The 143,363-nt window shown below is 45.8% G+C and overlaps 4 protein-coding genes and 1 non-coding gene across 11 annotated transcripts in view; 3 read left to right on the plus strand and 2 right to left on the minus strand.

The window, feature by feature from the left end:
• Positions 1–9,232: 9,232 nt before the first annotated feature.
• On the minus strand, positions 9,233–57,485 carry Brd1 (bromodomain containing 1). Of its 3 annotated transcripts, XR_012909598.1 has the most exons (14): positions 57,347–57,485; positions 52,531–53,911; positions 39,999–40,155; positions 34,910–35,041; positions 34,379–34,507; positions 33,599–33,911; positions 30,395–30,655; positions 23,847–24,157; positions 23,660–23,764; positions 13,811–13,946; positions 13,262–13,389; positions 11,756–11,865; positions 11,397–11,551; positions 9,233–10,412 (listed from the first exon to the last, which is right to left on the minus strand). XR_012909598.1 is itself a non-coding variant. In XM_075960270.1 (13 exons), exons 2-13 carry the CDS (start codon positions 53,895–53,897, stop codon positions 10,229–10,231), a joined length of 3,177 nt encoding a protein of 1,058 aa, XP_075816385.1. In that variant the 5' UTR covers positions 53,898–53,911; positions 57,347–57,485; the 3' UTR covers positions 9,233–10,228. The 3 variants fall into 3 exon arrangements, 2 of the variants coding, with proteins under 2 accessions (XP_075816385.1, XP_075816384.1); XM_075960270.1 differs by lacking the exon at positions 23,847–24,157; XM_075960269.1 differs by having other exon boundaries at positions 23,660–24,157.
• A 19,699-nt stretch (positions 57,486–77,184) lies between these two features.
• On the plus strand, positions 77,185–77,288 carry LOC142845274 (U6 spliceosomal RNA). The gene has a single exon (XR_012909841.1). It is a non-coding gene; the product is annotated as a U6 spliceosomal RNA (small nuclear RNA).
• Positions 77,289–82,744: 5,456 nt separating this feature from the next.
• Zbed4 (zinc finger BED-type containing 4) lies at positions 82,745–115,899 on the plus strand. 3 transcript variants are annotated; one of them, XM_075960273.1, is made up of 3 exons: positions 82,745–82,843; positions 85,445–85,510; positions 106,867–115,899. In XM_075960273.1, the coding sequence occupies exon 3, from the start codon at positions 107,208–107,210 to the stop codon at positions 110,718–110,720; it is 3,513 nt and encodes a 1,170-aa protein (XP_075816388.1). In that variant the 5' UTR covers positions 82,745–82,843; positions 85,445–85,510; positions 106,867–107,207; the 3' UTR covers positions 110,721–115,899. The 3 variants fall into 3 exon arrangements, with proteins under 3 accessions (XP_075816388.1, XP_075816386.1, XP_075816387.1); XM_075960271.1 differs by lacking the exon at positions 85,445–85,510; XM_075960272.1 differs by lacking the exons at positions 82,745–82,843; positions 85,445–85,510 and adding an exon at positions 85,527–85,628.
• Positions 115,900–121,966: 6,067 nt separating this feature from the next.
• On the minus strand, positions 121,967–137,786 carry Alg12 (ALG12 alpha-1,6-mannosyltransferase). 3 transcript variants are annotated; one of them, XM_075960277.1, is made up of 11 exons: positions 136,942–137,775; positions 136,767–136,842; positions 134,604–134,962; positions 134,397–134,529; positions 131,329–131,502; positions 130,216–130,410; positions 128,068–128,171; positions 127,266–127,489; positions 122,999–123,168; positions 122,840–122,915; positions 121,967–122,705 (listed from the first exon to the last, which is right to left on the minus strand). In XM_075960277.1, exons 3-11 carry the CDS (start codon positions 134,937–134,939, stop codon positions 122,474–122,476), a joined length of 1,644 nt encoding a protein of 547 aa, XP_075816392.1. In that variant the 5' UTR covers positions 134,940–134,962; positions 136,767–136,842; positions 136,942–137,775; the 3' UTR covers positions 121,967–122,473. The 3 variants fall into 3 exon arrangements, with proteins under 3 accessions (XP_075816392.1, XP_075816391.1, XP_075816389.1); XM_075960276.1 differs by having other exon boundaries at positions 121,971–122,705; positions 137,573–137,786; XM_075960274.1 differs by having other exon boundaries at positions 121,974–122,705; positions 136,767–136,839; positions 137,573–137,667.
• Positions 137,787–137,962: 176 nt separating this feature from the next.
• Creld2 (CRELD disulfide isomerase 2) overlaps positions 137,963–143,363 on the plus strand; it is a 6,624-nt gene continuing 1,223 nt past the window's right edge. Inside the window, exons 1-9 of the mRNA XM_075960278.1 lie at positions 137,963–138,196; positions 138,289–138,371; positions 138,648–138,758; positions 139,288–139,379; positions 140,147–140,323; positions 141,176–141,271; positions 141,826–141,909; positions 142,621–142,716; positions 143,173–143,313. Of these exons, the coding sequence (XP_075816393.1) occupies positions 138,071–138,196; positions 138,289–138,371; positions 138,648–138,758; positions 139,288–139,379; positions 140,147–140,323; positions 141,176–141,271; positions 141,826–141,909; positions 142,621–142,716; positions 143,173–143,313 (1,006 nt within the window). The 5' untranslated portion in view covers positions 137,963–138,070. The remainder of the gene's footprint in view (positions 138,197–138,288; positions 138,372–138,647; positions 138,759–139,287; positions 139,380–140,146; positions 140,324–141,175; positions 141,272–141,825; positions 141,910–142,620; positions 142,717–143,172; positions 143,314–143,363) is intronic.

A 143,363-nucleotide genomic window follows, 5' to 3' on the forward strand; every position in this document is an offset into this window, starting at 1 on the left:
GGCGTCTAACTGCATATTGAAAAGATAAATTATGTCATGTGTCTGCTTCCTCAATAAAGCTTAAAGGACCTAGAGAGGGAGAGTAGGCTGGGCCCGAGGAGCCTGGTGACATCTTCCTGCTGACCCAGCTCAGCTTCTCTCCCCAGAGCCCTGTGGTGGGCAACCCTAAACCCAACGAAGGCCTGTCCTTCTAGGGACCTACTATTATCTTTGACAGAGGAAGGTCAGAGCCCTTCCCAAGAGGAGGCTGGATCCCCAGGGCAGCTGGGCAGTCTAGAAAATGCTTAGATTTGCTCAGAAAAGAGGCGCAAACCCTGGCTCTTGGAATTCTTCCCAGAGCCTACTGCCCTGAGGGGGCCATAGCTTAAGGAGGCAGCAGCATCTGAGTCTCCATTACTGAGGCCTAGGCAAGGGCTCCTCAGAACAGCCACCGAGGTCTTTCCCAATGTCAACAGTGGCCAAGAGTAGAATAGCCCCCCCCCCCAAGAACCACAAGGAGAAGCTGGGGGACTACCACAGAGCTTCAGGGAGATGGAGCCACCCTTTGCAGAATCTGGGCAACAGGTTCACAGCCTTTGGTATCCATACCTCAAATCTCCATAAACCCACATAGCACATGACACAACATGTTGACAATAGGCAACAGATGCTGGCCCGTGGAGCCTAGCCCAGCTTCTAGCCCTACCTACTGTAATCAGGTTCCTGATGGGCATGGGCCCCATAACTAAAAAGAGCAGCAGGGGTTCATAATGATCTCAGTGCTGCCCTGGCTTTTGTATCAGCCCAACAGCTATAGGACAAGGATGGCCAGGACTTTCCACCACCCTGCACTTGGCGTGACCTCTCAGTGAGACGTTCTCCTTGGTGCATTTAACTCTATCGCTCCAAAAGCATGTTGTGAGCCAGCTGTGGTGGCACATACCTTTAACCCCAGCATTTGGAAAGCAGAGATGGGCGGATCCAGGTCAGCCAAGGCTGCACACTGAGACCCTGTCTCAACCAAAAGAGAACAATGGTGTAGCCAAAATCTCTCCAAGTTGTTGGTAGACTTCTGCTCAACATTTGCCAAACACTTCTATGACGTTTTTGGTATTTTTGGTGTTTTTTTTTTTTTTTACAAATTAAACATTGCACCAGGCAGTGGTGGCACAGGCCTTTAATGCCAGCACTCAGAAGGCAGAGGCAGGCGGATCTCTGTGAGTTCAAGGCCAGTCAAGTCTACACAGTAAATTCCAGGACAGCCAGGACTACACAAAGAAACCCTGTCTTGAAAACAACAACATTCATACATTGCATGAATTATGACACCTCAACATACATCCTGTTCTTGAAACACAGTATTCTTGTGACAAGCAGAAAATCTAGCTACATGTCCAAATGTTTATTTTATTAACAATAAAGTAAAACAATTTAACTTTAGTATTTTATATTTATAAGTATTTGTCTGTGTGTATGCATGAGTACCACCCGTGTGCTTAGTGCCTACAGAGACCAAAAGAGTGTGTCAGATCTCCTGCAACTAGATGGTTCTAAACTCCCATGTAGGTGCTGGGTCCTTGTGCTGGACAGTGGTGGTTCATACCTTTAATTCCAGCACACAGGAGGTAGAGGCAGTTTGAGGACAGCCTAATCAACAGAGTGAGTTCCAGGCTATCCGGGGCTAAATAGTAAGAAACTGTCTTAAAAAGAAAACTGGGGCAGGATATATGATTTAGCAGTTAGGGGTGCACAGTTCTTTCAGGGGACCTGGTCGCAGCTGTCCTGCTATCCTCACAACACCAGGTTTCCTGGCAAGCTATTTGGAGAGTTCCTGAATGCTCAGGCAGGGGCCATTCACCAAGGGCCTTCACACAGGCAGATACTGTCATCCACCTGGGCTTGGGAGGGACTGTGTCTACCTACTAAGGACTCTCACCTATGGCCCCCTGGGATAGCTCTCTAAGGGTTATGAAGCTATCTCCCAACACAAAGGAAGATGGGCACACTGGCATTGAGAAGGGATATAAGATAACCACTAGCCAGGACTCGCTGAGCAGGTCGGACAGGACACAATGAGGCCAGGAGCCAGGTACAGCAAGACTCCATAGGCCATAGAGGGGCCATAGAAGGCCTCGGAGAGTACAGCTAAGTGAGCCACACACCTAGGGCAGGGTAAGTGCTAATCCCACACTGAGGAAAGGCCAAGCCCATCTCCAGCTGGCACAGGAACCGAAACAGTTGCACCCAGAGGGATTGAGAAGGCACTGGCCAGGGGCAAAAGCAAGAGATGCATCAAGGTGAGAGGCTCAGAAACAAGGGCTCCCTTAGAGAGGAGCTAAGTGTAGGAAGGGACCACAGGGCTGTAGATGGAGCTGCAGGCCTGCTTTTCGTCCCACCCAGCTCCCACAAGGCTAGCTTAGCACCCGAAATAACAACACACAAATTGTATTCTTTTAAACACTGCCTGGCCCATTATCTATAGCCTCTTACTGGCTAACTCTCACATCTTGATTAACCTATTTCTAATAATCTGTGTAGCACCATGAGGTGGTGGCTTACCGGGAAAGATTGGGCATGTCTGACCTGGAGGCTGGCTCCATCGCGTCTTCCCTGGAGAAGAGAGGCATGGTGTCTGTCTGAGGCGTCTTACCTCACTGCCTTCTTCCTCCCAGCATTCTGTTCTGTCTTCCCCGCCTACCTATGTTCTGACCTATCAGGTCAAGCAGTTTTCTTTATTAATCAACCAATGAAACAACAGATAGATAAAGACACTTCTACATCACAGGGCCAACCCTGATTGCTGCACCCAAGCACAGCTAAGAAGCTGCAAGACTGAGTTCCTAAAACTTTCTGGCCCAAGCATGTCCCTAGAGAACATGAAGCTGTAGATACGGTAGGCCCTCCCAGGGGGATAATAGAGGGTTCTTGCTCTTGCTGCCCAAGCCCCAGAGCAGAACTTACCAGAAGGACTTTCATTAACCCTGTCTTCTCCCAGCACGATCAAGGGCTCTCCCTCCCTGGTCAGTTCCCAGATCCCTGTGGCCCTGGTTTTCTAACCTACCCACACGGCCATCTTCTTGAAGCTGGGGAGAACCCCCAACACTGAGGAATGATCAGGCCGACGACAGAGCCAATCAGGGATAGGGGTGCTGGGGGTTTATATAAAGCACCCAGAGACCATGTGGCAAGGATCCCTGCCCCTCCCTTAGGCCTCCACAGCAACATTCCAAGCAAAGGCCCTTGCTCCTGCCCCAGCATCACCATCCAGCCCTGCCAGCAAGCCCAGTCACGAAGCACGAGAGTTCAGAAGTGGGAAGTGAGCCAGTCCTCCCACTGTCTCACCTGAAACCGGGCAGGAAGTACTGATTTCTAGCCCTTTAAGAACGACTAGACTGGCCTGGGTGGTTTAATCCCAGCATTAGGGAGGCAGAGGCAGGTGGATCTCTGTGAGTTCGAGGCCAACCTGGTCTACAAGAGCTAATTCCAGGACAGGCTCCAAAGCTGCAGAGAAACCCTGTCTCGAAAAACCAAGAGAAGGAAGAAGGAAGGAGAAGGAAGGAGGAGAAGGAAGGAAGGAAGGAAAGAAGGAAGGAAGGAAGGAAGGAAGGAAGGAAGGAAGGAAGGAAGGAAGGAAGGAAGGAAGGAAGGAAGGAAGGAAGGAGGAGATTAGACTAAATAAAGAAATCCACTGCGGCTCCAAAGGAAGCTAGCTGGTGCCACTGATGAGGGAGGGAGGGGTCTGGCACCTGCCTGCACCTGAGCCCTCTATCTCCAGGCCTCATCCTGTTTTCTCATTAAGCTTTGACCTGGGGGATATCCCCACAGCCACACCAGAGCTTCACTTGGCACCGCTGAGGAATCAGTCTTTCGGAGTCTCCTGGGTACATGGGCAGATACGGAGATGAGGCTGTGGCACCCTGAGCCCCAGTTCTACTTAAATGACAAGTTTTTAAGGCAAGCCACTGGGCTACACCATAGCTCTACCTACCCATAGCAAGTCAAGCTTGGGTGCTGCATGGGGCACAGCCAGCCACAAAGGGTGCTTAGCACTGCCTCAAGGCCTGGGTTCATCTCACTGCCAATAAATACTCTTGCTTCCCCACCAGCTCTGCTTGGAGCGCTCAGCAGAGGAAGTAGTCGGGCAAGCCTTCCCCAGGACTCAGCCACACTAGCACAGAACCCAGGTACCTCTGGAGCAAGGTTTATGGCATATCATTGTTGCAAACTGCTTTCCTGGTAGTCCCACCTAGCATGAAGAGGCTCTGGGCCTAAGGGCTGGTGTAGTGATAGTTTGTAATCTAACAAATGAAGGTTGCCTGAAGATCAGAGTGCAGAGCTAAGCCACCACAGAGGCCAGGCAGTGGTGACACACATCTTTAATCCCAGCACTCAGGAGACAGAGGCAGAGGGATCTCTGTGAACTCAAGGCCACCCTGAGCTACACAAGAAACAGAAACAAAGCTCACACAAAGGTAATCCCATTGGGATCCCATGCCTTTAACCCCAGCATTAGGGAGGTGGAGAGAGGAGTGATAAGGCTGGGCAGAGAGAAATAGAAGGTGGGAGGAGACAGGAGCTAAAGGCAATCTGAGGATTCGTAGAGACGGATGCAGTCTGAGGGTTCGTAGAGAAAGCATTCGGTCTGAGGAGTCATGGAGACAGGATCATCTCTGCCGTCTGAGCATCGGTAGAGGTAAGAACTCTAGTGGGTGGCTATTCTGCTTCTCTGATCTTCAGCATTAACCCTTACACTTATTTGACTCTGGGTTTTTATTATTAAGACCAATTAAAACTTGTGCTACAGGCTGGCATTCCACTGTAATGAAAGGTGTATACAATGAATGACATGGCAGAAGGCGTCTGTCCTTTTGTCCCCGAGATACCACGGACCAAGAGTCCAGTTGCCAGCTCATCCCTGACTACCAGACATATCCAACCCGTGGTGGCGGACCCTTAGGGTCAGCTCTCGGGACACCATGAGGCACTGTCCTCACCTTTTCTGTGGTGAGGACACCCTACTTCCCACACTCCTCCGATGCCTCTTAATCAGATCTACAAATTAAATGGCATCTCCTCCACAGGCTTCACTCATCTCTATTGCGGTGACCGAGGCGGAATGTTTTTTGTTTGAAGCTATTAATCACTTCTGCAATAATGATGCTGATATTCAGAAGTGTAAGGTGGCGAAGCCCCAAGGCCAGGGCCCAGCTAGGCTTCATCTGTGGCAGCCTTCCGTTCTCTGTTCTGGGGTTCTTCACTCTTGGGCCCAGAACCCTAAACTGAGTGTCCACCAATTCATACTCCCAAATGCCCATATGGTCATCTAGGAACCTCTGGCCAGCAGTCTGCAGGGAGGAGAGTAGCTGGGGTGACCGAGTTTCAGAAAATGGCAGGATCTGGGAACTTCTAAGAAGCCTTGGTGGGGCCCTTGTCAGCTTTCTGGAACCCCACTGACCAGTATGGAGGAAGGAAAGTTCCCAGAGCCACCGCAAGAGGCAAAGCTCTGCTTCACCATGAACTTCATCTATGTTACACCAACTAAGAGCAAGTTAAATACACTCAGCTGGGCCATAGGTGAGGCATTTGACCCTGCCCTGGGCCCACTGCCAGTTGTCCCTCCTGCTGTAAGATAGTCACAAAGTCATTGGGTTTTTGTTTTGATTTGGTTTTTTTTTTTGGTTTTTCAAGACAGTGTTTCTCTGTATAATAGTCCTAGCTATTCTAGAACTAGTTCTTGTAGACCAGGCTGGCCTTGAACTCAAGAGATCCACCTGCCTCTGCCGCCCAAGTGCTGGGGTTAAAGGCGGCGGCGGGACCACCACTGCCCTGCTTTGTTTTCCTTGTTTTTGAACTATTGTAAAGAAAAATGACTGTGGGTTGAAGGTGTAAATGTTTCTATCACAAACAAACGTTCAGGCCCAAGGGAGGTTCTGCATGACCACTGCAGCCACAGGGCCTCACTGTCTCGTGGCTCTGTCACGCTCAGTGCGGTGGAAAATGGCTGCTCCAGGTCATCCATCATAACAGTCTCTATAAAGGAAGGGCAAGAGCAACACCGCTCAACATTTCCTGCAGTCACAGCCCCAATCCCTCCACTGGCTTGATCTTGACTTCCTGCCTATCCGGTGGAGCTTTGCAACAAGGGTATGCTATTGAGGTGAGGCCACAACCAATTTTGTTTGTAGTCACTTTTGAAAAAAAAAAATGCTGTTTTTTCCACATTTTTTCCAAAATTGTTTTTACTATTTTATGGGTGTTTTGCCTTTACGGATGGATGGGTACCATATGGGTGCCTGATAACCTGTAGAGGTCAGAAGGTGTCATTGGATGCCAACTTTGAGTTGCCATGTGGTAGATGGGAATCAAACCCAGGTCCTGTGCAAGAACAATTGCTCTTAACCACTGAGCCACCTCTCCAGCCCCTTGATTTTTAAAACTACGTAGAAATCTAAGCTTTTTATTGTTGCTTTTAATGCATGTGGCCCGAGCTATGTGGGCTTCATGGCTCATGTATGGTCTATTTTGCATCTCTCAAAGAAAAATTGTCTTTTCAAGTTAGTACACATAATACTGAGTTTCACTCTGAAATTTTCATATAAACAGCATCTTAGTTTGACGTCTTGGGTCTGCAATTTTGCTAATTCAGGAGGCAACTAAGTGCTAAGTGTCATGATCCCATTCCCACAGAATCAAGTGCATGACGGAGAAAGATGAAGACGGCATGGTTCAAGCCAGCTCCTCTTCTCTACATGGCAGAAACTAAGAGAAGCTGTGGTAGTTTTGAAAGAAAATGCGCCCTCGCCCCCCCACCGCGGAGAGTGGCACTATTAGAAGCTGTGGCCTTGGAGGAAGTGTCACTGTGGGGGCGGGTTTCAAAGTTTCCTATGCTCAAGATACCGTACAGAGTGTCAACTTCCATTGCCAGAGTTAAGATGAAGGACGCTCAGATCCAGCACATCTGCCTACTACATTCTGCCATGCTCCCCCATCCTAATGATCATGGACTGAAGCTCTGGAACTGAGGGAGCCACCTCAATTAAATGTTATTTATAATCTATAAGAGTTGCTGTGACCGGCAGTGGTAGCACACACCTTTAATCCCAGCATTCAGGAGGCAAAAGCAAGCGGATCTCTGTGAGCTTGAGGACAGCCGGGTTTACAGACAGCCAAGGATACAGAGAAATCTTGTCTCAAAAAAGAGAGAGAGAAAGGGAAAGAAGAGTGGCCATGGTCATGGTGTCTCTTCACAGCAATAAAAACCCCAAGACAGAAGCACAAACAACTCATTTCAGACCCACGGGAAATGGATCTGACCCAGGACCTGGGCAGCTTTCAGTCTTAGGCAGAGCCACGTCTCTTTGCAGTGGGCAGTTGTCCATGGAGAAACACACTAACCAGCTGGTTACCTAGATGAGACCGAGTGCTCAGCCCGAAACAGGACCACACACTCTACACCGCAAAGCTCAGAGAACATCCTGGAAGAGATGAAGCTGAGTGTTGCGAGCGGTGTCTTCTGGACATGCTGAATCACACTACAGCAGCCAGCTGTAGCTGCCTGACAAAACCAGCACTGAGACTGAACCAGCAAAAGCCGGCACAGGTGAGGCCGATGATCTGCAGGCCCTGCCCCTTACTGATGAGCTGCTGGCAGTTAATGGCTGTTGAAGGATGAAGACTTTTTGATGATGATTCCCCTTGGTAAGGTTTCCAAGCTCCACAGATGGCCCCATACCCATGCACATATGGACAGTATTGATTGAAATTAGTGTGCTTACAAAAACAATGATATGAAGTTGGGAGAGGGGCATGGGCCTGTCCAGGGGATATGGTAAGAGTGACAGGAGGAAAATGCAGGTGGTACGACCACAGCCCACTGTACACACACATGGAATTCAAGATTCCTTTAAAAATCAGAATTCAAATTGGGAGGTGGTGCACACCTTTAATCCCAGCACTAGGGAGGAAGAGGCAGGCAGATCTCTGATTCGAGGTCAGCCTGGTTGGTCTACAGAGCAAGTTCTAGGACAGGCTCCAAACCTACACAGAGAAACTCTATCTCAAAAAACTAAAAGAAAAAAAAAATCAATTAAAAAACAGTTCTTTAGGGGAAGAGGGGGAGAGGGATAGGGGAGTAGAAGTAGGGGGCGATGTGTGCGAGGAGGGGGAGGGAAATGGGGAGGAGGCAGAAAAAAAAATAAAATTTACTCTTAAAAAAAAAAACAGTTCTTTAAAAAGCAGCTTAATCCCCAGTCCCACAACTGAGGCTGTGAGTGTGGCAGGACAGCGGGGCCTCCTAAGACACAAAACACACTCCCCAGCACTACACAACCAGGGCCATGATGGCCAACTCAAGATACACACTCTCCGGGACTCAGTCAGCACCCAAGAGGTTGCTCGCACTCCTGCCTCAAGGGCTAATGATACCCAGTGGGCTTCAGGGTGACAGTCGGGTGACCAGTCACCTAGGCTACCGGATAACTACTGAAGTACTGACATCGGGGCAAGTTCTGAACAGACTGGAACAAGTGGCCAGACACCACAGTGGGTACAGGATGATACAGGGAAAAGGGGGTTGGAGAGACAGGAAATGAGAGCTGGAAAATGCCAGGCTAGCTCTGGAAGATTTCAGACAAATCACCCAGGAGGGGACATCTGGCCTTGGCTCCCCGGAACCAGGGATGGTGAATAACATCTGGCTTCAAACCCAGGATAGCTACTTGTACCCTTCTCGGTCTTAGGACACCCCAAGCCATACTCCTGCAGCAGCTCCACCCCACAGACTGTCCCAGGGCAAAGGTCAACCACAGCTCAAACCAGACTCAACAACAGGAGGTCGGATGGGGAGCAGCAGAAACCAGGCAGAGAGCCAACAGCGTCTGCCCACCATGAGCATGCCAGCCTTGAGGCCTCGGGCCACCCCAGTCTGCCTCACAGAGGTAGAAAGGGATGCTGGGCATATGAGCATCTGCCAAACACGGGACAAAACTACCAAAGGAAGACTTTTTATTTTCAAGTTTCTATGGAGATATTACAAACATGTAGACTTAAAAGAACATTTTAAATTTTTAGTAACTATTTAGCTTTAAAATAAAAATATGATTAGGCAAAATAATAAATAATGCCATCCCAGGTGAACTGTTAAGTCAAGTGTGTCGTCTACCTGGTCACACCACCCTCTCAAGGCCCCAGTGCCCTCATGTACCTCGGGCTACAGCTCACCCAGCCTCCTAGTGATGCAGGAATGAGAGGGCCACACTGTCCAAATCTTCACTTTATTTTTAATATAAAAATGCAAATTTGGAAACCCACCCTGCCTTTTCCCCCCTAACATAATGCTTTACCTCTTAAAAATAAAAATAAAGTACTAATTCTATATACATCACATGTACCATACAAAAATGTATCCAAAGATCTATTGCTACCAAAGTGTTCTAAATTAAAACAAGTTACAGAAAGCCCCTCATTGTAAACAAAAGATTACAAGTTACAAAATCAAAGTACACACAGGCCAGTCATGTATATAACCACGCAACACATTCTGCTCCCACACCAAAGTTGAATTTTATGTGCCTGTATAAAAATGCATATCAATATACCTTTGCAAATTTATTTTTCATTATAAAGCAAATGAGTACACTTTCTACAATAAATAACCCGCTGGGAGGCACGCCTGCAGGAGTCAGGGCGGAGCAGGAGACTCAGGGCAGACAGGACGATGAGAACGGGCCCTGCCCGGCAGCAGCTGGCGGGACATTTTTGGTGATTTGCAAGTGATGCACACAGCATAAATTTATTCCCTCTTTGCACAAAGTACCATTCAAAATAATGTCATTTTCTTTCTTAAAATACACATTTGTCATTGTAAATTTACATCCCGTCTTATTAAATAAGCGGTACTCTGTGTAAAGAGCATGATCTACAAAATTATTAAACATTCAAAAGTCTTTAAAAAAAAAACACTACAGATTAAAGTAAGTGAGGCCGCGCACCACCAGTGGGAGACCCACACCGCACTGCTCGGAACACGCCTGCCCCACTTGCAAAGCGCCAAGACAAGATGGTTTCATAGAAAACTTGGAAGTGAAACCTCCCCCTCCCTGGGGAAAAAGAATTAAAGAACTACGCCTAGAAAATCAGAATAAGTTAAGTTCTGAACAATATACAAACATGTACAGCTTATCAACACTATAGACAAGGCTCCCGGCTGGCTGACTGTGGCTTTGGTCACTGCCTTTTGCTGGAAGCCACCTCAGTCAATGTCACTGAGGTCACTGGCTGGCTCCCCATGGACCCGGCTCAGATGATTCATAGCTCGATCAAATGCAATCCGCACGGCCTTCCGAATGCTAGAGTTCCTCCCTTCCATCATTTTCAACTTGTCGATGGTCTCATCAACACCCAGAGGAACCATCTTGGACTTGGGAAGCCACTGCCTTTTAAAGAGAAGAGAGAGCATAAGAACCACCAACCCGTTCTCACTATGGGCGACCAACCACCAGGCCCTGTGCATAAGAAGGAACCTGGCAGTACACAACCCAATCTCCCTACATTCTGGGCCTCAGGCAGGATGGCTTGGGTGCACAGGGTATCCATTACCTGGACTCAGGTGGGGCATAAAAATCATGATACAACCCTCTTTCCCAAAGATATCCAAGCGGCTATGGGGATAAGTTGGACAAGCCCAAGAATACACATATATGTAATACACAAGGTGAGCCTAGGTACACACACATATGCACAAGGGACAAAGCAGAACAGATGTATGCACATAACATAGGTGAGTGAACCCTGGAACCCAGTAAGGAGGCATTCTAGGACGGAGGAACAGACTCCAGAAACAGGACCGGCAAGTATAAGCCTCACTGATGAACACTAGCTGCCAGACAGTCAGGGCAGGGAGGAAAAGGGGACTTGCTAAGTTTCCACGGGGAGCTATGAAGGACCTCCTAGTCCTAAGCACTCTCAGTCATAAAGGCCACATAAAAAGGTCTGGACTCAACTAAATAAGGTCAAGATGTCAGCAGGTAACACTTGTCTTAGGATGTGAACTATAGCAAAATAGGGGTCCCTCAGTAGCTCTGAGTGAAGGCAGGATAGGGGAGATGGACAGGGAACTCCAGGAAGGGAGTGACCCTTGTGTCCTAGCAGAACAGTAGTCAGACAGTCCATGCAAGGGAACCTGGAACAAGATATGAAGACAGCCTGAGCCATTCTGGGATGTACTAAGTGACAGGAGCTCTCAGGCAGGAAGTGAGCAGCACTCCTCAATCCCCATGGTGTCAATGAACAGTGAGTGCCCTTCTTAGACAAGGACCAAGACACAGACTACTTGGAGACAACCTGACTCAGCATGGGTCAAGCCAAGCCCTGGGGCTAATAGACCCCAGCTCTGCCTGAGCTGTAGACACAACACTCACCAGCTTCTCTTATTGTCGAAAAACAAAACAAGGAACAGCTTCTCCTCAGACTTAGTCTGCATGTGCTCACCGATCTTCAGCACATCCAGGGGTGGGGCGGGGATGGTGACACCATTGTGGTGGCCAGGCACTCGTGGCATCTTGGGGTCAATGATCTGCCAAGGACAAGTTCCAGTCACTCAGAGCATTCTCAAACTCAGGGCCACATGCCTTACAAGCTCACAGCCACTCCCACACCTGCCTCCAAAGCCACGACAACCATAACCCCTGGCAGCACAGGAACTGCAAGGTACAGAGCATGCACTGGGACCCCACCCCAGGTCCCACCAAAACATCCTACTCACAGCCTCCAGACTCACCAGTGCTGGATAGGAGGGATAGCCGCTGCACTTGGCCCATACCACTTTCAGGGGCTCCAGGACAGAGGCGGCAGCATCGGTGGAAATCCACATGCTGTTCTGTCCCACCTCTAGAAAAAGGGGAACCCCAGAATCAGGACCAGCAGGAGAACCCCCAACATACCCAGCACAGCCACAAAGCCTGAGGGCTGACAAAAGCCCCACCCAGACCCCAGCTTCCGTAGCTGCTGGAGCAGGACAGTCCTATGGCACCATCTCGGTCTAGGAGAGGCAGATTACCTCACTTCCTCCTGTGAAGAACAGGTCTAGAAGTCTATCAAAGGCTTCCCTATCTCCTACCTCCCCAGCTCTAAGGCCTATCTATGACTCCAGGTCCCCTCCCCATTACCTCACCACACTTGAACTCTAGGGATGGGGTCCTTGGCATGTACCAGATGCCTGTTACACAACCAAACACCCAAATCCAAGTCCTGGCTTGCTCCACCACCACCTTGCTCTTCCAAGTCTCAGAGTCCACCGGCAGCCCCAGACACATCCCAGGTGTCCACCGTGTGCAACCCTCACTGAAAACTGCTGGTAACAGGTGTCCAGCCAGCCCCTGGTTCCGCCTCACAGCAGCAAAAGAGCACATTAGCCTCTCCATGCTCAGAACCTCCAGCGTGTCCACCACAGTCACTGCAGCCCATATGGCCACACTAGCTTCCCTGTAGTCTCTGACACACAGAGCACAGGTGCCTTCACAGAGATCTGGCCCCATCAAAGCCCCATGCCTCAGGCAATACCAGGTGCTTTTATCCCTAGAGTTGGCTTGGCCCACTCTGACAGGAAAAGTATGAACAGCATCAGCCCAGTAGGTTCCTCTCTACAGTGATATTTTATTTATATTTTAGTAAATAAAGCTTGCATGAAGACCAGAAGGTAAGACTAAGCCACTAGAAGCCAGGCAGTGGTGGCACACACCTTTAATCCCAGGATTGGGAGACAGAGGCAGTGGATCTCTCTGAGTTCAAGGCCAGCCTAATCAATGCAGAAACAGATCCGGGTGGTGGTGGCTCCCACCTTTAATCCCAGCACTAGAGAGGAATATAAACTGGGATGAGATAGGCGCTCGCTCTCTTCAGTCTGAGGATCTCTTAGAGGGAAGAGCTCACTAGTGGCTGGGCTGCTTCTGCTGTTTCAGATCTTCTGCTACACCACTCCCTTACACTGTGGCCTCAAACTGGGAATGACCATCCTGCTGTGGTGTTCAGGAATTACTCAGAACCAAGTATATCCTAGCATGACAAAGTCATTCCCTCCCCACAGCCTGTCTATACAGTGTAGCCCACGATATGCCTGAAACCCTGTACTGCGAACCTCTGGTAAATAAGCTTAAGTTTACACTTTTTCTCAAATGCAGGGGCTTGACTCAGTCCTAAGCCACCAAGACCAGACTCTGGGAGACCTTGCCTCCCCAGCCATTGTATTCCAAAATGCCCACCAGAAAACTAGGGTACCCCAACTTACCAGCTGCAATCCTGGCAGCCTTTGCATAGTTCCCGTTTTCAATACAAGATATCAGCTCACTGCGGTCTTCTAGTGTGTGCCTTCGCACAAGGGCAGGCTTCCCTCGCCCACACTTGGGTGTACTAAAACTTCGGGAGAAGAAGCAGAGATGAGTCAAACTGAGACTAGAGTCAAGAGCCCCATGCCTGTGGCTTCATCCTACATCAGGTGCTGAGTTGCCAAGGGTATGGAGACCCAAGACAAGTGAGCCTGTTCCAGTAAGGGTGCTTGAGCCACCTAACCTAGCTGACAAGTGGCCACCTAAGAATAGACAGGCAGGGCTATGCAGACCACAGTCTCAGTAAGAGAAAGATTTGGGGAGTGGGAAGTACAAACTGCAAGTTAATTATACACTAACTTAGATTAACCTTTTATATAGATTTTCTTCTGACTCAGAAGAAACTTGCCCTGAATAGCAGGCACACACATCAACTAGATACCAGAACAGCCTTTCTTTCTCAAGTGGTTTTCAGATGAAAGCCACACACCCTGCTGGAGGACAGGACCTACCTTGAGTCGCAGAGTGGGCTGTTGCTGGAACAAATACTGGATTCAGATGCACAGCGCCGTCGGGGCGCAGCTTTTCTCCCCAAGCCACTGCCCGGCTCCTGCTCGCTTCTAGTACTCCCAAAGCCATTGGTGAGACCTGGAACACAAGAAGCAGACAGTGGCACAGTCACCTACCCCAAAGTAGTAGCTCTAGCCCAATTTATTCATGCACTTCCGCCTTCTTTAAAATTAGAATATATTTTCCAAATAACTTTGCTCTTGTAAAACAGGGTCTCAAAGAGCTCAGGATGCTCTGGTTTCCTGATCCTCCTGCCTCCAACCTCCTACCACACCTGGTTCATGTGGTGCTGGAGATCAAAGCATGCCAGCTAAGCACTCCACCACCTGAGTTACATCTCCAGCCCCACAAAGAACACTTTGTTCAGAAAAACCAGTAGTATCTTTATTCTCATTCCGATGACCTTAATGGACAGACACACTGTTGAATGAAATAAGCACAACAAATCATAGTAACAACAGTCAAGGAAGTTCTACACACACTCCACAAGTAATTTCAACAACTTCCACGAGTGCAAAGCAAAAAGAATCTGTTACCACTCCCCAAATTAACACATCACATGCACTTCTGTGAGCTTCCAACAAAGTCGGACTGTCCACTCTACAAGGAATGAGTGGTGTCTAGACAAGGACCCTCCAGTACCCTAGAGAGGTGGAACACTACAATACTCCACAAATACACATTGATACCTGTGGAACTTTAGGGAATAGTAAATAGAAAATTAAGCTTTAAAAGCAAAACGACAACAAAAACACCAAAAAAAAAAAAGAGCACTTGCCTTAGCATGCACGTTGGCCCTGCAACACCAAGAAGAACATTCCCACCTCCTCATAGGAAGCTGAACGTGTAGTGGCCAGATAAATGAATGTCTGGACAAACAAATCCACATCATCTTGATATTTGAAAAGTACTTTAATAAGACAAATCTGAGTCAACGCAACTACCATATTCTTCCCACAGAAGACTAACTTCCATTTCAGTCAGTAGGAAAAGGCACAACCTTGGTCCCTGCACAGAGCTCCCTGAATCAGGGGGATTGTGCCTGGCTCCTTCTGGCTGCACCAGCTTAAAACAGGGAAGGGGACAGAAATGGGGGACTGGAAACACTTTTTCTTCATACATGCCCATCTTCCCACATCCTTAAAAGTGTAAAAAACTATTTCCAAAATAAAACATAAACTTACATTTTCTTAGAAATCTTTGAAGTGACTGTCTAGATTACAAGGTTGTGAAAAGGACCTGCTTATGCTGACAAGGCCTCTGAGAAGCTTCTTGTTTATTGGACAAGCAGGTCCCTATCACTGGCAGAGCACTGAAGGCACATGACAGGGAAGAAGTCATACCCTACTCTTAAAGGGCCTTAAGGCCCAAGAGTTCGTTTTCTCAGGAGGCAGTGGAATATGCTGCTGCCCTGGAGTGGGGGTAGGGGAAGCAACACTCAGACTTGGGTGAGCAGATTCAACACAGAGGCAGCCCTCCCAACCTGGATGGTTTGACAGAGGGGCAGAGTCCTTGCTCCAGGACCCATAATTATAGAGAAGACTGCAAGTCCAGAATATTTGCCATTGCTGGGTTGAGCGGGTAGCAGCAGGCAGGTCAGAGGATTGTGAGGTCTTAGACAAGCAGGTGCCATCACTGTCATCTGTCCTAGGAAGAAGGCCTAGGAAGGCACCAGAAGCACAGCCCATGTAGATTTGGTGTTCCCAGCAAGGACGGTCACAGCAAGGTACCTTGTCAGGGCCTAACCAGCCCTAGAAGAGGAAAAACTAAGGTTTATAATTCTAAGAAGGAAAAAATATGGTTGAATGACTCTCTAGTTTTCCCAAGTGTTTAATTACCAAGGCATACTGCATCTGGGCTCCTAAGTTTACAGAAAGTTTTTCACACATTACATAAAAACATACAACACCTTGAAAAGAAGCTGGCACAACCACTGTGAAACTTGAGAAGCTCCCAGGAAAGACCCCTGGGGCCTAGTGAACAAAGCAGTTCTCCAGGCCTGTTTTCCAGAGGGTGCCGCAGCTCAAACAAGGATGTTCTCATGGTCCAAACGAGGGCGGGCTTCAAGGCCCTGGACATGTCCTGAGAGGCAATGTGAGCCAGAGACCCAGCTCTTACAGCTACTGCCTGGCTTTGACACAAAGTCAGGTGTAAGCCTCTCTGCCTCTCTCATAAGCTGCAGAATGGGGAACAAAGTGCCTGCCTAACACTAAGGCTTACTGTCTAACATCACACTCGCCCGCCACCCTTGACAATCAAAACAAAAAAAATGAGATGGCTCCTGGACAGAGTCAGTGATCCCCAAGCACATGTTGCAGAGGGTTCTTGTGGTCTACAAAGGCCGAGGCAGAGCCCAAACCCCTTGCTCGGGCCCAGGGGATACCACAAATGTGCTGCTGCAATTAAGTCCCAAGGCAGGTCCAGACCAAGACTTAACTACCACCATTTCTCTCAAAGCTCCCCTTTGACAACTGGGGTACACAGAGTGGAGAATAATGGACCCCCTGAGGTGCTTAGGTCTCCACTCTGAAAAGTTCACACCCACAGCCCAGGGAAGAGTTCTAGGCGGTCTACTTGTAAAGCTGAGGCATGCAGGTAGCAGAGTAAGGACACGATCTTTTCTATCCTGGACTCTCAACCTGCACGATGCCAAGAACCCACAAGGCTGAAGCCAAGTAAGAATATCAGGCCTGGTAAGCAGGACTGACTAGCCTCTCCGCCCCTCATGGCCTAGGAGATGTGTCTGAGAGTGTGGCCATCGTGTGCATCCTTGCTTCTGCTCCCACCACTGACTCATCTGAAACATGACAGCACAGGACCATGCTTCTCAAAGCTCCAACTTGTTCCCACCTACTGCACATCAACAAGCTTATGTCCCATGTGGAACACTATGCCCCAGGCTAAGAATACCATCAGGGTGGTAGCAGAACTATCTATTATCCTTGATGACACTTTACTTTGTTGCCTCCCAAAGAACCACACAATGGGTGCATCTGTCAACCTTTCAATAAAAGCACAGCAAACACCCACCCACCACCTGCATTTCCTGAGTATGGTCTATGAAGACACTGCTGCACATGGCCACGACAGGCCAAAGACCAGGCCAAAACGCCCACTCAAGGACAATTCCAGCAGGACTTCTCAGTTGGCTCAGCAGGCATTTACACAGCTACCAACAAGGCTAACTGCTTAATAATCCAAGAGAAACTGAAAAAGAAGGGAAATCAGGAAGAGAACAAAGAAATAAAAGATGCTAACAACCAAGTAAGGAGCTCTATTTAGGCCCCATTTTAGCCACTGCTGTATATATAGTCCCTTCAGACACCTAGCCCAGGCTGCCCTAACCAGAGCCCCCAGTCATCATAGGCCAGTTTTGGACGTGCTCAGGATGTGGCTCAAACTGCTGGATTATGTTGTCCAAGCTACGGCAGGTTCTGCCAGATTAGGCATTCCTTGCTTCCTTCACATCTATCCACCAGGAAGAACTGAGGCGCCGAAACGTCTGCTCAGGCACCAGAGCTCCTCTCACTGCTGGGCTGACTTAGAGGGGTGGGCTGGCCAGGGATAGAGAGCTCCTCCAAGGGTAGGTGTCTGAGTGTCTGTTTAAAGGACGGCTCAACAGATGGTTCCAATGTGATCCTCAAAAACTAGGAGCAAGGCAAGGAGGCAGCGAAGGCTTTGTATTCCAAGAGGCCATTAGCAGAACTCCAGTCCAAGTCGAGGTTAAGAGAAAAGGATTAGGATCCAAAGAGTGAGCTACCCAAGCAAATTAGTGGTTAACTGAGAACCTGGAAAACAGTGAGAACCATTTAGTCTGACTGCAAGGGCAGAAAACATCTCCTGCCTCAACAGTCTACGGCCATGGAAGACATTTAGCTTGCTCACCACCACCACCCATTTCATTGAGAATTTCCACACCATGAGTATCAAAATAAGATGTGACACAGGTCCTGGCCTGAGGGTCCATGACGGAAATAAACAAGCAGTCAGAGTAAAGAATTTACCGCACAGAGCCAGCTCCAAAAAATGTGGTACCCATAAAATGAGTCACACCATGCTCTGCACTGCCCACATTCTGCCTGTCCCGCAGGCATGAACAGTGAGCCCTTGAGTGGGTAGTTTTAAAATAAATGAGTCCGTACTTAATCTAACTTGGAATCTTGCAGTGCAATGATGAGCACCAGAGAATTCCCTAAAAGTTCACAGTGTCAGATGAACCTGGAAAAGATCAGAAGGTTCTGAATACTCCAAGTCCTCAAACAGCGAAGAACTGCAACTTGGAACAAGAAATCCAGGTGCGCAGAAAGCACCAGAAGGTTCAGGAGGAGGCGCAGTCAGCACCGATGGTAGGATGGGCCCATTCAGCCCGTGCCTGGCCCACCATGGGCCAGGCAGATGTAGCAGTGGACGCCTCCTGCTCCTGAGGGTCAGATCTTAGTGCTAATAAGGCTCCCGGCTGCTCAGGAGTGCGCTTAGGAATTCACCATGCATCCACTGAAATCTACTGCCATTCTGGAATAAGAAAGCAGAAATCTCCATTTCAGTCAGGATCAAAGGCACTGGGGTCACATGTACTAAAGGTCTATAGTTAAGACTGCTTGGGACTCACCGTTATCACTGAGAACCCAAAAAAACTTCACTCAGATGTGCAAATAAGTAACATCTCATGAACTCCATGGTTAACAGCCCACGGGTGACAAATAGTCTAGGAGAGCCCATATGGCCAACTGGGCAGCCTGGCAGAAAATGCCAAGTACACAACAAGGGCTCTGCACAGCAGCTACGTGGCGAGAGCTAGTGTCCTGCAGGGTCAACAGACTCTGCTGCCAATAGATGTGAGCCTTGAGGAGGTAGAAAGCTATTTCCACTCCATCCTGTGCACACATGTCACCTGGTACTGAGATGCTCACTGAGCAATCTCCTAGCACCAGAGGACACCATTCCATGACTAGCAATACAGGACTTCCAGTGAGCTCAAACAGGCACCAGAGTCTTTCACTAAACATGGCTAGGAAAAACTAAAATCTATAGTTATACAAACTCCCAAGAAGTGAAACAACTTTAGCATCAATCTTTACTTCCAGTGGCACATTAAAATGACTTCATGACTTCATAGAAAGCAGGTTTTATTGGGAACTCAAGTGATGACTCTGCGATTAAGAGCACTGCCTGCTCTTCCAGAGGACCGGGGTTTAATTCCTAGCACCCACATGGCAGCTCACAACTGTCTGTAACTCCAGTTCCAGGGCATCTGACATCCTCACACAGACATACATGAAGGAAAACACCAATGCACATAAAATAAAAATAATAGTAATTATCATTACTTTTAAAAAGAAAGAAACTGGGTTTTATTGAATTTTAAAATGTTATTATCAACTCATCAAAATAAGAGAGCATTGAAAAAAAGTTTCTATAAAATTACTGAGTACATGGGCTGGAGAGATGGCTCAGGAGTTAAGAGCTGCTCCTCCAGAGATCCTGAGTTAAATTCCTAGCAACCAGATGATGGCTCACAGCCATCTATAGTGGGATCTGAGGCCTTCTTCTGGCATAAAGGAGTACAAGCAGATGGAGGATTCATATGTATTAAATAAATAAATAAATGCTTAAAAAATTGCTGAGTACAAAATAACAAATTAGCTGGGCCTATTAGTACAGGCCTGTAATTGCAACTGAGGTAGGATGCTAAAGAGTTTTGGCCTAGTTAAGTTACTGGAAAGGTTCAAGGCCAGTCTGCTCAAAATGTTTAAAAAAGGGTCTGCAGGGTAAGTCAGTGAAAAGATGCTTGCTACACACGTCTGATGCCTCCTTGGGACTCACATGGCTGAGAGAATTTTCTGACCTACACACACATTCTGGCATGTATACAAACACAATAAATGTAAAAAAATAAAATAAAAAGGGCTCCATGGTAAACAACTTGCCACAAGGCCCTGGATTCAATCAATCTGCAGTACCTGTGCATGGGGGGGAGGGGGGATTCCCCAGCCTCACACACACAAAAGGCTGGGTGGTGGTGACACACATCTTTAATCTCAGCACTTAGGAGGCAGAGTTCAAGGTCAGCCTGGTCTACTAAGGAGTCCCAGGCCAGTCAGGCCAGGCCAGACCAGCCAGAATTTACACAGAGAAATCCTATATCAAAAAAAAAAAAAGGAAAGAAACAAAGAAAATTGTAAGGAGTTATTTTGCAACAAAAATCACAATTTCTTGTCTTTAGCAAGAAATTCTCTTCTGTGTGTAGCTTCAGTTCAGGAACCCAACAGACAGAGACAGGAAGAATGAAGGGATGTCAATAGTCCACTGACAATACCAAGCCAGCCTGTTCTTCTAAACTCTCTGACCTGACCACCTGGCAAGGCTCCAGAAAACAGAATTCACTGTCAGCAAGACCAATTGTTGTTCCCTGCTGACTACAATTTTCCTTAGTCGTGGTTTGAATGAGAATAGACCCCAAATAGATCCTATATTTGAATACTTGGTCCCAAGTTGGTAGAACTATTTGGGAAGAATTAGAGGTAGGAAGAGGCCTTGTAGGAGATGTGTCATTGGGGACAGGTTTTCAGGCTCAAAAGTCCAGGTCATCCCCAGTTAGCTCTCCCTTTCTCTATCTCATGCTTGCAGATCAGGTATTAGCTCTCAGCTAATTCCAGCACCATGATGGTGATGGACTCTAACCCTCTGGAACCATGAACAATAAATTAAATGCTTTCTTTTACAAGTTACTCTTTATAGCAAGAGGAAAGTAACTAAGAGAGAGCTGGGACCAGGAGTGGAGTATTCCTGTGACAGGCCTGACCATGCTGCTTGTTGAAATAATTCAGAAAACTTCAGGACTTTGGACAAGAAAAGGGGTTGAACATTGTAAGTAGGGCTTAATGGGCACCCTAGTTGAAGCTTGGAAGACAGTAGTACTGAGACCAATGTAGACTGCAGAGGCCCAGTTCAAGATGTTTCAGAAGGAAATAACATTAGCAACTGGGTTAAAGATCATTCTATGATATTTTGGCAAAGAATGTAGCTGCTTTTGTCCTTGTACTAAAACCAGCCTGAGACTAAATTAAAATGTAGAACTAAGTCTTGGGACAGAAATTTCACCTAACAATGACACTGTTATATAGCTTTTAGTAATCACTCTTATGTATGTCTACAACAAAAAAAGAGCAAGTGGGATAAAAAGAAAATACAGTTTGAAGAGAACAAGGACACCACAAAATTTAATGTTGGAGCCAAGGCTTATGTAGAAAGATAAGGAGAAATGGAATAAAGTGAGTGGTATCCTTAGGATGAGATTCTACTCAGCTAATCTACAACTTGTGGGGTTAAAAGGGGGGGAAGGCTAAGGATTTATCTGTTCCTAAAAAGCAACAACAAAACAAAGCTTATGCCAATGTTATTTGAGCAGGGAGAGGTTTCATCCCAAGCTGATGGCCTAATTTAGTTCTTCAGTTTGGTGGTTGACTTTAGTCTTGGAGGATACAAGAGTAAAGGAACCACGGACACTTCCTCTTCTGCTAAGGAAAGCCACTGAGATCAGGTGTGTGGCACAGAGGAATCCCTGCATGGGGAGGTCCAAAAAGAATAATGTGCGAAGCTGTAAAAGAGAGGCCTGGATTGTGTTGAAGCTCAAGAAGCTGAAGTTGCCCAAGTCATGGGATGTCTACCAAGGAGAGCTGCATACACAGAATGGAACCAGTCCATGAGAGAGATGTGTTTTGCAGTCAGTACAGCTGGAAGGCAAGGGCCATCTAATGCCTTTGACACTGCACATAGAACTATATGATTTGGCGTTTGCCCTGGTGGTTTTAAGGCTTGCTTTGGCCCAGTATATCCTCACTATACCCCCTTTCCTCTCTTTTAGGAAGTAATGTTAATGTGTGTTCTATACTATTATATGTTGAAAGTATGTGATCTGTTTATTTTGTTAAAATTAAGAGATTACCAAGAGTCTCAGAAGAAACTCTGGACCTCTAAACTGTTGACACTGTGAGACTATGGGGACTTTTTTGTTTGTTTGTTTGTTTTGTTTTTGTTTTTCAAGACAGGGTTTCTCTGTAGCTTTGGAGCCTGTCCTGGAACTAGCTCTTGTAGACCAGTCTGGCCTCGAACTCACAGAGATCCGCCTGCCTCTGCCTCACAAGTGCTGGGATTAAAGGCCTGCACCACCACCGCCCGGCCTATTTAGACTCCTGAAGTCGTACTAAATAGGACTAAATGCATTTTGCATTGTGCTATGGCCACAAGCCTATAGAGACCCAGGGAGTAGAATATAGTAATGAGAATGAGAATGCCCCTCGTAGGATCATATATTTGAATGTATAGTCCCCAGTTGGTCTGTTTGGGAAGAAATAGGTATGACCTTGTTGGAGGTGTGTCCCTGAGAGTGGATTTTTAGACTTCAAAAGTCCAGGCCATTTCCCAGTTAGAGTTCGCTCTCCTGTTTCCTGGCTCTCTCTCTCCTCTCCCCACTACTCTCAAGCTTACAAATCAAATGTAGGCTCTCAGCTAATCCTCTAACATCATGCCTGCCTGCTGTCATGCTCCCCGGCATGATGGTGATGATGGTGATGGACCCTAACCCTCTAAAACCATGAGCTACAATTCAATGCTTCCTTTTCTCTTCACAGCAATAGTAACTTAAGACACTTATCTAGGTGTTACAGGATGACAGAGAATAATAACCAAGCTTTAATCCAAGACCAAAACAAAAGTTTCTAACAGAAAGTAAATGCTGAAAATCTGATGCTGGTACCAAAAGGTCTAATGACAGTTAACTATTCAAGAACTATAACACCACCCTTTCACACTATTTTATCTGAGGGTCAGATAGAAGGCTGTGAGAAAGCCATGTCACATTATTCAAGCACAACACAAGGAATTTTCATGGAGATGGTATTGGTATAGGCACACATGGCAACTTCCTGGGAAATGAAACACATCTCAGCTTAATAGTAGGGCCTAGGTGATGGCTTAGTGGGTGAATTCTCTTGTTAACCCTGATGACCTGAGTTGAATCCCACATAGTGAAAGGAGATAACCAACCCCCCTCCTCATTTTCTCTAGATCTATTCAACCACCACTCCCAAGTGTGTGCACATTATAGCATGTCCCAACCCAACCAAATACAGAAATAAACTAATTCAGCATTTTTTTAAAGGTCTGTCTCCATTGGAAGGAAATAAGCTTAGCAGTAAATGAGAAATATTTTTTGAGTGTGATTATATCAGGCTTTAGTAGTACAATGCATATGTACTAAAAAGATTAAAAAAAACCTGGAGAAACATTAAAATATTCCTTAAGCCAATGTTGCAAAGTAATGAAATGACAGATTATTTTCATAGTACCCAACGGCCAAAGCAGTCTTCAGGAAGGAATGGTTCAGGTTCAAATCTAGGGCCCTGGGTTAGTGGGAACTGACCTCAGGAGACACTCACACACGCTGGGGTTACTAAGTGTCAGGTGTGACCATTGGCAGGTTACAGTCTACACACATACATGTACACAATATTAAAGGTACTCAACCAAACTACATTCAAAGTTGCACTTGATGTGTGAATAAACGCAGAAAAGGAGAAAGGGGACAAAGGAGGGGCAGGGCCAGCCATACCCAGCTGCTGTGCTGCCAAGAGGCTGAATGGCCACTGCCTGAAAACAGCTCACAGCTTTTGAAAGAGAATCCATGTTGTCTATCTTCATCTCTAGAAATGAGAATGCTTCAAAAACAAAAGCTCAGTACCATGGCTACATATGAACAGATCCCTGGAGAGGCAGCTGCCCCTGACATTTACCTGTATCCAGGCGCTTTCCCGGGGACTCCTCCTCCACTTCGGAGTCTCCACATGTGCTCCTCGACCTTTTCCTTGGCTGCAGTAGAGTCTCCAACCTCGGAAGGACTACAGACAAAAAGGTTTTGGTCCCTAGCTGAGGAGAAGTTGGCTGGGTTTCAGTGTTCTTGGCAGACTTTGGGGGGCTTACACTTTTCGATTTGCAGAAGAGAACAGAAGTGCGTCTGTTTACATCGCTTGATGGCTCCGCCACTGCGGAGGCCGCCGCCGCCGGCACATCGCCACTACTGGCGAGGGTGGGCTCTGGAGGGTGTCCGCTTACCAGTGCGCTCTGAGTGCAAGTGCTATGTGATTCATTATCAAATGTGACTCTTTTGAATAGTTTACTCTGCTCGGGGTTGAGTTCTACTGGTTTGAGGGTTGGTGGTTCTGAATTAGTCTCCGAGTTTGAAGGAAGAGGTAATGCATCTGATGGTTCAAGTTTAGGGGGAGATTTATCTCCTGAAAAAATTATAAATAAAGTGATTTTGAAAACTGAAGATTATAAAATCTATTATAAAACTTATATAAATGTGAAGTCCACCAAAACACTAATTCAATTAAGGAAACAGCATCGCACACAATGGTCTGCTGAGCAGTGAGCAGCCTGGGGCCGTCAGGTAACACTGTGTGTGTTTCTCTAACCAAAGACTGCGGGCCTGCTGTTCTAAGCCCAGGTGCACAAGTTACTTTCTGGAAAAAACTGTGAGAGAATATTTCTCACACAGCATTAAAACTCTCATCTGAGTTCAGGACAATTTCTGCATTAACATTCACTTACCTTGAGGAAAATTAAACAGTCACAGAACTAAGGGAGCCTTGAAAGCTTCCCACAGCACTTTATTCTGTACCACAAGGTGGCAAAGACAAAGAACCCAAATATTAAATTGTCTGACCAGGGCTAAGTCAAAGCCCAAAGTAGAGAGTGACTGGGGAGGACTCTTACGGAGCCAAGAGCAGCTCCCACTCCCGTGGAGCCTATAGTCTACCAGTGAGTCCCAACTCCACTCTCAAAGCTTAAAAATTATTTCAACCTTTTTAGAAAAGAGTTTACAAATTATAAACATGGGAGTGAAGAGCTGGCTCAGTGGTTAAGAGCGCTTGTTGCTCCTACAAGAGACCCAAGTTCAGTTCCCAGCATCCACATGGCAGCCAACAGCTATCTGTAACTCCAAGTTCAAGGAATCCAGCGCCCTCTTCTGGCCTCTGTGGCACCAGGCATGAATTTGGTGCCCTTACATGCAGGTAAAACACTTATACAGATAAAATAAAACTTAAGAAAAATTTACCAGCATGAACCAATATGGGCCTGACATCTTAATCTTAAATTCAAACTCCAGAGAGAAGTGTCTCCCTTTCTTCACACACACACACAAAAAAAGCTCAAGGAAAAGAATATGGCAGTGAAGCCCATGGTGTAAGGTTAGGCCCTGCTGGGCTAACTGATAAGGGTTCTTTCTGGACAGACTGATTCTGAGCATCTCCCTACAGGACATGATAGAAAACCAAGAGCATCGATTTAAACAATCCAAAGTAGCATACATTAATATTAATTAGTAGGTGTGGTTTTTATCTACAAACTTCCCACAAAACATTTGCACAATACTTTAAATTCAAAAGTCCCTTTGAAAATGAAAAGCTCCACAATTTACAAGCTGCATCTCTGGGTCACTTGAACTCAGAACAAACGTTCTAAGCCAAAGAAGTTCTCCTAAGAACCTCCAATCAGGAACACAAAGCTGAGAGTGACACCGGACAGAAAACAGCCACTCTTGCAAGTGAGGTGGCTTTGGGCTAAATGTGGGCATATGGAGCCTGTTAAAGGCGACTGGTGGAAGCACAACCTCAACAAAATGCCTGCTGTTTACGAGGTCTTTTGTTGAAAAGCTTTATCTGGGAGATAAGAGTGCATAAAACTCATGCCACAGGAGCCAAGAAATCTGTACTCAGAGATTAAAATTCTGATGAAATGGAAATGCTGAATCTTGAATCACTGGCATATTGGATGATGACAAAATTCTTCCTGCCCACTTTGTTAGGTTCATGAACCACTTTAAAAGCACAGAATTTGCACAGCACACAGGAACTGAGAAGATGGGGTTAGAAACAGTGCAGAGTCATGCATGGCACTCTTGGTACACATGAACGTGAAAACACTGACATTGGGTGGTATACAGGCTGGCATAGGACCATATGGCTAGGGCAGGTGACCACTTACTTTCAGTGCATAATTTGCCTCCTGCCTCCTCTTCCTCCTACCTGAGTCATCTTACACAGACTGAGATTTCCAATGTCCAATCCAGTCCTATGGCCTCTTCAGGGCCAAGACTAATGGGCAGCCTCAAAGCAGTACTAGACCAGCAGAGATCACACCATGCACCAGAGGGGCGTCCTTGCCCAGGGCTCCAGGTACTACTGCAGACCTGCCATCTATTTTCTCCACAGCTAAGAGGTAACAAAGACCTATTTTCTGCCCCCAGCTTAACTTTTGGAGTCAGTCACTACTGCCAAGACAACGGGTGAGCATGCCTGCCCTTGAGCACAAGGCCTCCAGCACATTCCATTACTCCCAACCAATGTCTAAATCAAAAGCTGCCTGCCCACAAGGAACTGCATGGCCAGGAACACTGATTTGTGGTCCCCTCCACACTCAAGCCATTTCTTCTCCCTGCTCTGTCCAGGTTCCCAACCACTGCCACACAGTTCACTGGCACACGCCTGGGGTGTTACAAAAAGAATCACACTGGATACAGGAGGCTACAAAGAGACCTAAGTGAAACACGATTTCCAGGAGCCATGGGGCCACGTGGACCACTAAAACTCTGTGATCCTCAGTCCCCTCACCACGCTGAGAACTAACAATACCTGAGATTGGCAGGTTCCTTGATGAGTGAACCCTCACACCAGCACCCTGGGCAGGGCAGCACCACAGCTAACACTCCCATCAGGTACCTCAGACAGAAATCTTAATGGAAGTCAATATACAAATGCAAAACATTTCATTTTCAAAACCACACCGTCTGCTAATAAATGGACGTTGCTTAACTACATGTTCCATTAACTTTCAGAATCGACACCTCACAACTCAAACATGAGTATGAATGTCAGTACTCAAAAGATCCCCAGCCAGAACTAACAACAGACAGCAGCAAGGCAAAAGCTACTCATCTTTTTCATACGCTGATCACACAGACATCTACTCAGGACCAGCTAGCTATTCCCTGTGTGACCATGATTCTCTACATACAAGGCCTCCGAGCCAATTGAATATCTCCACCAAAGCCACAGACAACTCCAAATACCACAGCAGAATATATGGAGACATTGCAACAAATGGCTAGAAACTGCACTCTCCCCACCAGCAATCTACCTCTTGTTCCCTTCCTCTACCAGCCCTGAAGGAGCAGCGTTTACACTGAGTTCAATGCTGACTGTACATGGGGTACACACAGCAGGAACAGCACATAACTAGCTATAAGCAGTGATGCCCTATTGAGGGTACTGATCTGGACCAGAGTCTTCAACAAAAAACACACCCTACACCTTAGCCATAGGCAAGATGTAAGCTCCACTCACCAGCACACAGACTTTGGTCTCCCGAAAGCTCCTAGTCAGTCCACTAAATCCCAATAAATATAAAGGTCTATGAGCTCAAGCTTGTCCCACGGGCTTATCATGACCCCATTCCATGTGCCCCTCAGCATTCAACTGGCTGGAACTCTTCAACCTGAAGGTCAGAATGGAAGGTCTCCTGACAAACAGCCTGCCCCTTGCACTAGCAAGCAGAGCACATCCACTGCCCAAGCCAACCAGGATCTATTTCCTTCCTCAGATGCTGGCTTTTTGGACTTGGTTCCCAACAGCTATACTGCTGTTTCCTCTAATGCAAACAACATAAATGTCATAAAACACAAAAGTGTTGTTTAATTACAATTTAAGCGAGACTGTTTATTTTACATTAAGGAATGCCTTCCTAAGTGTAAAAAAAAATCTATGGTCATTCTCTAAAAATAACAGATTTTCTCTTTCTAATTGGTCACAAGGTTTCTGGGCCCTATCTGGTCTGGAACTCATAATGTAAACCAGGTTGGCCTCTAAATTCATAGAGTTCTACCTGCCTCTGCCTCTTGAGGCCTGAAAATAGAGGCATTTATGACTGCACCCAACAATAACACTCTCTTTGAGAAGAATGTGCTGAACTATATAGTATTTTGACTTTGGGGTTCTATCCCAAGGCACATGGGACAATTTCATATTTCTGCTTCTGTTGTCCACAGCAACATTTATGCTCCCTGTTGCCTATCTGGAACTCAGTCTCTTTTAGGGGCCCTAAATTCTACCTCCACAGCTCTGCCTCAGAAAGACTGTCAGGCTGTTTCCTTCTCCATTCATCTTTCCTCTCAGCTAAAAGGAAAATGTTCTTTCTTTGAGTTTTAAACACAGGCCAAAGCAATCCTAGGCATTTGCTTCAGCAATCACTAATATGCCTCCTCTAAAGGGCCCCAACAGTACAAAGCACCAGATCTGGTCTTCAATGGCACTGCTGGCTCTTCCTCCGAGTTGAGGAACTTGAAGTAAAAATAAGACCCTTAGTCCTGTAAAACCAGCACCAATGAGGGAACTTTTGAGGGGAAAATGAAATCCTGCACACAGATATAAGGAGAGGTCAGGTTTCTCTTTCAAAAGCAAGCCACTGTATTATCAGTGAGCTGTCCTGCCAATAATCTTTCTCTTCAGATGACTATTCAGAACAAATAGTGCACAGATCACTGAGTGGCTGGACCACAGGGTCCTCCTCAGCCAGTTCTAGCAGTGGGAAGTGGAGCCTGCAAGGGCTACTATGGGAACCAGGCAACGGCATTATCTGTGACTCTCCAGAGTGCAAAGAACAGCATTATCTCATATGCATCTGTCTGTCAAAGGTCCCGTGAACAAATGTTACTTTTAAAAAAGCACAGATCCTCCAACAGAGGCAGAGGATTGGCATGTGCTAGTGATAAACCTTTCAGAGAGTATGGGAAAAGAAAATGTGTCACACACTGAAGACTAAAACCTTTACTGTGTGGACCCATCAAACCTGTTACCTAACGGCAAGGCAAAGGTTATATATGAAATTTACAATTGGACACACTGAAAGTAAATTCTACGGCCAGGAAAACTCAGGGACATTAGCTCTAACTTCTGCTGGCTGCCAAACACAACTGTATAAAAGAAGCAGCCAGAGAAAGGGCGGGTGCACTACAAGATTGTCAGGACAAAATGAAACTTGGTACAAACATACTGAAACTATGTCATTACAAGGAGCAGGTCAGAGCCACATCTACTGATGCAGACAGTAATACAGACCAAAATGCAAACTACAACTGCATCTGTCTTGGTTTTTGTTCGGTTTTTTTAGTTAGTTTTTGTTAAAGATATATTTATTTATTATTATGTAGACAGTGTTATGCCCACATGTACACCTGCATGCCAGAAGAGGGCATCAGATCTCATCATAGATGGTTGTGAACCATCATGTGGTTGCTGGGACGTGAACTCAGGACCTCTGGAAGAGCAGCCAAGTAAGTGCTCTTAATAGCTGAGCCATCTCTCCATCTGTCTTGTATAATGTTTTTCTATTCCTGTTTAGATGAGGTAGGAAAAAAACACAGGGAGATCACAAGCCAAACTGCTAACAACAGAGGCACAGGGAAGATCTTATTCTTCTTCCCATTTCATGGAACGAACATGTGGTGGCTGTGAGGCAAGTGGATTAAAGGGTGTAATGATTCTCTAAACTCCCCAACTAGATGTGCACGCACATGCTCATACACACACCTCCCTCTCTCTCTCTCTCTCCCTCTCTCTCTCTCTCTCTCTCTCTCTCTCTCACACACACACACACACACACACACACACACACACACACACACACACGGGCCTTCTTATCAAGTAGGTACCCCATAGGGCAGATGAATCTCTCCTGTATCTCCTTCCACCTCATCCTAACATCCCACCTGTCTGGTTCTTTCTCCAGATGTCACTCAATGCTGCTGGGACAAGATGGTGTCCACTGAAGGTGACTTACTGGGAAGGCCTCAAGCTGCTGAGGATGAGTCTGGGAGTAGGCCTTTGCCAAGAAGTACCTTAGTCTCCTTCCCGCTCCCAAGAGCCCAAAGCCCAAGGTTCGGGTGTACTCTGGAAACACTATTTTCTAAATGACTTCAGCAAGACAGCTTAAGGGTAGAGGTGTTCACAAGGCCTGCCACCTGAGTTCCATCCCCTGATCCTGTTAGCTGCCAGGAGAGAACCTGCTCACACTAGTGTCCTCTGACCTACACAAACAAAGTAAAAACAAAGTTAGGCTGTCTAATCATCCAATACTCTGCCTCCATTTACAAACTACAACAAAGACATTTCTTATTCCTACCATCTTCAACACAGTATCAGATCTAAACTATCCTTTTAAAAGTTTTTCAGGCTCAAGTTCAAGAAAATCTCATCTCATGCCTTAAGTTTGTAAACTAAGTGCTAAAATACAGCACAGACAGCACCCACCAGAACATCCTTTCAGAGAGCAACAAAAACCTGGAAGGAATAGCCAGTGATCAGAGTTCTGTAACCTTCAAAACTTACAAATTTATGGTTACTACAGAGTAACTCAGCCTGACAGAGGCACCCATGTCCACAGGTGTGGCCCTCCCACCTCATCACGCTTACCTTCCTCCCCTGTGTCTGGCCCCAGTGGAGCAGCATCGTCTTCAAAGCCTCCTGTACCTGCCCCTATGGATGGGGACTGGCTGTGCTGCTGGCTCAGCTTGTTTCGGAGAAGAGCAATCTCTCTTTTGAGCAGCTTTGCCCGTTTACTCCGTGAGCCGCTGGACTTCATGGAGCAGGTGAGGTCCAACTTGTCCAGTAGCTCTCTCAGCTGCTCCTCCAAGCCCATGTGGGCCCTGTTGGCTGGGTCCAGCAACCTGTCCACTGAACCAAAGAACAGACATCATTAATCACCTGACCCTTGGGTACCTCTAAGAATAACACACTGTTTTCAACTATCCTTTAGTCTTCCCATAGCCAAAGCTCCAGCTTCACATCTGATGTCACACACAGACTCCTCTACCCTCATTCTGAACCCGTAAGAAGGCTGTTGCCACAAGGAGAAAAAAAGACTCCTAAAAGAGAATTTCTCCTCCAGTCAGCTAGGACACAAAAGAATAGTGTAACCACAGCAGAGGATATACAGGTAACATATGTGGCCTATCCTGCAACAGGACCCAACTCAGTTCTGCTGTGTAGACAGCCCATTCTAAGTAAGGGGTACAAAGACTACCAGAAATGCATGAGACCCCCCAGCACAGAAAGAAGATGGACTGCCAACGGAAGAGACAGTATGCAAACATGCTGATGTAAACTGTTTCCATTATCACCAATGTCATCCTAGCTGGAGTACTCGCATATGAGTCACCACTGTCCATGGACATTAGGCTGTAGAGTCTACAGGTCTTCCCAAATTCTACCAACACTGACTACAGAAGTCCTCAAAACTTAAACCAGTAAAATGGCCAAAGAAAATTCTTTAAATTTTGTGAAGATAAAACCAAAAGCAGCACAGGGGATCTGCCCAGACCTGGTAGCTGGCCCAGGAACCAAGTCCAACTCAAGTGCCCTGTCTACAAGAACAAAACTAATCAGCATGGGAATATGAACAAAAGTCCCCCAATGGGCTGACTCAAGACTTACAGTTACACTATTTCTAGCAAAATCTCAAAGTTAATGCCTCAAATACATTCAAGTAAACAATTTTTTTTAATCTGAAGCACCAAAAATAAATAAATAAATAACAGAGTAATGTCCCAGCTTTTCAAGGCTCATTTCTTTCTGTTCTTTGGTTGTTGAGACAAGGTCTCACTATGTAGCCCAGGCTGTTCTCAAACTTGCAATCCTCCTTCCTCAACTTCCCTAGTACTACAATTTCGGTCATGAACTACCATGACCTGCTTGTCTGCTTCTTTTTCAATAGGACCAGTATCTTCATTATAGTAGGGCTCAGGACAGTGGCAGAGGTACCCAGAGCTGGCCTTATCATGGATCACCCTTTCTTTCTACTCCAATCATTGAGGAAGAAAGAGATTTGTACTATCCATTATTACTCTCCTCTTTGACAACAAGCCTGACATAGAAATTTATTTAGCAGTGGCAGAGTCAGTTTCCTGAAAGTGTCAACTTTGAGGCCTCCAAACACTGTCCATCTAGAGAACATGAAAATTGGAAGCTGTGGGGTCAAAGGCTCCCACATGTCACGGGATCCTCTGTTTTAAGGACAGCCAACACCACCCAGAGCTCAGTCACATCCCCAGAATCTACAAAAGGCAGAAGAGGCTGGAACACCAGCCTTGCCTCCCACACAGCCTGGAGAACAGAACACGGATGTATGTAAAGGACTAAGGGTCACTCTATAATCCTAGGGGCTATCAGACTCAGCTCCAACAGAGACTGTTGGAGGAACATCTCAGCATGAGATGGTTCTGATCTAGCATACTGAACCTAGCTAGGCTGCAGAGATCTGTTACCTTTTGTGTGTGTGTGTGTGTGTGTGTGTGTCTGTCTGTCTGTCTGTCTGTCTATTTTTCCAAGACAAAGCCTCATGTAACCCAGGCTAGCCTTAGTTCACTAGGCAGATGAGATGATCTTGAAATTCTAACCCTTGCACCACCATTTCCAGTTCTGTGCATGCTAGAAATGCGCTACTAGACCACAGGCTCCAGCATTCTTGTATTTATTTTCTAATTATACTTTTTGGACCAGTTTTGTTTTTTAGACAGGCAACTCACGCTAGCCTGGAAATCACTACAGTCCAGACTGGCCTTGAGCTTGTGGCAAACCTCCTACTTTAGCTTCCCGAGTGCTGTGACTACAGATGTGTACCACTACACACTATCTGGAATTCTATCTATCCTGTATGTCCCATGGGTGCCTAAGTACTGACAGACAGTCTCTCCAGACCAGACACAAAGGAGGCCAGAAGTCAGGAGACCTTCGAAGGCCCAGTGGAAAAGCAAAAGCAGAATCAGGACACAGTAACCAGCTGGATATAAAGAAGGAAAAGTACAGGAAAAACATAAAGTCAGTAAAATCCCATCATTTTCCTGGACAGGGAATAAAAGAAGAAAAAGGAGGTCAAAACAGGAACACAGGACTTCAGGCTTTGGTAACAATTTTAAATACAGGAAAAAATCATGTTCCAGGGTGGACCACCATTCCATATGGACATTCACCTACTGAATAAACAATTAAGGGGCAAAAGTTTACAAGAACTGATGAAGACCAGATGTAGTAATATATATCTTTAACCCCAAAGTCAGTCTGATACACATATTGAGTTCCTAGCCAGCTAAGGCTACCCAGTAAGACCTTGTCTCAAAAACAAAAACAAAAACACCCACGCTGCCTGATGAGCAACACAACAGCATGTGCCTGGTGGAGCCCAAAGTACAAGCTCACCCTGGAGTCCTGGAGGGTTAGGTCAAGCACTGATGACAGGCCCTCTATGAACACCCGCAGCATCCAAGAAAAAGGGTCAGAGGCAAAGCCAATGTTAGCTCCTGCTTCTATTCCTTTCAGCTGAAATACAACTACCAATAGCACCTTCTCACTATGAGACCTCCTCAGAAGCAAGGTCAGGCCTTCGGGTATGAATCCTCAACTATCTTGTCTTCACAGATCGATCATCTAGATGAGGACTCAACTAGACATGTTTCTTTGCAGTGGGTATGTGACATGTGGCAAGGCCCAAGCACACACACGAAGACAGGAAATGAAAGATCACCCTCAGTAGCATTTATGCTGGCTGCATAGTGGAATCTTAACTCTATAGTCTGAGAAAAAGCACCTGCCATCTTCCTGGATGCAGTGCTGGATTCTTACCTTCTTCCCAGGAGAAAGGCCGCCGAGGGGCTGCAACAGGTCGCTCAGGCAGATGCATTCCTGAGGCCTCTTCCAGGCCAATGCTGTCCACCTCACGCCGGGCCTGCCTCAAAACAACACCTCCCTGATCTCGCAGCCTCACTGCAGCTCTATAAAACACGGTGTCCTTGGCATTGTACTTCATGCAGTTATCTACAATGAGATTAAAATCCTCCTCAAACGCATGGAGGTTTTTATACCCTTGAGCTTCTAGCCTTTTCCTCATTGTGGCAAAGTCCATGGGGTGTTTAATGTGATCCAAATAATCTGGTACCTAATTTTAGAGAGGAAAATAAACACTTACAAACCAAAGGAAAATCAAAACATAGTGCATGCCATCTATACCAATCACACCTTATATACACAGCCGCCCCCCACCCCAGACTAATGTTACATAGCAACACTATGCCAATCCAAACTAAGCCCAATTTTTATAGGAACCTTCCCAATCTAGTTCTTTTAGCTACAAGTACATCAAGTGGAGTATCAGCAGAACTAACATCACCAATAGCTAAGTTCTGAGTAGAGCTTTTCACCTAGGCACTTTTAATGCTTTACAATAAAACATATCTTTTACAATTAAAATATTATCCATTAAATATTAAACAATGCATTCTTTAAATAATAATGCAAGTCAAGAATTCAAGCAACTTCTTTCCCGGTTACATGTTTACTAATTAAACAGCAGTACAGATCTTGAGTCACACTTGAGACTGAACAGTGAGCCACCGCAATACGTACCTCCTTTAGACTCACAGGCTGGGCAAAGATTTTTGCAGGGTCCTTCTCCTGAAGCTGTTCCAGGACTGAGCGTAGCAGCACAGTCAGTGGTGTCAATCGGAGCTCCATAGCCATCTGCTCCACCTTCACCTGGCAACAAGAGCACACACAGTCTCAGAACGATTGTGGATACACACCTCTCTTGGAGACCATGGCACCTCACATATTGCACAGTCACAGAACCAACACCCCAACCATCAGCACACAGCAGCCTACATGCAGGCCACCACCCTACCCCAAAGCGACTGTCTCTGTGCAAGGACATGTGCTTCTTCCAAGGCAGAGGTTTCCTTTAAGGCCCTTGCAAATTTAGGAGCGGCCACCCAAAAATGGTACCACAAAGATACCATGGGACCAACTATAGAATAGGGATGTGCTGTGGGGCAAGGGCAGCAGTACAAAGTCAGCAGATACACAAGGGTCACTCTAGAGCATCTCCAGGAGCATTCTACGACAGCAGCCCTGGAGGCTGGCAGACCCCAAGGGCCTTACCTGCTCACGTTTGAGTTTCTCCCGCTTGCGCAGCAGCTCTATTAGCAGGCGTGCACGTTCTAGATCATGTCGCAGCCGCTGCCAGTACTTTAGCTTCTCTTTGGCAGCTTTCATCTCTTCGTCATTTTCTCTCTAAAAAGATTAAATAAAACTTCCCATCAGTCAAGCCTAGAGATTCTTCCTACCAGGGATCTAAAAAGCTCACACAGGTTAAGACTAAAAGGGTTACCTGAGGCCTATTCTCTTTCAAGAGTCCCTGTGAATGTGCTGTAACTAAGGTACAAAAGGGTCCAATATGGTCCATGGCACCAGGGATTCTTGGCTTGATCTCTGGGGAAGGGAGTATTGGAAGGAGCACAAGAAAGGAGAGGAGGTATACAATACAAGGCTGAACTATCCTGACTGGCAATGGAATATTACACAGGCTCAGTTCTGGGCTCAGCAGGAAAGGTGTAGGCATCACTTCTAACCCCTTAGAGACAAGAATGGGCACTGCAGTCACCAGTCACACTTCTGTCTTCTCAGGTGACAGAGCAGGATACCAGAGAGAACATGTCTTGACCTTGTCCTAACTTAGCTAGCAACCAGCACAGCCCCTCTCTACCCAAGTCATCAAAACCCAAATGCAGCACTGAAAAGCCAGGAGACACAGTGGTAGGAAAGCAGTCTGATACACAGAGGTCAATGCTGGAGCTGCTCAGACTTCTAAGTAGGGTAAGAAGCCAAAACAGCCCACAATAGTCCAGGGGCGTAGTAGAGCCCGCAAGGCCAGAGTGTCCAAAAGGTACCCTTACAGGAACAAGAGCCACTGCCACAGAGAAAGCACATATCCCTTAATAGTAATCAAGGAACCCCAAGCAAGATCAGAGCCCTATTTATAAAGATTTTCCAGCCACTTTCCAGGAAAGTCAACATGCCACATACTCTCAGTATCCCATGCTTCTTGTTCAACCAAGATCCCCAGAGCTCTGTTCCCCAATCCAGATCTCACTTTCAGGCTATCCATATTCCCCTTTCTGCCACCCCAGAGTGAGCCTGTCCAAGACCCCTGGTCCTCATGCAAGACCACAGTGGTCATTATCCAAAACTAATACTCTACTCTCTGCTCTATGAGACCTCCTCCCTGACCCCAGGATAGAAGGTGGAGAATGCCTACTCCAGAAGTCTGTCCTGCACTGCTGCTGGACAGCAACCCAGAAGTACCCACATCTGCCGGCCAGAAACAAAGTGATGCCATACAGCTGCAGGTACAGGCCACAGACATGAGACCCTTCTCTCTCCAAATGGCTTTGCTTTTCATGGCCCATCCTCAGATGGTATCACAGCAGAGACTCTGTAACCCAGGCTACCAGCACACTGGTCAAGGATGTAGGGTATCTGGACAGTGTTACCACCCAAACCGTATGGACAGCCACTCATCTCATCATGGTATGAAAACAATGGCACAGGATGTTTGGAGCATGATCTGTCTCCACCCACATACTTCAGTGCCCACAGCAGTGAAGAACTGCAGGGTATACCTGGTATTACTGAAAATTTTTAAGCATTTAGTTGGGGTTGATGACAGCGTCATCCATGTATACACAAAGTCAGTAAATACATGGAAAGGAGAATCAAAAACCAAATGCCACCAGGTGTGACAGTGCATACCCTTAATTTCAACTCTCAGAAGGCAGAAGCAGGCACAAGCAGAGTGTTGTGAGTTCAAGGCCAGCCTATTCTACACTGTAAGTTCCTAGACAACCCTGCCCCAAAACAAACAAAAAAAAGAAAACAAATATCCTAACAACATCCAGGCAACTTCTTGCCTACTAGTTGGAAACAGACTTTAAGTAACCAAAAGGACATTTGGCCTGGCAACCCCTGTGAAGCAAAGGAAATCTCCAGATTACTGATAGACCTATGCTTGTATATTTAAGGACATTCAAAATGCAGTGGTTTTTTTTTCATGGATTGGTTTTAATCTTAAAAGGTACCCGTACTCCACATACTACAGGGTCATGAAAAATTGAGCCTGTATACATATCACTCATCTAAAAAAACCCAGCTTGCTTGATGCTGCTCTGCAGAAGTCTATTTTTCTACAAAGAAGTCAATGACAAGAGGTTAGAAGTAGAGTGGTTTCTGAAAAGGGGAAGTCCAGAAGTGGTCACCCACTGCCAAGAAGAAACACATGCACTCCAGTGTGTCCATTCCCAACACACGCCAAGATCCAGGTACCAGGATGAGGGAAGATGACCAGACCCAACCCTATAACAAGGACCAGTTCAGCAGTCAGGCCAACACCCACCATACTGGGGGAACAGGTCAGCTCATATGTGAAGCACAGGCAGCTAGGCTTAGCCAAGTCAGACTTGTCAGAGTCCCAGACCTACAGGGTGTTATGAGCAGGATGGTGGAAGTAGAGGCCCCAAGGAGTTAATGGGGCAGGCAAAGAGGAAACAAAACAAAAGAGCCAGAAACTGTTTGGCCACCCTAAAGAGTCATCCTAAACTACCTCCTACCATAGCACCGCTTCAGCAGATGGCACAAGATCAGAGCCTATCTTTTCTACCAGACCAATGTGTCTTTTCTGCACACACCTAGGGAAGCCTCTCTAATGGCAACACTCGTAATCTCAGGTATAACACTATGAACTCAGTGATATCTCTCAGAGTGGCTCATTCTATTCTACTGTCCCTCAACCCCATCGCCCAAAATGTCAGTCTGGTAGCAAAGAGGTCTAACAGTCTTCTCCCAAAGTCTGGCTGAGCACAGACAACCAAAACCAACAGAAAATCAAATTCTAACATCACTTATTTCTAATTAAAAAGTTATCAAGGGCTAAGATGGAGCATGTGCTTTGCTCCAATGGCAAGGTTCAGGCCATTTAAAAAAAAAAAGAGCCAGGCAGTGGTGGCGCACGCCTTTAATCCCAGCACTCGGGAGGCAGAGGCAGGCAGATCTCTGTGAGTTCGAGACCAGCCTGGTATACAAGAGCTAGTTCCAGGACAGGCTCCAAAACCACAGAGAAACCCTGTCTCGAAAAACCAAGAGAGAGAGAGAGAGAGAGAGAGAGAGAGAGAGAGAGAGAGAGAGAGAGAGCGAGAGAGAGCGAGAGAGCGAGCGACATCAAGCCTTAATCAACAAAGTGGGTATGGTTTACAGCCTTTGGCATCATGTCCCGTCTGATCCAACACTGCACAACAGGCCCTTCTGCCATGGGTAATGCCTTCTACTTCCCTTTTTGGTGATTCTAGAATGCCCTAGCCCAGGAACACCACGTGACTTGTATTCACAAATTGCTCCCCCTCTCTGATGGCCTCAATGTCCTCTACAAAAAGGGATAGCTGGCAGCAAATACTCTTCTTCACAGACCTGCCTCTAAAAGGATGAGTCTAAATGAGTACAGCACTGGACAGCTTTCTGGAGTACATGGGATGACCCTCTGGAGGGCTGTCTTTGCCACCTTGCCTTATCACACTCCTCTTTCTTCCTATAACCCTTTCTTCCTCCATCTCTCTATACAAGTCACCCACAGGCCTTCTGGCAACCCATGTTTGTCGTTATAAGCTCCCATGCATACAACAAAGAAGAACCCAACAGCTGTACGTCCCACTACTGTATTGATGGCATTTCATTCTTATTGACAATCTACCAAAAACACTCCTCTGTGGTTCGTGCTTAGCTTATTTAGAGAGTATTCCCTAGCTCAAGACAACACATGAGGTCTGGATCTCCTTGTCTCTCCACATCTTATTCCCAACACTGTTACCATCGCATAAGCAAAGACCAAAAGCAGTGCCCAGTTTTCATAAACACTCCCCCACTTCATGACTAATATCCCTAAGACCTTCTTCCCCTCTAGTACCCAGGACAAGCAGACATGCTGGGAACTGACAGTGGAGCTGTGCTCTGAGAGAACAGCAGCATCTCAACAACAAGTGAGGTAAAGAACACGGTTGATTCACTCAACAACCAAAACAGTCTCGATGTGCTAGGCACTTCAAAACTTGGTGATCCCATGATAGTCCTCAGATGGGGCAGCTTCTTAAAACCCGGTAGTCTCCAAGGAGGCAAGTGTCCCCAATGACTAGATACAGTTGGTCTACAGAATCTAACAGAGAAGACCTGACACTTGGGAGGCCCTGGATTGCCCCTTCCATTCAGATCAGACCTACAGTCCAGCAAGTCTTAGATCCCAGAAGAGTGACACTTGGCCACTTGCAGATATGGGCATCTAATTCACACAGCAGGACTCTAGTACCACAGCTCATCTGACAGCCCTAAGCTCATTCCACAGTAGTGCCTGTGACAACCTTGGGGACTCAACAGGATTCTACAGACTTAACTTCCATTAAAGCTGGCTGATATTTTACAGATATAAAGATTAGCCCTTCCCATGAGTAGCAGTAGAGGCCACCAGACATGTTTATTTGGGCAATGTAGAGAGGAACAGTATGTGTGACATCCACAGAAGATAATTCTTTCCTCTTTAAGATAAACGGACAAGTTTGTTTAATTTTGTTCTTTTAAAAAGTCACTTCCTTGGGAGCTGGAGAGATGGCTCAGTAGTTAAAAGCACTGGCTGCTCTTCCAGAGGACCCAGGTTCAATTCCCACCACTCACATGGAAGCTCACAACTGTCTATAACTCCAGGACCCACCACTCTCACACAGACAAACACGTAAACAAAATACCAATACACATAAAAATAAAACTAAAAGAAATTTAAAAGTCACCTCCTCAACTCCTCTCCTCCTCCTTGCTATGATTAATGCTAAGCCAACGATATACTCAAGGCCCAGCACATAGATCCCCACCCATCAGGTCCAGGCTGTCATCAGGCCTCCCTCTCCAGCTTCTCTGGCAAGTCCCTTCTCTCCTTGGAACTGGCAGTCTTAGACATAGAGCAGACACCCATCAGCGAATGCAAGAGTAGGGAAGGAAGCACAACTCAACACTGAGCTCACGCCATACTCTGCAGCTTAGCAGCTCAAAGCCCAGCGGTCAGGGGTCAGCACCACATCCAACCTGAAGGGACAGTGTTTGATCAGTGTGTTAGGAGGCAAGTGGCACTGAAAGGTGGATGAGGGCAATGTGCACGTACCTGCTGCGTGTTTCTCTGGGACTGCAGGCTGGACTGGAGCCGCCGCAGCAGGGGAGCACCATTCCTAGACAGCCTTTTGAGTAACCAGTAGCTGTGGGCTCGCTCCACAAACTGCTTCTTCCGCTGAATGGCCACCTGATTCGCAATCCTATTTAATCTAAAACATGGAAAAACTCAGAGTTTAGCTTTGAAAAGCATATTTTAAGTGTGTTTGCATTTAGAAAACTAGACAGGACGTTACTTTAGTAACACTGCAGGTCTCTCCCTGAGTCTTGACACATAGTATCTATGGCCCTGTACTATGAAAACAGTTCATAACCTTCAGCTATCTGGAGATTTCATCCACCAAAATAGTCATCAGGTCAAATGTCCAAAAAGAAACACAGCTGACCAAACTTTCAACACGTTGATCCTCTGTGTGGTGTCCTATCTACACGCAGACAGAGCAGTGTTGACCACTGTCAGCTAAGATGCTCATGGCTGGACTCTGAGGTCACAGCTTGCTCTCACAGGTGGCACTACCGGCCCTGGTCCCACTCCTACCTGAAGCAGAGCAGCCCACCAGCTCAGGCTGGAAACACAGTCTGTTCCCAATAAATGACAACCATCTTCTGAGACACCTCATCCTTCGGGGACTAGAAATACAAAGCTGTGTAAACCTCCGCAGCAGGGGACTAAACCATCAAGCCTTTGAAGGCCAGCCAGAGAGCTTCTCTGTTCCTTTCCACCATTACTTTCGAAGAGCTCAGTGCGCCTCACAAGAGCATTGGAAAACAATCTCCACCAAACTCACGATTTCAACAGTACAAAATTACAAAAGGCCACAAGGTGTTCCTTCATTGTGCATTACACAACAAAATTTTAGAACTGACATTAAAAGCTTCTAAGTTCACTTTAAAAATAAAAAAAAAAAAAAGAATCAAATTAAGTTTTACAGAACAATCAAGGACCACTACTACCAGGTAGAAACCCAGATCTGCAAAGCTGGCTTCCTCTTGAGAATGCTGCAAATCCAGAGGCTGCGGTCTCCTGCCAGAGCCCTGCTAGCTCTACTACCCCCTACAGCCCTGCATGTTCAGTAGGGGTGGGTCTGGCACCGAGACCATGCAAAAAGCCTATCTCCAATGACAAACCCACCAAATGATGGTGAGAGAAAAGCACAACAGAAGGCAAGTGACAGACACCTGAAGATGTATCAAAGTCCACAAGAAACTATGTCCAGGCCTGGTCACTTCGTAAGCAGCTTTTCTGGGTAGTTTTTGTTTTCACCACTTGGACCGAGGCATAACATCTATATAGTATACTATATAAATTCCAGCAACATGTAAAGGACAGAGGGCTTTAACATGGAAATAATGTTAAATATTACACTTAGGGTTATACATGAGGCAGTACATATATTTTTTTTCGTTGGGGGAGGGCGGTTGTTTTTCATGATGGTTTCTCTGTGTAGTCCTGGCTGTCCTGGAACGCACTCTGTAGACCAGGCTGGCTTTGAACTCAGAGATCCACCGGCCTCTATCTTCAAGTGCTGGGATTAAAGGTGTGTGCACCACCACCATCCAGCTCAGGGACAAGAAATTTTTTTAACAATTAAAACCCCCCAAAAAATGCTGGTTAGCAATTTGTTTTAATAAAGAAAGACTCCAATCTCATTAAAAAAAAAAATCCAGCCAGGCATTGGTGGCGCACATCTTTAATCCGAGCACTAACATTTGGGAGATACAGGTGAGAGGATCTCTGTGAATTTGAGGTCAGCCTGGTCTACCGAGTGAGTGCCAGAACAGGCTACAAAGCTACACAGAGAAACCCTGTCTCAAGAAAAAATAAAATTAAAAAAATAAAAATAAAAATCCATCTTTTCTCTAGTGCAAAAATTTGGAAAAATGAGAACAGTTTGCAGGTTGTAAACAAAACTGTTAAATACATAAAATTATACTGAAAATGTGCCCTACAGGTATGCATGCAAACACCATCTGCAGAGCCTGCCTCACCTCTGGCGAGCAACCATGTGCCTTGGAGAAAAAGATGGGCAAAAGGCACAGTACTATAAGCCCACCAGAAACAGACCAGTCAAAAGCAAGTATGTCTACTTCTTCATCCCACACTCATTAAGCTCCAAGGCCAACTAACTACTAATTCAGAGAAAGCACAAGGGAGAAGAACAGGCCATCAAACAAGTCAGGCATGAGACCCACAGCACAGAGGAACCTGGAAGGAGACGTGACCAAATGGACCCCTAGAAGGAAAGAGGTGCTACTCCACTATAATTTGTCCCAGATCTCTGGTGTGATACTGGTACCCAAAAGGGAGACCTAAGGCTAACCACTCCCTGTGCTTTGGCTTCCTATCTTACCATGTCATTTCTACTTCCCACACATGCTCCTGCCATGATGCCATTGCTCTGATGTGATTCAGCCAGAGAATAAATTGATGTGATGCCCAATCTTGCCCTTTCAGCTCCCCAAACTGTGATCTCAAAAACTTTTCTTAACAGAGTACCCAACCTTGTCTATTTAGTTTTTGTAACTAAAACGGATACAGGTACTCCATCAAAGGCACAAGTAAAGCAGGATTTCTAGTGGAAAGCTCCTGAGGCGAGCCCTACAAGTCAGAGAGCACTCAGTCCCTGAAGATGGAAAGGAGCTGTGCAGGCAGGGGCTGCAATACGCAGTCTCATGTGACACAGAGTAGTTACAAGAGCGTTTACTTATTAACCACACATCTGACCTGTGAACTTTTTGAAATTGTAGTCTTATTTAAAAACTTTAAATGTTGGCAAGAATACACTCAAAGAGTTCCTCAAGCCTTCCTGAATATAGCTAATAAACAAAAAAAATGCAAGAGAAAAATCTCAGTAGACCCATTTTTGCTGAAAAGTTTGAAGAAAATGTTTGCAAAATGAAGATGGCAAGTGACTCACATACCCTAACCTTTGGAGGAGTAGGTTTTGCCCACTTTTTTAGCTAGAAAAATCCTGGCCCTAAAGTGGAAGTCAGCTGATGACAACGAGCTTGAGCCTTCTAAGGAGGCTGTTTTTATATAGTCTACTCATAGCTGTGACCAGGATTTCTAGCACCTTAGTAAATAAAAGCAAAAACCAGGAAGAGGGGCTGGAGAGGTGGCTCAGTGGTTAAGAGCATTGCCTGCTCTTCCAAAGGTCCTGAGTTCAATTCCCAGCAACCACATGGTGGCTCACAACCATCTGTAATGGGGTCTGGTGCCCTCTTCTGGCCTGCAGACATACACACAGACAGAATATTGTATACATAATAAATAAATATTAAAAAAAAAAAAGAGTGTAAAAAACCAGGAAGAAAGCAGGGCATGTAGACACACCTGTCATCTAGCACTCAAGACTCTGAAGCAGAAGGATGGAGAGCTTGAGGTCAGCCCAGGCTACACACAAAGACTATCTCAAAAAGTAAAAATGAAAACAGCAAGAGAATTAAATTAAATTAATCTCATTCTAACACTAATAGTCATCCATGGAAATAACTAGTTTTTTAAAGCTACATTGACACCAGGCATGGTGGCACACCCCTTTAGCCCCAGCACTCAGGAGGCAGAAGCAGACAGATTTCTGAGTTCGAGGCCAGCATGGTCTACAGTGAGTTGCAGAACAGCTGGGATACATAGTGAGACTGGTTTTTGTTTAGTTTGCTTTTTTAAAGTCCTACATAAACATCAGAGCAGGTTGTATAGCATCAACTAGTCCCCTCTGGCCAGCTCAACAGGCAGGCTGCAACTGTGTCTGGATAAAGAGCAGAAAGATCAGAAAACCCACTCAAACAGTTATTTTCAGACATTGTTCACAAAGATAATATTAAGATTTACAATGTATCAGGGGTTTAGAAGGCTTAGAGGTTAAGCCTGCTGGCTACTCTTTCACTGTTCAATTCCCTGAGTTCAATTCCCAGCAACCACATGGTAGCTCACAACCATCCGTAATAAGATCTGGTGCCTTCTCCTGGTCTGGCCTGCAGACATACATGCAGACAAAACACTGTATTCATAACAAATAAATAAATCTTTTTTTAAAATTGTAAAAAAAGAGATTTACAATATATCAATATAAAACAAAAATTCCTGAATCTTCGCAGTCACAAAATACTTGTGCTACTTTTGCCTTTGTTTTTCAGGGTGGGGGTATTGTTTTGAGATAGGACCTCCCTGGCCCCTCTCATATTAGTCAAGTGTGGTGGTACACACCTTTAATTCCAGGACAGCCAGAGCTATGTAGAGACCTTGTCTCAAAAAAAAAAAAAAAAAAAAAAGCAGGCTAGAGATGGCTCAATGGTTTAGAGCACTGGCTGCTTTTCCAAAGGAACTAGGTTCAGTCAGTTCCCAGCACCTACAAGGCAGCTCAAAACTGTCTTTAACTTCAGTTCTAGGGGTTCCCACCAATGCACATAAAATAAAATTTAAAACAAAAACCCTATGTGAATAATGAGGTAGTCCCTACCAGTATTCATATAGAACACTGCTATAATGGGCACAGCCATGTAGTCATGGGGACAGTCAGCAGAAAGCCCCAAATATTCTATGAGTTACCACTCTACTCCACTCAGCAATGCTGTGGAGCTGGACCAAGAACACAAGTCAGTAACCGTGGGGTTGTGAGGCCACAGGAAGGCCAACAGCAGATCCACCAGCAGTATGGAGGGAGTAGGCACTTAGGCTCTCTCCCATCATCCTCAACAAACAATTTTAGGACCCCAAGGCTCCTGCAGGAAACATGGAAAAACTCTCTGACCTATAGGATGAGATGATTTTAAGTCTGACCCAAAAGGCACGGTCCACACAGAAAAGGACTGACCCACAGGCCAAAACTCACTTCATCAAAAACTATAAATCTACAGTTATAAGAATCTTTTTTTTTTTTTTTTTTTGGTTTTTCAAAACAAGGTTTCCTTGTAGTTTTAGAGCCTGTCCTGGGACTAGCTTTTATAGACCAGGCTGGCCTCGAACTCACAGAGACTCCTGCCTCTGCCTCCTGAGTGCTGGGATTAAAGGCCTGCACCACCATTGCCCGGCCAGTTATAAGAATCTTTATCCACTGCAGGTCATGGACAGAGTCACATGGCTGGAACTTGTTTCTAACAAGGAAAAGGGAGACACAAGCAAGGGAGAACTGGCCAGTCGCAAGAACTTTTGGATTACATTGCTGAACAAATGGGTTCTCTTGACTTTATTTTGACTTTATTTAAAGTTTTTATTCTTTTCTTTTTCTTTTTCTCTCTCTCTCTTTTTTTTTTTTTTTTTTTGTAAATCATAGCTATCACTAAAAATGAGTGAGAGCTACAATGATTAGTGCTTGCTGACTCAGTACAGGGAGGGGCAAGCAAGTTCAAGAGATAGCAGGACACATATGTAAACCGCAGAGAGGGGTGTTAGATAGGATAACCCGCTTACACCCACCTATATACTGTAACAACTGTGGCAACATACATCCACCCCAAAATCCATATCCAGACTGCTCCTTCAAAGGTTCAATATCATACAGCCCCTTATCATCAAGGAATGGCTTCCTTCATGCTGCAGGGCCACTGGAGATGGCAGTACAAAGCATGCAGGTGGAGTGGGATAGCTGCATAAAAGTTTAAATAATGCACTCCAGGAGTGTGTGTACACGCGCACAAACGTGCATGCTTGAGTGCGAGACGGAACCAGCCACCCCAGATGTATGTGAATACTATTAGAAGAATAAGAACAGGGACTGCAGGACTTCAAAGGTGACCCTGTCTCTGCTACATCTTACATCTGATAATTCAAATTATGTTAGTCTTTGGGTTTTTTCCTTATTTAGAATTTTCTAGGCAAAAGTCATAAGAAGTGGGGAAATGACACTTCTACCTATGTACGTGAACAGATCCAGACTCTCTGCAGATGCTCCACACAACTCATTTCTGGAGAGTGAATCTGTAAAATCAGCCCAGCATTTCCCACACATCCTCAACTTTATAACGAACTCAACTCATGTTCACCACAGCTCCATGGTCAGACTAGCAAGAGTCTCTCACCTTATAGCATCAACAAATAGAATTTTAAAGTCTTGAAAAAAAAGAAGTATTATTTTAAAGTCTTGGTTTTTGCCTCCAAGGATCTCTAGGCATAAAGCACAGAACACCTTCTGGTCAACAGATGGCCATGTGAAGCCTGGACTGCCAAGACCACAACCGTGACAGTCACAGAGAGAGAGCTGGCAAGTTGGGCATCCTCATGGCTGCCTATAACAAGACACTCACCACAAAGAAATGACCAGCAGCCAAGATCTCAGAGGTGACAGCTCAACTGTGGCCGAGGCCAATTTTATTATAAATGCTATCAAATGGTTGACCCCTCACCCCATGAGATAGTGACAAGTGGCTCCTCTCAGATCCTCCAGGACCCCTCACAATGCCCATGTAGGGAAACTTCCCAGCCTACCCAGGTCACTGACAAACCAGTACAAAAGGAGGAGAACAGAAGCACCACGGAGAAGGAAGACACAAGATGACCTGAGGATGAACACTTACTCTACCATCAAAGGAAAGACTGGCCAAGCAGAAACAACCCTCAGTCTGGAATTGTTTTCAAGCCTCACCACAGATGTTAGACTACACACAGGAAACAATATTCTTCTCAAATAGCATGATAAAAAAAGACCAACAACTGAGCCGGAGAGATTGCTCAGCGGTTAAGAGCACTGCCTGTTCTTCCAAAGGTCCTGAGTTGAATTCCCAGCAACTATATGATGGCTCACAGCCACCTATAATGAGACCTGAAGCCCTCTTCTGGCCTGTAGACATACATGCCAGAAGAACAGTACTTTTAAAAAATAAATAAAAAATAAAAACATCACCCACAGAGAATATGTAGGCTCCATGTACCTGTGGGCAGCAACCCCTTTGGCAAACCCCTACTTCCAAAAATACTTACATTACAACTCATAACAGTAGCAAAATTACAGTTATGAAGTAGCAAAAACGTTATGGCTGGGGGTCCCCACAACATGAGAAACTGTTAAAGGATAGCAGCACTAGGAAGGCTGAGAACCACTGCTCTACACAACCACAGGAGGAAAACTTACTCCACATTCAAGCACAACTTCAGTGAACCAGAAGGCAATACCAGACAAACTCAAAAAGAACATTTTTCCAGGTAGCACAGAAGACAAAGACTGAAAATACCCAAACCCAGGAAGACTGAAGAGACTCAATAGTCACAGCACAGCAGCTGAATGGGTTTTGATACAGCTACACACCCCAGCCCTGTGTCCACAGGACACTGCCCAGAGTCTCACCTGCCTACCTTCAGGCTCTCTGACTCCTTACCTTCCAGCTGGCCCAATGATCTGACACCTCAGAAAACAGTTATCAGAATGGTCTTCCTATGACTTGGAGGGTTTGAGGAAGGCAGGGTTAGGTGCACGGAGCAACAGTCAGGCACTGAGACTACCTCTAGAAGGTGGATGCATACAGGACTTAGACATTGTGTCCTTCCCCATTGCAAAGACATAATTTAAAACCTATATCCAGAAGGGCACCTGACCATGCAAGGGGATGTGTGTAAGTCTCCACAATCCATGTATAAGGATGTATACAGTTCACAGCAGAACACTAGCAATAAGTAACTAGGTGAACTAATGGAGGTCTTTTTTGTTCCGTTTGTTTGTTTTGAAAATTTTAAACAGTCAAACTTGGGTGTCCTGCTGACCTCAGGGTCCCTTCCCTTGGGCAGCTCTGGTACCAAGTTCACCCCACTGTCAGCTTTGAGTGAACTCAAACTGAACAGCAACAGTAGTGAGACAGCAGGAACAATCTGCCCCCAGCAATAAACTTCTAAAATAAATATCTACCTCTGTTTCTGCAAAGTAACTATGATGACAATTAAAAGGAGGAGAAAATCAGCCACACTGGAGACGCCCCCTCAGATGAGTGCCCAGAGACAAAACACCCAGGCCCACTAGGGGATGGTGTCCAGATGGTGGGAACAGAGTCAGTAAGATGGGTGGCTTGTACACACAGATCTCGGATCAATAATGGCACAGCTTTACAAGGGCAAGCTAATGTAACACATCAGAAGGCATGCTGCTGCTGACACCGTCTAATGAGTAGACAGACCCACTGTTCCCCTAGACTGATTTGGCTCTTTCCACTTGCCAGGTACCAGGGTGGGCACCCTGCCTTCCACACCGTAGTATGTCATTTTGTACTTTTCAGTTGGTTTCTTTCATGCTTCTTCCCCAGTATCACTATTGTAGATGCATCTGCCTGCTTTCCAAGGTCCTCCCACAGCAGCAAACACCCCTATGTTGCTCTCAGTACATGCAGGGTAGGGCTTCCACCTGGGAGGGATGGGGCCAACCTGTGGCAGATGGAAATGTTTATCAAACACAGATGCTCTTTGCCATAATAGGGCTACATGCTGATAACCTCACACCAACAAGTCAAGAGTTCATTTCTTGCATCTCTCCTACCAAACAGCCTAGTTAAGCAACAGTTTCCCACCAAGAGTTCTCGCTCATTCTCTTTGTGCCACTCACGAAGCTGTGGCTCACATCAGTGCGTCGCCAGCACCTCCAGAGTCTATGACACATATTGCTAGCCCGAAAAGGGCAAAGCTCCAAGTGTGTTTTGTACTGAATGCATAGAATGACACGGTAACTCAGTCAAGCATGCTGCTACACCCCTTTAGTTCCAGTTCTCAGGATGCAGAGGCTGGTGGATTGCAATGAGTTTGAGGCTAGTCTAACCTACATAGTGAATTCCAGGACAGCCAAAGCTACGTAGTAAGACCATCTCAAAAATTTAAAAAAAAGAAAGAAAAGAGAAAAGTGGGGTGTAGTGGTACACACACCTTTAATACCAGCACTCCATAAGCAGAGGCAGGAGGATCTTTGTGAGTTCAAAGCCAGCCTGATCTATAGAGCAAGTTCCAGGAGAGCCAGGACAACACAGAGAAACCCTGTCTCAGGGGAAGAAAAAAAAGGTAAATCAAATCTTAAGTCAGGGACTAGCTATATAATTAACTGCCAGAAGCACGGAGGAGGAAAAAGGTACAAATCCTAACAGAATTCAATACTATACTCAAAAGCAAGAGCTACTCTATCCAATGAAACCCGTAAGTGTTCATATTCCATTTTTGTCTTTTTCCCAAAGTCAGATCAAGAACTGCCAATATGAATACCACCAAAGAAAAGGAGCCCCAGTCTCAACTCACTACTCAGGCATCTTCTGTACTGAATAAAATGCACAGCAATTATCCAAGTGGCTAGAGGCTCTAAGTCCCAAGCCAGATCTAGGCAGACAACAGCCACACCCACTAGCAGTCACTCTCCTGGAAATAAAAAGTACTGCCCTGCATAGCCAAGGCAAGAAAATTAGTAGGCTTAATACTTCAGGGAACCTGTAGCTCAGGACTCCAAGCTTCCGTCTTCAACCTTCCCCAAACTTAAACACTTATGTTCTTCAAAACTTTTTCTCTTTTGGAGACAGGGGTCTCTTGATGTAATCCTGGCTGTCCAGGAGCTCACTATGTACAGCAGGCTAGCCCTGAACTCAGAGATCCACCTGTCTCTGCTTCCCAAGGGTTGGTATTTAAGCTGTGCACCATCTCATCCAGCACTGCCCTCAGTCTATTGGTTACAGTTAGTGCAAAGATGTCCAATCAAAGAGTCACAGAAAGTTCCTAAATAAGTGGGCAAAGTCAAGACTATCTGCATCTGATCTCTAAAGTTTATGGCTTAAATAAATCAAAAGCAATCTTTATGGTTTACAAATGCCAAATAATAAAAATATGAATAACTAGAAATACACTTTTTTTTTAAAGTTCTCCTCAAACAACTGTTCCTCCCTCCTCAGGTGAGACCTGCCTGCATCCTGAATGAGCCTGGAATGTCACATGACAGACACTCTAGTTGACAGACTAAACTCTGAAAAGCAGCAGCCCTCTGTCTCCAGCTACACCCTACATGTGCACACGCTCTGTCCTTTATGCCCTCCCCCTGCCCCCAGAGGCAAGTCTATTCCCACGTAACCAGCAGACTGAGGGTAGTGGGAACTTGTCCAGGGACACGGTAGTCAAAGATATCAGAATTCCCTGGAGACCGGGGCAATACAAACTCTTTTAAGTTCGTCAGAACAAACTTCTGGTTCAGGTACTTTTATCTCTATTCAAAGCTGACTTAAGTTTGTTCCTAAATTAAGGGGAAAAGGGGAGAGGGGGAGAAATGGTTATGTAGTTAAAGCACTTGTTTCTCGTGCAAAGGATGTGAGTTCAATTCCCAGCACCCCCACATACCGACTCACAAAAAAAACACCCATAACTCCAGTTCCAGGGGATCTGAAGCCCTCTTCTGACTTTGGCAGGAACCAATCATACACATAGTGCACTTAAATACATGCAGTCTAAACATTCATACACACAGGGGAATAAATCTTAAAGCAGCAGCAGCAGTAGCCAAGTAAGCATGCTGGTTTACACCTGTAATCCCATTATTCAAGAGGCTGAAGCTGTGAGTTTGAGACCTGCCTGGGATACATAGTGAGTTTGAGGCAAGCCTGGTCTACATAGTGAGATCCATCTCCAAACAAAATAAGACAAGAAAGGACAGGACAGGACATGGTCAGCACCTAACAAACTGAAGCAAGAGACTCACAAGTACGAGGCCGACCCAGCATGCTTAGTAAGTCCCAGGTGATCCTGGAACAGATAAGACTTTGTCTGGGAGAGAGCATAAGCTGGGTGCACCTCTTACCTGCTGAACTCTACAATAGACCCTGAAGTATTTAGAGCTTCAAGTTCTTTCCTCAACGGTTCTGGCTACAGAAGGCCAAAGAGCCTTTGTTCTCACCTGCAGATCCTCCTTCCCACAGTCCCACCCATCTGGCAGCTCTCATGTTCCAAACCTGAACATCAGGAACCACAGGTACAAGGATTGCACCCATCACCTCAAACAGGTAATATCTGGCGCTGACCAGAGAAGTACTGATAGACTGTTGTTTCATTTACTTCAGTTTTGGTAAAACGCAACTTTTTCATGGCTCTTGATATAACCCTATCCTTTCTGCCTCAGAAGGAGAAATCCCAGTTAAACTATCTTTGAAGTCAGGCTGAAAATGTTACCAATACAGGCATGCTGGTTTTCACAGGGTCTGGTCTGAGCACTGGGTTATGCACTCTCTAGCCATTCATGGGGTTTTCACAGGGTCTGGCCTGAGCACCGGGTTATGCACTCTATTCATTTTTGATTCACTGATTGTAAGAAGGAGATATAGCTCTACGATAACACAGCATTTACAAAAACTGTTTTAAACTCTAATACAAAGACAGTACTGGTTCCTTTTATGTTAAAACTGTGCTCCCAACTCAGCCAGTAAACTCACGGTGGCACCATAGTGCCCAACTCCAATGTATAACACAAGCTACTAAGAATGAGCAACTTCTTCAAGTCAAACATTAAGGAAAAAAAAACCTAATGGTCACTGTGTTAAAGACAGCCTCAGCCCTTTAACAATAAGAATATTCTGAAAGTCTACAGTCCACTCGTTTGCCAAGTACCTGTCTTTACAAAGCAGTCCTGTCACCAATACCCAGGTAAGCTGCTTCTGAGCAGCTGTCTGCTTCTCATGAACATCACCATCTCGGGGCTTTACATACCTGACCATACTAAAAGTCCATACCCTTCACAGAAAATTACTTCCTCCAGGCTCATGGACAGGGTTCAAATGGGTGCTATGATGTGAAAAAGAACATTCTTCCTTTTACATAATGAAACAAAAAAGGCAAGCCAAGGAGTACAGAAGACAAAGGGATTGAGGGCAGATCAGGGCAGACTGAGGGGGATTTGAAGCAGTCCCTAAGTAGCACAGAAGGGCACAGCAGGACTCCTATCACCAGGAACACAAGACTGTGGGCCGTCACACAGTCACCCTTCTGTAGATCAGGCAACAGTTGCACTACTGAAGACATCAGCAGCAAAAGAAGAAAGAAGTCAGATGTGGTGGTGAGCACCTTTACCCCACACTTGGGAGCTGGAGACAGAAGATCCCTGTGAGTCCAAGACTAGCAGGAAGACCATCATCTCCCTGCTAACAGCAGCTCCCAGTCTGGGCTCAGCTCAGGGGCACCTTACAGAGGATGGCGGTTCACTTTTTCAGCCACATGCTTTTCTTTAACTTTTTTACAAGGTCCCAAACTCTGGCAGTAAGCGAGCTTAAACATGTTACACAGATGGGAAGAAAACCTAGGATGCTATGAAATCCAGAAGCCAGGGCAGAGTGAATACCAGTGTGGCTGTGGCTCCTATAACCATGCCTACCTTATACTCAAGGCCGCTTAGTCACAAAGAATTGTAAACTATCCCAATCTATAACTTCTCTTACATTTTTGCCCACTGGAAAAGTAGCAAACGAATGGAGACATGGCTTAAGAAACGACTCTCAGAAGGTACAACAGACAAATGGAGGGCTTCCTGCAGCCCTGATCTGTGTCCTCCATCAAGTCTGTCAATCCAGGCTCATCTGCACCCAAGTTCAGATGCACTTACCTCTGAGGGGGAATATACGGAGCACACACGGTCGGCAGAACCGCACAGGGCTCAGCCACTGCTTTCTTAGCCTTTTTTGCTTTTTTCCTGACCTTGGACGTAGACCTGACCGTTTTGACTGAACTTTCTTTTCGACAGACACCATTTTTCATTTCAACATCTCCATAAATGTTCAGCGGCCTCCGGGTACAGCCTGGAGGTGTGTGGACGTCACAATAAGCAGTCTTTCTGACAGAGAACGTGGTGCTGCCTCCAGTCAGCTCCTTCACAGGCTCCATCTTCATGTACAAGCCAGCCTTCTGAGCACATGTCACATGGAATGCTGTGTAGCAATTTGCTTTGTGGCACTGAATGCAGGCACCCACGCCTTTCTGCTTACAGAGGTAGCATGTCAGTTTCCACCGAGCAGGAGGTATGTTCCTCACACCATCGATGGGTTCAATGAATACCGTGTTGGCAAAGCCAACCTCTGGGATCCACAGGGCACATACCACATGGCCCCAGCGGTCATCGTCTGTCTTTTTGAAGGCACCACCCTTATTCGGGCACAGCACGCAATCCGCAGGGCGGGCCCGAGACTGCAGGCAGTGGCGGCAAAGCCACTGGCCCTCAGGGATGTAGGGCACCCCATAGCACTCCTGGTGCACAGCCAGGTTACACATGTCACAAAAGAGTATAACATTGCTGTTCTGACACTCCCCATCCATGCAGATGCAGCAAACGGCATCCTCATCAATCAAGGACTGCTGCTCGCCCTGCTTCTGGTTCTCACAATATGACTCCTTCTCAAAGCGATCCATTAGGAACTCAAACATATTCTGTGACACAGCTGAGACACAGTCACCCTTCCTCTTCTCATTGATGATCTCTAACCAGGCATAATCTTCCTCATCCATGTCATACTCTACCTCATTGTCCAGCTCCTCAGCTGACTTCTCAATGAATTTGTAGTACACAGGGGGCCTCCTGGGTGCAGATGGAGGACTATACTCCACAATCCGCACCTTGGGCTCAGGAAGGGCACTGGCTGAAGCTGGTGTGCCATGGGTGCTGGGGAGGGCTTCATTTTTCTTTTTAACTCTGTTGTTTTTGTGACGCTTAGTTCTTAAGCAAACAGGCGGCCTCTCGCTGTTTTCTTTATTACTGTTGCATTCGCTCATTTCTTGAGCAGTGAGGTCATCTTCTAGTATGATCTCCAAGGGATCAAAAATACTGATCCGATGCAAGCGTCCTTCAATTTCTATCTCCACCATCCTTTGAGCTTGTGCGTACGTTAATGTTTCTCGAGTGGGGGAGTGTTTAATACTGCACGGGGAAGAAGGATGCCTCGCTGCAGAGCCTCGATGACATCGTCCTTTCCTCCTCATTTGGCAATGATTACCTAAAATAAAGTCAATAACAAAGTTAATTCCATGCAGGATGACAAGACCAGAAAACCACAAAATATGCTTGGGTAACACTAACAAATCAACTCAACACCCCACAAATGAAGCTCGGAGCTTGAATACTTCTGAGACTTCCAAACAACTTCTCCTAGGACATTTCAATAGTGCCCATCACCACATCCAAGTAACGATACTGATGGGCACAGACGCAGAAGGGAGCAGCTCTCAGGGTTCTTGCTTAACAGCTAGGGCACAGGTGCATACTACACATAAGTCACCATTTTAGATCAAGCCAAGTCACCTACAAGCCGGGCAGTGGTGGTGCACACCTTTAATCCCAGCACTTGGGGGACAGAGATAGGCAGATCTCTGTGAGTTCTAGGCCAGCCTGGTCTACAGCACTAATTTCAGGACAGCTAAGGCTGTTACACAGAGAAACCCTGTCACCCCCCACCCCCAAAAAAAGGAAAACAAAAGAAAAAGTTGCCTACAAAACAGCAACATGCCCTCCAGAGTTTGAGACCTTGGCCTCTTGCTCACAAGTATAGGATTGTTTTTCAGGTAGACTTCACATCACATAGATACCTGTAGCCACAAAGCAGGCATTCTCAATGGCCACCTAGACTTAACAAGCCTTTTAGCTCTCCTTTCTCTTTTCCACCACTGCCTAGCTGAGGGCTCCTATGAACCCTGTGCTGGGGGCCAGTAGCTTCCATAACTCAGTAACATAAAGTAGTCCATTCTTCCCAAACACATCCTACAAACATACAGCCTTGTCAGGACTTAGAAAGGAACCCTGAACAGATCTGTTGAATATCTTTGCCCCAAGCAGTCCAATGTAGCTTCCACAGAGCCTAAGCAGTGACCACCATGGAAACTCCCATGGGCAGCATCAGCCTTTCTCTTCATTCAGGCCAGCATCTGGCTATGTGCTGGGACACATACTCTTCAAGTCAATGTAGCTGTGAGCAAGAAGTCAAAAGGCATCTCTGCTGTCTTCCTGACACACTTGAAAATGTTCATATCTTGCTCCAAAGAAAGGATGGGTTCTGACAAACCTCAAATAGCCTGCAGAATTCCCCCTACCCCAACAAATCAGAGTCCTTGTCACTGGCTCACATGCCTGAAAACTTCAATGCAGAGAATTGTTCATTTCCAGTGTGGACAAAATCAGGGTACTGCCAGCCTACACTCCCACCTCATTGTTGAGGACTCCTGGCCTTTCAGTTTTCCCTGAGGTGACTTGGTATCTGAACCACTAATCAAGCAGGACAAGCACATGGAGCAACAACAGCAGAGACAATTCAAACTCTTCCCTCTACACGAGCCCACTTCACTGAGATGAAGCAAAAAGACTGACTCCCAGGCATTCCAAGATGAACAACCGTCAGAGCAGTCCAGATCACAGCTCTTGAGGAAGCCTGGATTCACAACCTCATAATTATCTTATCAGTCTTCGAGAAAAACCCTCAGAGAGCAGACTTCACACTTTTTAGTCCCAGAAAGAAATCTCTACAAATCGTATATGCAGTTTTTAAGATAAATCTTACAGGATGCAGAAACCCACGTTTTGTGTGAAAATTAGATACTATCTCCCTATGAACAAGAACAAGAAGACACTGGTCGGCCAGACCCAATGCACCTGCATCTGTGGGGCCTCGAGGAACCTACTCAACCCTGGATTCTCAGGGAGCCGTCAGCAAACCCACCAGAGCCAGCCCTTGGCCACTAGCAGCATCCCGTAGGTTAGACAGATGCACATCCTAGTGTCAGCAACATATCCTGCACACAGAGAACCATGGTGCACCCACGGACACTTCACAAATCACTACCAGGACAGGGTAGAAGCAACAGCTCCCAGATTAAAGACAAACACGTAATTTTCTCCTCTACAGTAAAGTACTGCAACCAACCCTTCAAATCCCACATTCTTCTAGTGAGCACTGAAGGTCTTTAAACCACTTTTCGACAAGAACTGAACCTAATACTTAACGGCCACAGCCGCTCTGTAATTTGAAAATGTAATTGTGACCCGGGGAAAGAGGGCATTTAGCAGTACTGCTCAGTCCGGGGCCCAACAATCTCATCTGCTTCCTCGTTTTACCTATATCCGCCCAGCACTTTGACCCTCCGGCTCTGTGCAGAAACAAGCATTTCCATGGAGGGATCAGCAAAGGCAATAAGCATGCTTTCTCCAGAAATAACTGTGTTACACACATCCTAAAAAAGCTTTGCTGGCAAAAAAGAGGAAAAGACTCCATGCTCAAAATCAGCTCGGTTCATTTCCTGCCCTGACGTTTGTAGGCAAGCTTCTTCCAGCTTCTTCTACCCCTCACTGTAAAAGCACGCACAGGAAAGAGACACACCTCTAACGGTGGTGTGACCATTCAAGGAATGAACACAGACTCAGGACAGCGCCAGACCCAGCAGGTGTTAAAAAAGTAAATAAATACCCCAACTCTGTAACTATATGTTACCAGATGACAGAAACTCTTAAAACAGTCGCAGCTGGGTGAAGGGAATGGCCTCCATTAAGGGGGCGTTTTCCTAGGTGTGTGAAAGTGTGTCACAACTGCAGTGCACGAAGAAGAGCAGTGTTTTCTGCAAATTATGCACAGGAAAGTTGCTTCTCTCCTAAAGGCCCAAGAAAAGTCGCGCACGCGCGTTCGTTTCTCAGCGTTTCCTGCACACATCCACGGAGTTTGGCGGAGCTGCGGGCTTGCTCCGGAGATAGCAGGACACGCTCGACTTAGGAAATCTTCCGAGCCCATCCCTCTTCAAGGGAGTTTCCTGTCTTGGCAAAATAGATCGGACCTATTTGTTACATAATGCGACCCGCTCCGCAACGCCAAGGCTTCGGGCGAGGGACATAGGCAGACGCTGCGAGACCCCAGGCCTTCCGCCTCCTCCGCTGTCCGACGCCCGGCCTCGATGTGGCCCCGGCCGCTCAGAGAGACCGCCGGGACGCCCAGAGCCCGCCCGGCACGACTGCTTCCCCGCCTCCTGAGCCCCGCCGCCGGCTCCATTCTCTTGGCCGCGCCTTCCGCGCCGCGGAGGCCTCCTTCTACGCCTCTGTCTCCCCGACCCCGCCGTGGCCTCCGTGTCCCTCTCCACCCCCACCCGGCCGCGGCCTCCGCCTCCGCGATCCCGCCGCGGTCTCGCCTCCCCGGCCTCTTCGGCAAGCCGCCGGCACCCATCTCTGCGTCCCCGGGCGCGCCGACTCACGGCGGCCCACGCCGGCCCGGCCTTCTCAGTCCTCCCCGGCCTCCGCTCCCGCCAGGCCTCACGGCCTCCGGGCCTCGCCGTCCCGACTCTTCGGCCTCCCCGCCCGCGGACAATGCGGAGCCGCCACCGCGGCCGCCAAACATGGCGCCGGCGCCTCCGCCCCGGCCGGCGAAGCGGGCGGCGAGCAGCGACCGTCAGACACTCACCTTCGGGGCGCCGCGGCCGCGGGAGCCCGGCGGGCGGGCAGGCGCGGGGGCCGGCGAGGCCGAGGCGGCGCTAATGGCGCCGCGGCTCCTCCGCCAACGGCCGCGCAGCCGAGCCCCGCCGGGCTCCGGGGCGCGCTCGACCGGCGGCTCCGGGCCCGCAGGGCGCCGCGGCTCGGGCGGGATCGGCGGCGCCGGCAGGGCCGGCTGAGGCCGGCTCGGGGCCCGGCCGGGCGGAGGACGCGGACGCGGACACGGAGCTGCTCGGACGCCTGCCGAGGCGCTGCTCGCTCCCCAGCGAAGCAAACAATGCGGCGAGCGCTCCGCCCGGCGCGCTGCGTGCGAGACGCGCCCCGCCCGCCGCCGCCATGACGCGCGCCGCGCCAAGCCGGGATGAGGGGGCGGGGCAGGACGCGAAGGCATGAGTGGGGTGACCAGGAAGGGTGGCTCTCTCGGGGTGTTAGGGTGGGGATCCTGAGGAGTGAGGAGGGAGAGGAGTGCAAAGTGGGGTGACTGGGAAGGGTGGTTCTAAGAAAGGGTGGGGCTCCTGAAGGGTGGAGAGTGAAGGACGAGAGTGCCACAGGAATGGGGTAAACCAGGTGATGTTTACTAGGGGGTGCAGTGGCACTAAGTAGAGCCAGAATGCTGACCCTAAGGGGCAGGTAGGGTTTCCTGAGGGGGTGTGTTTTCCAAGGGGGTGGTTCTTGAGGGAATCAAAAATAGACATCCTAACGGGGGGGGGGGGGGGGATATAAGTGAGGTTCTGGTAGTGTCAGGTGACCAGGGTAGTTAAGTCTGAGTTAGAAAGGGATGGAAATAAGGGTCCTGAGGGAGGGTCACCAGACAAGGGTGGATCCCTCCGAGGAATAAATGACAAGGATTGGAGGACCCTGAGGTGGCAGCATAAGGAGGGGTCAGTGGTTGGGTAGGACTGGGTTTGGAAAGAAATTGAGGATTACTTCTGACCTTGACAAGTATGGAGGTCTCAAAAAGAATGTAACAGTCAGGTCGTGGGGGCATGTCCCAACACACCCTTCCTCGTGTGTGTGTGTGTGTGTGTGTGTGTGTGTGTGTGTGTGTGTGTGTGTGTGTGTGTGGTGGTGTTGTTTTGAGACAGGGTCTCACTATGTAGTTTTGGCTGTCCCGGAACTCACTGTGTAGACCAGGCTGGCCACAAATTCACAGAGATCTACCTCTCAAGTGTTGAGATTAAAGGCATGGGCCACCACAGCCGGCTCAGATCTTCCTCTTTTAAGTCGTTCATTAAGCACTGCCCTCTTTTCCTAGGACCTGGTAAGTAGAGCAGTGGTTCGCAACCTTCCTAACGCTGCCACCCTCAATGCAGTTCCTTATATTGCAGTGACCCCCCCAACCATAAATTTATTTTGTTGCTACTTCATAACCGTAATTTTGTTACTTTGTAAATTTGCTATTTTGTTACGAATTGCAGTGTAAATATTCAATATGCAGGATATCTAATATGTGACCCTGTGAAAGGGTCCTTTGCCCCCCAGGTTGAGAAACCTGGGCTGGGGAGACTACTGAAGGTTTCCAGAGCAGGGCCCTGTGGGGAGGAGCTCAGAGACACCAGTCGTTCTTTCCAGTCGGTTGCTTCTACGTGAGCCTTTACTCTAAAACTCTAAAAGTTAGTGGCTTCCTGAGAATTTCATTGTGAGATTAATCTCTAAATGTTTTGAAATGAGAGTGAAGACTAGGTAGTTCTTTGGTTCCCTTTTAGAGGAAGGTCATGGAGGTCATGGTAATAAAGGAGCGATGTGCCTGTGACATCAGGTAGACAACGTCACCCTCAGGTAAACAGACAAGCTTTTCCATTCAAGGGCAGGGCCCCCATCTTCCTAAGCAGGTCAAGATCACTGCTCAGGAAAAGGCACCAGTGACTAGGACAGTACAGCCTTGCTCACTTGAGCATCCCAGGTTGGGACCGGTGCCCCATGAGCTTCTTGCTGGCCAACACCCATGCCCCACTGCAGCCAAACTATAGGTTGGAAATAAAGTCTTTTGTTGTTGTCGTTTGTTTTGCAATACAAGGTTTCTTAGTGTACCTCTAGCTGTCCTGGAACTTCCTCTGTAGACCAGGCTGGCCTTGAACTCAGAGATCTACCTGTCTCTGCCTCCTGAATACTGGGATTAAAAGTGATTACCCTGTTAGAAAATAAAGTTTTTAAGGGTGGGTTAATTCTGGAACCAAGGTTATCCTGTGGCCACTCAGAAGCAAGGTCCTATGGTTATCTAGTACCCTTCTAGAACACCATTGAGTCATGGTAGGAGCAACCCTGAGAGGCCAAAACACATCTGCCATAAAGCCAGGAACAGCAAATGTTGCCTCCTCTATAGATGCCCACTTACCTGAATCCAAACATGCCAGGCCAGCCAGCCATAAAGAACAAGCAAGCTAAGCCCTCAATCTTCTCTCTACCCTGGGAAAACTATATGCAAACCAGCAACTGAAGGATCTCCCACAACACAGAGTAAAGCTAAGACACAATCTCATAAAACAAAAGATGAAAAGACAGGAAACCTTCACCGAGCAGGAAGGACTGAGGGAGAATATGAGTCCTCCGAGAATGAAAGCCCTGCTTAGTAGGCCGGGGGAGTCCCACGTGCGGGCATGAAACCAAGACAGCCTGCAATCTCAAGAATGAAGAAAGCAACGGAAAAGCTATCAGAGGAAGGACCTTTATGGTGACTCAAATATGTGTGGAGGCGGAATTACCAAAATTCTAAAAGAATTGAATCCGGATTCATATACAGTAGAAACTAGTATTCAAATGAGACGGCAAAATAAAGATGGATTCCTAGCCCATATACAGTTAAGTTTACTGAAACAAATCTCTAAAAATTACTAAAAATATATGTTAGCAAGATTAAAAATGAAATCAGTAGCAAGACATGGATTTCAGCCATGAAACCAGTTTGCACTAGTAATGTCAGATAGTATCCAGAAATGACAAACAAACTCTGCTGCATACATGAAGAGAAGCAGCAACGAGACATGCAAGTGTGAGTGGGCGAGATGACACATGTCCTGAATCCCAGCACTGGGAGGCAGAGGCAGGAGGATCTCTGAGTTCGAGGCCAGCCTGGTCTACAGAGTGAATTCCAGGACAGCCAGGGCTGTAACACAGAGAAACCCTGTCTGGGAGGGAAAAAAAGGGGGGGGGGGGATGGAAGAGCAATGACATTCTTACATTATATGGTTAGAGGACTTTAGAATCCAAAGAAAATAGACTATAATGTTAAAATATCAAAATATCCACCTGAAAAATGGAAATGTAACTTATGCCTTTCAAATGTAAGAAAAAGATTTAAAAAATCAACAACAGTAATGAACAGAAGGACAAAGATAAAAGATTAAATCGCCGGGCAGTGGTGGCTCACACCTTTACTCCTAGCACTGAGTTTGAGGCTAACCTGGTCTACAGAATGAGTTCCAGGACAGCCAGGGCTACACAGAGAAACCCTGCCTCAAAAAAACAAAACAGGCCAGGCGGTGGTGGTGCACACCTTTTATCCCAACGCTGGGGAGACAGAGGCAGGTGGATCTCAGCTCAAGGCCAGCCTGGTCTACAGCAAGAGTTTCAGTCGAGCCCGGGGCTGTTACACAGAGAAACCACGTCTCAAAAACAAACAAACAAACAAACAAAAACAAAAAAACAGCAGTAATTAAAAAGACTAAAGCATGGCGAGGAACATGACATGAGCTGGCCATTGTCTTATATACACATAATCCTAGCATTATGGTTGGTGGCTAAGGCAAAAATATCGTGAGTTTGAGACCAGACTGGGCTACAAAGTGAATTCCAGTCCAGCCTAAGCCACAAAGAGAGGCCCTGTCTCACGAAGAAAAAATAACAATAGATGGTATGAATAGTTACAGCTAATTAAAAAATTATGACTTAGATTCATCTATCAAAAAGAGCTTTATAATCTGGTTAGTTGGTTTTGTTGTTGCTGTCTACTTTTTGTTTTTGAGATAGGCTCTCAATATCTAGTTCAGGCCAGACTGGAACTCACTGTATATAGCACAAGCTGACCTTGATTATGATCATGCTTACGGCTTGTGCTATCTTCTTTTTAAATTATTTTGTTGTTGCTGTTGTTGCTTTGCTTTGTTTTGCTTTCCTTTTCTCTGTGTAGCTTTGGCTGTCCTGGAACACGCTTTGTAGAGCAGGTTGGCCTCGAATTCACTGAGATCTGCCTGCCTCTGCCTCCCGTGTTGGGATTAAAGGCGTGCACCACCACCATATATCTATGCTTATTCTTTCTTGTGTGTTTTGTAGCAGACTCTAGTTGCCCAGGTTGTTCTAGAACTTACTATTCTGTAGCCCAGACAGGCCTTTAACTCAGTCTTTCTGCCTCAGCCTCCAAAGTGCCGAGAACACAGGTATTTGCTTCCTTGTCTGGCTTATAACCTTTCCTCTTAATGAAAATCAAATGCTTTACATATTTATGATAGAAATTGGTTGTCCTTTTCACTGGGATATCAAATCATTTGTGTAACCAAGACTTTACATTAAGACCTCATAAGGTTTTAAATTTCTCATGAGCCACATGGCATGCCCGCCATAAAAAGGAACAAAGTTTGGAGTACATGAGCTACTCCACACCACCCTCAGACCCACACTGGCCAGACACCTGTACTCTGCCATACAAAGGCCCACCCTTACACAGAGACACAGTCTGGAAACCCAGGAACCATGATAGCCACTGAGGCTGGTGAGAAAATGGAAACAAACCCCCACACACAAGGACTGTAAGCAAACCTGAGGATTAGTTTGGCTCAGTTTCCTAACCAAGGTCTAGAAAGGCAAATCAGAATCTACCTTAGGCATAATTGAGGCTCAGTCCCACATTCCTCACGATGACATCGTCAGACGGAGCTGATTTTCCGGCCTTGTTCTTGTGTAATGCATGGCTTAGCTGTATCACCTAACAAGGAGGTTCCTCTGTGTTAATTACCGCCTCTCACAGTACCTGTGTGCATGAACCAGGTCAGCACACAAGGCAACTGACTTTCCTGGGACAACAATAACCCTGGGAGATTACCATCCCAAGTGGGAGCTAATAAAGCACTTCCAAAATGTAGGATTAAGCCGGGCGGTGGTGGCACATGCCTTTAATCCCAGCACTCGGGAGGCGGAGGTAGGCGGATCTCTGTGAGTTCAAGACCAGCCTGGTCTACTAGAGCTAGTTCCAGGACAGGCTCCAAAACCACAGAGAAACCCTATCTCAAAAAACCAAAAAAAAAAAAAGGAAATGTAGAATTAAGCAAAAGAGTGGCATGTGTCTTTTCAACATCAGCTTGAATGCTGTCCAGCAGACTTGCCAAGGGAATTTTCAGATTCCTGGGGTATGTGTCTTGCTAGACAAGTCAGGAAAGGTAGATTTCTTTCTTTTAACTTGTAGAAAACAGGCGGCTAAGTTAAATGATCCTTGTTTGATGACAGTGCAAATAAATCCAATAGTGACTAACAGAAAGTGACTTCTGCCTGGGGGAAGAGATGATCAAGAGAGTGGCAGTTTGATGGCCCCGAGGAGCATCAACAGTTTGCTTTGGTAATCTGGGTTACCAAGCCTCGTCAAGCAAGCTCTGCGTCAGTCACTGCAAATGCCTCTCTTCAGTGCCATGAATGGTCTCACCGTGCTGGCTTGCTCGGCGATGATTAAAGACATCTTTGACACATCTTCACTTTAGAGTTGCATGAGTCATGTTTGTAAGTTTTTTTTAACCCATCCTTCAGCAGCTTCCTTGGCATGGTCTCTAATAGGCCTCTCAGACATAACCCCTCTGAGGCTTGGCTTCAGCCTTCATCCCCAAGTGGCTCTGTTGTCTCCCTGGCTGAAAGAGGAGGCGTGTCTCCTGTAAAGCTGTTTTGAAGTCCTCAGTCACAGTACTGAACCGTAGCCTGGTTTGGAAACAGTCCTCATATGTGTGTAATCAAGGTCACGTCTTTAAGCCAGGCCCCACTCCTGTGCCTGATATCCTTGTGGGAAACTGGAGTTTTATATGCAGGCACATTGGGGCAAAGACTGCTGTGAGGGTACCACAAAGTCAAAGATGATGAAGGACTGACTGACAGCCTCATAACCAGGAGCTAGGAGACAGGAAGAGTCTTCCATCTCAGGCTTGAGAGGGAGGTGGCCCTGCAGACGCTCATTTCAGACTTTTGGCCTCCAGACCATGGCACAACAAATTTTGTTTGATGAAGATGTTCACTCTGTGTTCCTGAAGCTGTATGACATGAAGGCAGTCTCAAATGCTGGGCCTTTCATGCTTCTCAATGATAAGTAGCCTCAACTGCTCACGTAAGATCCATCATCAGCCAGACTTATGGTTTATACCTTAAATCCCAACGCTCGGGAGGCAGAGACAAACAGATCTCTCTGAGTTTATCAAGGACAGCCAGAGCTACATAGTGAGACACTGTCAAAAAGAAAAAAAAATCCATCAGAAATTCTGCGAGTTCCTCTTCACAACACACCCAGAACCAGACCCACAACACCAACTCCTCTGTCCCCCCGAAGACCAGTCAACATCTTCGCTCACCTGGGAGACCCCTGTGTCTGTCTCATCGCTCAGATACTTTGTACCTCCCTGTTTCTCTGTGTAGCACCTCAAATGATTCCATCACTCCCAAACCGAGAACATCATGGATGCTATCTCCCTTGGAATGAAAGCCAAGGTCCTCAATTCAAAACACTCAAGCAAAAGCATTAATGAATGGGCCAAGGACTGGGACAAACTCTTCTGTAAAGAAGATATACCAGTGAGCCGAAGGAGACACCCCACGTCATCAGCCCTCACAGACCTGTAAATGCAACCCACAGCGAGATGCTACTGTACAACCACTGGGATAACTAGAACCCAAAAGGTCTAGGGTACGTGCTGGCAGGGACGCAGAAACACTGATACTCTTATGCTGTTCCTCAAAATGCTGAGCATAGAGCTAACCTGTCCCTATAAATCCACTCTGAATTCATGCCCAAAAGAAATGAAAATATGCCAGGTGGTGGTAGCGCACTGGGGAGGCAGAGGCAGGGGGATCTTTATGAGTTCAAAGCCAGCCTGGCCTACAGAGCGAGTTCCAGGATAGCCAAGACTACACTTAGAAACCCTGTCTTGAAAAAACAAAAATAAAAACAAAACAGTATTATTCACAATAGGGAAAAGGGGGGGAAATGAGTGATTAAAAGGTAAATAAAGTTTTAAAGAAAGATGAAAAACTGACATGCTATAACACAGATGAACCTGGAAAACAAGTTCAGCAAAAGCAGCCAGACACAAAAGGACACACGCTATATGTCTTCACTTAGAGAAAATGTCCAGACCAGGCAAATCTACAAAGATCGATTTAGTTGTCAAGGACTCTGGGAGCAGGAAATTGAGAGTGAGTGCTGATGGATATGACACTGCTCTAAAAGTGACCGTGGAACCTGGGGTACCCATCTGCAACAGCAGCACCTGAGAGACTGAAATGGGAGACAACAGGGCGAGAGTCCCTCCAAACCAACAGGTAACCAGCGGCTTCTCATCAACCCTGATGGCATTGGCTAATCTCTTCCTGCTCCTTCCAACCAACACAGCTTTTAAGTGACACAGCAGATAACTATAGAAGTCTCAGTGACAGGAGGGGCAAAGCAGGCTGGCCAGGGGCCTCGGAAACACACAACCCGCAGCCTCCCACACTCTTAATCTGGAGTCTAGACTATATATCTTCTGCTCCTCCAGTGAGTGGTAGAGGTGCCCGGGTACATCTGTGTCTTCCCAGACCCCCGCCCAGCAGTGAGAGAAGCTTCAGTACCTTCCACGAATTCAAGGAGCCTGTGACTAGCAAGTCCACCTCACTTGGCCTCCTCCCCTCCCACTGGGCAGCATGAGAAGCACCTCTATTCCCACAAGAACCCCAAAGAATTAAGTAGATACCTCAGTGTCACCAGATGAATAAAATAGATCAGCATAAGATGGTAAGGGCTCTGAAAACCGCAGGGCCATGAGAGCCACAACCCAGAGCAGCCCAGGAAGCCCTCATCTGCTTAAAAAAACTGCCTGGCTTAATGACAGGGAAGGTTTAAGTAGGATTCAGTCTCATAAACCTAACCCAAATGCTCCAATCATGGCTGAGAAATGACTTAAATAAAAACTCATAGCTTGACTGGGAAGAGATCATCAACCAGGGGCAGCACAAAGGAGACAGATGTGGGATTGTCTGGCAGGGACTGTCAAGCAGCAATCACAAAAATGCTTCAATAGTCATTACAAATTATCTTGAAATAAATGAGCACACAGAAAAACTTAGGAAAAATTCCTTATCAAAAGAACCAAAGGGAAATTACAGAACAACAACAAAAAAAGGACAAACAATGAACCAAAAATTTGAAAAACTTACTGGATGGATTCAATAGCAAATTAGATATGACATAGGAATGAATCTGGACTCTGAACTGGAAGATAAGGTCATAAAAATTGCCCAACTGCACTGTAGAGAGAAAATAGATGGAGAGAAATTGAACATAGCCTCGGGGATCTATAGGACTATTAAAAAATAAATCTAGTTTTTGCTAGGCTTTGTGTCAGTGAAGTCCAAGAAGAAGCATGGGACTGAGAAAATATTTGAAGATCCAATAGCAGAAACTTCCCCAATGCGGCAAATGCTATAAATCTGCACATTCAAGGTTAGTGAGGTCCAAATAAGACAACCGCCCCCCCCCCAAAAAAAAACCCTGTTATATGCATCATAGTTAAACTTCTGAACTGGAGACCAAACCTCTGCCAAGTGGACTCAGAAAAATGATCCACTCTCGGTACCTGTACTTCTCAGCAGAAGCCACTGAGGCCAGGAAGATGTAGACACTGCTTTTCAAGAAAAGAGCTGTCCACCAGGAACTCTGTTTTTACTGGAACTCCTTCAGATTGAATGAGAACAAATAAAAAGAATCTCTATGTAGGAAGATTAGAACGACGCGCCATGAACAGAGCTACACAAGAGACACAAGCAGGAGCAATGTCTCAGCAGTTAGGGTGCTTGCTGCACAGTCAGGAGGACTGGAGTTCAGACTTCAGCACATAGAATGAGCTACCTTCCTATGAATACCTGTAAAACCCCAGCTCCAAGGGGCAGACAGAAAGATTGCAGAGGCTTTCTGGCTTCTGGCCTAGCCCAGAAAATAGATCTCAAAAAAAACCAAAAAACAAAACAAACAAACAAAAAAAAAGCAAAACAAAACAAAAACCTGCCTCAAAGAAATAGACAGAGATAAGTAGAGGAAAATGACACTCTCTCATCTGGCCTCTGTACATATGCACAAATATGCATGTGTGTGCATATGCATGTCTGCAGGAGTGTGTGTATGTTTGTGTATGTGTGCGTGTATGCAGGCCCACGTATATACACGTGTGTAAACACAAGGAAGATTAGCTGAAGGAAGCTCTCAAGGAGGAAAGTCATGATAACAGAAGTCAACTTCAGCAAGGGGAAAAGTAATGTGATGAATACAAGACAGGCAAGTGAAAGAGGACACCGTCAATGTGTTATAGGACACCATCATTGTGTTGCAGGACATCACCAGTGTGTTACAGGACACCATCAGTGTGTTACAGGACATCAGTGTGTTACAGGACATCATCAGTGTGTTACAGGACATCATCAGTGTGTTACAGGACATCATCAGTGTGTTACAGGATATCACCGGTGTGTTACAGAACATCGTCAATGTGTTATAGGACATCATCAATGTGTTTCTTCTTTATTTTATCTACTTTGGTGTTTTGCTAAGGCTGTTGGGTCCCCTGGAACTAGAGTTACAGATGGAGAGATGGCAGTGGCTAAGAGAAATGACTGCTCATCTAGAGGTCCCAGGTTCAATTCTCTGCACTCACCTGGCCATTCACAACTATCTGAACTAGATCTAACACCTTCATACAGACATACATGCAGGCAAAACACCAATGCACATAAAATAAAATAAGAAAATTAGACCATACTGGTTTTTTTGTATGTTTGTATGTTATTTTGTTGAAGCAAAAAAAATAACACTGTCTAATGTTGTGAAATATTATTTTAACTAGGCAAAGATGTGTTACATTTGTTGATGTTGCAGAATATTACTTTAACTGTATAAAAGTGTGTTACATTTGTTTCTGCTGCCTTTGTTAACAATGTAAAGATGTGTTACATTTGTTTTGCTGCATTTGTATAATTTTATAAAGATGTGTTGCATTTGTTTCACTTTGTCTGCCTAAGGCACCCGATTGGTCTAATAAAAAGCTGAATAGCTAGGCAGGAGAGGGATAGGTGGGACTAGCAGGCAGACAGAATAAGTAAGAGGAGAAATCGAGGCTTGAAAAAGGAGGAGAGAACAAAAGAAAAGCAGAGTGAAGCACCCAGGGCCAGGGGCCAGGCAGCTGGCAGACAAACTGACTTGAGAAGCAGTGAAAGTAGAACAGGGAAGGAAGAAAGGAAGGGAGGGAGGAAGGAAAAAAGCCTCAAGACATAACATAGATAAACAGATTAAAATAATAGCTAAACTAAGGCTGAGCATTTAAAACTAATAATAAGTCTCCATGTCATGATTTGGGAGTTGGTTGGTAGCTTAAAAAAAAAAGCCTTCTACAGCCTAAACTTATATATGTATATATAGAATAAGTTATATAAATGTACATGTAAATTTTTTTTTTAATTTATAGGTTTTGCTGGATGATAATGGTGTACATCTTTAATCCCAGCACTCAGGAGGCAGAGGCAGATTGAGCTCCGATTTTGAGGCCAGCCTGGTTTACAGAGCCAGTTCCAAGACAGCTAGGAATGTACAGAGAAACCCTGTCTCAAAAAAAAACTAAACAAAACAAAAATATTTATAGGTTTTAGTGGATAAGATAAAGAGACAAATGCAGTGAAGTTTTGTACTTCACTCATATTACTAAATGTAAATATGAATAGATTATGACAATATATTCATGATTATTGTAATGGCCAGAAAACCACTGAGAAAACTACACAAATATTATGCTAATAATACTACAAACAAATCAAAATGGAATTCTAAACACTTATCCCACAGGAAGGCAAGAAAAGAGAAGTGAAAAAGGAGGAAGAAAGAGAATAAGCAAAAAGTAAAATGGTAAAACTTATTGTGATTTCTTTTTACGTTCTATTAAAAAATATAACTTGGGAGTAAGTATTAGCAAATAAAGCTGAGAGGTCCACAGATCTACAGAGACTCAAACATCTGCTTCCTCTCTCTTCCCAGATTGAAGAAACCACACAACCTTTCAATTCTTCATTTTTTCCCCCCTGTGTGTCCTATCTCCCTCTGAGTCGGCCTGGAAACTCTATGGTCCACACCAGCCCACAAAATGTGAACTCTGCCCTCTGAACCAAAGTTGGACCCTATTGGTGGTCCTGGAGCAATCAGCACAAACATATATCCCCCAACAAAACGAAAATTTAATGTACCTATAATTACTTTAGCCAGGTGGTAGTGGTGGCACACATCTTTAATCCCAGCACTTAGGAGGCAGTGGCAGGTGTGTCTCTGAGTTTGAGACCAGCCTGGTCAGAGGGAATTCCAGGAGAACCAGGGCTACATAAAGAAACCCTGTCTCAAGAAAACAAATGTGGGGAAAAAAAAAACCCTGAATATGGGTGGGTGGTATACACCTTTAAATAATAATAAACATAAAACACAGAAACAGGACAAAAGCCTGATGCGGTAGTACATGCCTGTAATCCCATAATTTGGTAGGAAGAAATCAGGAGACTTGAGAGCTCAAGGCTAACCTGGTCTATTAGTGAGATCCTGTTTCATAATAAGGGCTGGGGAGATGGTTTGGTGTTTAAGAGTATGTGCTGCTCTTGCAGAGGATCAGAATTTGGTTTCCAGCATTCATGTCAGATGGTTCACAACTGCTTGAGACTCCAGTCCCAGGAAATCCTCTTTTGGTCTCTTTGGACAGCTGAACTAACACGCTCACCCATACATATACACATTAATGTTAAAACTAAAAATTTAAAATATCAGATTTATTTCAGTTATATTTTACATGTATGAGTGCTCTGTCTGAATGTATGTATGAGTACCATGTGTGGTGCCTGTGGTGGTCAAAAGGAGGAAGGATCATATAACTGGAATTATAATATTCATGGGCCAATTTGTGGGTGCTGAGAACTGTACCCAAGTAAGAGCAACAAGTGTTTTTAACCACTGTGCCATCTTTTTACCACCTAAAATTAAAAATCAAAATAAAACAAAAACTAGGCATTGGGAAATTGAAGTATATTGAATATAGTAAAAAAGATACAACATATCAAAGACTGTGGACACAGGGAAATTTAAATGCTAAACACATATCTTAGAAAAAAAAAGAAACATGGCTGATGTGGGATTCCCTTCTGTATGCTGTGAATACCATTGGTTAATAGAGAAACTGTCTTGGCCTGTGATAGGGGAAAAAAGTAGAAGTAGGCAGGGGAAAACTAGACTGAATGCTGGGAGAAAAAAGGCAGAGTCTAGAGATGCCATGTAGCCGCCAGAGGGGAAAGACACAAGCTGCCAGGTGGAACCTTATTGGTAGGCCATGAGCCTCATGGGTAAAATATAAAAAAATAGAAATGGGTTAATTTAATATGTAAGAGATTGCTAGGAATATGCTATAGTGATTGGCCAATCCGTGATTTGATTAATACAGTTTCTGTGTGGTTATTTTGGGAGTCTGGGTGGACAGGAAATGAACAAGTAGCCTCATACAACAAATTGGCACTCCAACGTGAGCTAGCTAAATCCACATAAAACCTGAGAAAGCTTGGAAAGAAATCTTAGACACTAAAACACAAAGTTTGGCTGCATTTTTTTTTCAGCGGGCAGCATGCTGCAGCTCTCTTAAGAGAAGTCTTCCTGATTCATCAGTGGCAGAAAAAAAGCAGCATGGTTTTGAACCGGTGGCTTCCTGGGCCGTGCTGGCAGCACAAACTCTGGCTCTTTCACGAGGCTGAGCACATGAATGGGGTTTGTGGGCAGCATGCTGCAAGTTATTTGGTGACAGCATGGGCCAACTGGTTACCAGAGTTGAGGTGGTGAGGACAACTCCCACCCAGCAGGCTTAGAGGCAATAAATGGACCTCCACCATGCCAAACTACGCAGAGCCAAAAGGCAAAGCAGCCTTAGTACTAGTCAAGCTGTCTAACATTTTAAGAAGTGGTCCTGATCAAAAAAGATTACAGATACACAATAAAGATAGATTCAGATGAAAAAGACCTCTAAATGGGTCACAGTGTGTTTAAAAAATGTATGTAGGCTTAGGAAAGAGGAAAAAAAATAAACGAAAGAGACAGTAAATGTAATATAAAAGAATAAGACAGTTATAGATTAAAGGATTAAAGATAATAAAATAAATATTAAACTTGTAGAAAAAGTAATAGAGTAAGAAAAGCCATGTAAAGATGGAATATCACAGAGTCTGGATTATATATATTATTGTGTTTTCTTTAAATTTTTTGACTGTGAAGAAACTAAGTAGAGAGGGACATTTCATTGTATGGGCTGCTAAGATAAACCAACATAAAGGTATCTTGACTTCCAAATTTGGGTCTAAGGATTTGTTGCTTTGGGAAATAGGTTCTGCTTTTGTTTTTACAGATGAGAACCTGTGGATTTCTTTCAGACTAATGTGGTTTGATGTACCAAAACCCTCCCCAAAAGGTTGCTGTGAACACCCCCCAAAAATTACTTCACCCAACAAAAAAGCAGGAAGCAGTTTGGAGAGAACTACACCCAAATCCCCAAATATTGTTTATAAATGTTTGTTGACATTTAAAGAGGAATATGCTATAGAGATTTGCATTGGCATGGATCTTGATTTATTGATATAAATTTAAGGTCAATTTTGTTATACTGTGTTTATGTATTTCTGATCTTGATTAAGGTATTGTGTTCGTCCAGCTCATTTAAAAATGTAACGTATAATTAAGAAATACAGGTTAATAGATAATCATCTAGTCATGTTTAAGTTTTCTAGATTTATAGAGATATATTTTAGTTAGTTAGGTAGTCTTCAACTTTCAGAGACCTTCAGAATATATTATTTAAAGTGTTTTAATCTGCTTCTGGCAGCACCAATAGCTTCAAGAGGAAGATGGACAATGAAGAGGCTCTGTATGGAGTTCGCTAACCATTTGTGCAAGAAACTGCTCTTTACTGGACTGTTTGATGTTGTTCTTTATGAACTAGACATTCAGGATTCACAGAGAAATGACTACTGAAGCTGCCTAAAGAAGGTGAGACATGGGCTGGAGAGATGACTCAGTGGTTTAGAGCACTTGACTACTCTTCCAGAGGTCCTGAGTCCAATTCCCAACAACCACATGGTGGCTCAAAACCATCTGTAATGGGATTGGATTCCTTCTTCTGGTGTATACATAAAGTACATGAATAAATAATTTTTTTTAAAAAAAAGTGAGACAGCCCTTCAGGGTTCCTGCTTCATGAAATCGACTGTCAGACATTCTGCAGGACACAGAAGAAAGTGACTGACAAACAGCCAATATAGGCAGAACTGCCTTTGAAATTTCCTGCTTTGTGGAAAAGTTTGCTGGATCCTTGTGGGCCAGTAGGCTGAAGATGTTACAGAAGAGCTTTGAGTGACTGTCTAGGCAGCGAGATGTCTCTGTCAATTCTAGAGTTTTGGAAGTTGCTTACAATGCACTTTTTGTTTACTTAGGTAATATTATGTCATTCTGGAGTCTCTGATGGAGCTGAAGAATATATAGTTATAGTTTTCCTTAGTTATGATAAAAGATAAAGTAGATATCAATGTTGTAACTGTAATTTTTGCTTGATACCTGTTTTGTAATTTTTCTTATTTCTTTTTTTTCTTTTAGTTTTTGAGACAGGGTTTCTTCGTAGCTTTTGGTTCCTATCCTGGAACTAGCTCTTGTAGACCAGGCTGGCCTCGAACTCACAGAGATCCGCCCTGCCTCTGCCCCCCGAGTGCTGGGATTAAAGGCATGAGCCACCATCGCCCGGCTCTGTTTTGTAATTTTTCTGTGTTAAAACCTTCTTTTTTATTTAAGCAGAAAGGGGAGGTAATGTAGGATTCCCCTCTGTATGCTGTGAATACCATTGTTAATAAAGAAAATCTTGGCATGTGATAGGGCAAAAGAGTAGAGCTAGGTGGGGAAAACTAGACTGAATGCTGGGAGAAAGAAGGCAGACTCAAGGAGAAGCCATGGAGCCACCACCAGAAACAGATATGCTGAAACTTTGGCAGCAAAGTTTCTGTGTGGTTATTTTGGGAGTCTGGGCAGCCAGGAACACACAAGTGGACTCCTACAACACATGGGCAGGCTTCATTGTGTATGCCTGTAATCCCAGAACTCAGGAGACAGAGGTAAGAGGATTGCTCCAAGTTCAATACCAGCCTGGTCTACATAGTGAGTTCCAGGTTAGCTAAGCTTACATAGCAAGAACTTATCTCAAAAAGAAAGGAAACAGTATCTCAGAGCAATCCTGTCTCTGTCTCTTTCACCTCTCTCTCTCTTGAGAACCTAGACAAAGATGAGCAAAATTAACCCAAAACGAAAGGAATGAAATAAGATAGAAATCAGTGGAATTAAAAATGAGAAAAATCAATGAAATAAAAAGTTGATTCTTCAAAGTGACGAATAAAATTGATAAAATTCAGTCAAGGAAAGAAGACCAAGTATAGTACTGATATTGGGGAGACATAGGAGGTCAAATTCTGAAGCACCCACATCTTGTAAATCAAAAGGGAAGTATGATGGCTAATCAGTGTCTCTTGACGTGGTGCTTTGAATGAGAATGTTCCTGTATCTGCATGCTTCCTTGCCAGTAGCTGAAATGCTCGGAAAGGATTAGGAGGCCTAGCCTTTTTGGAGGAGACGTGTCACCAGGAATGGGGTTTGAGATTTCAAAAGCCCAGTCCAGGACCAGTCAGTCTGTCAGTCAGTCAATCAGTCTGACTGTCTGTCTCTCTGTCTCTTTCTGCTGCCTATGGACCAGGATTTAAAGCTCTCAGCTACTTTTCTAGCACCATGCCTGCCTGTCTTCCTGCCACCATGCTCCTCACTATGGTGATAATGGATAACCCTCTGAAACCGTAAGCAAGCCCCCAATTGAATGCTTTCTTTTGTAAGAGTTGCCTTGGTCATGGTATCTCTTCACGGCAACCGAACAACAACTAAGACACTGGGTCACCCTACCCAGATATTTTAGTCAAGCATCATTTTGGTTTTTTGAGACAGGGTTTGTGTAAAATCCTTGGCTGCCCTGGAACTCACTCTGTAGACCAGATTGGGCTCGAAATCACAGATATCAACCCGCCTCTGCCTCCCAAGTGCTGGGACAAACATCATTCTGTATGTTCCTGCATGATTTACACTTAAATCAGTGAGCTCTGAGTGAAACAGATTGATCTCCATAATGTGGGAAGGCCTCTGCCAATTCACTGCAGGCCTGAATACAAGTAAAGGGAGCATCTCCAGAGCAAGAGGCTCCGTTTGAATGTATTCTGCAACACCAGCTCCTTCTGGTCATATAGCAGATGGCCACTGGGCTCGAACTTTATTCAGCTCCTTCCTTAGTCTCCAGCCTCCTGGATTTTGGACTCATCAGGTCTCTACAATTGCACAGTCCTTAAAATATCTCTGGCTGGCCATATAACTCAATGGCATAGTGTGTGCTTGATTAATGTACAAGACCCTAACCCAGTTCCCAGCATTAGAACATTCTCTTTATACAGGGATCTGAAATAGGAGACACGTGAGTGGGTGTGGTGGCACACACCTTTAGTTTCAGCTGAGTTTAGGCTGAGGCAGGTAGATCTCTGAGCTCAAGGCCAGTCCAGGACAGTCGGGGCTACACAGAGCAAACCTGTGTTGGAAACAAATTTTAAAAAACCACTACCAACACAAAAATTCTCCTAGAACTAGGGTTTGGAGAGAGAGGGCTCAGTGTTAGGTCTTAAGAAATCCCCCCCATCCCGCCCCCAGTCTGGCATTTAGACAAAAGACAGCATTCCCTGAGGGACTTGAGAGAGTTCCTACTTGCTAAAAGGAGTCTTTCTCCTGTCTCTGGCAAAAAGGAAATGTCTCTTCCATTAGCCTAGCCTGTGGTGCCTATTAGCATACCAAGGTCTGTGTTAGCCTCTAGGCTCCCCCAGTCCTGGCTCACAAATCCTCCTGGCTGATCCACCCACTACCCTAAACCTCTCCAGCCCCCAAGTTTCCCTTCCCTTCCCCCAGCTTCTCTTTTTCTCCTGTATAACCCAGTCGTTTTGGCTACTTGTTCTCTTGGTCCTCTCTTCCTTCTCAGGAGCTCTCTTAGTTCCTCTCTCTTCCTCTCTCATCTCCCTCTCTTTCCTCTCATAGCCTAGTTCAGCCTGTAACCTTCCAGATGCCTCTGGCTCTATTCTCCCTCATATCTACAATAAAACCTTCTCAACCCTAACTAGGAGCAGCCATGTCTTCATTTTCATTCTCTCAGCAGTTAAGAGCACTTGTTCTTCTTCCAGAGGAATGGGGTTTGTTTCCAAGCACCCACGTCAGGCAGCTTACAATACTTGTAACCAGCTGTAAGGTTTACAATTAGCCGATGCCTGTGGTGCCTATTAGCATATCAAGGTCCAATACTTGTAAACAGTTGTAACCAGCTGTAACCTGACACCCTTTTCTTTCTTCCAAGGAAACCACACACTTGTTCAAACATATATGCACATTTTTTTTTTGAAAAAACCTCCCAGAACTAATAAGTGACCTCAGCAAGTTCTCAAGACACAAATGACTTTTAAAATTTTTATTTATTTTGTGTACATGTAAGTGCAGGTGCTAGAATGTGTGTGGAAGTCAAAGGACAATTTCTACAGTGGCTTCTTGCTTTACAACTTGTTGAGGCAAGGTCTTTTCTCGTTTCTACTGCTCCACTGCAGGCTCCAGATTAGCTGGCCCAGGAGTTTCTGGGTAACTCTCTTCTCTCCACCTCCCACCTTGCTGTGGGAAAGCAAACAACCACATGCAACATTTACCAAGGTCTGGGGATGGAACCTGGGTCAGGAGACCAACACAACTAGTACCTTCATATGAAGTACCATATTCCTGTCCTGCAAACAATATTTTAAAAAAGCAAATTTTATCTTCCTATTAGCAATAAACATAGGGACACTGATATTTAAAAATACAACACATTTACAATGGTTTAAAATAAAATATTAAATATAAGTTTAACAAAATTCATATAATTTGTATATTGAAAACTATAAAACACTGATTAAGAAAACAAAGCTTGCGGGGACAGCAATAGCGGTGTATGTGTTTAATCCCAGCACTCAGGGGGCAGAGCCAGGTGGATCTCTGTGAGTCTGAAGCCAGCTGGTTTACAAAGTGAGTTCCAGGACAGGCATAGTTGTTACACAAAGAAACCCTGTCTCAAAAAACCAACATCCTTCCACTCCCTCCACCCACTCCCATTCCTCGCCCCCCCCCCACTCAAAAAAAAGTTTGGCAGTCTCTACGAGCTGCCACAAAGTTGCAATGAGGTTCACTAGGTCTGCCCACTTTTCTGTCTCCCAACTGAAACTATTCATTTTTCTTTCTTCTCTTTCTTGCAAATGCAGGCCAGAACTATGCTTTTCTTTACTCTTTCTCTGAAGCTTCCCTCTCCTCCATGTGGCTGCCCAAAACCAAGCCGCTGACCTCCGTGCCAGCTTAACTCAATCAGTATGGCTTTTTCCTTCTCTCTTCTATTTCCCTCCTTTGGGCAGTTATAGAGATTTACAACTTGCGTGCCCTGGGGTGTTTTTCTTTTAAATACTAATAAAATTCTCCCTTGATGTTAGAAAAAAAAGAAAGAAAAAGTTCTAAATAAATCAATAAGACATAATATGTTCACAGACTAGGATACTCAAAATAATAAAAAAATCAATTTCCTCCAAATTTACCTTTAAGTTTAACCTAATTACTACCAAAAATCTGGGCAATATTTTTGGATAGATACAACATTATTATAAAAATGGCAGCTATAACAATTTTAGGAAAGGTGTATAAAGCAGGAAAAAGTTAGTCCACCTAACTTCTTCTTTTTTTTTTTTTTTTTTTTTTTGGTTTTTCTAGACAGGGTTTCTCTGTGGCTTTGGAGCCTGTCTGTCCTGGCACTAGCTCTTGTAGACCAGGCTGGCCTCAAACTCACAGAGATCCGCCTGCCTCCGCCTCCCGAGTGCTGGGATTAAAGGCGTGTGCCACCACCGCCCGGCTCCACCTAACTTCTTAAGGGAAGCTGAGGAAGGAGACAGGAAGGAGGAGGAGAACAACCTAAGTATATCATACTTTATGTGAAGATTTAGTCAAACTGAACAAAGGATTTAAATAGAAATCTATTATCCTTTCCAAAAAGCACTAGCTGGAAGTCTCCGGCATCTAGAATTAGGCAATAATTTCTTTTTTTTTTAATTTTTTTTTTTTTTATTTTTCGAGACAGGGTTTCTCTGTAGCTTTTGGTTCCTGTCCTGGAACTAGCTCTTCTAGACCAGGCTGGCCTCGAACTCACAGAGATCTGCCTGCCTCTGCCTCACGAGTGCTGGGATTAAAGGCGTGCGCCACCACCGCCCAGCTTAGGCAATAATTTCTTAAATGGAATATCAAAAGAATGATCTTAAAAATGGAAATATTGATAAATGGCACTTTAACCAAAGCTGAAGCTTTTACTCTACACAAGACTCTACAAGGAACTAAAAAGGTAAACTGAAGATAGGAGAAAATATTTGCACTCCACTCATCTTGACAAAAAGATTGGCATACAGAATTTAGCCTTTCCAGGGCTCCACCCAGCAGCTCATATACTGAAAGTAAAAGGATACAGATATAAGCATGGCCCCCGTGCAAGGATGCCATGCAAATCCACGAAATGGTTCATGATTTAAAAAAATAAGAATTTCCTTAAAACTCAACAGACGCCGGGCATGGTGGTGCATGCCTTTAATCCCGGCACTTGGGAGGCAGAGGCAGGCTGATCTCTGAGTTCGAAGCCAGCCTGGTCTACAAAGTGAGTTCCAGGACAGCCAGGGTTACAAAACATAAAAACCAAAACCAACCAACCAACAAAACAAACAAACAAAAAACTGAAACCACTCAGAAGGTTATGGTGGCTCACACCTTAACAATGAGGTGAAAGCAGGTGAATTTCTTTGAACTCAAACAGTAAAATCCTATCTCAAAGCTGGGCGGTGGTAGTGCATGCCTTTAATCCCAGCACTCAGGAGGCAGAGGCAGGTGGATCTCTGTGAGTTCGAGGCCAACCTGGTCTACAAGAGCTAGTTCTAGGACAGGCTCCTCGAAAAACCAAAAAAAAAAAAAATCCTATCTCAAAAAACAAAACAAAAAGTAATTTCTGCGATACCATATACCTATAATCTCAGTACTCAGAAGGCTGAAGTAGGAGAATCACTGCACGCTTAAAGTCAACCTGGAATACTTAGTAAGACCCATTCTCAAAACCAAAATCAAAAGCAAGGCATGGTTGTACAAGCCTTTAGTAGAGCAATCAGGAAAATCAGCTTGATCTACAGTGAGTTCTAGGCCAGCCAAGACTATATAGAGAAATCCTGTCTCAAAATGAACAAATAACAAAATGTCAACAATATTTTTTGAAAATTTTATTTTCATCTTGGAAAACAAGTCCGAACCAAGGCCTCTAGAAGCTGTTGTCTTTCATGGGCCTATCTGAATCTTCAGTTCCCACAGTCAGTCCAGCTTTCCCATGGAGCCCGTTATCCTTCCCCGACAGGGACCCTGTAGTAAACCCTCAAACCCCCACTTCCTTTGCCCCTTCCTACTGTCCTCACCACGATCTACCCTTCTCCCCATTCCTGCATAGGACCCTTGTACTTGAATACTTCCTAAGAGTTCCCTCCAGAGTACACAAAACCCCATCCCAGTCACATGACCTTCTTTCCTTGGCTGCTTAAGTTCTTTTGGTGCTACTCACTGCTACTAAAAACCTTTGCCTGTCCCTAACGCCCACATTTCTCTCTCACCTGAGCTTATCAGCATCTCTAGCTACTTATCTCCAACTTCCCCAGAAGGTAGTTCTTCTCCAAACAATGCCAATTTTATCACCTCGGGTATCTCAGTGATCTCACTGCCTCCATATTACCCCAGTGGTTATCCAAACATTTCCCATTACCTGCACGCATACCTTGTCACCTGTCCCCAGAAAGGGGCTCCAAACCCAGCCAGCACTCCAGTGAGGCAGACAACCATAAGGAATAATTTGGCAACCTGGGACTCTACTTGGTTTACACTATGCACACAAACCTTTTATAATGCATTTAACAGCTTAGGACTCTCACCTGCACGTACTATGCATACACACACACACACACACACACACACACACACATGCACGCACGCACACGCACACACCCCTCTGAGCACTGTACCTAGCAACTGCGCAACCTAGGCTTCTCTTGTATTTAGCTACAAACACACTCCACTCTGAACAATAGAATATGTTTCTCTTCTCCTTTAGGACCATCAAACTTGACAACTATGTCCTCAACACACAGGTGCAGAGGTAGTGGAGTGATCTAACCTTGACTGGTTTGGGCACACATACAATAAAGCAAACTGTCTCCTCTAAGTGAACTTTTAAGGAGACTCTACTTACCATCTAATGTCTGTGAATAATTGGGTGTGGACAAGATTAAAATCAGATGCACTGTGAGAAAGAATATATACAGCATTAAAGTTTATGATTCACTCTATCAAGATAAAGAACCATGTCACAGATCTCTCTAGTAACCAAACTCTCTTGAACTCCATAAAAGGAAGCCCCATGGCTTACAGGTTAAGAGCACTTGCTGGTTTTGCCAAGGATTTCATTTTGGTTCCTAGTATCCACATGGTGCCTCACAAACATCTGTACTTCTAGTTCGAAAGGATCTGAGGTCTTCTGGTCTCTATAAGCACTGCATGCAGGTGGTACACAGACATACATGCAGGCAAACCACTCATACATTTTTTGTTTTTGTTTTTTATTTTTGAGACAGGGTTTCTCCATAGCTTTCGGTTCCTGTCCTGGAACTAGCTCTTCTAGATCAGGCTGGCCTCGAACTCACAGAGATCCACCTGCCTCTGCCTCCCGAGTGCTGGGATTAAAGGCATATGCCACCATTGCCGGGCGACTTTTTTTTTTAAAAAGGGAAATTGTGTCCTTGAGTGTCTTCACTCGTGTGGTCCATTATTCTCTTGCAATGTGTTCTGAATAGTTCTATTATTTGAATGAAATTTCCTTGCTACTTTACCATCTGTGTGGGCTTTTATTTCACTCTTAGAGATTTTATGTATTTTATGCATATGAGTGCTCTATCTGCCTGTACACCTGCATGAAAGAAGAGGGCTTCAGATCCCATTGTAGATAGTTTTGAGCCACCATGTGATTACTGGAAATTGAACTCCTTTTCATTTCACTCTTGAACTAGGGACCAAGAACCTGGAAACACTTAGCCCAGTATTCTCTCCAGTGTGAATATCTGCACTCCTTCCTGTCATCTGGACTTCTCACCCCTTCATTTAGGTAGTTTGGCCATCAGGGTGGCTCATCCCTGACTGCCCATCTGGACAGAGTTGGTGTACCATCAGAGCAGGGAGCTGTGGTGGATACAGCTCTTCCCAACCTGCTCCATTTCTCAGATGGGAAACAGAGGCCTCACCTAATGTAAGCAGCAGGGCTGGGAGGGTGAGTGACAGAACTAGAACCCAAGCCCAGCATAGGTCAGTATCCTGGCCAGAGTTCAATGCATGCCGTTGATTGGGGCCTGCACTTTCCTGTTAAAACCTGTCATATGGTTCATGCTGTCAACTTGACAGGCTCTAGAACTGCCTAGGACACAAGCCTCAAGGCAGACCAAGGGATAATTTAGGCTAGCCTCTGGGCGTGCCTGTGAGGGATTATCTGATTAGGCTAAATTGAGTAGAAGACTCACTCTAAAGGAGGGTGGCAGCATTCCCAGGGTTTGGGTCTCAGCCCCCACACTCACTGGTCTCTTCTTCCTGACTGCAGATGCAAAGTGACTAGTTGCTTCATGATCCTGCCACACCTTCCCTGCCAGGATGGGCTGTACCCTGGTACTGTAAACTGAAATTAATTCTTTCTGCCTTGTTTTTGTCAGAACAGTTGATCACAGCAAGAGAAGAGCAACTAATCCAGCATCCGTGTAACTCCCATAAATCATCAGTGTCTTTGGACTATTTAGCGACCACTGGTGTAGCTCCAAGACTCCAGGAATCAGGACAGCCATTCTGGAGCAGACTGTAAAGGCCCTTGGGGGCTCCTTCATACATGGAAACAGGGGCCTGGACTTCCTTGCAAGAAGGAGGCAAACACCTCTTCATATAAGAAGTTTGATAGGCACTCCCTTTATGGACCCTAGAGTAACAGACCCTCTTCTTTTGGGTGGTTCTGTGGAAGCTGAGATGCAAGAAGTCACGACTAGACCGTTTCTCCAGGACCCAAGGGGATTCCTGTGCTGAGGTTTCAATCTTCCTGGAAATCAGGTATAAATACAGCCACACAAGCCAGTTTCTGGCCAGCCACAGCTCTGCCTGCTCTGGCCTTTCCCAGGGACAGTTACTCTCAAAGGGCTCATGCCTTGCGTGCCTGTAGCATCCACTTCCTCTTTGCCAGGCTCACTGCCTCACTCTGACATAGTCAATAAGAGCCATATAGGATTTCAAATGTTGTCTTCGTCTTTTGCCATTCTTTGCTTGCCTTTTATACGGTCCTTAGGGACATGCGAATGTGCCCTGGCCCTCCAAGACCCCTGGACATCTTGACACTATGCAAGTCACCAAAGGGGAAGCCTGTTCTTCGCACACCCGGCAAGCAGCCTCATTGCCCTTCTACTTCCCTTTTCTGTCTTCCCCTGCAGAGTTTGGGCACTAGGAGCACTAAGAGCACCCAGCCTGCAGGGCCATCTCTAGGTGAACAGTTTGGGCAGTTGTTTCAGCATGAAGGGAGACAAACAAGCCTCGTGCTGGACTGAGACACTCTGGACAAATGCTCACACTCTCCCCTAGCTATTTTACTTGTTTCAGGCCCTACTTTTAACTGTACACCCCAAGAATTCATGTGTAGGACAGTTCTAGAGCTTCTAAAATCCTTCGTGAAGCTATGAGATGTGGGGTGGGGTGGATTTGGGGGACAACATATAGAGGTAGATTACTGAAAATTTCTGTACCCTACAGGAACCTGCAATCTGAGGACCTCCACCCAGAGCTGTCTGGGGTGTTCCCTATCTAGCCTGATATGGACCCACCACCTCCAAAAACACACATCAGCTGCCCTGAATGGAAGGCAGAGAAGCCAGACTCGGGGTTCTAAGCAATTGATTGATGGGCCACAGGTTCCATCCGCAGTGCACGGGCAGCCCAAACCACCTTTCCTTCAAGCCTCATCCTTTTAGCCTTGACACAGAATTCCAAAGCATCTCCATTGACTTAAGACTGAGAATCAGGGCAAGCAAGCTGCTTCAACCTGTGACAGCTGCCACCAACCCCGATCTGTGCTCATAATCCTAAATCACAGAAGAAACTCGCCCCAAATCGCAAAACGAGTGGAGGATAGAACTTCCGCAAAAAATACCAAGCTGTGATCTCAAGTGTCATCAGAGAAGGATTTCTGGGCCAAATTCCCCCTGTAGAAATTACTTGGTCCGCCCAGGAATATGAACTGGGGCTTTCAACCACAAACTCCATATTCCTTTTACCCAAACAGGGCCCCCGGCCCTGTGCAGCGAGCACCTGCTGCGTCTAGCCTCCACCCATGGGCTACCGGCCGCGCGCACGCTCCGTGCGGACGCCCATCTCGACCACAAGCCCGGAAGCCCCGCGGCCAACCGTTGGGAGGGCGCTGGACCACCACTAACGGCCCAGCCCGGAGAAGAAACCGCGGTGGCCGAACGTTCGCAAACGTACAGCAAGTCTAACCAACCGCCGCGTCGACTGCGCCTGCGTAGTCTGTGGACGAAACCCTGCCGGGGGCAGGTGCGCCGGACCGCGCTTGCGTGGTTGGACGGAGGAGGCCGGCACCAAAGCCCAGTGCGGGAGACTGCGCCGGCGAACCCGTCCTCCGGGAGGGGGGGGGCGACGGGAGACTGCGCCTGCGTCGTCTTCGCGGCTCCGCCTCATGTGCCTTGCCCAATGGGCTCAAGCCCACCCCGCGGTCCTCTGGGCCCAGCCCAAGGCGGGGCAGGTGCTCACGGATTGCGCTTGCGCGCGCCAGCCCCGCCCCGGGCCCCGCCCCCGACCCGCGCGGGGCCCTGGGAGGGGCGCAGCGTCCGGCGTCGTCGCGGGCGGCGGGGCTGGGGCGGCGGGAGGGGCGGCGGGGGCAGACAAAGCGGCTAATGAATGGGCGCGCCCGTCGCGCTGTCCGCAGCCCGCGGGCCCGCGCTGCGCCGCGCGGAGCCGGCGCCTCAGGTGAGTGCGCGCGGGACGCTTCAGCGGCGTCTTCGACGGCCGGCGCCGCGCCAGGGTCGGGGACCGCGCCATTGTCCGTGCGCGGCGGGCCGGGCGGGGGCTGCGTCCCGTGAGTGCACCCGGCCCGGCCTCTGACAGCTGTGCCTCGCGCCCCCGGCTGGCCCAGGTCGCGGAGAGGAGCGGCAGCGGGACGCCCCTAGTGATCTTTCATCAGGTGCCCGGCTCCCGCCACGTCGTGGCACCCCCAAGCCGATGCCGGTCGGCGTGCGTGTCCAGGAAGGGGCGCCGGCAGCCTGTGCGGCGGTGACACGAGTCGGTGTCACGCTTCTTGGTGCCTGGCTGTAGCGTGTGCTTCTGGGTCTGACTACCGAGGCTTTCCTAACACAAACTTAACTCACGCCTTGGCTCCGCAGCGTCCTCCTGCTCTCAGTACCTGCCGTCATTTTTTGTTCCTTTTGTCCTTTTTGGGCGACCCACTCGTCTCTGCTGGGATGGCTGCGGGTCCTCGCTCTGTGTGAAGGTTCTCACGAGGCTCGTGCGCTAGTCCCTGCAGCTAGGAGCCTCAGGAGGAGCTGCTGTCGCTATTCTGGTGTTTATAAAAGGGGAAGTCATTTGTTTTGAAGTTAATTAGGATAAGATTAAGTGCTGTTTTTTAAAAAGACACTTCTGGCTTCGTAAAACCAGTCAGCTATGGCAAGTGCGTTCTTGTGACTTTGTAGAAAGAAAGGATCCCCCCCCCCTTTTACATCGTGGTGATAAAATTAAGACTTAAGTTTTTGAGAAAGTGCTATAGATAATTCAAGTTTTGGCTTGAGTTAATTCCACGCTAAACCAAAATTGAGAGGAAGCTACAAGTTTGACGCTACACCAAAGGATCTCAACCTGTGGGTCGCGACCCGCAGGGGTCAAACGACCCTTTCACGGGGATCGTTTAAAGACAGTTGGAAACCACAGATATTTACATGACGATTCATAATAGTAGCAAGATTACAGTTATGAAGTAGCAACGAAAATAATTTTATGATTGGGGGTCACTACAACATGAGGAATAGTATTAAAGGGTCACAGCATTAGGAAGGTTGAGATCCATTGCTCTACACCCTGAGGGTTCCAGTGGCCTGTCCATGAAGGCATTGATGCTCGCTTTCTCTCTTTTTGATTTTTATTTTCAGGAAAAGATATGAGTTAAAATATTTTGTGAACCTTTAGAAAGTTTCAGAGTCTCAGTGTGCTGGTTGTTTTTGTTTGTTGTTTTGTCAGCTTGACAGAAACATCGAGGGGGAGGGAAATCTTTTAAATGTTTTATTTATTTATTTAGTGCATTGGTGTTTTGCCTAAATGTACGTCTCTGTGGAATTGTTGCAGAACTGGAGTTAAGACAGTTGTGAGCTGCCTTATGGGTGCTGGGAATTGAACCCAGGTCCTCTGGAAGAGTAGGCAGTACTCTTAATCGCTGAGCGAGGGCTGGAGAGATGGCTCAGTGGTTAAGAACACTGACTGCTCTTCCAGAGGACCTGGGTTCAAGTCCCAGCACCCACATGTCAGCTCACAACTGTCTGAAAATCCAGTTGCAGGGGATCTGATACCTCCATACCAATGCACATAAAATAAAGTTAAATAAACCATAAGAAATATTTTAAAAAAATCACTGAGTGAAAATGCCTCCTTAAAATTGGCATGTAGTTAAGTCTGTTTAGCGTTTCTTGATTAATGATGAATGTAGTAATGCCCAAGGGCCTGGGGAATGGTATGGTATGGTATGCCACCTTTAGGCAGGTGGTATAAGAAAGGAAGCCGAAGCCGGGCAATGTTGGCACACGCCTTTAATCCCAGCACTCGGGAGGCAGAGGCAGGCTGATCTCTGTGAGTTCGAGGCCAGCCTGGTCTACAGAGCTAGTTCCAGGACAGGCTCCAAAGCCACAGAGAAACCCTGTCTTGAAAAACCAAAAAAAAAAAAAAGAAAAGAAAAGAAAGGAAGCCGAGCAAACCCTGAGAAGCAAGCCAGGAAGCAGTGCTCCTCTGTGGCTTCTGCTTCCAGGTGCCTTCCCTGACTTCCCTCGGTGTAGACTGTTAACCTGGAAGTGTAAGATGAAATAAACCCTTTTCTCCCCAAGTTGCTTTTGGTCATGGTGTTCATCGTGGCAGTAGAAAGTCTAAGGCACTCAGTCTCTTAGTCAGGTTTACAGTCTCTTAGCTGAAAGAAAGCAAGAGACTGGAGAGATTGCTTAGCACTGACTGCTCTTCCAGAGGACTCAGGTTCAATTCCCAGCACCCACATGTCAGTTCACATCTGTCTGTAACTTCAGTTCCAGGGAATCTGACACCTTCACACAGACATACATGTAGGCAAAACACCAAGAACATAAAAGTAAAAATAAAAAAGAAATAAAGCTCTTAATTCATTTGACAGGGATTACACAAGTGTGTCCCTGACCATGTAATTCTGACTGTGCCTGGATGTTTTGGTGATCAAAACTCTCTGATGTTGATACATGCACAATCCTTAACACCTTTGAAAGGGTGTTTAGGAAATTAGGAGGGGAGTATATGTGAACTGATGTGTAGCATTTGTTCCGTGAAAGAAATGTGTGTGTGTTTCAGGTCTCTGGTGGACCTAGAGTCTGGAGAGAGAGAACTGGGAAGTGGCACTCTAGCAGCGTGGGGACAGTAAGTGGCCATGGTCATTACCTCTGCCTCTTCACTTCAAATTTGCATTTTTCTGTGTGCCTGGCTTCAAATCCTTTAATTTTGACTTTTTGGTCGACCTGATGGGAGAAGGGAGTAGGTAAGTGACTCTTTCCTTGGTCACTGACCAGAGGTTCTTCCAGCCAGCATCGTTTCCTTCTGAACATCTGCACAGACTGTTCACAGTCAGCTCTGCCACTCTTCTCATTATTCTTTGAGATACTGTTGTAGGGCTTGTAGTTCCTGCAGATGCTTTGTATGTCACTGAATCTAGCTGCAGGAGTCTCAGACTGCGCCCACCCTTCCTGGCCTTCAGTTATATCTGGGAAGTGTCGCATCTTGCCAGGCTCTCATCTTTCAGATACTTTTTGCCCCACTTTTTATTTCATGTGCACTCGTGTTTTGCCTGTATATGTCTGTGTGAAGGTGTCAGACCACCTGAAACTGGAGTTACAGTTGGTTATGAGCTGCCATGTGAGTGCTGAGAATTGAACCCTGATCCTCTGGAAAAGCGGCCAGTGCTTTTGACCACTGAGCCCTCTTGTCCCACTTTTTAGTGTCTAGGCCTTTCTTTATCCTGGAACATGCCTACAACTGGCCAGAGTCCCAACTCCAGGTTTCAGCATACCAGGTAGAGCCGCTCGGTCCTGAAGAAAGCAAAACAAGTCAGGCATGATGGCAAACACCTTTGATCCTTTAATCCCAGCACTCAGGAGGCAGAGGCAAGCAGGTGTCTGAGTTCGAGGCCAGCCTGATCTACAGGAACATTTCCAGGACAGCCAGGGCTACACAGAAAAACCCTATTGCAAATGGGGAGTGCAAACAGAAGTATGAGAAGGCACAAAGGAGTATAATCAAAACAACCAATAGCAAAGAAGAAAAGTAAGTATTTAAGCCCATCTTCTGAGCATGACACAAGTTTTAAGCAAACAGAATTAGGTAGGGGCAAGGGGTATGCATAATTAAGAAGTCTTGGTCAGTGTGGTCTAGTTGATATCTCATTTCTGGTTCTACAAGGAGGTAAGAAGACAGTCCAGTTACCCTGATGACCATTCCTGCTGGGGGTGATCTCATCATGAGGTGATCTGTCTGTGGGGTTTAGGACAACTGGAGACTTAAGGTGCCTTCTGTGAATTTGGAGCAGGACATTGTCAAAGTAGACAGTAAGATATCTCAGTTACTCTGTGCCTTCAACCTGAAGGAACATGAAATGGGTTCGCTGTCATCAGCTTATAGACAAGACTCCTTGATATGTGACATATCTAGACTCAGAACTAAACCAGTGAGGGACCCAGAGTCTCAAGACAGGAGACATGTAGGAAGAACCCAAAAATGCCAGGCTTTTGTCTGCTTTTAGTTACCATGTGGTCCCAGGTGAGGAGTTGGTGCTTTTTAGCATAAGTGATTTCAATGTACCTGCTATTAGCAGCTTATTTTCTTGATAATCATATTTAAATTTTATTTATTGTTGTGTTCATGATAGGGTGCTGCATGTGTCACAGCACAGGGCACATGTGGAGGTCAGAAGACAGCAGAGCCTGTTTCCTCCTCCCATCATTATGTGTATTCCTGGGATCAAACTTTGGCTGTCTGGTTTGTCTCACAGGCACCTTTACCCACTAGGCCATCTCAGCAGTCCATGTGGCTAATTATTTATAATGTTTTTTGTTTTATTTAATTAATTAATTTTTGTAGTATTGGGAATTGCTAGGCAAATGTTCTACCACTGATGTACTCTCAACCCATAGTCTTCTTGCTAATTATTTGATATGTGCTTTTTAGTAGTTCAAATTTTGGAAGGTATTGCTAGTAATAGTAAAACTGTTCTGTTTCTGAGGAAGAGGACACCTGGAGAGACAAAAGAACTTCCCTTCCTTTTGGACCATTCTTGCCTCTAACCTGCACCTAGCACTGCACTACCCGCTGTAATAGTGGGGTCTTCATAAATTCCTGTTCTCCGAGAATTTGTAATAGTGGTAGGAACCTGTATAACCTAGAGCAAAGGGCCCTCCTTGTATCTGGGTACATCTTTTGTTCCCAGCTGTTGAGGGAAGAGGCTGAGACCAGAGGTTTGTTCAGGGATATGTTTTGGGAAGTCAGTGGCTACACAGTTTAAATGACTTGGTGTGAAAATGCTGGGACAAAAGTCCAACAAGGCATGCTTACAACCTTCTCTTTGTGAGGATCTCCCAGCAGCTGTGGCCCAGGTTCTCCTTCCATTTTGTACAAAGTGTACACTACCAGTAGCAGTAAGGCTGTGAGTCCACTGTCCTGCTCTGCTGCCCTACAAGGGTGCTGTCGTGACCTGATGGGGGGGGGTCCCTTGGCTTGGTGAACCAGCAACCCCAGTTTTCATTGTTCATCTGCGTTACCTCTACAGACAGATACTGTGAGCAGATGAATTTCATCCAAAGCCGCTGTCATGACTGCTTACTAAGCCTCACCTTGTGGTCTCTGCACCATCTGCCTGCCACAGGGATGTGGCTCTGTTTGGCCACTGTATCATGAAAGCCACATTCACATCCTGTGAAGGACATTTAAAGATTTCCAGTCAGTGACTTTTAGTCAAAACTGTGGCCTTTCACTGGTACCTGCTTAGATCATAGAGAAAGGGTAATTGGAGAAGAAGCTCTTGTTAAGTTCAGAGGAAATAAAAAAGAGCAACCAGAAAAATCCAGGCTTGTGGTATGTGACCCAGAATGTTTCAGGGACTGAACAGGGACCAAGTGACCTTAATGTGGGTTGTTTGCTTACTGTGGAATGTGCTTTGTTTCCAAGGTAGCCTTATCGGGGTTTCTGACTGTCTTGTGGAAATAACTCTGGTTCTAGATGTCTGAAGTTTAGCTCTTTGTAACTGTCTTTGGTATTTAGCTTTGGACTTTCCATCTTGGGGTAGTCTTAGTGGTTATAGTTGTCATTTGTATAGGCTCAGTGACTCTGTGGCATTTCTGGCGTTAAGGCTCTTGATGGTGTTGCTTCCCATGGAATATGTTAGTTATGCAGAACACCTAATATGGTTATGTTGTCCTCAGGTGTGGGCCAGGTCTTAGTTAAGGCTTTGGAAACAAAGACCTCTCTTAGTGTCCTTGATGTCTCTGTGAGGGCTTGCACAGTCCCGTTGAAGACAGAGAAGATTTTTTGGTTGTTATTGTTTTTAATTTATGTTGTGAAGTTTCTGAACTGTAGAGTTGATGCTCCTTGATGCCCCATCCCTAGATGAAACCCTGAGGGTGCCAGCTGTCTCCCCTGTGGGCTTACAAGCTTTTTGGAGGAAATTGCTCATGTTAGGACTCTTCACTTGTAAGTATTCTTTTCTCTCCACTCCATTTCCATCACCAGTAGTCTAAGAATGAAACAAAAATTCCAGGTATCATTCAGTGGCCATTCTGCAGTTACATTTTTTAATTGTCTTGAGGAACTGTTCCTGCCAAACCAGAATCCTGTATCTTGGTTAGTATTGTCTGTCCTTCCTCTGTGTAGACCTGCATTTGGAGACTTGAGTGTCTGTAGGTGGCATGTTTGGGACACAATTCCATGGGTAATGGAATATACTTTGGTAGCCTGTAACCGGAGACTGCTTGTTTGTTTCCTTACCACCCAGACCTGAATAATCACACAGAAACTATATTAATTACAACACTGTTTGGCCTATTAGCTCAGGTTTTATATTAACTAACTCTTTTTTTTAAAATATTTATTTATTTATTTATTATGTATACAATATTCTTTCTGCGTGTATGCCTGAAGGCCAGAAGAGGGCACCAGACCTCATTTCAGATGGTTGTGAGCAACCATGTGGTTGCTGGGAATTGAACTCAGGACCTTTGGAAGAGCAGGCAATGCTCTTAACCACTGAGCCATCTCTCCAGCCCCCTATTAACTAACTCTTACATCTTAAATTTACTCATTTCTATTAATATGTGTATTACCACAGGCTGTGGTAAGGTAAGGTTTGTCTGGTAAGGTTCTGTCCTGGTGTCCTTCTCCTTCAACAGCTACATGGTGTCTCCTTGACTCCACCTACTCTCTCTATATATCTCTGTTCAAGTTTCCCGCCTGGCTTTGCTCTGCTAAGCCATTGGCCAAAACAGCTTTAGCCTTCAACCAATAAAGCAACACATATACAAAAGGACATCCTACATTATCTCCCTCTTTCTGTCTAATTAAAAAGGAAGGTTTTTTTAACTTTATCATAGTAAAATTAAATATACAAAACAGTTGTTAAGCAAGTCTTTAGTCCATTTTCTATTGGGCAAATTAAGGAAAATAATCATCTATTCTAACTTTGTGAGTCTAAAGTTTTATATCTAACTTATCTTTTATTATAACTAAGGAAAACTGTATCTCTTTTCAACTCTTTAAAGACCTCAGAAGGATATAATATTACCTATGTAAACAGAAAGTGCATTGTAAGCAACTTCCAAAGTTCTAGAATTGACAGAGACATCTTGCTGCCTGGACAGTCATGTAGAGTTCTTTTGTAATGTTGGGGCATCCATCTTCAGCCTACAGGCTTATAGTACCCAGCAGACTTTTCCATGAATCAGAAAATTTGAAGATCTGTTCTGTCTTGAAATGGCAAAGTGGCAAAGTTCATCAGTTGGTTTCTTCTGTGTCCTGCAAAATGTCTGACAGACTTTCTTGAAGCAGGAAGGACTGTCTCACCTTCTTTAGGCAAGTTCAGCATTTTTCTGTGGGTCCTGCATGCCCAGCATATCATAAAGCAGTTCAGGCAAGAGCAGTTTCTTGCCCAAATGGCTAGCATTGTCATATTGAAGGCAAATTCCATAACAAGTTTCTTCAATGCCTGTCAACCTCTTTGAAGTAATTGGTGCTACAGTGAGAAGCAGACATGTCTCACTGTCAAGAAAAGTCTAAGTTCTTAAAACATTTTAAATGCCGTGTTCTGTAGGTTTTTGAAAGGTTTGAAGAATACATATCCATCTGAAATATGACTAGCGTGACTAGTATATTATAGTTTGACTATAATAAACAAGTATTAATTCTTAATTATACATTCCTTTTCTTTTTTTTTTTTTGACAGAGTTTCTCTGTAATTTTGGAGCCTGTCCTGAAACTAGCTCTTGTAAGACCAGGCTGACCTAGAACTCACAGAGATCCTCCTGTCTCTGCCTCCCGAGTGCTGGGATTAAAGGCATGCGCCACCATTTCCTGGCTACATTAAATTTTTAAATGAGCTGCACAAACATAATACCTTAAAAGCAAAATGGGAAGGTAGAACAAGACAAGATCTTCTGATAAAGATCTGGTAAATTGGGAGCATGGGAACCATGGGAGAGGGTTGAAGAGGAAGGGAGAGGAAGGGAGGGAAGCAGAGAAAAATGTATAACTCAATAAAATCAATAAAAAAGAGAAAAAAAAACCTTAAAGAACAAGAACGGGAATACTTATACACAACAAAATCAACATTAAATCTTTATCAATAACCAAAATCCATACCAATATAAAGTATTCATCTCTATATCATAATCCCCCCCCCTTTTTTTTTTGTTTTTCGAGACAGGGTTTCTCTGTAGCTTTAGAGGTTGTCCTGGAACTAGCTCTTGTAGACCAGGCTGGTCTCGAACTCACAGAGATTCACCTACCTCTGCCTCCTCATAATCCCCTTTAAATGAAAACAAACATTTATAAACAATCATTTTGGGAATTTGGGTGTTGTTTTCTCCAAACTGCTTCTAATTGTTGAGTGAAGTATTTTTAGGCTCCACAGAGACCTTTTTGAGGGTCTTGTTCTGTCGAACCACATTAGCCTGGAAGGAATCCATAGGTGCTCATCTTCTGTGGAAACAAAAACAGAACAAAAAGCAAACAAAAAGCAACAAAAAAACACAAAAAACAAAAAGCAACTTATCCTTAGACCCAAATTTTGAAGTCCAGATACTTTTATGTACCAAATGTCTCTTTGTAGTCAAAAAATTCAAAGAAAGCACAAAAGTATACATAATACAGACTTTCTATGTATATTCCATCTTTATGTGACTTATTTTTCTTTACTCCTTTAATCTATGACTGTATTCTTTTTGTATTACTTTTACTGTCTCTTTATTTATTTTTATTTATTTAATTTTTTTTTTTGGTTTTTCTTTTTTTTTTTTTTTTTTGGTTCCCACACCGGCTTTTTTTTTTGGTTTTTCGAGACAGGGTTTCTCTGTGGCTTTGGAGCCTGTCCTGGAACTAGCTCTGTAGACCAGGCTGGTCTCGAACTCACAGAGATCCGCCTGCCTCTGCCTCCCGAGTGCTGGGATTAAAGGCGTGCGCCACCACCGCCCGGCTTTTACTGTCTCTTTAATGACTTTATTTTTACAAATCATTTGCTCTCTTTATAACACTCTTATTCTTTTTTTTTCTCACTCCCAAGCCTACATACATTCATCCAACACTGTGACCCATTCAGAGGTCTTTTTCATCTGAATCTGTCTTTATTGTATCATTTTCTGACCAGAAGTGCTTTTTTTTTTAATGCTAACCAGGTTTGGCTAGGACCAACTCTGCAGCCCTGTCTATTTGCTCCGCCCAGTCCAACATGATGGAGGCATGTTCACCACCTCTGTGAGCCGTGCTCACTGCCCCAGCTCCAGGGACGCAGCTGGTCTATGTCGCCATTAAGCAATTAGTAGCAAGCTGCTCACAAACTCCATTTAAATGCAGGACCTCCTGAAAGAGCCAGAGTTTTGTGCTACCAGCATGAACCAGGAAGCCAGCTCTTAATGAAGCTGCTCAATTTTTGCTGCTAAAGCTGAGTCAGGAAGACATCTCTTAAAGGAGTCACACCTCTGCTTGCCTCTGGCAAACGGAGCCCACCCAAGAAAATGCTGCTACCAAGAAGCCATGCTTAACTCTGTTCTTTTGTGTCTAGAAGTCCTTCCCAAGCTCTCTTAGGTTTTATATGGACGTAGATGCCCCAAGTTGGCATGCTGTTTTGTAAGTGGAGACTGCTCTTTCATTTTCCTACCACCCAGACCCAAATAATCACAAAACTATATTAATTACAACACTGTTTGGCCTATTAGCTCAGGTCTTATTAACTAACTCTTACATCTTAAATTAACCCATTTCTATTAATCTGTCTATTGCCACAAGGCTGTGGCTTACCGGGTAAAGTTCTGTCCTGGCATGGCATCTTTCTTCTTCAACAGCTACATGGCATCTCCTTGACTCCACCTACTGTTTGGGTTTCCTGCCTGGCTTTACTCTGCTAAGCCATTGGCCAAAACAGCTTTAGCCTTCAACCAATAAAGCAACACATATACAGAAGGACATCCCACATCAGGAATCAGCCCACAGGAAGGAGTCCAACTTTGATCACAGTTTGCCCTCTTCATCACTTCTAATCAGTGCAGCATATCTGTGTAGTTGTCAACACAGTCTTGAGTGTAGCAAGTCTTCCTTGTGGGTTCTAGACTTGCTCTGAAAAGTTCTTGTGCTTGAAGATTTTCTGTGTGCTTTTTATTTGGGGAGCATGGTCTTTAAGTCTAATCCTAGTATGGGGTGCTAGATGGAAGGATGTCATTCTGGTAAGAACTTCTACATTCCCTTCTGTAGGTTTGTTTGACCTATACGAGAGCCTTAACCATAAAGGGCACTCTTCTGTATTTGAAGTTTTGCCAGAACGCTACTGTTGAGAAGTGGTATTTTAAAATGGTTTCATTTAATATGTTACAATTGGAATGTGAAAAGGAAAAGTTAATGCTTGCCCATATTGGTATATCATCAGGTAGTCAAAGCATTTGAGTTGACTGAATGGACGTGGGTGGTTGTGCTTGGAAATCAGAGTGATCCCCACTGCAAAGGAGAGTGTCACCCTCATTGGGCACGTGTGCATAGCAAAGCTTTAAATAGAAAGGAACGTTTTCTCCCGAATCAGAGCATATGTCTTAAATTGAGACAGTTATACTATGCTGTCTCAACTATGGAAAGGAACCAACGGCTTTAAAATTTAGGAGGATTTTTTTGTTGTTGTTTTGTTTTTCCAAGGCAGGGTTTCTCTGTGTAGCTCTGTAGACCAGGTTAGCCTTGAACTCAGTCCCTCCCACTCCTCACCCCCCCCCCCCCCATTAAAGGTGGGATCTCCACACCTGGCTAAATAAATTTTTGTATTTGAAACTGACAATACAAAATACCAGAAAATTGATATTTATGAGCACATTCTTTCTACTTCTTCCATCTATACAAGTACCCTGGTCAATTGTAGCAATATTTGCCTTTTTTTTTTTCAAGACAGGGTTTCTCTGAGTAGCTTTGGAGCCTGTCCTGGAACTCACTCTGTAGACCAGGCTGGTCTAGAACTCGCTGAGATCCTCCTGTCCTCCCTCCCAAGTGCTGGGATTAAAGGCTTGCGCCACCGTTGCCTTATTATTTTCCTCGTCAAATGACTGGTCCTGGGTCAGAGGGTGGCTCTTGAGCTAAAAAGGGCTAAAGGACTAGATCTATTCTGGAAGGAATCTTTGTTATTGATGATCTAACTTTATATGTGTGCCTTACTGGGGAGGGGTAAGAGAGAGACAGAGAAAATGAGAATACTTGTATGTGTAAGTACTTGCGTTTGTGCATAGAAGCCAGAGGAGGATGTCAGATGTTCTGCTGTAACTCTACACAGTATTACTTTAAGATAGGGTCTCTTTTTTTTCTCTCTCTCTTTTATTTATTTATTTTTCTTGGAAAAAAAAATTTCCGCCTCCTTCCATTTCCCTCCCCTTCCTCCCACTCCACTCCCCCTCCCCCCACTCTCTTCCCCCTCCCTCTCCAGACCGAAGAGCAGTCAGGTGGAAAGTCCAAGGTCCTCCCCCCTCCATCTAGGTCTAGGAAGGTGAGCATCCAGACTGGCTAGGCTCCCACAAAGCCAGAACATGAAGTAGGATCAAACCCCAGTGCCATTGTCTTTGGCTTCTCATCAGTCCTCATTGTTCAGAGAGTCCGGTTTTATCCCATGCTTTTTCAGTTTCAGTCCAGCTGGCCTTGGTGAGCTCCCAATAGATCAGTCCCTCTGTCTCAGTGGGTGGGTGCATCCCTCACGGTCCTGACTTCCTTGCTCATGTTCTACCTCCGTCTGCTCCTCATTGGGACCTTGGGAGCTTATTCCGGTGCTCCAATATGGGTCTCTGTCTCTATCTCCATCCATCGCCCGATGAAGGTTCTATGGTGGTATGCAAGATATTCATCAGTGTGGTTATAGGATAGGGCCATTTCAGGTTCCTTATCCTCGGCTGCCCAAGGCACTAACTGGGGACATCCCCCTGGGCACCTGGGAGCCCCTCTAGGTTCAGGTCTCTTGCCCACCCTAAGTTGGATCCCTTAATTAAGATATATGCTTCCCTGCTCCCATATCCATCCTTCCTTTATCCCAACCATCCCAATCCCCAAGTTCCCCCCATCCTCCCCTTCTCACATTTCTCTCCCCATCTCCCCTTACCCCTATCCCACCCCACCCCCAAGATCCCAATTTTTGCTCGGCAATCTTATCTACTTCCCATATCCAGGAGGATAACTATATGTTTTTCTTTGGGTTCACCTTCTTATTTAGCTTCTTTAGGATCACAAATTATAGACTCAATGTCGTTCATTTATGGCTAGAAACCAATTATGAGTGAGTACATCCCATGTTCATCTTTTTGGGTCTGGGACACCTCACTCAGGATAGTGTTTTCTATTTCCATCCATTTGCATGCAAAATTCGAGAAGTCATTGTTTTTTACTGCTGAGTAGTACTCTAATGTGTATAAGATAGGGTCTCTTATGCAACCTGATGGACAGTGAGGCTCAGCCGTTCTCTTGTTTCTACCCTTATAGTTCTGAGGTTACAGGGATGTGTATAGCCATACTTGGCTTTTTACATAGGTTCTGAGGATTCAAACTCAGTCCTTCCCCCATACTTTGGTAGCAAGTGCTTTTATTCACTGAGTCATTTTCCCAGCCCTGAGTTTCATTTTAAACTGGTTTTTATTTACTGGAGAATAAAATGAGTACTATGAAATAGATGCTGGCTCTAAATGCCATCTTCATGGGAACTTTCAAAACCAAAGTGTCACCTCCACAGTCTTGGGATGGTGACAAAGCCAAGATTCTTCTTCACATATGTGTGACATGGTGGAGAGCCACAGGAGTCTGGTGCAGCAAAAACCAAAGTATTGCCGGGCGGTGGTGGCGCACACCTTTAATCCCAGCACTCGGGAGGCAGAGGCAGGCAGATCTCTGTGAGTTCGAGGCCAGCCTGGTCTAGAAAAGCTAGTTCCAGGACAGGAACCAAAAGCTACGGAGAAACCCTGTCTCGAAAATCCAAAAAAAAAAAAAAAAAAAGTAATATGCTTTTTCCCCCTTAAGACTAAAGCAGCATGAAAAACAAAAAAGATGTTTATTTTTTTTTCTTAAGAAGATGACAAAAACTAAAACTCTGCTCTTCCAGAGGACTTGGGTTCAGTCCCCAGCAGCCACACATGAGCTCACAAACATCTGCAGCTCCAGTCCTGGAGACCTGATGCTATCTTCTGACTTTCAGGACACTGACTACACATGATGCATCATAAGCCTAGGGGCCATTCTTTTTCAAACTCCACACATGCCCAGTCATTTATTTATTTTTATTTTATTTATTGTTTTGTTCGAAATGGGGGTTCTCTCTGTAACAGCCTAGGCTTTGTAGACTAGTCTGGACTCAAACTCACAGAGATCTGCCTGCTTCTGTCTCACCAGATCTAATGAGGATGTCAGTGAAATGTGAGGCAAAGCATGTCTGAGAACACAGGTGATGAACAGCCTGACTGAGAACAGCTGCTAGCGTAGCCATGAGCTGTGAGCTGAGAGCCACAGCCCAAGGAGAGGGGGGAGAGGAAGCCAGCTGTCTGGAGAAAAACACACACACACACACACACACACACACACACACACACACACGTGCGGAAGAAGCACATGTGGTGGGAGCTGCCTAAAGGCAGAACCAACCAATCTAGGGTGGGTGAGTCCTGTGGCATTTGGAGCCCAGGTGCTTCTGGAGTTTGGGTGGCAGCTAGAGACTGTCGTAAAGAAGCTACAACAGTAAAATCCAAACTCATTCAGAGGCTCGGGGCAGGGGGAGAGAAAACCTAGCCTGTGGTTACTCCGGCCGGAGCCCCTGTATACAGCTCCAGTGTGTGCCAGTGGCTGTAAAGCCACAGATAAGTGGCTTTGTAGTGAATTCATGCCGTAAAGTTGGATGCCAATTGTTGCATGAGTCTAATTGGTCTTAATAATAAAACCCCAGAGCCAGATATTGGGGTAAATGCTGAAAGACCAGAGAGAGCAAAGAATAAGCTGCAGCCAACTCTTTTTTTTTTTATTTTTTTATTTTTTGAGACAGGGTTTCTCCGTAGCTTTTGGTTCCTGTCCTGGAACTAGCTCTTGTAGACCAGGCTGGCCTCGAACTCACAGAGATCCGCCTGCCTCTGCCTCCCGAGTGCTGGGATTAAAGGTGTGCGCCACCACCGCCCAGCTACAGCCAACTCTTAACCTTGCTAACTCCTCAGCCATAAAAGGGCTGAGCTCTTGTCTCCTCCCACCTTATATTCTCTTCATTCAGCCATATCAATCACTTTTTTTTCCCAAAGATTTATTCATTAATTATGTCTACAGTGTTCTGTCTGCCTGTATGCTGCCCCAGATCTTATTACAGATGGCTGTGAGCCACCATGTGGTTGCTGGGAATTGAACTCAGGACCTCTGGAGCCATCTCTCCAGCCCCATATCAATCACTTTCTGTCTGTACAGACCTTTTCCAGACCTCTGTGGTTAACTAATGGCCAGCCCTGTTCTGATCTTCAGGGAAACTTTCTTTGTTAGAGCACAAACAAAATATCACCATATTTAGTGATCCTCCTGCTTTAGTTTCCTAGTAACTGGGATATAAGTATATGTCACCATGCTAGCAAGGGGTTTGTGTTGGTTCCAAGCTCTGCTTCAAGTCTGGTGATGGCTTTCTGCTGGCAGAGTCACATAGAGCATGACACCATAGAGACGTAGCCAGACTTGTCTCTTATAGCAGACAGCTGTAGATAACCCATTAATCCATTAGATACGTGAATATATTAAGCCATTCATGAGTGCAGGACCCTTTTCACCTCTCAGGTACCGTAGACTCCAACATGAGTGTCAGAGGAACAGACTATTCAAGATACAGCAGTCGTGATCTGAACAAGGATACCACCAGTAGACAGGCTGATGCTAATGTGGGAGGGGAAAGGCTCTCAATTGCAGACAAAGAACTACAGAAAATTAAGGACTGCTGAGAAATGGATAAATAATCTTCCCTAGGGAAGAGTGCACCAATTGGTTATCTAATACCAACTGGTCAGCTCTTAAAACATATACAGGTAACATTATATATACTGAGCAGGTTGTATTGATGTATTTAAGAACACACACACACACCCCAATTAAAGAAACAGGCCATGGAGCTGGAGAGATGGCTCAAAGGTTAAGATCACTGGCTGCTGTTGCAGAGTTTCTGGGTTTGATTCCTAGGACCCACATAGCCATCTGTAATTAGTCCCAGAGTATTTAATGCCTTCTTCTTGCCTTCATGGGTACCAGGCCTACATGTGGTGCACAGACATATATGAAGGCAAAACACGGATACACATAAAGTAGTCAATCACTGACAACTTTTAAGAAAGAAAAGGAAAAGGACATGAATTTGAATGAGAGTGTGCAGGGGATTTGTGTACATGGGAGGGATTTGAAGGAAAGGGAAGGCAGGAAATGATATAATCTCTCTCCCTCTCTCACTTTCCTTGAGACAGGGTCTCTTTTGTATAGCTCTGACTGTCCTGAAACTCACTGTAGATCAGGGTGGCCTCAAATTCCCAGAAATCTGCCTGCCTCTGCCTCCCATGTGCTGGGATTAAAGGCCTGTGCCACCACCACCCCATGCCCATCTTAATCCTACACATACATATACATATAGGCACGTTAAAATATGTTAAGTATATATTAACATATATATGTGTGTGTTAAAAATACAAATTTTTAAAAGTATAAAGCGTATCCATCCCATACATATTTAGAAGAGCCTGTCTCAGTGCTCTTGGGTACCAACCATTGTTTGAATAGTTTGATAGCCAAAAGGAGGGCCACAACTGTCTTTAGAGTGTCTTCATTCCTGTCAGGTACATTTCCTTACTCTTTGTTTTCATACCTCAATCTCATGGTGAAATATGCCTGTCTGAAACAGATATAAACAAAATATAAGTAGGATCCACAGTTAGGGTGTCAGGTAACCCTGTGTTTGAACCATTTTCCAAAACAACTTCTGTCTTTTTTTTTTGGTGGGGAAGGACCTCACTGTGTAGCCCTGGCTAGCCTGGAACTCCACCTGCCTCTACCTCCCAAGTGCTGGGTTTAAAGGCATACCTCCACCATGCCGTTTTCCATAACTTGGTGTTGGTTATTTTGGAAGTGGTTCCTATTGTTGTTGGCTTTGAAATAATCTCTGTATGGGGCCTAGGCTGATTTCAAACTTGACATGTGCTACACAGCCTCCAGAGTGCTGAGATTGTAGGCAAGCACTGTCATGCTCAGCAGGTGCTAGTTTTACTCTGACAACTTTACCACCTTTTCTCTGAAAACACCACTGCTTAAATGTCTGGTGGTTTTAACTCAACTGCCCCTCATTGAAGGGTGAGAGCTCTCCTGCTTGGTTTGATCTGATTCCATATTGTCAGGCAAGGAGTAAGTGATCAATGTCAAGGCATTAGTGTAGCACGGATGATAAAAACCCAGAGGTAGATATTAGGGTTCAATCTGAAGATTGGAAAAGCAAAGCAGCCAACCTCTAGAGAGACCTTTTACTGCTATGAAATCTTCAGAGTGAAAGAGCAAGATCCTGTCTCCACGAACTCTCCGACTCCACACACCACTGAGTTCCTGTCTCTTCCCCTTTATAGTCCTCTCTCCACCCAGCCATATCGCTCCTGTCTCCACCTCTCTCGTGCTGGGATTCAAGGCATATGACCCAAGTGCTGGGATCTTCTTTGTGTGAGCTCTGTTTCTCTTTTACACAGATTGAATATTGTGTAGCTCAGGGTGGCCTTGAACTCACAGAGATTCATCTGCCTCTGTCTCTTGAGTCCTGGAATTAAAGGTGTGTACCACCTCTCACTGGCCTGTATGACCGACTGGTATGGCTGTTTTGCCCTCTCATCTTCAGACAAGCTTTATTAAAACACAAATAATATACCACGTTAGTATACGTTAGTACCAATAAAATTCTTCATGTCTGATTTTAAACAACTAAGAGGTTTAGAAGGAATGGCTCTTGGGTTGTCTCGGAGTTCATTCTTCTACTCTAATTCTTTGTGTTCTGTAGGCAATGTTCTGTCGTCTCAAAAATGTCACTCATGAACTAGTGAGATGGCTCAGTAGCTAAAGGCACTTGTTGCCAAGCCTGGCAACTTGAGCTCAGTTCCTGGACCCCACATGTTAGGTGGAGAGAACTGCCTCCTCCAACTTCCATACATAGTCAGGTATACATACACACATAGTACATGCAGTAAATTATTTTTTTCTGTTTTTGCTTTCATTTTTGAGATAGGATTTCTCTGTGTATCCCTGGTGTCCTGAAACTCACTTTATAGACCGGGCTGGCCTCAAACTCAGATCCACCTGCCTCTGCCTCCCAAGTGCTGGAATTAAAGGTGTGCACCATCACTACCCAGCAACAAAAGAAAATTTTCTTAAGGGGCCAGTGAGGTGGCTTATAAGGTAAGGGTGCTTGCCACCAAGCCTAAGAGCTGAAGTTCATTTCTAGAAACCATTTGGTAGGAGAGGACAAATTCCTGTAAGTTGTCTTCTGACCTGGTTTTGTGAACGTATGGTACACATGCAAATAAATGTATATTTAAAATTAAAGAAAAGCATTGCTCAGGGTTTTTTGTTAGAAGTTAAATCTTTGTAGAATGTTAACAGACAGCATTTATAAAGATTTACAAAAACATCAACAAGAGCAAACATCTAAAGAAAACTTTTGAAAATTAAGTATTGCTTTACTGATGTGCTCATTAGGTGGCAAATGCCTAATGTCTTTAAAGTACTAGGTAATGTTCGGAGTGCATGGTGTTGGGACATGTCTAGTTAGCTTTGTTCAGAGAATAGTCATAATACAATTAGGAACACATTAACAGACCTGGGGAAGGTTAGCACCGCTGAGTTTGTGTAGTAATTGGGGCGACGGCGGGGCTGCGTCCCCAGCACCCCGCCCGCACGGCTAGCTTTACCCGAAATAATTACACGGACACTGTATTCTTTTAAACACTGCTTTGGCCCATTCCTATCTAGCCTCTTCTAGGCTAACTCTCGCACCTGGACTAGTCCATTTCTTATCATCTATATAGCACCGGTCTTACCGGGAAGATTTTAGCCTAAGTCCATCCTGGGTCAGAGCTTCATAGCGTGCGTCTTCCCTGGAGCAGGTAGCATGGCGTCTCTCTCTGAGGTGTCTGCTCCAGAGAGGAGAGCTGCGGAGTCTGACCTCACTTCCTCTTCCTCCCGGCATTCTGTTCTGTTTACTCCTCCCACCTATCTCCTAACCAATGAGAGCCAAGCAGCTTCTTTTATTTTAACCAATGACCTTCCTCCATCAAGTTTGGTACTGTCTAGTTTGAAAGACATCAGCTTGGTAAGATATTCTGCTAAGCTTTGCATTTTAAGAGACTTGTACAATACACAAACACAAGCTGGGCGGTGGTGGCGCACGCCTTTAATTCCAGCACTCGGAGGCAGAGGGAGGCGGATCTCTGTGAGTTCAAGTCCAGCCTGGTCTACAAGAGCTAGTTCCAGGACAGGCTCCAAAGCTACAGAGAAACCCTGTCTCCAAAAACCAAAAAATAAAAAATAAAAACCAATAGCTAGCAGCACTGTTTAGAAGTGTTTATACAGCTGGTGGTGGTGGCAAACACCTTTAATCCCAGCACCTGGGAGGTAGGGATAGGTGGATCTCTGGCCTGGTCTACAGAGTAAGTTCCAGGGCAGCTAGGGCTACACAGAGAAACTCCATCTCAAAAAAACAAAAATAAAAAACCTAAATAAACCCATAAACTATTTTAACATAAAGCTGGAGATGTAATTCTGCTGTTAGGAGAATGTAAAACTGGTGTTCAGCTCCCAGCACAAAGGCAGGCTTCTCACAGTCCAACTTCAGGGGATCTGATGCCATCTTCTGGCTTCCATGGGCTACTGCAGTCATATGCACATACCTCCACATGATCCATACCCAAAATCCATCCTTGGATATGAAGCTAAAGTTTAAGTGGCAAGCGAGAGGTATTCATAACTAAGCAGTCCTGGTCAAAATATGAACCTGCCCATCATTGACCCATCTTTATCTAGACTCCAGTCTCCTTCAAAGTGGTTCAGCAAGTCAGAACCTTGTTTTATCTTCTTGGAGACAGATTGTTCTTCTTTGTTGGCACCAGGCTTCAACTTTTTGCTTCTCCCAGCATGAGATTCCTGGAGGAATTATTTCAATAATCTGATAGCAAAAGGAATCAGTTTTCTTTGGAATAACTTTATTCCTAGCAAGACAGTTATAGCATTACATTTATAGAAATGAAGGGCACATGGATCCTGTCTATTCCTCTGTCTTACCCTTGAGAACACCAGTCTATTAGCTAAAATGCCACAGGTTCCTCTTACTTTGTGTGTGTGTGTGTACATGTACTATTATATGTGTATAGTTTTATATGTTCTTCATTTAAAATATTTGCTTGTGTGGGTATGAATTGTCTCAGTGCAAATGTGGAGGTCAGAGAACAGTTTTCTTGAGATTATTAAGTCTTAACTCTGTAGCCCAGGTTGATCCCATGGCAATCCTGCCTCAATTTTCTAAGTACTAGGATTATAGATAGAGGCCACTGTACTCTATTTGTATGTTCCTAAGCAGAGTGCAAATGCTGAAACTAAATGAAATAGGAGTGTCACAGTAGGTTGCTGTATGATGAGCACATTTATACCTGGCATTTAGTCTGGAAGTAACATCCTGTCATTTTCTGCTTGGTCTAGACTCATAGCTTGCCCTTGATGTAAAGGTACCTCCTGGCCTGAGTTCTATGGCTGTGGCAGTAACTTCCAGATAGATATGTAGACAGACAGACAGATAATTTTATGGCTGATTGAGTACCTTGGCTGATTTGTCAAGTTTGGACTGTCTTTTTAAATAACTCATTCTCATGTGGATTATAACCCTAGCCTGCCTCCTGTGGTGGCTGCCTTTGTGTTTCTTCAGGCTGGATTTTTCTGGAGGTATCCTTCTGAGCTTTATTCTTCCTTTGTCTTCTGGCTTTCTATAAACTGGTAGGTGGATTTAGGGGCCTGATCAAATTCACGCAGATTTCCTTTTCAGAGATGTTAATGTTGGTTTGTAAAACATCTCATAGTGCTGGAGAGGTGTAAGAACATTCTGTTCCCAGCACCTGCAGCAGGCAGCTCACAGCCAACCAGCCACCTAATAACTCCAGCCGTATGTATCTGATATCTGTGTGTGTGTGTATACGTGCTAACACACACATACACTTGGAAAAAAATCTTAAGCAACTCAGAACTATGTGTAGTAGCACATAGCTGTATTCTGAGCATTCAGGAGACTGAGGCTATTCTATGCTACCTAGTATGGAAAAATAAAATGAAAAAAGACATAGCCCCATATCTGGATATCTCATTTTGTTTTTTTCAAGACAGGGTTTCTCTGTGTAGTCATGACTGTCCTGGAACTCACTCTGTAGACCAGGCTGGCCTTGAACTCAGAGATCCACCTGCTTCTGCTGGGATTAAAGGCGTGCACCATATACCGTCTCACTTTGGGTATCTTACTTTGATTGGCAGCTACTGGTGTACTATAGATACCTACAGGCAGACTTCTTTCCAGAAGCTACAGTTGTATTATGGTTCTGACCCAGTTGGCTTAGGTGTCAGCTGTAGTTTTACAAAGAGAGAACCTCTCCTTGTACCAAAGGTGGGAGACGAACAATAGTGAATCTTTTTTCTTTTTTTTTTTTAGTTTTTGTTTTTGTTGTAATATAATTGTTTGCCTTCTATTTCTTATTTTTGCCTTGCTTTTCTGAGTCCTGCCTTTAGGACTCTTGACTGAAAGTGATGGGTACAAACCACCTCCTGGAGGTATTCCTAATTTCAGGAGGATGTTGAGGTTTATGTTAACATGGAAGATACTGGAACTATTTTTAAATTCCTCTTAGCAGGTTGTGGAAGCTCTTTTCTTTTTCATTTGCTGAGGCGTTTCAGCATGAATGGATGCTGGCTTATGTAAACTGCCTTTTCTGCATCTGGAAATTATCATTGTTCTCACTCTGTTAAATACAGTCATTTCTGTGAGAATCCAGCCTGATCTAACCACGGCCTCCCTAAGTGGAAACTGCCACAGTTGCCTGACTGATCCTGGTGCTTTTGCCGAAATCATCTTCTAGCACACTCTAACCAAAACTACTAGGATGCAGCTTTGTAAGCGGGTGTTGGTGATGGGAGCCCCAGGGCTGGGCCTGAAGTGAGCAAGTGATACTAGCTTGAGATAAGCAACCTTGAATGATGTCACTTTTGTCCTACTTGGAAGCCTCTTCCTCTGACTGGAACTGTGAGGACCTTTGATCTTATTGTTACCCAGGAGCACACTTCTGCCCGCTGATAGAATACTGATGTTAAAGTCTTGCCTGAACATACGTTTTCATTTCTCTTGGGTAGTATTGTACTTTAAATGAGAATGTCCCCCATAGCCTCATATTTGAATGCTTGGTCTGCAGTTAGTAGAACTATTTGGGAAAGATTAGGAGGTGTTGACCTTGTTGGAGTGGGTGTGTCACTGAGAATGAGCTTTGAGGTTTTCAAAAGTCCATGCCATTCCCAGTGAGCTCTCTATTTTCTTGTGGGACAGATGTAAGATTTCAGGTAGTTTTCTGGTACCATGCCTGCCTGGTGCCATGCTCCCCAGCACAGGCCCCCAATTAACTGACTCTTTGATAAGTTGACTTGGTCACAGGGTCTCTTCACAGCAATAGAGAAGTGAGACAGGTACTATCTGGCAGTGAATTTGTTAAATTTCTATTCCATCCATCCTAGCTTGTGTATTAATATATTAGTTTGGTTTGTGTGGTTTTTTGTTTTTTGTTGTTGTTGTTTTTTTTTTTTTTGTTTTTTCGAGACAGGGTTTCTCTGTGGCTTTGGAGCCTGTCCTGGAACTAGCTCTTGTAGACCAGGCTGGTCTCGAACTCCCAGAGATCCGCCTGCCTCTGCCTCCCGAGTGCTGGGATTAAAGACGTGTGCCACCACCTGGCAGACCTACATATTGTTCTATGGACAGTTGTCTGTAATTGTTTCAGGCCGTGAATGTGTTGAGAACATTTATGTTCTGAACTTTACTTTGTTTGTTTCTTTTTTGTTTGTTTTTTCAAGACAGGGTTTCTCTGTAGTTTTGAAGCCTGTCCTGGAACTAGCTCTTGTAGACTAGGCTGGCTTCGAACTCAGAGAGATCCGCCTGCCTCTGCCTCCGAGTGCTAGGATTAAAGGCGTGCGCCACCACCGCCCAGCTGTACTTTGTTTCTCTTTCAGTACAAGGGCTCACTATATAGTCCTGTTCTAAACTGGACTGCCTTTTTTGTCAACTTTGATTCATGATGACTTGCTTCTCATTGTCCCCTCTACCCTACTCCTGCATATGAGTGTGTGTGAGTGTGTGTGTGTGCATGTACGAGAGAGAGAGAGAGAGAGAGAGAGAGAGAGAGAGAGAGAGAGAGAGAGAGAGAGAGAGGAACACACATGTGGAAGCCAGGAGTCAGCTCTAGATGTCCTTTCCCAGGAGCTATCCACCTTGGTATTTTGTTATTTGTTTTTGTTTGAGACAGAATCTCATTGAACTTGGAGCTTACTGAGTTGAATAGACTGTCTGGCCAACAAGCCCCAGGGTTCCGCCCTTTTCTGTCCCCCTATGCCCTGGTACAAGAATAACAGGCTCATACCTTCATGCCGAGCTTTTTATTATTGTCATAAGCATGCATGCACGTGCACAGAAATTTATAAACACAACCTGCTGAGTTCATTTAGTGTTGCTCATATGCATATGGGTTTAGAGATTGGATTTGGGATTGGGTTGTCTATTTGGGATTTGTCCTTGGAGCAAATTTACTCTTCCTCTCTCAGCAGTCAGTAATTGCCCATAATCCTTTATCAAGGGATGAGGTCTTGTGAGATTTTTTTTTCTATCCTTGTTGTAATGTCAACTGGTGTTGTAATCATTCAGGTCTCACTTATGCAACAATATTTGAAATTTTGTGGGTACAGCTTTCCTGTTATATATAGAAGACACTGTCTCACAGCAGAAGTCCCGTTCCTATGGCTCTTAAAATTGTTCTGTCCCCTTCAATAATGTTTCTTGAGCCTTCAGTATAGGGGTTGTTTAATAGATGTATCCATTGGTGTTAGGCACCCCATGGTCAGTTATTCTCTGCATTTTGACCAATTTTGTCTTTCTATTATGGCCTCTGTCTACTGCAAAACAAGCTTATTTGGTGAGGGGTGAGAGCTATGCTTAATCTGTGGGTATAAATACTTAGAATGCAGTTAGGAATTGTACTGATTTAGGGAAGAAGTGGTAGTAAATTCACCTTTAGGGTTCTTGGCCTTACCAACCATGGATACCATGCACAGCTTTTCTGTGTGGGTTCTCGTGTTTGCATGGCAAGTACCCACAGACTGAGCTCTCTCTCCAGCCCCTCATGTTTCCTGGCAGTTAATTGTTATGCTGATTGTTTTTACATTTTATTCTTTGTTTTCATTTTTAATGTATTGCTGAGGATGTTATACTGAGTAATATCCTTAGCCTTTGAGTTATTTCGGTCAACTTTGTCTGTGGCATCTATTATGGGGAATGGCTTCTTTTAGAAACATTGTTACTTGTGTAGTTAATTGTTTTTATCTACTTTGTCCTGGTGAGTTTGGTTTAAACTTGTTGTCATTGAAGTCTTACTCTTACATCTGCCCTGATTTGAATAAGAGGTGAAAAGCCAGGGAATTACCTGACAGGTTGGAGTACTGCAAATCCAGAGGCATCACTGAGATGCTCAATATTGGTCTTAGCTGTTTAGTCACTGTACTCAAGAGCCTTTCACTCCTGACTGCTGGTGTGCCCAGCATGCCTCCTGACGCAAGTTTGTTATGATGATGCCCTGCCACTTGTGCTGTTGTGGGGTAGCCACCAGAGAAGGCTGTTGGAACATGGGTCACACACACACACACACACACACACACACATATACAGTTCAGTTCTGTGCTTAATTTGATGTCATCTATTACAGGATATGCAAAAGGACTGTGTGTGTGCCCTCAAGATGGTGGGGCTCCTGTCTTGGAGAAGAGAAACAAGCCTGTGCTGCATGTGTTGGTGTACTCACCAAGAAGTACTTGTTTGCAGAGCTCCTGGAGAACTGCACTCCACGGCCTGTGACAGTGTGCTTGTGGGAGCCACATGCTCTGCTTTCCGGTGACATGGATGGTCAGCCATAGCAACATCCTAGAAGATGGGATTATGAAAAAGTGAATAAAATCTACTTTGGGAGTCACAAGTGGGTATCATAACCAGTTTCTATTCACCGAAGACGTCAGAATGATGAAGCAGCCAGGATAATTATGGTTGGTCATGGAGGATAAGCAGGAAACTTGTCCCAAGGGGGACAGCGATTTTGTTTCTGACAAAGTAAATTTTAAAATAGAAGAAGAAGATGATAATCAAACTCCTTGTCACAGTTTGGAAAGAGTGGACTTTAAAAGTGAGCCAGAGGATATGAGACAGACAGACAGTGGCGATGAGCAGGCAGAAATCAGGGCAACAAGCTGTGCCTGTCAGCCTCCTGGGAAATACTTACCTGCTGGGAGTGAGGATGACTATGGCTCCCTCTTCTCCCAGTATAGTAGCACACTGTACAATGTTGCCATGGAAGCCGTGACCCAGAGTCTTCTTTCTAGCCGACACATAAGCTCCAGGAAGAAGTCTCCAGCTTGGAAGCATTTCTTTATCTCTCCTCGAGATAGCACTAAAGCAATATGCACATACTGCATGAAAGAATTCAGTAGGGGCAAAAATGAAAAAGACTTGAGTACAAGTTGCCTCATGAGACATGTGAGGCGGGCACATCCCACCAAGCTCATTCAAGAAAACGGAAGTCTCTCAGCAGGGTCCTCCTTTCCCTCTCCCTCTCTTCTGCTTCCACCACAGCCTGCAGATGTGGGAGAGCTCAGCACTGTGCTCTCACCTGTCAAACTTGTCCAGAAAATGGCTCCCAAAATTCCATCCCCTGACCAAATAATGGAAGAGTCTGTGACTGTGGTCCCTTCTGAGGAGGTGTCCTCCGATGTGTCCATCACTGAGAAGTATAGCAGAGAAGAGGCCTTCGTGGGCTCATCCCCCAACCTCTCCATGCTCCATTACGATGACACTTCAGAAAGCATGGCCGAGAGAAACCTTCCCCTTCCCAAAAGCACATCTGGGTCCAGGAGGAGGTCAGCCGTCTGGAAGCACTTCTACCTGTCACCCCTTGATAGCTCCAAGGCTGTCTGTGTCCACTGTATGAATGAGTTCAGCAGGGGGAAGAACGGGAAGGACCTGGGCACAAGCTGCCTCATCAGGCACATGTGGCGAGCACATCGATCCATTGTACTCCAGGAGAATGGGGGCAGCACAGGCATCCCACCATTGTACCCTATGCCTCCTACCCTGCTGCCTGCCCTGCTGCCCCCAGAGGGGGATCTAAACTCTGCATCGTTGTCTCCGGGAAAACAAGTTAAAGAGTGCCCTTCTGCCTCCTCTTCCCCAGACAGGCTGCCTGAAGACCTGTCATCACACCCCAATCCTGGGGGTGTGCCCCGGGAAGATGTGTCCATGTTGTCGTTCTCTGATGACTTGGGGGAGGCCTCTGTAGTATCTTCTCCAGAGAAGCAGCCAACAGATGCAGTAAGTCCAAGGTTTGAATCAGGTACTGTCTTCCAGCAAAATAAGAAGGTCATGAGAAGACTGAAGTCAGAAGTCTGGCATCACTTTTCCCTGGCCCCCATGGACAGTCTCAAAGCAGTGTGCCGGTACTGCAGCTGTGTTATTAGTCGGGGGAAGAAGGGGGACGTAGGCACAAGTTGTTTGATGCGACATCTGTACAGACGCCACCCTGAGGTTGTCGGGACCCAGAAGGAGTTTCTGGGTGCAAGTTTGGCAAACTCTCCATATGCCACTTTGGCCTCTGCAGAAAGCTCCTCCAAATTAACTGACTTGCCAGCAGTGGTCAGAAAAAACCATCAAGGTGTGTTTCCTACCAACAGCAAGAAGACCTCAAAGCTCTGGAACCACTTTTCTATTTGCTCTGCAGATTCAACCAAGGTGGTGTGCCTGCACTGTGGCCGGACCATCAGCAGGGGCAAGAAGCCCACCAACCTGGGCACCAGCTGCCTCTTGAGACATCTGCAGCGATTCCATGGCCATGTACTCAAGAATGATGTCTCAGAGGCCACTCTGCCCCGTTCTTCAGGCATCCGGAGGCCTCTGGGCTTGGAGCTTTCAGGGACTTCCTCTTTCCGTGACTCAACTGAGAAGCTCTATGACTCTCACCCAGTTGCCAAAAAAATCACAAGTCTCATAGCTGAAATGATTGCACTTGACCTTCAGCCATACTCCCTTGTAGACAACATTGGCTTTAACAGGCTGCTTGAATACTTGAAACCTCAATACTCCTTACCCTCCCCTTCCTACTTCTCTAGAACAGCTATCCCAGGTATGTATGACAATGTGAAGCAGATAATTATGTCACATCTGAAGGAAGCTGAGAGTGGTGTGGTCCACTTCACCTCCGGAATATGGATGAGTAGCCAGACTCGTGAGTACCTGACCCTTACAGCTCACTGGGTCACCTTCGCATCTGCTGTCCGACCACATTGTGAGGACCACCACTGCTCAGCACTCTTAGATGTGTCACAGATTGACTGTGACTACAGTGGAAATAGCATTCAGAAGCAGCTGGAGTGTTGGTGGGAAGCCTGGGTGACCTCCATCGGCCTTCAGATTGGCATCACTGTCACTGACAATCCAAGCATAGGGAAGATGCTGAATGAGGGCGAACACTCAAGCGTGCAGTGCTTCAGCCACACAGTGAATCTGATTGTGAGTGAAGCTATCAAGAGCCAGAGGATGGTGCAGAACTTACTGAGCATTGCCCGAAAGCTGTGTGAGCGTGTCCATCGGTCGCCCAGGGCAAGAGAGAAGCTAGCAGAGCTCCAGAAGGAGTATGAGCTACCGCAGCATCAGCTGATCCAGGATGTACCATCCAAGTGGAGCACGTCATTCCACATGCTTGAACGGCTAATTGAGCAGAAGAGGGCAGTTAATGAGGTGTCCATTGAGTGTAACTTCAGAGAATTGATCAGCTGTGACCAGTGGGAGGTTATGCAGTCTGTGTGCCATGTGCTGAGACCATTTGATGCTGCAAGCCGAGAGATGAGCGCCCACATGTCTACCCTGAGCCAGGTCATCCCCATGATCCACATCCTCAGCAGGAAAGTCGAGATGCTCTTTGGGGAGACAATGGGCATTGACACCATGCTCAAGTCCCTCAAGGAAGCCATGGCAAGCCGCCTGTCTGCCACCCTCCATGACCCCAGGTACATCTTTGCCACACTGCTGGACCCTCGCTACAAAGCTTCTCTGTTCACAGAGGAAGAGGCGGAACAGTACAGGCAAGACTTAATCAGGGAGCTAGAAATATTGAATTCTACCTCAGAGGAGACGGCCACCTCCAGTGGCTGTGACTCAGGGTCCCCACTTAAAGACACTGGCGCAGGGGAGAGCCTGTGGTCACTTGTTGCACCAATAAAGAGAGATAAGAGAGAGAAGCTACCTGAAGACATGGTGCTTGCGTATTTGGAGGAAGAGGTGCTGGAACACAGCTGTGACCCACTTACCTACTGGAACCTGAAGCGGTCATCCTGGCCTGGGCTGTCTACCTTAGCAGTCCGATTTCTGGGCTGCCCCCCAAGTACAGTCCCCTCAGAAAAGCTCTTCAGCACACCCATGGAGGCTGGCAGCTTTGGACAACCCAGGCTCACAATGGAGCATTTTGAAAAGCTCATCTTTTTAAAAGTGAATCTCCCCTTGATATGCTTTCAGTATTGAAGTCATGATGGAGCCACCAGGCTGGAAATGCGCTTCAGAGTGCTAGCTATGGCGCCAGGGCTGACTCGCCTGGCAGGGCCATGTAGGGACACCAGACCAGGTATCTGGGGCCGCCTGCCAGTTCTCACCATAATATCCACATGTGCCTTACTCCTCCTTCAGGCCAGGTGTCGAGGTGCGTTTTCAGAAGCCCACTAGAAACAGTCTTGGCAATTATGAAATAGGATGATCAGGTTTAATTCATAACTATAAAGGGTTTTTTTTGTTGGCTTTTTTTAGGGGATAGTAATTTGTTTTGCTAGAATGAAGGGAAGATATAAACAATTTTATTGTGTAGGGTTTTTATTCAGTTGTATAAAACCCACAAATCAGGTGCTGTATTTTAACTAAATATTATTTTAACTGCAACAAAACAGCTTTTGTGGCTGTCAGATGAAACCTGTAAATAGGAGGTGGAGGTTAAGCCATCCTGACTGAATAGTTCTTAACCACCGGCTCCAAAGTATGTCGAGGAGAGAATATTCTGGAAGCTGTTTACTGTAACAGAAACCAGGCATTTGAAAACAAAACTGAACTTAGGCATATCATGGAGTATCAGTTACGTGGTTGTTTGGTCACGAGAACTTTTCCATGTCAGGCGTTTGCATTCAGGTTTTACATGGTCAGTTAACTCAGAGATACCCCACTTATCATGAACTCCTGGAAATTGGATCCACGTTTTAAAGTCATGCTTAGGGTCTCACCAGTGCATGATAGGACACGTTTACAGCAGATGGCCTGTTGATCAAATCTCCACGCCTCTGATTTATTTTGCGTCTCTACACAATAAAGCTATCTCATAAGAAGTATGCACTGACAACCCCACCCCCTCCGTTTGCTCAGACTATAGCTCAGATTCTACTTTGAGGAGATAGCTTGTTAACAGGGAAAGCGCTTGTTTATTGCAGTCATCAGAAAAGCCTTAGGCATTTAGATTTTTTTTCTATGATAGGGAAGATTCAACTATCACCGGGGTATTATTATAAAATCCCAAGGATATCAAAATGAAATATCAAATGTCAGACTCCAAAGTTTTTGCTTTAATGTCTAAAGAAAAGAATTCATTTTCTCATTCAAATCAATTAAATATTATGGGTGAGACAAATCACTCATTTGCCTCTGACCTTTTAGAAAAAGCTGTTCTTTTGTTGAAATACTGTATGTAGGCTCAGTCTAAATTTGTGTGAACTATGATTTAGTGTATTTATAAATGATGAAGTTGGATTCTGAAATTAAACTTTTTATTTGCGATTTTCTACTGCTGATTGATGCTGGCTTTTTATTTTTAGGATAATAAAACAGGCATGCTTTTATGGGTTGATATATATAAAGTTCATTTGAACAGTGTTTGAAATGTCATCGTAGTCACAAATAGGAGACTGGGGAGTAGGGGCAGCATTCCCATTTTTGATGAAGGTAATGATGCTTAGAACTCAGCTGTCACCTCTCCATATCCCCTCTTACGTGATATCTGTGCATTTATCTTCTGTTCACCAACCTGTTTCCAGACCTCTTGACCTGGAATATGAGTCCTCTGGTCCACCCACTGCACTGTGGCCAACACTTCTGGCATAGGAAGTCTAGTTGGAGGTAGGAGCAAGGAAATAATAGTTCAGCAGATGTTGCTGAACCGTCCGCGGCAGTTGCCATTCTGTTGTTTTTCTTTCCTTTGCTTTCATTTTTTTTCTTTTCAAGGCAGGATCTCATGTATGTAGCCCAGGATGACCTCCTATGTAGTCAAGGATGAGAATGAGTTTAAACTTCTGATTCTTCTGCTTCTGCATCCCAGGTACTGAGTGGACAAGTATATGTTACCAAAGCTTGGTTTTATGCAGTGCTAAGAACAAAGCCAAGAGTTTGGTACATGTTAGACAACTGAACCTGTTTTTCTTAGAATTATATATTTAAATGATAATATAATTAGATTTGGGAGATACTTCATAGATTTTTTTTCCCCATCCAAAACAAATCAGCCCTTGTAGATGTGGTGGTATATGTCGGTCGCAGCACTTGGGAGATGGAGGAAGGGATATCTCCAGCTTGAGGCCTGTCTGGGCTGTAGAAACAAAAACAGACTAAGTCAGTCCAAGAAACTTGTAGGGTTATGTTTAGTTTTCTCAGTCAACAGTGACTAAGAGCCCTTCTTCCCCCAGGAGCTGAGCTAATTCTGTCATAGCACTGACTCACCTGGAGGATCCAGATCTGGCAAAGCCTGTAAACTTGAGCAAGGATGCCAGACCACAGCCATCTCTAGTGGTCTTTATGCTTTTGTATGTGAAACTTTTTTAGATCACAGGCACATTTTTTTGTTTACATATTGTATAAGAGCTTCTGTCGTACTTCAGTGACAGGATGGGATATTTGTGATGTCAACCAGAGGCACAGACGTTGGAGATGCTCACAAAGGTTCATTTAAGAGTTGTATTGGTTAAAAAAAAAAAAAAGAGTTGTATTGGTGCCTAACCTCACCTGCTATTTTATTCGTGTTTTTAAATTTTCAGCATCACACTACCATAATTCCTACATCACAGGATATAAAGATTGCAGAAAAACATGCATGTCTCAGCATAAGTATGACTTCCTGACACTGAAAGCACCTTTCTCCGAATATACACTGACAGGTGATGGATATGTTTTGATTCCTGGCACCCTTAGTACTAAGGACACTGCTGAGCTATCCCTATCCTCAGTTGCTGATAACCCTGCAAGAGAACAAGTAAGAGCCCCAGTGCTGGTTACCAGTATAGTTTGGCACTTATATAGATAGGTATTCAGTTGGTAGATGGTAGATATCACTAGAATGTGTGTGTATTTTCCACCATCCTGCCTCGATTTACCTTCTGAGTTTATTTTCATGTTCCCAGATGACATTTGGAGCAGGTTGTTCCTGTATTCTTCCTGTCTAGCTGGAGTAAGTGTTCTAGTTAGGGTTACTGTTGCTCTGATAAAACATCATGACCAAAGCAAACTGGGGAGGAAAGGGTTTATTTGATTTACACTTGCACACTGAAGGAAGCCAGGACAGGAACCCAAAGAGGATAGGAACCTGGAAGCAGGAGGTGTTGCAGAGACTGTGTTGTGTGTATGAACACACACTGTTTACTGGCTTGCTCCCTATGGCTTGCTTAGCATGTTTTCTTACAGAACCCAGGATCACCAGCTCAGGGATGGCACCACCCAAAATTGGCTTGGCCCTTCCTTATCAATCACTAATTAGAAAATACCTTACAACTTGTTTTTTGTTTCTGTTTTGTTTTGTTATTTTTGAGACAGGGACTCTTTGTGGCCCTGGCTGTCCTGGAACTTGGTCTATAGACCAGACTGGCTTTGCACTCACAGAGATCCACCTGTTTCTGTCTGCTAAGTGCTGGGATTAAAGGCATGTGCCACCCTGCTTTTACAGCCTGATTTTCATAGAGGCATTTTCTTAATTGGGTTTCCTTCTTTCCAGATAACTCTACTTTTTGTCAAGTTAACATAAAACTAGCTAGCACAGTAAGTAACAAGCCTTTTATAAAAGCCTCAACAAAACCCTCACTTTGGTCAACATGTCTACCAGTTCTCTAACAACACTGGACTTCATTTGAAGCTGAAATTCTTTTCCCTTTCACTTCTGATCACAGCATAGCAGCTGGTGACCAGCTCTCATCACAAAACTTACATATTAAAATGATCTTTCGGGGCTGGTGATATGGTTTAATGGGTAAAGAAAGGTACTTGCCACTAAACCAGACAACCTGAGTTTGTTCCAAGAACTCCCAAAGTTTTCCTCAGATCTTCGATGTCCACACAGATGATGCCATGGAGCACACCAAGCTGGGCATGTTCTGTACACCTGCAATAAGAGTGAAACTTTCTGAAAACAGCCAGGGGCAGCTGAGGCTGCTGGATGTGAAAAAACTAGGAAAGGAAGCAAATCCTATAATTTCTAACTTTTCTTCCTGTTGGAACATTTACTGGTGCCCTGTATATGAGACCAAACAGAAGATGATGCCAGAGTTGGCAAGAGGGCCCTGAGCCATGAAACCAATGGTACTTGAGAGCTGTGGAATAACCTCAAACTCCAGAGACAAAGGTCATAGAGAAGAGAGAATCTTAGTGTGGGCCACATCTTCTGTGTGTACCTTCCCCTAAGGAGACAGGTGCTGCTTCCTCTTATGTCAGAGCCTGCTCCAACAAAGTCAGCTATGGTACCTGGAGGAGGATGCAAGGATTGAGGAAATGGCAGATTGAAAAAATTGAGACAGAAAACATAGGATGGATTCAGGAGGTCTGTTGGTAATACCAACCAGCCCCAAGTCTATTTCTTGGCCAGCATATATACTAATTATAGGCAAAAAGCAAATCGAAGAACAGCACAATCAGTTAATCACCTCCCTGCACTGTCCTCGAGGGAAAGAAACAAGTAGCTTCATCTATCCCTTGGGTCCTGCTAGCAGCAAACAGTTTGGATTTTGGCTGGCATTCAACAGCCTGTGTCTTAATAGATAATGTGTTCTCTCTCATGGGCAAAATACTCTTTTCCATGGGCTTAATCAGAACTTTCTCACAGCCCTCAAGTATACTAGAGCAAGCAGAGCAGACAGGCTTGAATTCATGACTGTTAAGACAAAATGGACTCCAGATGGAAACTGAGTCGCATGTGGGCTACCATAGTCTTGGACCACTCTGAAGCAGGTGACAAACCAGTTCCTAAGTGCCTGCCACAGAGAAGCCCCAGGGACTCTAGGTGAGACCCTCAGGGCGGTGAGGCGAGCAGATTTTATGAGCCTGTGGTGCTTTAAGTCACCCCAGCCATAGCTGCGCAAGGATGACTTGCCCGCCCTTTCAATGGAAGGACAGCTTCTACAGCTTCACATCTATAATTTGACTCAATAAAAACACCACTGAAATAAAAACCAAATGCTAAAAGGTAGTAATAATAGGTAATAGAAACAGACACTTGATCCAAACACTAGAGTTTTCCAATGTGAGTCTTGACTTAAGATGAATTACACCTAAGCTGGGCAGTGGTAGGCAGAAGCAGGTGGATATAGAGAATGAGTTCTAGGATGGCCAGGGCTACACAGAGAAACCCTTTCCTAAAAAAAAAAAATAAAAATAAAAAAAATAAAAAGATGGGTTATGCCCTGACCTGTCAGAGGCAGGAAGTGGGATGTGAGCTGAAGGTGTGTTTAACATTAAGCTGCTGAGGGTAAGAGCAGCCGAGCCTGTAGAACTGCCTTCTCGCCACAGGTGGGCTGCTGCAGTGAGGACTGAAAACTTTGAATCCAGGTCAGTTAGTTGTCTCGATTTCCACAGCTTGTCTGTTGCCCCCTTCTCAGGCATATCTAGTGGTCTGGGGGTCTCCGCAGCCACCACAGCCAGCAGAATACCTATCTGTAGAAGGCAAGAAAGTAACTTGGTTCAGCATGACTGAGTAACTGCTACTGATTCAAACTTTGGGAGTCTGATCCCAAGTAGTTTTATTTAGGTGTATTTAAACACAGCGCAATCTGGTGAAAATGTTCCTGTTGATAATTAACAGAATTCCGTGTGCACAAATAAAGCTTAAGGCACAACTATTTTGAAACTTTGTAAAGTGCATATGGTGTCTTCCATAAAGATGGTTTTCTAGGTTGATTATATGTGACCCCTTCCATACAGAAAGGTTCTGTAGATGGATAAGTTCACAACAAGGGTCTGGGGGAGGATCCAGTATAATCTTGGATCCACATAGATATCGCAGAGGTCACCAGGCTATTGGCTACATTCATTCCCAACCTTCTGAGAGGGTAACAGGTTATACATTCCTTCCTTAAAGGAACAACCCTGTGTCTTTAACATTACTTGTTCACTGCTTGTCTGGCCTTCCACATCTTAACATTCTCCAGCAAAAACAAGATAGTCAAGTAAGTGAGATCCTGCCAGCCACAGGTAAATGTGGCCACCATTGGCTCCTGGAACATAAAGGGAAATGTGTAACTTGAGCACAGACTTGAACAATGACCTTTGGCTGGTCTGACCCATGACCCGTTCACAGCACCAGGCTGAATGGCACTCAGCTACAACTCAACATCCTCTTCCACCTTGCAGATTCTAGTATTAGAGAATGCAGAAAAAGCCTCTCCCATTCTTGTCAGCTTTTTAGTGTTTTTTTTTTAGTCTGTTGTCATATTTTTATTCTTTGTGCTTAAAAAGCCTTTGTTTTATTAATCTTACATTTATCTAATATATTTTCCTTTATTGTATAATTGATTTTCTCCTGATCTTTTCCTTACATTATTTTTAATATCTGGCTTTATTTCCCATGTCACATTTCTTCTTTATTATTATTTTATTCTTTCACTTGATGTTATTTTTGACGTTTTCGTTTCTGTGGTTATTGGTATATTTGTCTTTGGTTGAGTTTGGTTGTATTCCTCTATCTGTTTTGGTTTGGTAGCGTTGCTCTTACGGTGATTAGTTTTCTCTCAGTGCTCCTGACAACCAAGTCTCAAGAGAAAGCTGCTAATGAGGAAGACTCCCAAGTGAAACCGGAAGAGAGAGCTGCCTACCTCCCAGGATGTGAACTGTAGCTTACAAACATGAGAAACATGACAAACCAAGGCAACATGACTCCTCCAAATGGTGAGAACTCTTCAACAACTAAGACCAAAGATACAGAGATTTTAAATTGCTAGACAAATGATTCAAGAACAGTATTTAAAATGATAGTTACCATAAGGGGGATAAATGAAGTTAATTCAGAACTGGACAAAAAAGTCAGCTGTTGGGTCAAAATTAGCACAGGGCCTGTACCTCAAGGCCTATAGGACAGAGAAAAGCCTGGCTCAAGTTTGAGTGAGGATGAGACAGGAAAAATTAGGTAGATGCCCCTCCAGCCAGAGGGAGGGTTTGGCTGCCTCTCATTGAATGGAGGTACCCCTACATCACACCATGTCACTTAAGTTATATAAGCTGATGCTCACAGCAATAAACTTGCTTGCGAGTTCCTGCTTGACTTGACTCCCTATCACATCTGATTGTCCTGCATTGTGGGGCAGAATGTGCACTTATCTTTCCCTGGGGATTAAGGAAGCTCAAGAAGCCAGCAGTCAGCAACATAAATGAGAAATTCAACAATGAAATTGGGAGTTTGAAGAAGTAAGCAGTATAACGGTATATTATTTGTGTTTTAATAAATAAAGCTTGCCTGAAGGACAGAGGGCCAGGCTCTAAAACACCTTTAACCAATTCTATCCAGTCTTTAGGGATAATTCTATTACAAACTGATCATGAATCTAACATTTGCTTCACAGACCATAAATGCATGCCATATGAGGCTATGACTTCCTTGAATCTCCTTAACATTGGTACAGGAGTCCAGTTAGTTCTAACAGAGTTTCTGTCATTTGGCAACTCCTGTAAGGTTACTGGATATATTAAGGTTGGTTGGTTGAAATCCTTAGGCTGTTCCTCTCTGTTCTTATAGTGCAATGCTGAAATTTGTTCTCCATTAAATTCCTCTGTCTGGATATGAATATCTCTGTGATCTGTTTTATTAGGTTTTCCTAACACCTATATTTTAGCACTCAGATTAACCAACTTTTTTAGTGATAAGACAAAAATGATAGGGCTGGAGAGATGGCTCAGAGGTTAAGGACACTGACTGCTCTTCCAGAGGTCCTGAGTTCAATTCCCAGCAACCACATGGTGGCTCACAACCATCTGTAATGAGATCTGGTGCCCTCTTCTGGCATGCAAGCATATGTGAGAGGAATGTTGTATGCATAATAAATAAATAAATCTTAAAAAAAAGACAAAAATGATAAAGCTGATAATGTTTACAATTGATATTCATAAACTCCATCTAAATTAGAGATCCTCTCATTTAATCATTCCATTTTCAAACTGTCTATCATATATACAAAGACCCAAATCCCTCCATTGTAATAGTTCTTCCCATTTTTTAATGTGGGGGGGGGGATCTCCCTCTTTTAACTAATTCCTTCCTTTAACAATCCCCAATTGTCTTACCAAATCTATCGGCGATGTTGATGAAGATATGAAGTTTATTGCTGCTGCTAAGAACAGTAAAAGCCTGAATGAACTTCAAGGCAGCTACCTAGTTTGACAGCAATCCAAGAAGGGGGTTCAGGGAGAGCCCACAACCTATGGTGAAGAGAGAGAGAGAGAGTCGTCTGAAAAAAAAAATCACAGATGATTGTTCTGAAAAAGCACGTGATTGGTGATTGTATGTATTGGGGGGAGGGGGGGAAGTTGGCTGCCTGAAACCAGAACCAGTCAGTCTAAGGCAGGTGAATCCTGTGGTGTTTGGAGCCCAGGTGCTTCTGGAGTTCGGGTGGCAACTGGAGACTGTTTCAGAGAGGCTACAACAGGAAAATCCCAAACTCACTCAGAGGTTTGGGGAAAAAGAAAAGAGAGCCTAACCAGGTGGTGCTGGAGCCCCATGTGCAGCTACAGCCTGTGCCGGTAGTTTAAAAGCCACAGGTAAATGGCTTTTTCATGAATTTGTACCCCAATTGTTGGGCACCAATTGTAGCATGAATAATAAAAACCCAGAGATAGATACCTGAAGATTAGGGAAGCAAAGCATCCAAGCCACTAGAGAGCTCTTACTTCTATGTAATCTTCAGACTAAAAGAGCGAGTTCCTGTCTCACCCCACCTTATATTCCTCTTTAGTGCTAGGATTAAATCCGTGCACCACCACTCAGTCTCATGGCTCACTAGTGTGGCTGCTGGGATTAAAGATGTATACCACCGCCAGGCCTGTATGGCTGACTAGTGTGGCTGTTTTGTGTTCTGGTCTTCAGGCAAGCTTTATTTATTAAAATACAAATGAAACATCACTACATCTCTGCCTGTCTTTACAAAGATAAACAGAAACAATGACACTAATGACCAAAAAGAGGCTAGGTGTGCTGGAACACAGTCTCAGAATGGAGTCATATAAGGGGAATTCTGAGTGCTTGTGAGAAAACGCCAAGAAAACAATCTTGTGATCTCCATTTCTTTAAAATCACAGAATTGTTCTTGGAATGAGCTTTTGTGCACCTCCCAAGTGTAGCAGATAGGAGTGACTTTAGACAATTCGTTACACCTGGATATTGTAGTTTGTATACATGCCTCTATGAAAAAGCATGTGTTTGTCATGTATGCTTATTATGATTGTAGACTTTACACGTCTTTTTAAAAAATATTTATTTATTTATTATGTATACAATATTCTGTCTGTGTGTATGCCTGCAGGCTAGGAGAGGGCACCAGACCTCATTACAGATGGTTGTGAACCACCATGTGGTTGCTGGGAATTGAACTCAGGACCTTTGGAAGAGCAGGCAATGCTCTTAACCACTGAGCCATCTCTCCAGCCCCACGACTCTTCTTAACCCTCAGGGTATAAACTGCCTGATGTTCTGAATCAAGTTGGCTGTTGCAGATGTTAGTCTAGTTCATTTTCAGGCTCTATCCCCTCCCAACCCCCGCCAAGTTCCACTACCTTTAGAGTGTAAGCAGGGATGAGAAGGAAACCTCCCTGTGCTTGCCTCTAGTAGTGCTTCAATCCCCAGCACAGTCATGCTCTACAAGCTAAAAGATGATGGGAGTATGGTAAAGCTCATAAGACTGAACGCAAAGAGCAAAGGCTTGCAGACACACACACACACCTTATCTGCACTTCAGATGGAAAACAACCATACCGAGGCAGGGCAAGGGCCATCCCAAGAAACTTACCGACAGTGTTTCACACCCAGTCATGGGCAGGGGAGTGAACTGCAAACAGATCTTGTCCTCCCTCTGGCAAGTTTGTTCTGTGCAGCAAACTGCACAGTAATTCCAGAACTACTTAGTATGTACTTTTGTTACTGAACAAAGTACCAAGTGTATGGATACTGCCAAGAGCCACGATTTTTATTGTGGAAGGGGATTGCACTATCGTGGCATGGAGGATGAGAAGAACTCCATGACATGGGATGAACTGTATGGGTATTGGGGCTGAGGACAGAGTTTAGTACATGCTAGGCTAGCATGCATGAGACCTGAGTTCAATCCTCAGGCCTACCAAACAGGTAGTATAGATATGGCCCATGACTGTCCATACATGTTCATGTGTGCACATGCAGGCATGTACAACCTTATCTGTCTACAGGAAGGACCTAAGAGCAGACATCCAAAGAGCAACAAGGATACCCAACCCCAGATACCATCCTAAAATCATTCTCCTCCAAAAAGAGCCAGGGCACTTGAGAGAGACATGACTAGTCCTACAGCCCAGGAGGACACACACTTCGGAGTACTGTACACCAGAAACATTCAAAGGGGCAGCCCAGGAGGACACAAACTTTGGAGTGCTGTACAACAGAAACATTCATAGCGCCATGTCACAAGGTAAGCACCAAGTGATGGGGCTCTCATTGGCACATCTCACACCATATAAACACCAGAACTAGGAATGACTTACAGACCATTGCAGTTAAGTAATCCAGAGTACAGAGAAAATAAATGCATGGATGTGGGTACGTATAGGTAAGGAACAGGGGAATAATGGCTGAGAGTGTTCACAATGCTGATTGGGGGTCAGTCACACAAAAGACCGCATCAGGACACATCTGCGCTGTGTGTCATGGTCGTGCAGAGAAGTCTGCACCTCTAAGCTGAGATAGACCAAAGGTTATATACTTCAAACCACCAGCTCTCAGAGACTTAGAAACAAACGGCCGAGGGATAGCTCAATTGGTAAACTGCTTGCCTTGCAAGCATGGTGACCTGAGTTCAACCCATAGAACTAATTGGGGTGGGGGAATCCAGGCATGCATGTGGTATATGCTTGTAATTCCAGTACTTGGGAAGCAAGAGATGTGGGTCCCTGGGGCTCACTTGCCAGAAATCAGAAAAATGGTAGATAGTGCCTGAGGAACAAAAGCCAAGATTGTTCCCTAGCCTGGACACACATGCACCGGCTGTACACATCTGAAAACAGTGCGCATGCACACAGGCACAAGTGTTCATAGCTGTGTAGTGTCCTGTACAGATCTGTGCTATGCAGACTGTGTATGTGGTTTCTGCCTGCATATTGGATGCATGATGTGCACACATCATCTGTTACCTGTATGACTGGCACTGTCACACTTCATAAATGAATGTTCAGTACAATGTGACAGGGCCAGTGACCCCTGCTGTGAAACCAAGGCAGAGACTGTCCCTGGAAGCAACCACAGAGCAAGACACTATAAGAAACCATAATTTTTATTTCTGTTCTTTTATAAACATGTTTATGTCCTAAGAATCAACAGCTGCAATAAAGGGTGGTGGGGCTGCCCTGTGCTGAAGCTCCAGGTTTATATTATGGTCTCCTGAGGCCATGGCAACAAGTGTGGTTCCGGGGCAGGAAATACACACTGAGGGTCACTGCAAGCTAGGGCGGCAGGGTGCTCTAGCCTGGCTCACTGTCCCATTGGTTATGAATGGTTCCCAATTTTAATATATATGATCCTGTGGGCCACCTAACCATGGCAGACAGGTCTGAGCCGGCCATTATCACATCTGGTGATAGGTCCTGGGCTCCACATTCTCTTAGCCCTGTGCCCTAGGTGTGGCTATGGCAGGGCCCTGCCTGCGACAAGTCAACACCAGGGGCAGGCGGGAAGTCCTTGGTCCTTTTCTTTGTTTTCCTGAACTATCTGCACCGAGTCAGAAGGCTCCACTTGAGGCTCATGGTGAATGACCATCCTCTCAGGCCGGCCTACGCAGCCGCTCCAGAAGCACCAGTTTTGTCTGTAGGTTGACATCAAAGGGTGGCAGTTTCGTCGGAGTCAGACTCACACCTGTAGTGCCCTCAATACTGGCCAGGACACGGTGTGTATCCCTGTAGAGGGCCAGGTGCCCGGGTGCTGCCTCCATGATGATGTGTGTATAGTCCAGCATGCACTTTGCTCCAGGGTGCACGTCCTCCCTCTTGTCATACCTGGGAGAGAAAAGCCACCTGTCTCCACTGCACTCATCTTTGCCTGTCTCACACCACCTCTCCCTACCACCTCCGTGCCACTGAGGTGACTTCTAGGTGGCCTCCACCTGTAGCATAATGCTTTAGAAACAAACCTCCAGTCATCGTTGACCTGCAGAAACCGTGACACACCTGTCTGGGCAGCAGCCACATCAATGTGCAGATGGACATCTAGAAAACCAAATCTCAGTTAGAAGTCAACATGGTACCTTACTCAGGGCCAGCCTGGTCCCCAGGGAGCACTCTATACCAACCTGTCTGGGGTGGCACCAATTCATGTAGCCGCTGCATCGCAACACCACCAGGATAGTTGAAATGGGATACATAGAGGGATGTGGCTGAATATGCCACATTTACCACGATGTGTCCTATCACAAACAGAGCTCCCATCTTGTACAGCCAAGACTTTTTATAGTTATTCAGGCTGTGAAAAGAAAGATATTCAATGAAAAGCATATGGTGGCAAGAACACCAGCATATCCAATCACACCTAGGAAAAGTGGTCCTAGAGTATCAGCCACTCCAACTTCACCAAGTCATTACAAGCAGCGAAGCTACTCAAAGATATATCTGGGTAATCAGCCAAAGAATAAAAGGGCTCTGAAACTGCTTTTGCTAAAAAGTACCAGCTCCTCACCTGGGACCACATGGTAACTAAAAGCAGATAAAAGCCTGGCATTCCCGGGTTCTTTCTGCATGTCGCCTGTCTTGAGACTCTGGGTCCCTCACTGGTTTAGTTCTGAGTCTAGATATGTCACATATCAAGGAGTCTTGTCTATAAGCTGATGACAGCGAACCCATTTCATGTTCCTTCAAGGTTGAAGGCACAAAGAGTAACTGAGATATCTTACTGTTTACTTTGACAATGGCCTGCTCCAAATTCACAGAAATCACCTTATGTCTCCAGTAGTCCTAAACCCCACAGACAGATCACCTCATGATGAGATCACCCCCAGCAGGAATGGTCATCTCAGGGTAACTGGACTGTCTTCTCACTTCCTTGTAGAACCAGAACTGAGATAATCATCAACCAGACCACACTGAGCAAGACTTCTTAATTATGCATACCTCTTGCCCCTACCTAATTCTGTTTAAACTAAAGCTCATGTCAGTGCTCCCTCATCTGTTCTTTTTTTTTTTTTTTGGTTTTTCGAGACAGGGTTTCTCTGTGGTTTTGGAGCCTGTCCTGGAACTAGCTCTTGTAGACCAGGCTGGTCTCGAACTCACAGAGATCGCCTGCCTCTGCCTCCCAAGTGCTGGGATTAAAGGCGTGCGCCACCACCACCACCCGGCTTTATCTGTTCTTTTTAATGTGCTTAGTCTCTTTTATTGTCATGGGGAAAGACAGACGGTTGTAACTCCTGAGCTTAAGCTAAGCATGCCCTAAAATACTCAAGCAACCAAAGTGACTAAAATACCATCTGAAGAACTCTGCGGTTGTGAACAGTGGTACAGACCTTGGAATCCCAGCACTGGGAAGGCTGGTGAATAATGATGGCAAATTTGAAGTCAGCCTGAGTCACATTGTAGAACTATCTCAAACAAAAGGGGCTGATGAGATAGCTCAGTGGGTAAAATCACTTGTCATGTACGCCTGGTAACTTGAGTACAATCCCCAAACCCACATACAGGTGTAAAGAGAGAACTGGTTCCACTGGCTCCTCTGACTTCCACATTCATGCCATAGCATGTGTACCCCCCAAAATGCACACTTGGGGGGTGTATTAATAATATAAGTAATAAAAACTTCAAATTTCCACTCAAGATGTCAATTCAAGTTTATACTATATTTTTTTTAAAGGCATTTAAAAAGACTCCTCAGTTTAGGGCGGAAGTCCAGCTCACAAACCACACAAAGCAAATCAAGGCCTCCAAAATGCCAGTCTGAGGACAGGGAGGCAGACTTCAACAAGGTGCCCAATCCTGGGGTATCTTCTTCAGTGTGCTTGGAATCTCCAGACCAATAGCCTAATCCTGTACCAGGTCCTGGGATTGGTTCACCCTGTCTTCCTTCCCAAGACTATCTTTGATTGAAAGGAGGGGTCACCATATTCTATGGAGACATGAGTGTGGTCTGTGTGTGCACCTCTATGCACAAATGCACACATTCAGGTGTGTGCATGCAGAAGTCAGAGGAGAACATCAGGAACTGCCCTCTATCACTCTCCATCTCATTCCTTTGAGATAATGCCTCTCATTGAACATGGAATCTGCCAGTTTTTCAATTAAGCTCAGTCATAGCAATCATCCTGTCTCTGTCCCCCATCACAGCTACCACAGCACTGGATTGTTACATCTAGCTTTTTACAGAGGTGCTGGGGACCCAGATGCAGACCCTCACGCTTGTATAGCAAGCATTGTTACCTATGGTGCATCTCCCTTCCTGACACTAGGCTTATAGATGTGCGCTAACATACCCAGCTCCAAGATGTCTTTATCTTTGGTCTTCTTGGTCAATTTCTGGGAATAGATTTACATCCATTCTCTAGGTCATCCTGTCTAAGTCAGTTTGCTACTCACCTGCACTGATCTAGACGTTTTAAATTTGTTTATTTATTTGTTTGTTTAGGGTCTTGTATAGTTCAGGTTGGCTTTGAAATGGCTATATAGCCAAAGATAACCTTGAACCTTCACCTCCTGAACAGTTATAGGCATGTACAACTGCACCCAATTTATGTGGTGCTGAAGTTGAATCAAGAGCATTGAGCATGCTGAGCAGGTACTCTACAAACTGAGCTTCATCCCAGCCCTTTTCCTGATATAAATTTTTAAAAAATATTTATTTATTTATTATGTATACAATGTTCTGTCTGTGTGTATGCCTGCAGGCCAGAAGAGGACACCAGACCCCATTACAGATGGTTGTGAGCCACCATGTGGTTGCTGGGAATTGAACTCAGGACCTTTGGAAGAGCAAGCAATGCTCTTAACCTCTAAGCCATCTCTCCAGCCCCTGATTTTAATTTTTGAGAAAGGCTCATCCTATAGTTCAGGATGATCTGAAACTCATTATGTACCTTGGGATGGCTCAAGTTGGTGTTCCCAAGTACTGGGTTTATAGGTGTGAGTCACTACACCTGCTCCATTAGATTTCTGTAGGCAACGAATGCCACCCCCACCTTCCCTGAAGTTTTGCGTTTAAGACTCAATTAGGTCTGTAAGATCATAGCCCACTTCAGCTTGAACCTGGTTTCTAAGCTGCAGCTTAGGTAACCCCCAAATAAACTCTGGGTTGTCTTCTGTTCTATCTCAGTTGATGGGACATGACCACTGCCTTCATTTTCACTGTCAGCCATCTGAAGCTGACTTTAAACAATGGCCATGAACAGCTGTGACAGACTATGACAAAGACTGTGACAGAGAGGAGAATGTTTGCTCTCTGGACATTTAAGAAATAGTCTACCAAATTTTTAAACTGTTGGCCTCAAATACAGATTTTTCAGTACAATTTCACCAACTCTATTCCAACTAAGGTACCTGAGTAAACTATGACAGGGTTGAGAGAGAGAGAGGTCAGGTGGAGGTGGCACATGCCTTTAATACCAGCATATGGGAGGCAGAGGCAGGTGGATGGATCTCTGTGAGTTCAAGGCCAGCCTGGTAATAAAGCAAGTTCCAGGACAGTCAGGGATGTTCTACAAAGAAACCCTATTTTGAAAAACAAAGAAACAAAATGGAGGAGGAGAATTTGTCATCCACAAACCTGTTCTTGCACACTAATTAACATCCACCTTAGCCAGGTGGTGGTGGCACACGCCTTTATTCCCAGCACTCGGGAGGCAGAGGCAGGTGTATCTCTGGGAGTTCGAGGCCAGCCTGGTCTACAAGAGCTAGTTCCAGGACAGGAACCAAAAGCTACAGAGAAACCCTGTCTCGAAAATAAAGGAAAAAACCACCACCACCACCACCACCAACAACAACAAAAAAAAACAAAAAACAAAAAAACATCCACCTTTACCTGTGACCCCAGCCATAGCCATGGTCTATACCTTTCATGGAATTTTGAGCTGACCCAAGGCAGAAAGCACACAAAGATAAAAGAAGCAAGAGGTACATTGTGATTTGAATGTTAAACCAGCAAACTTAGTCCTTTTTTTTTTCCCTTTTTTGAGACAAGGTCTCACTAAATAGAGCACATTAGCCTTGAACTCAGAGACCCATCTACCCCTGCTTTTGGGATCAAAGGCTGTGCTATCACACCCAGCACAGCAAACCTATTTCTAATGCAGTGTTAAAAATACCTATCAGCAGCCAGGTGGTGGTGGCGCACACCTTTAATCCCAGCACTTGGGAGGCAGAGGCAGGTGAATCTCTGTGAGTTCGAGGCCAGCCTGGTCCATAGAGCAAGTTCCAGGACCGGCTCCATAAGCTACATAAAGAAACCCTGTCTCAAAAAACCAAACCAAACCAAATCAAACCAAACCAAACACAAAACCTCATCAGCTGGGTAATCCCCAGCACCCCCAGAAAATACAGTAAAAGTGAGATAGCAGACAAGAATCTCAAGGATGAAACCCTCACACATAGGTGCATCCTCTGGCAGCCATGATGTTGAGTGCAGGGAAGGTATAGATGATGAACCGCAGTTCCTTATGTGGGAGGAGAGAGTACAAAGCCACGAATCCCAGGCTTGGCAGGGCCAGTGCATGGGTCCTCTTGTCCACTGCCCCCAAGGGTATGAAGAGAAGGCTGCAGCCCAGGCCTCGGGGCAGGGCAGAGTAGAAATACCACAGGAGTGGGGAGGTCTTGAGGTCAGGTTAAGGAAGCACAGATATTGTCAGAGATTCAGTCACTGTCCACTTAAATGAACGAAGATGGTAACAGCATCAAGGCTGAAGTGGCCCCAAAGACAGTTATGCCAAAAGACACAGCAGAGACCTGCTCAGGAGCTATAGGGATGGATGATCTCGGCACAGCATTCTCAGCTAGAGGAATAAGTTCCTTTGTTTTCACAGCATTAAGAGATGAAATGGCATGTTGTCAAGTCATAGCTATGCTGTCCTTTCTAACCATGAGTCTATCTGAAGTACCTGGTGATAAACGTTGTCAAAGGCAGACCATACAATGAACCATGGCAATGCTCCCTAAGACTAGGCGATGCTTAGGGAGATTTTGACACATTAAGATATGAAGAAGGCATTACAGTCCTCAGTGCCACCCAGGGCAAGTGAGTCCCAGGTGTGAGCAACAGAAGCTTCTACCCTGACACTTAGACAGCCACCTTACCTGTGCCGGATCAGCTGCCTGACAGGGAGACAGGAGACAGGCCAGGGTCATGGGGCTGACTAGCCTGTGCACTCCTACTCGAATGCTGAAAGGATACGCCCCAGTTGGAACTTTTGTTCAGGACAGTGTTGTACCAAAGCACCTTTCCTTCTGGCCATACAAGGTATCTCCAGAAATAGGAGTCCACAGCAACCGTCAGTCCTAATAACAACAAAAGAGTCTCAGTAAGGAACATGTGCACTGGGCTTAACTAACCCCACAAAGTGGCTGCATGGTCACAGAAACTGCCAGAAGCTTCCCATAAATGGAGCGAGTGGTGTGTGACACCATTTCCCATCAAGTATCATCCCTAGCACAGGGCATACTGCCCTCCTCTTGCCTGGACAAGCAGCTTAAAGAACAGTGGGTGGATGCAGCTTTCCAGATAGAAACCACCATTAGAGACAGAACTGGAGGTTCTACTGATGCCAAAGTTTGGATCATCTACTTCCATCTTTAAAAAAACAAAACAGAAAAAATGTTGGGGCTGGAGAGAGGACTCAGTAGTTAAGAGTACAGATTTTCAGAGGGCCCAAGTTCAGTTCCCAGAACCCACAAACGAAGGCTCACAACTGCCTGTTACTTCAGTTCTAGGAAATACAACATAGTCTTCTGGATTCTACAGGTGCCTACAATCACACACCCATTATTACCACACCAGGATACATGTGTATAAACATATCTGAAAGTAAATAAAGAGTAAAAAGTCTTTTTGGGGGGCTGGAGAGATGGCTCAGAGGTTAAGAGCACTGGCTGCTCTTCCAGAGGTCTTGAGTTCAATTCCCAGCAACCACATGGTGGCTCACAACCATTTGTACTGAGATCTGGCGCCCTCCTCTGGCATGTGGGCATACATAGAGGCAGAATGTTTAATAAATGTTTAATAAATAAATCTTTAAAAAAATAGTCTTTTTTGGGCCGTGGGTAAAGGAACTTGCTGCCAAGCCTAATGATCTGAGTTCAATCCCTGGGACCTAATTGCCACAAGTTGCGCTCTGACCTCCAAATGTGCACTGTGTGGCTCATGTGTGGCCATGCACATGCACACAGACCGACAGACAGACAGACAGACAGACTCACTAAAAAAGGTTAAGTGTAATAAAATACAAAAAAAAAGCAAAAAACAAATTTGAAGGGTTGAGACAACAGCTTAGTAAGGAGCTGTTCTTACAAGCAGGAAGGCCTGTATTTCATCCCAGAGCCCGCATAAAAAACTAGGAATGGATTGCATGTAGTGGTGCATGCCTCTAATCCCAGTACTCAGGAGGTAGAGGCTGGTGGATCTCTGAGTTCAAGGACAACTTTGTCTACTGAGTGAGTTCCAGGACAGCCAGGACTACGAAGGAGACCCTGCCTTGTGTGTGTACATATACACACACACTCCTGTCTCATATATATATAGCCAAGTATGAGATTGGCAAGACACCTTATTAGTACACACACACACAGTGGCTAACAACTGTCCGTAACTCCAATCCCTGAGAATTTGATGCTCTCTATGGCCTCCATGGGCACCAGGCACACATGCAGTACACAAACATATATAGAGGCAAAGTACCCATACACATAAAATAGAAATAAATATTTCTCAAAAAACTAGGAAAAAAAAAACCAAACCAAGGTGGCTAACTCAGTGAGGAACGACAGAGGTTGAGCTCTGGATGCTATACGCACATGCACACACTGTTTCAAACTGCCACACTTGTAATTTTAGCACAATGAAGGCAAACACAGGAGAAACTTGAATTTGAGGCCAACCACACAGTGAGTGTGGTGGTTTGAAAGAGAATGCCCCCCATAGGCCAATAAATTTGAATGTTTGGTTCCTAGTTGGTGGGAGTTTAAGAATGATTAGGTGTGGCCATATTGGAGGAGGTGTGTCACTAGGGCTGGGGTTTGTGGTTTCAAATGAGCCCACACCAGACCCAATCTCAATTTTTCTTTGTTTCTGCCTGCTGCCTATAGATCAGGATGTAAGCTTTCAGCTACTGCTCCAGTGCCTGCCTGCTGCCATGCTTTCTGCCATGATGACCATGGACTAACCTTCTAAAACTGTAAGCAAGCCCCCAGTTAAAAAGCTTTTTTCATAAGCTGCCTTAGTCCTGGTGTGTCTTCACAGCAATTGAACAGTAACTTAGACAGCAGGACTCTGTCTCAAAATACCCAAACTGAAATACACACAGACAAACCCGAGATGTTGACTTGCCTAGACAGAGAATCCCTGCTGGGACAGCATGCTGGAGCAATCTGGCTACAGACAGTCTTCTTTGGTATAAGGTCAGCAGCAGCATAAGGCCCAGCAGCATGCACAGCTCAGCCCTGAAGGCAATGATGGCGAAGGCTGAGAGCCAGATAAAGAGGGCCCACTGATGCTGCAGCCAGGCTGTGAGGGCTGGAAGAACTGCAAAACAAAACACACACAATAAGGGGGACTCACTTTCTTCCTTTCTTGTTTTGTTTCTGTTTTTCTTTTTTTTTTGTGTGTGTGTGTGTGTTTTTCGAGACAGGGTTTCTCTGTGGTTTTGGAGCCTGTCCTGGAACTAGCTCTTGTAGATCAGGCTGGTCTCGAACTCACAGAGATCCGCCTGCCTCTGCCTCCCGAGTGCTGGGATTAAAGGCGTGCGCCACCACCGCCCGGCTGTTTCTGTTTTTCGAGACAAGGTTTCTCTGTGTAACAATCCTGGCTGCCATGGAACTTGTTCTGCAGACCAGGCTGGCCTTAAACTCACAGAGATCGGCCTGCCTCTACCTCTAGAGTGCTGGGATTAAAGGCGTGCACCCCCAGGCTCGCTTTCTTATTATAAAAGACACACACACACAAATCGCTCTATGGGGGCTGGAGTGGTGGCTCAGTCATTAAAAGACTGGCTGCTTGGCTGGTGGTAGTGGCGCAGGACAGTTGACAACTATCTGTAACTCCCGTTCCAGAGGACCTGATGCCCTCTTCTGCCCTCTGCAGGCACTGAATACACATGATATGTTTAAATACATACAGAACACTCATGTACACAAAATAAAAATAAATCTTTAAAAAAAATTACTCTAGAAGCTGTGACTGCTCAGCACTGTAGGGTTTAAGGCTAGCCCTGGCTACAGACAAACTCCAAAGACGCATACTCGCCTGCTGGGACGGCACACAGGTACTCCAGGGTAGCGTTTTCTACAAAGTGCCAACCGTGAATACTGAGACTCCTGCTTCCATAACAGGAGACCCTGAGCAGTTTATGAGGAGCCAATGGGGTGGTGGCACTGCGATGGGCTGATGGGTGTGTGCTTAGCTGAGGTGAGGGACCAGAAGGTATACTCTGAAGCTACATACCCACAGCCAGGGCCAGCACGTTGGGAAGGGTCCTCGTACAGTAGAACATGAGGTGAAACTGTGTGGCTGATATCCAGCAGAACATGGCAGCCACTGTGGCCCCGAACTGTCGTCTCACTTCTTTTTGTAACGTCCAGAGTCCAAAAATCACTCCAAGTCCAAGGACTCCTCTGACTAAATAAGATGAGCAACAAAATCATGTCGTGAGTGACTCAAGAGCATACACGGATGATGAAGCCAGGGGCTCTTGGAGTGTCACTTGCAGAGCTGGTCAGTGTCAATATGCAGGGGACCACCTGGGAGTGCACATTTGGTACCAAAAGTGGCCACGAGAGACCTAGGGCCTGTGTTTACATCGAGACCCACACCATCCAAGCTTCTTCTCTCCTTGCAGTCCCACAGGCCTGGCTGAGTGTTTGCTGAATGCTGGGCAAAGCTAGAGAGCAGTGTTGGAAGGGCAGGGTAACCAGGGACCTCTAGATTGGGTGGAGGTGGGGGACAGTGCTGATTAAGGTTCGACTCAAACCCAACCCTGTGGAAGCATCCAGATCATGCTGTGGTGGAACACCAGCTTCAGGGGCAGGAGAATGAATGGAAACTATCCCTGGAACTAGTGATCTTTTGAAGACAGGTGAGACAGGTACCCTGGGCAGGGCCAGTCCACATATCCTCAGAGTAGACAAGCCTTATTAGCTACTGGCCAGTGGGTGCCAAGGCCTAAAGCGATGGCCCAAGAAACCGTTAGCCATGGGAGCAACCTCAGAATGGGAGCTGCAAACTTTTAGAAGCTAACCCAGACATTCAGAGTGGGACCTGCGCAGCACTGGGCTTCCCTCTTCCTGTGTATTACTGGATACTGGATTCAAAGCACAGATGTCTCACTTTGGGACCCGAGTCCATGAGAATCTAGGTCCAGGTGCTGTACTGATGCTACCAGGAGCCTGCACTGCACTTCTGTTTATGATGTCCAGACAAAGCTCTTTTCCTTCCTTTAAGGTCCCATCTGCTCAATCTGTCACCTGAATCCTAAAGGTTCCCTTCTTCCCAAACTTCTGCCTGGACAAGGACAGTTGATCATACAACCTCTATTCTAGGATGGCTATCATATCCCTGAGAGGACTCACTTGGGCCACTTAAAGGAGCTGGCATCATCAGAAATCCCATGCTTATAGCAGATGAGAACAAAATGTCAGTGTGCTAAAGATGTTAGCATACCCAGCTCCCCAAAACAAAACCACCACAGATTTCCTTCAGGGGCTGAAGCTTGGCCCTGCCCCATTTGAGGCTCCTTCACACCTACATAGGAGCTGCGGCCTACAGGCTGCCCTGGGCAGTGACAGGTCTCCCTGACCTAATTAGCCTTTCTGAGGAGTGGGCTGAGTTTCCCTCAAGAATTCAGCTTTTAAAACTTCCCATGGGGGTTAGAGAAATGGCTCAGCTGTTAAGAGCAGTGATTGCTCTTTCAGAGGACCCAGGTTCAAGTCTTAGCACCCACATGGCAGCTCATACCTGTCTGTAACTCCAGTTTCAGGGGATCTAACACCTTTACACAGAAATACATGCAGGCAAAAACATGAATGTACATAAAATTTAAAAAAATAACAATTCCACATAGGCTAGACAAGCTAAAATCTGACTATGGCCAGCTTTGTTAGACACAATAAAATATTCTAAATTGGAAAAGTATGATTTTTGGCTAAATCATACTTTTCCAACTTAGACATCAGGTTATAGAACAATGTGCATATAACTTTCTTAACCTAGTATATATTTTTTAAAAAAGTATTGAGTCAGGGATTTAGCTCAGTGGTAGAGTGCTTGCCCAGTGAGCGCAAAGGCCCTGGGTTCAGTCTTTAGCTCAGGGGTGGAGGTGGGTGGGTGGGTATGAGAGATGGCTTGGTGTGGTGGCAAACATCTTTGATCCCCAGGATGCAGGAGGCAGAAGCAGGCAGATCTCTGAGTTCAAGGCCAGCCTGGTCTATAGAGTGCACTCCAGGACATCCAAACAGCCAAAGTTACATAGTGAGAAAATGTCTTAAAAAAGAAAACAAAAATACAGATGAGTAAGGGGTGCTGGACAGGTTTCTCAGCAGTTAAGAGCACTTAAAGAGTAACTATAGAGGACCCAAGTTCAATTCCCACTACCCACACGGTGGCTCACAACCATCTGTAACTCCGGTTCCAGGGGATCTGCTCTCTTCTTCTGACTACCACAGGCAAGAGACACATTCATGGTACACATACGTATGTGTAGCAAAAACACTCAGCCACATTAAAACAAACAACAACAACAAAACCAAAAGAATGGGTCCCAACTATAGAAGTGGGGTGAGCTCTGATCGCCAATGTGGCAGTGTGTCTGTCACCAATGGAGACTCACTTTAAGACAGCTAGAGAAGTCAGGTGTGATGGCACACACCTGCCAAACCAGCTTTCAGAAGACGAGGCAGGAGGACTGTGAGTCCTAGGCCATCCTGCGCTACACAGTGAGACCCTGGCTTCAAACAAGCATATATAAAAATAAAGAGGAATCACAATGTTCTCAATACCCCAAAACAAGTATCTGAAGAAACAAACAAAAAACTTAAATGTTCTGGTCTTTTGCTATATCATAAACTGTGCTAAAATACTGTATTATATTTATTGTATTATTGTACTAATAAGAAGAAATCTTCTGCATCAATGAAAACTTTACAAAGTACTCATGGGCACAGAGAAGGGACCAGGGGCTCTGTATGCAGACCAGTACGATGACCTCTGACCTCGAGGGCTGTCTGCTCATTCCAATCTGTGGAGTATGCAGACTGCAGCAGCTAAGGCTCTGGGAGTTACTGCTGAGGTCCTCCAGCTGGAACAGGAGCAGGGGAAGCTGTCACCACCTTCTTCACTAGCCCTGCATCCCATGCGATGTCATGAGGACATCAGTGGAGTCTAAGGTACAGCTCCTACTTGCTTCTCCCAAGTTTGGTGGCAAGGCTACAGTGAGTCCTGCCAATTCCCACCCTACTCCACCACCCCACAGTGATCATGTGATACTGTTACAGGTCTCACCCATGCCAGGTTCTTACCTGTCAACTGAGAGTAAAACCTGGATACTTCCAACAGCGAAAGCACATAAACCACAGGACTGGAGAACACTGCAATCAACAGTGGCCCAAGGAACGTCCTGGGAACAACTCCAGGAAACTCGTGGTGGTCATACTGCAAGGAGAATGGGCGGTCAGCACAGCGGCTGGGGAGGGAAAGCAAGTCCCAGCTCCAAGCAGCAGCCTCACCTTGTCTAGATCCAGCTGGTGGTACAGCAGATCATGTGTAGCCTGTAGGTTAAAGCTTTCCTCCACCTTGGTATAGGGACAGGCAACAAGGTGGATAGCAGCTGCAGTGACCAGCAGGCCCAGAAACAGCAGGGGCTGCCTGCCTGATGATTTGGTTTTTTTCTTTTTCTTTTGGTTCTTCGAGACAGGGTCCCTTTGTGTAGCTTTGGCTGTCCTGGAACTGGCTCTGTTGCCCTTGAACTCACAGAGATCCGCCTGCCTCTGCATCCCGAGTGCTGGAATTAAAGGTGTGCGCCAAAAACCCTCTGGCTTGAGTGATGATTTCTTGCCAGTCATGTGGTGCTTTAAACTTCATGGACCTTCACAGAACCAAAGACAAGAAGTGCCCATCATTAACAGTGTTACCCTATACATTCAGAGAGAACAGAAACACGGCTCCTCAATGTCATACTCTGCTTGAGGTCACATTGGTAATGTGTTGGGGGAGAGGAATCACAGCTGTCCTTGATTATATCTGAAATTAACTAAAGCCCAAGCAGTTGGGTACATCTGTGAGGGATTTTTTTCTTAAGTAAATCCTTTGAGGCAGGAAGCTTCACCTGCAATCTGGGCCACCCCTGCCGCTGGCAGCCTACATAAAGAACATGGAAGAAGCAAGCTTCCTCTCTTTGCCTCATTGTTCTTTTCACTCTTGCTGGCAATTCCATTCCTTCATTGGCATTAGAGCCTCTTTCTTTAGGATTTCAGCGTATACCAAAGAGCATCTGAAGCCTCCAGCCTCTTGGACCTTTTGCTGGGAAACAGCCATTGTTGGACTACCTAGCCCACAGTCTGTAAGCCATTCTAATAAATAAATCTCCTATATACATACACATGTTTGCATATTTACATATACTTCATTCTATCAGTTCTTTTTTTGAAAATTATTTTTTATGTGTACAGTGTTTGCCTATATGTATGCCTGGGCATCTGATCCCCTGGAACTGGAATTACAGACAGTTGCGAGGAACTATGTGCATGCTGGGAACTGAATCCTGGTCCTCTGAAAGAACAGTCAGAACTCCTAACCACAGAGCCATCTCTCCAACTCCAACCCTTTGAAATACAACAATTCTCATAATTCCTATTGTCTTAGTTAGGGTTTATATTGCTGTGACAAAACAGCACGACCAAGAGCAGCTTGGGGAGAAAATGGTTTATTTCATCTTATAGCTTACAGTCCATCATCCAAGGAAATCAAAGGCAAGAGGAACCTGGAGGCAGGAGTGCTGTTTACTGGCTTGCTCCTCATGGCCTGCTCAGCCTGCCTTACTATAGCACCCAGGACCACCAGTCCAGTGACGGCACAGCCCACAGTGACTAGGCTGTCTCACAACATGAACCAAGAAAATGCCCCAAAGTCATTCATCAGGCCTGCATGAAGGCATGCCATGAGGACTTTAGTGAACTGTAAATAATGCCCAGCTTGCATTTGCTTGTTCCAGATTTGGCTGCGAGGCTACAGTGAGTCTGGCCAAAACCCCACCCTACTTGTGTTAGACACAATAAAGTGTACTGAATTGGAAAAGTATGATTTTTGATTAAAAGAAAAATGTCACAGCCTGGTCTACAAGAGCTAGTTCCAGGACAGGAACCAAAAGCTACGGAGAAACCCTGTCTCAAAAATCCAAAAAAAAAAAAAAAGAAAAGAAAAATGTCAGATTATGGAACAATGTGCACATAATATTCTCAACCTAGCACAAAAACAGACAAGGGCATGGCGATGCACAGCCATAACCCTAGCAGTCGAGAGGCTGACACAGGAGGAACAAGAGTTCAAGGCCAACCTGGGCAACTTGGTAAGAGTGCAAAACCCTGGGTTCAATCCCAGGCCCTCGTGAAACCTATGTGTGTTGATAGATGTGTGAATCCCCAGCACCCAGGAGGTAGAGGCAAGAAGATCAGAAGTTCAAGGTCATCCTTGGTTATACAGAGTTCCAGGTCAGCCTTAGCTATGTGAGACCCAGTCACACAAAAAAGAAGAGGGTGGGACCCACGCCACTGAGACAGCAGCAGGGTGGGATGTGCTGCCTGAGGGACTCTGACTTAGCTGTCCCAACCATTTGCTCCTCACGCCTTTAAAGGAAATCCAAGATTTAGGCTGAAATTATCCTTCAAACTCACCTGATCCTCCTTCCGCCCAGCCAGGACACTTCCTCCCAGCCAGAGAGGGATGCTTTCTGCTGAGGACCAACAGCTGCTATTTTCAAAGACAACAGAAGCTCAGGGTGAGTCAGAATGTTCAACCAGGAGCAAAAAACAACGTCAAGGTAGTCACCAGTACAAAAAAACCACCTACCACGGGAATGGGGGGAGCTGCTGGGCAGCCAGATGGCTAACCGCCTTTGAGCGGCCAGGTTCAAAAGGGCCATATTGTTAGCAAGTGTGACTTGGAGAAGGAGGGCACCTCAGACTAGGTAGTACCCTTCAAAGATCCTGTTGTCCCTGTCAATGGGGATTCCAAGGCTTCCACGGAAATGGTCGGAATCACTCGCTCAAATTGTGGCTTTAGGCTGGAAACATCAACGATCTGGTGCAAACGAGGCCTACTTGTCAACCCAAGACCAGATGAAACTGTACGAGCTGCACAAACAGGTGCTCTCTAAAATCCAGACAATTGCGTATCACTTCTCATTCAAGCCATTTAAAATGCGGTAGGTCACTGTGTGCCCAATGCCTGAGGCCCCCAAACACACTGAGCCGGTCCCCTAGAGCAGAGCTCAGTTTACAGGTGACAGGTCGGCTGCCAGGTGAGAAGGGTGGTGGACAGACGAAAGGTCCAGGCCACAGGTGAGACGTCCAGCCCCCATGTGACAGAGGTCCGATACCCAGGTGAATTGTTCAGTCCCCAGGGTGGGGAACTCAAAGGCCGTCACGCGCGCTAAGGCAGCCCTCTTGGAAGAGCCCCAGCCTCGCCACCTCCCGAGTACCTCAATCCCCAACGGCGAGCTCTGGACTCTTCAACTCTCTCTCGTCCTGACCCCTCGGACCTCAGCAGACCGCCCTCAGCAGGAAGCGGGAGGCGGAAACGCGACTCAGAAGCGAAGTCTTTGCCCGAACTTAACATGGCCACCACAGCGCAGATAGGCGACAGGGGAGAGGGCTCGCGACCCTGAGTAAAGATGGCCACCGCAGGCCGCGAGTAGGGGGGCGGGGCCAGAGGTCAGAATAAAAGGCTGCGGTCCCGCCCCTCTCTCGCGGGACGCTGACCCGGGGCCTTCTCATTGGTCGCTGCTCGTGGCGAGCCCGAATTGGTCCACATCAGACAGGGCGGATTCTTCTGGCCAATGGCAGCGCGCCGGCTGAGAGCTGGGCGTGGCTTCGGCGACGCAGTGAAGTAGCCCGGGGAACGGCCGGCGCGCGGGCCGGTGGGCGGAGGCCGAGACTCCCCAGTTCTTCGCCGGTCGCCCGGCAGCCTCCCCCCCGCCATGCACCTGCCGCCCGCTGCCGCATTCGGGCTGCTGCTGCTGCTGTTGCCGCCGCCTGCGGCTATGACCTCCCGGAAGACGACACTGTGCCAGAAGTGCCGGACGCTGGTGGACAAGTTCAACCAGGTAAGCGGGCGGCTGGCCCGGGACAGCGGCTCAGGGCGGGGGGCTAGCGGGGTTCACAGCGGATCACCGAGCCGGTGCCCTCTCCTCCGCAGGGGATGGCCAACACGGCCAGGAAGAACTTCGGCGGCGGCAACACGGCGTGGGAGGAGAAGACGCTGTCCAAGTACGAATCCAGGTGGGTGCCCAAGAACTGCGCGGATTGGCAGCTATGGACTGGAACCCTCAGCCCTCCTAAGGGCTTCTGGCTTCCTTGGGTAATGGAATAAGCTTTCCTTCCTATGCTGTGGTGCAAAGGCGCCTGCTCTCCCTGGGTCCCCTGGACACCCTGCCCGTTAGTTAGGGATGTTCCCCTCTTCACTGAAGTAGTCTCTAGGTGGGACATGTTTAAAGTGAGCAGACTGGTGCTTTTTGGTGCTGGTGCTTTTGGGGATGCTGACAGGTTGTGTTTCAGTGAGATCCGGCTTCTGGAGATCATGGAGGGCTTGTGTGACAGCAGCGACTTTGAGTGCAACCAACTCTTGGAACAGCAGGAGGAGCAGCTAGAGGCCTGGTGGCATTCACTGTGAGTGGCCGGGACCCTGTCTTCTGATGGGTAGTTTTGCAGTCCCTTCCCAGGAGAGACAGGGAAGCAGTAGCAATCCAACATCCCTGTCCCATTTTCTCCACTTACCGCCATTGTCTCTTATCAGAGCACAGCTCTTAGAGCCAGGAAGCTTGCAAAGAGTTCCTGTGCATGCCTGACTCTGGCTTCCCCCATCACACAAGCTTTGGGGGCTTGTACAGTGCCTCCTACCCCAAGTCACCTGAGGTGGTTACTTCAGCCTGAAGATAAAACATGGAAAATTCCAGAGCTAAGTCTCATTGCAGTGTATCACATTCTCTTCAATATTGTCATGGATCTTTTACTATGCCTAATTTACAGATTAACCTTCCCCACCAGTATGTTTGTGAAGGTCTATAGTGTATTTAGGGCTTGACACCGTCCAAGGCTTCAGGAGTCTCCTAGGGGTGGTGTTGTGTGTGCTCTGCCACTGAGCCGTGACCTCAGTCCAGCATTTCATGGGATTTAATGACCATTTCTAAATCCTCAGGAAGAAGGAGTACCCTAACCTATTTGAGTGGTTCTGTGTACACACACTGAAAGCATGCTGTCTTCCGGGCACCTATGGGCCAGACTGTCAGGGTACGTTTTTCTTGGGAAGTCCCAAGTCTGCATCTTTCCTGTTACTCCTCTCTGAGTCCCTTGTGTTTAAAAGCACAGAGGGGACTTAAACTCATCATCTTTCTATGGAGTTGGGGACCCTTCCTCTTTCCTCAGATGGGTAACTGTCCCCCTGCGCTCTGGGGTTGTGAACCTGGACCATAGGCTCCTGCATCACTGTGAACTTTAGGAAAGTTCCCCTTTGCACTGTAGAGCTCAGAGCCTCTGGTCCTAATGTGTTTTTAGGGTACTGATCACAGACTCGGGAGGTCATCGGTACTGCTGACAAGGAGATGGGGGTTATAGGCATGCTTAACTGTTTCTGCTCCTTCTATGAAGTGAGTCTTGAGACTGGAGCCTAGCCATGTATATCAGGCTGGGTCAGGTAGCAGCAGTTTCAGTTTCAGGCACTGCACATGGCTGAGATGTCTCTTGCTTGTCTCCCTGACTGTGCTGGGTATAACATGGATTTCTCTCCCTGGGCACATAGTGTGTTGTCCCACAGTTGGCCCCACACAGGCATTGAGTGTTGATCCTGCAGGTTCTAGGTGGTCGGTGTCTGTCTCTAGCCCTTCCTTTAGCTTTTAGACCGCTGTTTGCCCAGCAGGAATGATGCCAGGTTTAAACTGACAAGCATCCCAATGGCTGCTGGGCTGTGAACATGTTGAGAGGTGCTGTGGTTCTCCCTGTTTGAGAACAACGTGGCCACCCCCGGGACATGCTCCAAGCAAAGGTTTCTGTCTTCCAAGTGTGCCAGGGTGGGTCTGAGAGGCCTTGCAGCGGAAACGGCCACTGCAATGGAGATGGCAGCAGACAGGGCGACGGGTCCTGCCATTGTCACGTCGGATACAAGGGGCCACTGTGTATCGACTGCATGGATGGCTACTTCAGCTTGTTGAGGAACGAGACACACAGCTTCTGCAAAGGTGAGCCGCAGCACTGAGTCTGGCCAGCTTGGTTGATGGTGAGGCTGTGGGGAGCAGTCCCTCCTGAAGCTGCATAGCTAAGAACATAGCGCACCCTAACCCCAGGTGTCCAGACCGTTGCAGAAGGCCTAGAAGTGTGGCCTTTTTGAAGTATCCATAAACCACACCAGAAGGAAAAGCTTCTTGTGGGCATGACATGGAGCTTGAGTGCATGTGTGTCAGCTTCTGTCATTCCTATACCAAATGCCCTTGGCTTTTTGCCCCAGCACCTAGTAATGGGCTGTATTCCATATGATCACCTAGAATATTCTGATGGAAGGCTTGCTCCCAGCCATGGCTGTCCCTGAAGGGTGGACAGGTCCTTCAGTTTCCTGCCAGGCAAGGTAGAGAGCAAGGATGTGTCTGCAGTCCATAAAATAACTTCTCAGAGAGAATAAGGACTTTCTGGGCCCATAAGAGGTGGCCACACATGAGAACCAGGACCCTTGGAGGCTACTCCTGAGCACTGGCTCCACCAACTCCTTTGTTTTTACCTGGTTATCAAGGTTACCTGATCAGGTGCTTCCCACGATGTGGTCAACTCTGCCTATCTTCTCACTGAGCAGAGCATAGACCTTGCCAGCCTCCAGGGCCCTGTGGTTGCTGTCTGCACAAGGCAGCACCCTTGGTTGACTTCACATTCTTCTTATTTTATGAATTCATGAGGGATGTTGCATACAATGACATCTTACTGTTTTCAGTTTTTGTTATTTTCCTGCTGAGCCTCATTTCTAAAGTAAGCTTTCCTCTCTGTGGAAGAGGGTGGGACCCCGTTCCCTGAAGGGCCCTGCTTATACAGCCTTTGCTTTCCAGCCTGTGATGAGTCCTGCAAGACATGCTCAGGGCCAACCAACAAAGACTGTGTGGAATGCGAAGTGGGCTGGGCACGTGTGGACGGTGCCTGTGTGGGTGAGGAGGGCACCGGGTGGGAGGGGGAAAGGTTCCTTACTGGGGAGACTCCCTCACCCCCAGAGAGATCTGACTCCCACCTAATGGTGCTTTTTATCTCTGCCCCTCTCAGGGCTGTGGAAGGCCACTCTTACGGCCTTCGTTTTGAGGACTCAGATCTAGGTTAAGCAGATGTCCCCACCACAACTGGTAACATCACAGTACCGGGGCATGTGGCCCTGCCATGGCACTGCTATTGCTGTGCCCTTGCCCCTTTCATGCTGCAAACCCTGTACTGTGGGCAACCGTGGAGCTGACACTGCTTGGTCTTCCGTAGCCCCAGGTGCCCACTACCTGCCCTCCTCTCTCTTTAGTTTCGGTTTCACCCCTCACCAGCTGCTTGGCCTTAGGCAAATTCAGAACTCAGCCCCAAGCTGGTTTCAAGCCCTGAGGAGGGGAGGGAAGGAAGGGATGGTTTGAGCTTGTATGGAAGCGAAGGAGCTCATTGCAGTCATGTGGGTGGTGCCTCAGCCTTGCCACCTGGGCTCTGCTCACAGCCTCATTTTTTGTTCCAGATGTGGATGAGTGTGCAGCAGAGACCCCTCCCTGCAGCGATGCACAGTACTGTGAGAATGTCAACGGCTCGTACACATGTGAAGGTGACCAGAGTGTTCTCTGTCTTCCTTCAACACGTGAGACTAGGATGACCCTGGACGGTCTGCTCAGGAACTTGGAAGCGGTGACCTCAGCAGTAGACATGCTGCAGAAAAGCCTTAGTCTCTGTCATCAAGTGTCTCGCACATCGTAGTAGTCTTGCAGCATGCTAGCCACGGCAGTCTTTTCCCTCAAGGGAAAACTTTTCACACTTTTTTTGGAGACAGGATCTCTCTATGTAGCCCTGGCTATCCTGAAGCTCACCATGTAGACCAGGCTAGCCTCAAACTCAGAGATCCTCTGCCTCTGCTTCCTAAGCACTGGGATTAAAGGTGTGTGTCATCATTCCCAGTTTAGAAAACATTTCACACTCTTTTTTTGCTTTCCAAATTTGCCAGTCAAGGGTCTGAATATTTTAGGGTCTTATGCAGTTCACAGAGCAGCAGGGGCGGGGTTGCCGCCCAGTGTCTGCAGCTCTAAGCTAGCAGGCTGCAGTGTCCTCTCGGTGAAATGTGACACTAGGCCCAGAGCTCGCAGCCTCCGCCTGGCTCTTCTTACTGAGGTCTTTCGTGGTTGGGGAAACAGACTGTCCCCGGGCTTGAGGTGGCTTTGTGTTTAAGTTCCTCCATGTCGCTAGGGTCTGTTTTATGGTGTGCTTGTCCTGTCCTATCTTACTGAAGTAGAATTTGTCTAACACCTTTCCTCCTTGTTTCTAGAATGTGATTCTACCTGTGTGGGCTGCACGGGAAAAGGCCCAGCCAATTGTAAAGAGTGTATCTCTGGCTACAGCAAGCAGAACGGCGAGTGTGCAGGTCAGTGAGCCGTCTGCTGAAGAAGGTGAACTTTCTAGAAGGAACATATCCCTTGTCAAGGAGCCTTTGAGGCTCTGGGAGATGGCTGACTGTGGGGTCTGCTCCTGCACAGACAGTGTTGTACCTGTTGTGGCCACACTGGCCTGAGCCCCCGTGTCATCAGCTCCCAGGGGACTTGGCTGTCTTGACTTGAGTCATCTCTTGTTGTCTTGGCACTGCCCAGGGCACTGGGCTTCCCATCTTCATGTCCTGCTCCACCAGTTGTATCCTTGCCACCAAGGACCAGGAAGCTCTCCTCTGAGCACTCCCCTGACCTTTGCTTCTTTCTCTGATGGTCATTCATGATGCCATTGCTTTTATTGGTGAATGAATTGTAAATGAGCAAATTTCTTGGGTGTATATGTGTGTTTGTGTGTGTTTGCAACCATTTATTGAAATGGAGTATTTTTATTTCAGATATAGATGAATGCTCACTAGTAGACAAGGTGTGTAAGAAGAAAAATGAGAACTGCTACAATACCCCAGGGAGCTTTGTCTGTGTGTGTCCGGACGGTTTTGAGGAAACAGAGGATGCTTGTATACAGAAAACAGAAGGCGGTGAGTGGCAGAAGGTGATGGGCAGTGTGGCCTGCCTCCCCAGGGACAAG

The sequence above is a fragment of the Microtus pennsylvanicus genome, chromosome 2 (genome assembly GCF_037038515.1).
Source record: "Microtus pennsylvanicus isolate mMicPen1 chromosome 2, mMicPen1.hap1, whole genome shotgun sequence".
Classification (NCBI taxonomy): Eukaryota; Metazoa; Chordata; class Mammalia; order Rodentia; family Cricetidae; genus Microtus; species Microtus pennsylvanicus.

Coding starts and splice junctions, on each gene's coding strand:
- Brd1 (XM_075960269.1), bottom strand. CDS start 53,897: ATGAGGAGGAAAGGACGATGTCATCGAGGCTCTGCAGCGAGGCATCCT. Junction 30,656..33,598: donor GCCTTTCTCCTGGGAAGAAG/GTAAGAATCCAG, acceptor TCTTTGGTTCAG/TGGACAGGTTGCTGGACCCA. Junction 11,866..13,261: donor GGCTGCCAGGATTGCAGCTG/GTAAGTTGGGGT, acceptor CCCTTTTTCTAG/AGGTGGGACAGAACAGCATG.
- Zbed4 (XM_075960273.1), top strand. CDS start 107,208: ATGGAGGATAAGCAGGAAACTTGTCCCAAGGGGGACAGCGATTTTGTT.
- Alg12 (XM_075960277.1), bottom strand. CDS start 134,939: ATGACTGGCAAGAAATCATCACTCAAGCCAGAGGGTTTTTGGCGCACA. Junction 134,530..134,603: donor ACCAGCTGGATCTAGACAAG/GTGAGGCTGCTG, acceptor TTCTCCTTGCAG/TATGACCACCACGAGTTTCC. Junction 123,169..127,265: donor GCCAGAGGATGCACCTATGT/GTGAGGGTTTCA, acceptor TTCTTTTCACAG/CCTGAATAACTATAAAAAGT.